This window comes from Pinus tabuliformis, chromosome 1_1, assembly GCF_031772625.1.
Source record: "Pinus tabuliformis cultivar Carrire ecotype Pingquan chromosome 1_1, CPIR1, whole genome shotgun sequence".
Lineage (NCBI taxonomy): Eukaryota > Viridiplantae > Streptophyta > Pinopsida > Pinales > Pinaceae > Pinus > Pinus tabuliformis.
Window position 1 is genome coordinate 775858409 of NC_142297.1, and position 144179 is coordinate 776002587.

The 144179-nt window shown below is 38.2% G+C and overlaps 1 protein-coding gene across 1 annotated transcript; it reads right to left on the reverse strand.

Moving 5' to 3' along the window:
* Positions 1 to 19228: 19228 nt before the first annotated feature.
* Positions 19229 to 104267, reverse strand: LOC149216302 (uncharacterized). Its single transcript, XM_089389902.1, has 5 exons — positions 103611 to 104267; positions 102384 to 103491; positions 101922 to 102260; positions 98509 to 101825; positions 19229 to 19580 (listed from the first exon to the last, which is right to left on the reverse strand). Exons 1-5 carry the CDS (start codon positions 104126 to 104128, stop codon positions 19229 to 19231), a joined length of 5634 nt encoding a protein of 1877 aa, XP_089246028.1. The 5' UTR covers positions 104129 to 104267.
* Between the last annotated feature and the right edge of the window lie 39912 nt (positions 104268 to 144179).

Consider the following 144179-nt stretch of genomic DNA (forward strand, 5'->3'; position numbering starts at 1 on the left):
TTAAAATTGGTAAGAAGCTTCGTTCCCGTTTCGTACCTTATTGGTAACTAAAAATGGGTTAAAATGGTGGTGGCAAGGATGCTCAAGTTATTGAATGAAGCTCTAGGCAATTTGATGTACCATTTTTCTACCAAACCAGTTAATGTTTGATGAAAAAGGGGAAGCCTAATCGAATCATCATTGAGAGTGTTGGACGAACACCATAGATGAAAGGTCATCACATGATTCGACGGATCTTCACCCGGATTTCCTTTGAATTTAGGAATATCTGACGGAAGTTTCGAGGAATCACCGGCCACCAAGGGGCATAAGCATTTGGATCATTTGTTAGCCATTTTAGATCTGGTAACTCTAAAGTCGCCACGAAGGGCAACTTTTGATTCAGGTTCGACGAAGAATACCCAGGATAAGATGGGATTGCCTGAGCTGTGGCTCTTTGCATACCAGCATAATGTATTTGATGCTAATAACTTTGGTAAGGCTGATGGGCATAACCATTATGATATCATTGATGTTGACCGCTTTGAATATACGACTGCCCATTACGAAGAATTGAAGCAGAGGGCCGAGCAGTTAGAGGAACAAAGGATCCCTCTGGAAAAACATGCAGAACTGCAGCAGCAGCTGAGAAACATGAATGAATCGGAGAGTCAGGATTTTGAAGGATGGCAGAAGGAACAGGAAAAGGTTGCTAAGGTAACACGTCGACTAGATGTTGTTATTAAACAATTGGACACTGTATGTTCGTTGTATGATGATGTTTTGACTTCCAGGGCCCCCGCGAAGAATTATGCTTTATTCCTCCTTGAAAGATACTTAAGATTGAAAATAAAAGCTGTCAGGGCAGGTGCCCCCATTCAGATTAACACTGTTAATGATTTTATTGATTGTTGCAAACATTATGGGGTTAAGGTCCAACGATTATTATGTGAATTTTATTTGCACAATATGGTGCTTGAGCAGGAAACTGATCTAAACCCTGGCCCCTTTGTGGGGGATATACAGCTGCAAGCCTTTGTTTCATTCGGGGTCAATCAGTTAAAATGGCTCAGGGCTTACAATGCCTTTCAGAGGCAGGAGCACAGCCTAGATCTATGGGTCAGGGCTGAGCCTCAAGATCCAGTTCGCCTATGGCAATCACATAAAAGCCTTATGAGAAACCCTGGCGTTATAAAACTACTAGGACCCATGCATGAGGAGTTGATCCGAAATAGCCTAGAATACTTCCTGGTTATTAAAGATTCCGCCTTGGAGGCTGCCAAATTCCGTTATCGGATTTCCACCCCAAGCATCCAGCTCAGGGAGCCCTTCAGATATGAGAACTTTGAGCTGGCTGCTGAACGATTGCCTTTTTATGGCCAGTGCATTCTGCAAGCTGGACCATCATGGTTAGGATATCGGTTCCGTAGCCCAATTATCTGGCACCCTGCACCGGGGTACCAGGCCTTGTATGATATGCCTGCAGATCAGTTGCATTACTTCTTTGATAATCTGGTTGCCTATCATGGTTGCAGACCCCCTCATGAAGTACCCTCTCCAGCCTATTCTCTTACTGCTCTCCATGTTAATTATAACGTTTTCATGAGGCCATGAAACAGAGTAAGTCGGGGGGTGTGTAGAGCATTGGGAAGGTATGTTTTAATAAATAATTTAGTGATGTTTTAAGCAATAGTTGTAATCTTTTCTTTATTATAAAGTAGGGAAAATGCAACGAGAACGAGTCTAAAATGATCCAATCACTAACAATTGTCTTCTCTACGCAGGGAAAGGTAAAAGCAGGAAGGCGCAATGCAAAACGAGGATTTGATGAGAAGATAACGGCTGTCCCTCCAATTCTAAATAAGGTTCAGACCAGGTCGAGTAAATCAAGGAAGATCAGTCCGGAACGAGATGAAGGACTGCCAGTTCGGAAATACAGGCCGAGTAAAGGAAAGCGTTAACAATTTAGCGGATCCCTCAGGATCTTCGATCCTGAGGGATCGCTACGATCAATCGTTTTGTCGACCGATGAACTCCGCCGTTAATTGTATAAAAGGAGGGTAGCATTGGAAACTAGGGACTTACTTTTGGTATCTTTAACTTTCTGTTCATGAATTTTATTATCAGTTGAACTCAGACTATTGAGTCTCTCTGAGACTTAGTTTTGTAATCTCATTGATGCGTTAATATAATATCTTGGTGTTAATTTCTCCGCGCGTCTGAAGTAGTTTACGGCAGTGCGCCATTGGAAGCTTTGGGCCCGGCTCCAACGGACACTGGCTGATTGTACCATTACAATTCTGCTTTGCGTGGTTTGTTTCTCTTAATCTGTTATGGTTGCATGTTGTTTCATATTTATTCATCTGTAGCTTTCCTGTTATAAATCTCTGTAACAAGTTCATATCATACTTTCAGGATTCTTCGCATACTGTTGATCTGAGTTGTTTGCATCAATTACAGAATTCATAAGTAGAATATTTCAGCTACAGGTGATTGGGGTTAATGGATTGTTGGTGACTATTGCAGATCGTGTACATATGATTGACGTTTCCTGTCTTTAATGATTTGCTGTTCCATTTGATATATATATGATTGACGTTTCCTGTCTTTAATAATTTGCTGTTCCATTTGATTAAGCTGCAAACCTGTATAAATGATTGCTTTCCTTTTTGTATGTAAGTGTGTGCCAAGGATTGGAAGTGTTGACCTTGCGAGACTTAGTTTCTTTACTTCCGTTCCATTTACTGCCGTTCCTTTTATTGTTGTTCCATTTCTGAAGTTGCTGTTTCATTCTGTTCTATTGCTGTTCCTTTCGCTTGCGTTTATTGAAGTGGCATGAGAGGAGGTTCAAGACTGTTGTGAGATACAGCAGACGCTATAATGCTCCCAGATCATGATCCATACTCCTTCATCAGTTTCTAGGGGGATAGGTTACTAATTCCATACCCTCGACCGACGAAGTTGCTGCGTGTGTGATTTCTTTATGCAAAAGTAATTTAGCATTAGCATCCGTTTACTCTTGTATTCTTTAGATCTATACTACAAAGCATTATCCTGACAAATAGCCTCAAACTAAGATGTCCTTTACAATAACAAAACACTCCCGGATTGACTTGTAATGTGAGATAACTAGAGGTGAAAAAGACCCTTGTTACAGCTCCACATTTTGGCGCCGTTGCCGGGGAAGGGGCATAGCCATTTGTTTTTTAACAGGGTAGTGTGTGAATCTGTTAGGGGAGAACTGGATTTTAAAAACGGAAGGTAAGAACCTGCGTGCGGAGCATGTAAAAGCCCTGCTCCACCTTCCGCTTTCCTAGCAGAATTGATTTAGTAATTTAATTGGAGTGCATGACTAAGCAGAAAAAGCCAGAAAAGAATCAAAAGCCTCCATCCAAAGCAGAAAAAGCCAAGGGGTCGGCGACCCTTGGACGAAAGACCTTTATAGACGAAATTTACAAGAAAGCCGGATCTCCGCCATCAGTAGGTTATAGGAAAGTAAACTCTAAACAACCTGCTAGTTCCCTTCAGGCCTCAGAATCACCATCTGAAGCCTTTGCGGAGGTGCACAGTCAGACAGAGGAGCAGGACTTTCAAGAATTTGACAATTCGACTCCTGGACCAGTGCACGAAGGAAATTTTAGCAACCTTTGCGAAGGAGAAGGAGAAACAGGGGAAATCGAGGAACCTAGATCTCCTATTGAACCAAACCAGCCTTTAAATAGTCCGGATAAAGGAAGCGCTGCAAAAATCCTTGTCGAAGGAATTCATTCACCTCAGACCGTAGGGGCCATCATTATCCCTGATAAAGGGAGTGCTGTAAAAACAGTTCCTGCTAAGATTACCCCTCCTCAACCAAGGAATACTCTCTTGGAAATTCCTGAAGATTACTGGCATATATTTGATTCCATGGCGCAGAATCAGCCAAATACCCAAACCTCTACTTTGCAATATCCCATAGTAGATTCCACTGCGAATGCACCAATGAAGGCAATTCCGCTTCAACATATTCCGACGTTTCATGGACTCACATCAGAAGACCCTGATGCGTTTCTATTCGAATTTGATGTGTTATGCAGGGGATACGATTACACCACTGATCCCCAGAAGCTAAAACTGTTTCCCTCTACTTTGAAGGGAGCAGCTCTGAGATGGTTCATGGGTTTAGGTGGTGGAGTCATAAACAATTGGGAAGAAATGAAAGCGGCCTTCTTAAAAAAATATCAGGATTATTGTAGATCAAGAGAACTAAAGGATGAAATCTTTCAAATGTCAGCCAGACCAAATGAAACTTTAGAAGAATATGTAGAACGTTTCCAATATAACTTGCAGAGATCTCCATATGCATCGTTACCTCTGCCCGATAACGTGTTGAAAACTGCATTGATTAGAGGTATGAAGGAGCAATGGATTGAAACGTTGAATATTATGGGAAAAGGAGACATTTATCAGGAAAATTTTGCTGACATCATTGATCTGTGTATCAGGAGCTCAAGAGGCAGCACAAGGATAAAACCAGCAGAATATGATCGCTTCACTAGAGACAATCGAACATCAACAGAAGGAGTATCACGAGTGGAACTTGGAAATCTGTTAGAGAATTTTAAAACTGATATCATGGGGACATTAACTACACAGCTTGATATTGTGCAGGCTAAACAGAAGCAAGCAGAGGCGGAACAGAATCTGGCAATTTTCTGCCCACGGTGCAGGAAGAAACATAGCCAGAAAGAATGCCCGCTCGATACAGTTCAAATATGTGCTATTTGTACCAAGGACCATCCGATTGAAAGCTGTCCCTCGCTCCCTGGTTTGAAGGCGGTGTACAAAGAAGCAGAAGAGGAACCAGAATCAGCATACTTTATTAACCAGCGTCGTCAATGGCAACCTAGGCAACCTGGTATGTTTCAAGATCCCTCCTCTTCTTTTCAATCTCCGCAATTTAATGCTCAGCAACAGAATATGTGGCAAAATCAGTCTCAGCACCCGTTTTCAAATTGGTCGCCTCAAATGTTTCCTACTCCGAACCCTTGGATGAACCAAGCTGGTTGGCCAAACTTTCCTTATCCTCCGCCATATTGGCCAAATAATTCATATCCTCCGCAGTGGACCCCTTCCACTTCGCAAAGTTCACCCTGGCAGAGCAACTGGCCAAGATCGACATATCAAACACCAGGATCAATTCCGCTCCCTCAACCAACTCTGCCAGCCTTGCAACAAAATCCCCAGCCCAACCTAAGACCGCAGCTCCCAGCCCAACCCAACCCGAACCCAAATAATCGACCAGTTCAATCTCTTCAAATTATAGAATCTTCCGAGATTGAATCTGCTCTGCAGGAGTGCAATGATCTTCAGTTGAGATCTGGGCGAATAATAGAAACTGAGGGACATAGAACCGCTCATATTGAAAACCAATTACCGATAGAACAGCCGTCACAACAAGAAGAAGTAAGTAAAGACCAGGTTCATCAGCAAGTAATTACATCTTCTCCACCTTTCCCAGAACGACTGGCCATTCCGAGACAAATGCAATATCCGGATTTTGATATTCTGGGAGAACTTCAAAACTTGTATATAAGAATTCCATTCCTTCAGGCTATACAGGATATCCCCATATATGCAAAAACCATAAAAGACCTGTGTAGCAGAAAAACAAAAATAAATATAACCCCTAACCCTAGAGTCCAGGTAGTCGGCACCTTATCCGACCTCTTATCAGGGAAAGAAACACCAATTAAATATGAGGATCCTGGAAACCCAATTGTCACTGTTCAAGTCCGTGGGCAGACCCTGACCAACGTTTTAGTAGATCTAGGGGCTGCAATTAACATCCTGACAACATCAACCTGCCAGAAGCTTGGAATCACATCAGTAGAGCCTACTTCCACTTTACTAGAACTAGCTGACCGATCAGTAATAAGACCAGAAGGCACCTTGTATGATGTCATGGTTTCAGTGGACTCTTGGGAATACCCGACCGATTTTCTGGTGATTAATCCAAAAACCCGACTAGATGGACATCCGCTAATTCTAGGTAGACCATGGCTCGCTACTGCTGACGCCTACATTGGATGCCGGCAGGGAAACATGACCATAACCAGAGGACCGGATATCAAAAATTGAATCTTGTACCCGCCAGCCCAGCCAAGCATCACACCTCATATATCGCTGACCAATCTGCGCCCTGCCTCATATATTACTGATAATATTAGACCACCATTAACAGTTTAGGAAGCGCTAGATTTTAAAGATCAAACAGAAGATGATGCCATCAATAAATTCATTAATCAAACAGAATCCACATCGTATACACAATGCTTTATGATAAAAGCGGCATTTGATAACGAATTAGAGGAAGATCCTCTAAAAGATGACAATGACCCAAATATACCTGTAACCTCTGTTGCTAACAGCAAAGTAATACAAATTGAACCGGGCAAAACTTTAAACATTAACGCTAATCTGACACCTGAGCAAGAGACCAAACTCACCCAGCTCCTACGAAAGTATCAGGAGGCATTTGCTTGGGACTATCCCGATATGAAGGGGATTGATCCCCAGCTATGTACACATCGTATCTATATCGAGAAAGATGCAAGACCGGTTCGCCAACCACAGAGAAGACTCAATCCCCATTTAAAAGATGTTGTAAAAGATGAGCTGCAGAAATTATTAGACGTTAATTTTATTTATCCTATTTCTGACAGCAAATGGGTCTCCCCACTTGTGGTCGTACCTAAAAAGAACGAGAAATGGAGGATCTGTGTCGATTACAGAGAATTAAACAAAGCTACACAAAAAGATCACTTCCCTCTCCCTTTCATAGACCAGGTATTGGACACCTTAGCAGGCAAGAAATTTTTTTCTTTCTTGGATGGCTTCAGCGGATATAACCAGATCCAGATTGCCCCTGAAGACCAGGACAAGACTACCTTTACTTGCCCCTGGGGAACGTTCGCCTACCGAGTCTTACCCTTTGGATTATGTAATGCTCCGGCCACATTCCAACGGGCTGTTCTTAGCATCTTCGTAGATTTAATTAATGATGGATTGGAAGTCTATATGGATGATTTTACACCATATGGAGACGACTTTGATCCAGCCCTGGACACTCTCGAAAAAGTTCTAGAGCGTTGCATCGCTACCAGGCTTTGCTTGAGTCACGAAAAATGTTACATGATGATGACAGAAGGACTCATTCTGGGACAGTACATCTCAGCAGCTGGCATTCAGGTAGACCCGGCTAAAATTCAAATACTCATGCTTATCCCAACCCCCACTAATCAAACAGAGGTACGCAGTTTTCTTGGTTTTTCTGGGTATTATAGACGATTTATACAACATTACTCACGTATTGCCGCACCTCTACATGCATTAACTGGAAATGTTGATTTTTTGTGGACAGAAAAATGTGATCAAGCCTTCACAGAATTAAAGAAGTTGCTATCTACAGCTCCAGTTCTCAGAGGACCTAATTGGAATTTACCATTCCAAATTTCAACCGACGCCTCAGACACAGCAATCGGTGCAGTGTTGGGCCAAGAAGAAGAGAAAAGACCATACGCTATCTATTACATCAGCAAAAATTTGGCTCCGGCTGAATTAAATTACACTGTCACCGAAAAATAATTTTTAGCTGTGATACATGCTATTAATAAATTTAGACACTATATTACAGGCTATCCCGTTATTTTGTACACAGACCATTCTGCTATTAGGTATTTAGCAAATAAGCCTGTTACAAATGGAAGAATAACTAGGTGGTTGATCTTGTTGCAGGAATTCGACATTACAATCAGAGACCGACCAGGCAAGGAGAACCCTGTAGCTGATTTTCTTTCACGAATACCAAAATCAGTTGAAACAACAGCAGTTGAGGACCAATTCCCAGATGAACACTTATTTGCAGTCGCTGTTCAGACTCCCTGGTACGCTGATGTGGCTAATTATCTTGCAGTAGGTAAGCTTCCAAAACATTTAACTCCCAATGAACGGAAACAGATCGTCGCGAAAAGCAATCGATTTTCGTGGGTTGGGGGCTATCTGTTTCACACAGGCGTAGATATGGAAATCAGAAGATGTATTCGAGAAGACGAAATCTTTGATATCTTGAAAGCCTGCCATGACGGGCCATGTGGAGGACATTTCGCTGAACGAAGGATAGCACACAAAGTATTACAAACGGGATATTACTGGCCTACAATCTTCAAAGATGCCAAAAAATTTGTCCAGGCCTGTGATAGTTGTCAGCGTGTAGGACGACCTGGCCCAGCAGACGAAATGCCTTTGCGGCCTCAATTGGTGATCAAACCTTTCGAACACTGGGATCTGGGCTTTGTCGGACCCATCAACCCCCCATCAAACCAAAAAACCTACATTTTGGTGGCAACTGAATATGTTACCAAATGGGTTGAGGCGGAGGCATTACCCAGAGCTACAGAGGAGTCGGTAATTCAGTTCTTGTTCCATTTGTTTGTACGTTATGGTCTTCCAAGGGAAGTGGTTACAGATGGAGGACCACAATTTGTGGGACATAAATTAGCTGCAACACTCAATAACCATCACATCCATCACAAAATTACTACCCCATACCATCCGCAGGCAAATGGGCAAGTCGAGAACAGTAATAAGATAATAGAGTCCATTTTGACAAAAACTGTTGCCTCACACCGCCACGATTGGGCCGCCCGACTACCGGAGGCACTGTGGGCTTATCGAACCACATGGAGAAGTACCACTTGCTATTCACCATATCACTTAGTGTTTGGAAAGCAACCCATTTTTCCTATAGAATTTGAGATCCAAACCCTGCGAACTGCCCAAGAAGTCGGATTAGATTTAAGTGAAGCACAAAAAAATCGATTACAGCAAATTAATGAGTTGGACGAAACAAGGCTCGCTGCATTACAGAATACAGCACTCATCCAGCAGCAGCGAGCCAAATGGCATGATGCGCTCATCAAAAACAAGATATTTCACGAAGGAGACTGGGCTCTGTTATATGATTCTAGATTTCAGGATTTCCCGGGGAAGCTTCAGACTCGATGGTTGGGACCATACGAGATTCAAAAAGTCCATGACAATGGGACCCTTACTTTGATTACAATCGATGGATCTGGATATACATTTAAGGTAAACGGCCACCGAGTTCGTCTGTATCGCAAACCGCTCACTCGGGAATCATTTTGCCAGCAGTTACGCCAAGATACTAACATCAAGATTATGGGAGAGGAAGCAAAAACTTCCTCCCCTATAGATTGGTAAGAAGTTCATTCTTTATTACCACATTTTGTATATAAAATTGTAAACTTTGTATATATGTTTCAAGTGTGTGTTTTGCTGTTCCTTTTCAAAAGGAACAGCACTTGTGTATTTTTGCTGTTCCTTTTCAAAAGGAACAGCACTTGTGTGTTTTGTTGTTCCTTTTCAAAAGGAACAGCACTTGTGTGTTTTGCTGTTCCTTTTCAAAAGGAACAGCACTTGTGTGTTTTTGCTGTTCCTTTTCAAAAGGAACAGCGCTTGTGTGTTTTGTTGTTCCTTTTCAAAAGGAACAGCACTTGTGTGTTTTGCTGTTCCTTTCCAAAAGGAACAGCACTTGTGTGTTTTGCTGTTCCTTTTCAAAAGGAACAGCACTTGTGTGTTTTGCTGTTCCTTTTCAAAAGGAACAGCACTTGTGTGTTTTGCTGTTCCTTTCCAAAAGGAACAACACTTTTGAATTTTTGCTGTTCCTTTTCAAAAGGAACGGCACCCTTGAGTTTTGCTGTTCCTTTCCAAAAGGAACAGCACTTTTTGAATTTTTGTTGTTCCTTTCCAAAAGGAACAACACTTTTTGAATTTTTGCTGTTCCTTTCCAAAAGGAACAGCACTTTTGAATTTTTGCTGTTCCTTTTTAAAAGGAACAGCACTTTTGAATTTTTTTATCCTTTTTTTAGAAGGAGCAACATTTGTGTGTTTTTTTTCAATTCTTTTTTTAGCAAGCAGCATTTGAGTGCTTTTGTTATCTTAGGACATTGCATCAAAAAGAACCCTCCCTTGTAAGAAAGAAATAGTATGCCCTCGTCCTTTCTATAAGAAGAAAACATTGTCCCGAGGCCATAAGTAGCAGCTATATATTTATGCAACAAATATAAAAGGCATGATATATCAAGATCAGCACATCATAGATCGCTATCTATAACAGCCCTAGTATTGATGCAACAAAGGAGGGAACCATACACTCATCATTCTTTCAGCCATAAGTCTCACCTCCTCTGCCCTGTTGGAAAACTTCATCATGTTACGTTCCTACAATTTTCTTTATTATTACTTGGAAATAAGAATAGAAAATTTATATTTTCCTATTGGGATAACAAGACTTCTTCCGCCATTCCCACTCTTAAGGAGGGCTGAACCACCCTTATGTGTAACTATACAAGAGCAAAAGTCCATCTCAAAAGAAAAAAGCAATAGCAGAACCAAAAGAAATTATTTGTCAAATGCAGGATAGGGGGTTTCATTAAAGAACCAGCCTACTATGATCATAAGATTGGAAGCGAAGTGGCATTCCCATCATGGCCACCACACCAGGGATATGGTCCAACAGGTTCATTATATAAACAAACCTTGGAACAGGGGGTCTCATCACGAGCCAGCCTGCCCACGTTTCGCGCCTCTCTGGTGAATGGCGTCATGGTTATCTGGTTACCAAGCCAGCATGATGGCCTGCATGTTGACAAGAATTGCTCTTCAAAACTACACAAAGGACTATGGTTCCGGGGTGAAATAAACAACTCTGCCACGGTTATAAACACCGGTCGGCAGCAGAGCTCTGTTAATGGTATCGGAGTCAAAACATATACACCAATTTGGATCTTATTAAATATTTCTTTCTATCCTCGTAATAATTATATCTTACACCTTAATGGATACGTCACATGAACATTTATCATTACCAATTATGGCAAAGGTATTGACTATGACTATCTCAGACTTTCCATGAGTGCTAGACGTCCTATCCTTATGTTCTGCATCACATTACGAAGGCTTATGTTAAACGCAATCTATCTGTCGCATCGATCTCGGTATTTCTTTGTCTAATCTGAAACATGGCAAAACTTTATAAGTTGTTCCATTATGACTCGGTGATGGGATGACCGCCTTCTTCTATTTGACGGCTAAGGCAGCCTATCATTTCGCGCGGGGGGGAGGTGACTTCATTACTCCGCCGGCCACGTGTTAACACATCATTCGGAAATGATATGATACGAAGGTACGATATGCGTTAACGGCATGACAATGCTATTTTTTTGCAAAAGTTGTTATTTATGATCAATTATTCATGCATGCTCTGTGTCTTTTCTTTTTTGCCGCAATTACGTTCTTTGCATTGCTGTTCCATCTCGACCCTGAAACATAACCATGGGGGGAAAGTCTATCAGAAGCGAGCCGAGCGAGCTAATAGTCTCCGAAGCCACTCGGAAGATCTTAGAAAAGGCAGGGTGGTTAACTTATTTTGGCCGCCTGCGCAAATCAAACGAAATAGTGGCCATGGAATTCCTGCAGAATTTGCAGGAAGAACACTCAGTGGTAGGTGGGAGGCAGATAGCAGTCACGAAGGAAATAATCGCGGAAGTAACCGGATTACCAGACTTAGGTCCAATATGGACGACAAAGAAAGAAAGACTGCAAAAGATCGTAGAACTCTTCCAAGATGAAGGGCAGGAGCTGACAGTGAAAGGAAAAGGAGTGCTGCCGGCAACACTGGGAGAACCTTGGAGCGAACTGGCAAAGGTAGTACAGAGCTACATCACCTGCGAAGGACGAAAAGATGTGGTAAGGCCGCGTCACCTTAAGCTCTTAGCTGTGTTAAAAGGAAAATGTGCTGTGAATCTCCCTGCATTGTTAAATTCATTGTTGCATGATACCTCTCGGAGCCTGAAAAAGGCACACCATGAAGACGCAGTGGTTAGCCACCACGGGCTGATCCACCTGATAGTGACATACAGTCTCGCTCGGCAGCAGACTAGCTGGCGGGAACTTGTTACAGCAATTGGAGGGGAAGTAGCATCACCATCCCCAAAGACGAAGCACCCCGCTAGCACCTCCGAAACACCTAAAAAACCCAGAGAATCGCCAAAACCTAAGCAACCCTCGGGCACAACCGAGCAAGCGAAGAAACGCATAAAGCTAGGGAAACAAAAATGCACCCCGGAAGCAACCAGACATGCAGAAAAACGTAAGGAATTGGCCGCAGAAAGACCTGCTACCTTAAAACGAAGGTATTCCTCTGGCACAGAAGAACAGGTTGAAAAACGCAGAAAGGTGGAGGTGGAGGAACAGGTGGTCAGCACACCCGAACAGCCCAGGAGGCCTAGAAAGTCAGTTCGGTTGGCAAAGATAAGAGGTAGGCTGGAAAAAATCCAGCCAAACATAGGCTAGCCGATTGAAATAATAGAGGACCCTCCAGCGCCAGAACAAATACCTGGGGAAAACCTGGAACAAACAGAGAATGAAGTAGGAGCTGAAGAAGAAGATAGGGATGACGACTCTGCGGCCGAGACCAGCTATCCAGAGGCAGCTACTGAGCAGCCAATTCGGGAGAAGGAGATGGAACAATTGGGGGGTAGCCATCCACAAAACCCTGTGGAGGAAGAAGAGTTGGCCACCATCTTGGCCAGCCTTAGAGGTTATCCTTCACCCTCCAGTCCGGCAGAGCCTCCCAAAGGACCTTTTGAGGAAGAGACACGTGACGAATTGCATGATGGGATGGCAGGGGAAGAAAATCCCCCTGTCATTGACAAAGAAAATCTGAATACCAATCAGGAACAAGCCGTTCCCAAAACACCAGAAGGAAATCCACCCGCTGATGGCGGGGGGGATGAAAATGTTTGTCGGGAACAAGACGTTCCCCAAATGATAGAAGAAACCCTCGATGAAAGAGGAGCAGAACTGAGGGCTGCCCATGTGCCCACAGCCGAGGCAAAAGAAATTAAGAAGTTGAGAAGAAAACAGCAGAAATTGCTGAATATTATAGCCCAGCTTCGGCAGAAAATTCGTAGTCTGAGAGCCAGTTTGAGAATAAAGAGGACTGTAAGAAGAAAAAGAAGGACAAATACAGCTGGGTCCTCTCAGAGAGGAAGACAGAGCACCTATAGACATCTAGTAGGTCGATACTCTGCTAGCAAACCTGCAGCTGTTCCAATTAATACTGAGGAACAAAATGCTGTTCCATCTGGAACAGAGCACCAGAATGTCGTTCCTATTGACATAGAGGAGCAGGCTGATATTCCAAACAGCCCATTAGAACCAACTGCCGTTCCAATTAAAACTGAGCCACGAGACGATATCCCAGTTGCAGAGGAACCACCGTACCCCTTTATACATGTCAAGAAGGAAGGGGAAAATAGAGCAGTTCATACTGAGACACCACCTTCAGGGAAAATTAAGCGACGAAATGTAAAGGTCCAGGCGAAACTTCCTGCCTCCAGGGAATCATGGGAAAGGGATCCAAAAACCAAGGCCTTGCGCCGCGAGATAACACAGGCCCAACAAGAGGCTGAACAGCTACGGGAACAAATGATCCCTCGAGAGAAATATGAGGAGCTGCAACAGGAGGTTGAGCAAATGATCCCTCGAGAGAAATATGAGGAGCTGCAACAGGAGGTTGAGCAAATGATCCCTCGAGAGAAATATGAGGAGCTGCAACAGGAAGTTGAGCAGAGGATTCCTCGAGAAAAATACGAAGAATTGCAGCAGAGGGCCGAGCAGTTAGAGGAACAAAGGATCCCTCTAGAAAAACATGCAGAACTGCAGCAGCAGCTGAGAAACATGAGTGAATCGGAGAGTCATGCTTTTGAAGGATGGCAGAAGGAACAGGAAAAGGTTGCTAAGGTAACACGTCGACTAGATGCTGTTATTAAACAATTGGACACTGTATGTTCGTTGTATGATGATGTTTTGACTTGCAGGGCCCCCGCGAATAATTATGCTTTATTCCTCCTTGAAAGATACTTAAGATTGAAAATAAAAGTTGTCAGGGCAGGTGCCCCCATTCAGATTAACACTGTTAATGATTTTATTGATTGTTGCAAACATTATGGGGTTAAGGTCCAACGATTATTATGTGAATTTTATTTGCACAATATGGTGCTTGAGCAGGAAACTGATCTAAACCCTGGCCCCTTTGTGGGGGATATACAGCTGCAAGCCTTTGTTTCATTCGGGGTCAATCAGTTAAAATGGCTCAGGGCTTACAATGCCTTTCAGAGGCAGGAGCACAGCCTAGATCTATGGGTCAGGGCTGAGCCTCAACATCCAGTTCGCCTATGGCAATCACATAAAAGCCTTATGAGAAACCCTGGCGTTATAAAACTACTAGGACCCATGCATGAGGAGTTGATCCGAAATAGCCTAGAATACTTCCTGGTTATTAAAGATTCCGCCTTGGAGGCTGCCAAATTCCGTTATCGGATTTCCACCCCAAGCATCCAGCTCAGGGAGCCCTTCAGATATGAGAAATTTGAGCTGGCTGCTGAACGATTGCCTTTTTATGGCCAGTGCATTCTGCAAGCTGGACCATCATGGTTAGGATATCGGTTTCGTAGCCCAATTATCTGGCACCCTGCACCGGGGTACCAGGCCTTGTATGATATGCCTGCAGATCAGTTGCATTACTTCTTTGATAATCTGGTTGCCTATCATGGTTGCAGACCCCCTCATGAAGTACCCTCTCCAGCCTATTCTCTTACTGCTCTCCATGTTAATTATAACGTTTTCATGAGGCCATGAAACAGAGTAAGTCGGGGGGTGTGTAGAGCATTAGGAAGGTATGTTTTAATAAATAATTTAGTGATGTTTTAAGCAATAGTTGTAATCTTTTCTTTATTATAAAGTAGGGAAAATGCAACGAGAACGAGTCTAAAATGATCCAATCACTAACAGTTGTCTTCTCTACGCAGGGAAAGGTAAAAGCAGGAAGGCGCAATGCAAAACGAGGATTTGATGAGAAGATAACGGCTGTCCCTCCAATTCTAAATAAGGTTCAGACCAGGTCGAGTAAATCAAGGAAGATCAGTCCGGAACGAGATGAAGGACTGCCAGTTCGGAAATACAGGCCGAGTAAAGGAAAGCGTTAACAATTTAGCGGATCCCTCAGGATCTTCGATCCTGAGGGGTCGCTACGATCAATCGTTTTGTCGACCGATGAACTCCGCCGTTAATTGTATAAAAGGAGGGTAGCATTGGAAACTAGGGACTTACTTTTGGTATCTTTAACTTTCTGTCATGAATTTTATTATCAGTTGAACTCAGACTATTGAGTCTCTCTGAGACTTAGTTTTGTAATCTCATTGATGCGTTAATATAATATCTTGGTGTTAATTTCTCCGCGCGTCTGAAGTAGTTTACGGCAGTGCGCCATTGGAAGCTTTGGGCCCGGCTCCAACGGACACTGGCTGATTGTACCATTACAATTCTGCTTTGCGTGGTTTGTTTCTCTTAATCTGTTATGGTTGCATGTTGTTTCATATTTATTCATCTGTAGCTTTCCTGTTATAAATCTCTGTAACAAGTTCATATCATACTTTCAGGATTCTTCGCATACTGTTGATCTGAGTTGTTTGCATCAATTACAGAATTCATAAGTAGAATATTTCAGCTATAGGTGATTGGGGTTAATGGATTGTTGGTGACTATTGCAGATCGTGTACATATGATTGACGTTTCCTGTCTTTAATGATTTGTTGTTCCATTTGATATATATATGATTGACGTTTCCTGTCTTTAATAATTTGCTGTTCCATTTGATTAAGCTGCAAACCTGTATAAATGATTGCTTTCCTTTTTGTATGTAAGTGTGTGCCAAGGATTGGAAGTGTTGACCTCGCGAGACTTAGTTTGTTTACTGCCGTTCCATTTACTGTCGTTCCTTTTATTGTTGTTCCATTTCTGAAGTTGCTGTTTCATTCTGTTCTATTGTTGTTCCTTTCGCTTGCGTTTATTGAAGTGGCATGAGAGGAGGTTCAAGACTGTTGTGAGATACAGCAGATGCTATAATGCTCCCAGATCATGATCCATACTCCTTCATCAGTTTCTAGGGGGATAGGTTACTAATTCCATACCCTCGACCGACGAAGTTGCTGCGTGTGTGATTTCTTTATGCAAAAGTAATTTAGCATTAGCATCCGTTTACTCTTGTATTCTTTAGATCTATACTACAAAGCATTATCCTGACAAATAGCCTCAAATTAAGATGTCCTTTACAATAACAAAACACTCCCGGATTGACTTGTAATGTGAGATAACTAGAGGTGAAAAAGACCCTTGTTACAGCTCCACATGAACAAACGGGAACAGACCATACTGTCGAAACAGTCCCTGAGTGGACTCCATCTAGCGGTTGAGAGCTAGTTGGGACAGATGGTACACTAGCGAACATTGTTGGAATAGCAACAGGAGGTTCTGATGTTTCTGTGTCAGATGACACAGTCCTGGATGTCGACGGTTGTTCAGACATATCGAGTCTATCCAAAAGATTTCCTAGCAATTCTATAGGAACTTGCGATGAAGGGAGACTAACTTCTGATGAAGAAGGATATAGGGTGATCCCAGCTCCAAAATGCAATGGAGTCCTGGATGGAAGATCCTCCACAATCTCTTCTATAGAAATTAGTCCAGGTGGAAGAGGTAGACCGTCAGGTCCGTAAAATATTTCTGGTGCCAAAGAGGGTATAGACTCTGCAGCGACAGGTACTAGAGGGACAACACCTTCCGAATCAATTCCAGATGGAGTTGGTTCAGGAATAGAAGTGTTTATCGTTACACTAGGATCAGTTCTAATGTCCTCTTGTAGCTACAGGACTTCTACTGTAGAGGCAGGGATACCAGAAATAGTTGGAGTAACTGGAGTCTCTGAGGATGTTGGAACACAAGTTTCAAACAAAGCAGGAGACTTTGACCCAGTTAAATGAGTTCGCTTGGCCCGAAAAGGTTTCCTTTTTGGTGTCAAAGACGGTTGACTCGTTAGTCTCCACGAACAATGGAGTTTTGATTGACTTTCTTCCACGATTGCAGATTACTTTATCAACTCAAAATAAAAGGGGAATATGTGATTCTGGATTAAATGAATTTTAGACGCTTTGACACAACTTGATTTTTCAATTTTTAAGAGTCGAGAAAAAGCTAAAGATGACTCTAGTCGCCTTCGATTTTTAATGAGCCTGAAGTGACAAGTGCTCAGATGGACCTTTTCTGTTAAGGAGTCTGAAAAAGAACAAAAGTGACTACTCTGGAAATCTAGACAGAGGGATTACCAAACCAATCACAAAACTGCAAAATACTTTTTACGGTACGGCAGTCGATCTTCCCGAATGCTATGTTCAGTGCATTGCAATCGATAGGGTGGCAGACACGGCTTCCTAAGGATAAAGGATATAGCCTATTGTGGTCTCCCAATATATACTCGACGGTACGTGGGAGCACAAGTCTGTACTGGCACTTGTCATCTCAAAGAGGAGGAATCACCCAACCTACGATGAAGGTGATAGTTACCAGGTTTCACGACGCCGGAATACGTCTCTAGCCTAGACTTCTAAATGTTGTGTGTTAAGTTCCAAAGCGTTTTTATGTTCATTGAATTTATTTTACAGTTGATCTTTATTAAGAAGTTTTCCTTTAAGGTTCACCGCGTGATGTAGGTATACAATTCCTAAATATGCAATTGAAGATGATAAACAGTTGTTTACTCTTCTTTTTGTAATTAAATCCTTAGCTGCTAAGGAAAGAGAAACAAAATTCTTTCAACATAGAGAAAAGAGCACACACTAGATGCACTGTCCTAAATCAAAAATCAACAAGCAGTCTAAATGCAAATGCACATGCATATATTTGTTTTCCACTTTCTTAATGTGTGAATGGCAAAAAGAATGCTAAGTACAAATCTGAACTATCTTTTCTCTCAAAGCGACAGTACTAACAATTTTCTCTTCAAAAGACGAAAGGAAGTCGAAGACGACACTTTGCGATTTCAAATTCAAAAAACGAAAGGAATACTAAGACGATACTTTGCGATTTCGAATTCAAAAAATGAAAGGATGACTACTTTGTGATTTTGAATTCAAAAAACAAAAGGAAGGCTAAGACGACACTTTGCGATTTCGAATTTAAAAAACAAAAGGAAGGTTAAGACGACACTTTCAACTTCAATTTGAAAACTACTTTTGACACTTTGAAATATTATTAATTCAGATCAAATACAAGAGTAACAGTGTAATTGACCATCACCCGGATGCAGGTGCCACGCAGGGGAAGGACGGCGCGCCACCTGGTAAGCATGGGCGGCCTCAAGCTTGAACGGGTCATTAACTGCACTCCGCCGCCCTGGATGGCAAGCGTGAGAGCAGAGGCGCGAGAGGACGGCAATTCATTGTCGGGTCTGAGCTCCATTAACTGTTTCAGAGGGGAGTTATGGCATACCAGGATCGAGGCAAACCAGAGCAGCATAAGTATGGTAAGAATTGGGAATGTTATGCATCGGATCAAGTTCAAATTGTGGAATTGGGCTTCTGGGCGTCAGGTCTCCGAGCACAGGCTCAAGAACTCACTTTGGCAATTGAAGGTGGATACAGGGCAGCAACAGTGGGTGAAGGCGGTTTCACACCCTCCTTATCCTTCTCCCCTGCTCTGTTGCGCTCACAGGACATCAAGGAAAGCATGGTGCCGCCAAGACAGAGGCTCATTAGCCGTCGAGGCACGGGAAGAGGTGGCACTTCACGCCCCCCGGTTGCCAATCCACCTTCAAATTGCTGTCGTTGTTTGTGCCACCAGGTGGCTGAAGCAAACCCCATTCAGTCGCAGCAATTCATGGACGCCAGGACTCAGGATTCGAGCGCTGCCCCGCTACCTGCGTTTAGTACAGCGGTATTCTCCTTCAGCAGCACCCAGGGCAATTCTAACATCAAAGCTCATGTCTCGGTCCTATTCTTGGAGGAACCGAAAGAGGAGGTTGGGGAGCAACCCAGCGCCCAAATTCATATTGCTGAAAGCTCCAGGGCAGCTGAGGAAAAGGCAGAGGCACAACCTGAGACAGGAGTCACTCCACCAGCGTCTCAACCAGCGCCCGCTTCAGGCAAGGCCAAGGTTGATTGGGGACCTCCCCCGGAAGGCGAGTACTGGGTTTATCCGGAAGATTCGGATGAATAGGCGCCGGCTCAACCAAGCTCCTGCCCTCAGACAATGCTCAGGTTTTTTTGTGAATTGTTACTCTTATCACAAGTGCTCAATGTATGTCATGAATGTCTCTGTTTGGCTTGATAATTACGTAGTTCTGTGCTTGACCACGCCCTCGCGAGGGATTTTGATGAAAAACTTCCTTTTCTCTCTCTTGCCCCTGCGTGGGATAGATAATTTTGCTTTTTCTGTTCTCCAAAGCTCTACAGCCCCTGCGTGGGTTACCAGTCTCAGTCATGGTGCCCTTGCATGGGTATTTGGTCTCAATGGTGTTGCCCCTGTGTGGGCGTTCAGTAACGATGAGGATGCCCCTGCGCGGGTAGTTTTTTGTGAGCATTATCAATCCAGAGTGCCATCCCTGGCCTCTGGCGACATGTACTCCTGGCTGTAACTGTTCTCTCCTGTTAATGTAAATAATAGAAATAGCATAGTTTTAACGATAAAAAAAAAAGCAGTGTAATTGACCATCAAAAGAGTAGAATTCTTTTCTTTGACTGAAAATGACACTTGCGACACTTCCAAATCAAAAGAAAACAGTTTGATTAAGCTACTTTTTTGTAAAGGAGAACTACAAATGATGAAAAATACATAAAAACATTCACAATTCTTTGCACAATGGAGGCTGAAGAATGCAAAGGAAGGGAGTTTCAATAGTGGTATACTGATCACAGACAGCAAAACTCCTGAATAAAGCTGAAGAGAGTGAAGAAAAACCAAAATCTGGAGGCAGAAATAGTCTTATCTGATCATCGCACCTGTAACACAGGGAAATAGGGATGCATCTCACCTACTGCACACGGGAGGTGCAATGCATCCAGACTGTCAAAAGGAGATAGTGCGATGGTCCAGGGACGAGACTTTAACTTGGTTTTTGGTCACAGTTTGCAGCTTAGTTCAGGGATTTAAGCTAAGCTAATGATAGTCAGTAAATACAAAGTGTAGGGGCTGATCTAATAATGTTACTTGAGCCACCACCAAGGCAATTAGGATGTTTGCAAGTCAGATATTTAATTCATAAACTAGCCTAGAGATTGACTGAAGCAATGTTTATCTACTTTGTAGTTGCATAGCAAAAGAAGCTCGAAGGCTAGCTGGCATAACTTCAGGCTCCGTCTGTAGTTTATAAAGTAAACAAACTAGAAATAAGAAAACAAGCTATTCGCTCCCCAGTGGAGTCACCATTTTGTTATCAGGAAAACTAGTGTCCATGCAGAGCTTCTAGTCCCACTAAGACGGGTAGTTATCTTAGAAAAAAACAAAATAAAGTTACTTGCATTTTCCTTTATGAGAAGTAGATGAGAGAGTAGCAGAGAGTACCAACCTCAGTCTTTCGCTTGGCTCCTTGCTTGTTTCCTCTCCCCTCTGACAGATCTTTGCCGCTCCTTCCTTGCTTGTCCTGCTTCAAAGAACACCTGTAGAGTCAAAGCAGCATAAAACCATCAAAGCATAGAGATCTACAACCATAAACAATATAGGACCAGATATATATTGACCAAAAAAATGCATATATCAACTTAGACATACAAGAATGTGGAGGAAAACTCAAATAGCTTTATTGATAGAAAGAGTAGAAGAGAGGATTACAACCCTTTGATTTGACCCAGCGTCATCCTCCCAGCATGAAAGCCCTTCTTCACCTCACGAAAGGCTTAGAACACCCAACACTATGATGTTCCACAAAGAAACCAACAACACTTCCTTACAAGATGCAAAATTCCAGCCCCTAGATCTCTAGGATGAGGGATCCATATATAGGTGTTTGCACGTGGGTGAGTCAGCTTCTGGGTTTTTGATTAGTGTCATTTCTCTGATAGTTCTCAATTCCTCTTGGAGATTTCATGATCACTTACTCATCCCTGGGCGAATTCAGAGAGGCAAGTGTCAAATGGGCAGTTTCTAGAAGATTCTCTGGGTTTCCACCTAGCCAACTGCTTCTGCCATTTGTCCGCTCTCACTCATTGCACCCCACAGAAGGGCTTTCTAGTATGCATCGCACTTTTTGCATGTGGCAGGTGAGATGCATCGCACCCTTAGCACTGAGCAGTCTGTATGGTCCAGTTTTGACCAGTTCTGAGCAGTTTTTCATGGAGAACTTCTGGGATATGATGTAATCAGCTGACCTTGCTCCTTTAAGGTATGAAACAACACTTTTAGGGACTTATAAGCCCTTGGTTTATGGACATATAAGATTGGGGTTGCAGTGCCCAAATATGTCTATAACAAACACTTTGGGCTTCATCATCTTGGGAAAGTGTAACAGAGCTCCCTTGTATCTCATTGTCCATGTTTGCATGAAGTCAACAACAGTATGCACATTTGATAAGATATGTGATCTCCTAGCACATCGTTGCCACCAACCGTTGATATGGACAACTACCTTATGCATTGTACCAAACTTGGAATACAATGCCCACATGACTATCTCAAGGGAGGATACTTCATACAATATTGCCTTTTTCAACTCTGCTCGAGCAGATGTTGTAACTAGTTCTCCTCCCTGCTTGGCCATTTGTAACTCTTTAGCCATTCGCTCATTCTTTGCTATCAAGAAGTGAACACTCGAGCTAGTGGCTTCGACATATGCTCTAGTAGCATCGGCTAATGTTGCTGGATGCTTGGGCACGTCAGACACAATCACTCGTTCCTCAAACTACATAGGAGACGTGTGATAATATGGAGTAGACACTCGGCGCGATTGCACAACTCTATGTTGTGGCTTGTCGAATGATATGCTGTGCATCTTCCCTTCTGGATTGTCTCCAAGGATCTTATTGTCTCCTTGGTCGCTCAGGACTTTCTTTGCTTCCAGATCCGGTGAAGCTGGTGGGTCGACCTCTTGGTGGTAAGGCATGAGGTCGATGTCTTGCTCTAAGTCTTTCTACTCCATATCTGTATCCATCTACTCAAGTTCTTGTTCAATCTCTTGATCAAAGTCCTTCTCCTGCAACTGCTCACCCTATCTGCTTTGTGCCAGCTGTTCAGATGATTCTATTACCCATATGGGCACAGTTTCATTTGTATATACATGTTGCACACCTTGTTGTACATGTTCTTGTTTCGCTTGCTTCTCATGTCTACACAGCTCCTGTTCCTTTCGAAGTTGCTCCTTCAACTCATGCAACTCCTTCACTGTTTCCTCCATCCTGATCTATTTTTCTCTCTGCCTTTGCGCAGTCTTCCTGTCGCGTTGTTACCTCTTCACCTCCATTTCCAAAGTTTCTTTCTCCACAAGTGGATATTCTCTGAACTTTCAGCTTTTTCTGCCTCCATGTTATCGACAATATTTCTCTTTCCTTTGTCGCGCATCGTATGATTACCTCTGTTGCTGCTAGTTCTCTCCTGGATGTTGCTTCGCTAACCATTCTACAGCGATGCCAACCAGCTCATTGGGCCTAGAAAAGATATAAAAATATCTCCATGGGTCTTCCTTTGCCCAATCACATGCCCCGTGGATCCACAAAAACTGTACTCTCATGCAGTGATCCTTCACCAAACAATGCAGGTCATACAGATTATAGCTTCGGGTGTCGAAAGGATAATTCTTGACCTCTTCTATACCGACATCAACATGCTTGAGATTTTGTATCTCGTACAACTCGATCTACAACGGAAGAGTGGGCCAAGGTGCCTCCTTCTTTCGGTGTAACCTAGTTGATAGTCTTTCTGAGATGTGGTATGACACTTCTTGAATGACAAGCTTTTCCATGGCAAACTTCAGCAAAACATGTGGAGGCTTCTCCGTGCTATACATCCGTATGAAGGTGTCAGACGGTGAGGCATACCAATCTGCTATGTGGATCAATGCCTCCATTATTGCCTTTGACATGCAAGGTGGATCCTTCTCAAATATCATCTTGTACACCAGAGTGACAAAATGATCTGACAATTGTGTGATAACTCCTCTAAAGATACATTTGGAAAACAATTTACAATAAGTATTCACAGAGGTTTCCATCGATGTCCATGCCCACATCATGCCTGGGAACTCCTGACGAGCATAGATTGCATCCAAGATGTAGAAGGACATGTATATTTCTACTTGTTGACCTTTGGGTGGCTGGCAAGCTCCTGTTACCTATTCCTTCAGCCTATGAGCCAAAATGTTGGTCCAGTTGCATGTTTTTCCTTCACTAGCCAGTTGGTCCAACACGATCACCAAACTCTACGGGAAGGTCTCTGTGCTCTCTTAGCCATACATGTGACATGGAAATATGACCAAGTATTAATACGCCTTCCGTAGTGTCTTTGTCTTGTAAACCTGGTTGGGTGTCATCCTAAATTTGGCTAGCTCCTTCACCTAATTCTTCAAGATATCTTTGGAGTTGGCATTGCTGCTGGGTATGCTGAAGGGTGTCTCCATGGTGATCATTGGCTTCAGCAAGTGATACATCTGCTGATAATCATGTGCCCTAAACATAACAATCTTTGTCCCGCTGACAATGCTCAATGGCATCATCTCGGGATCAGTGTATGAGATGATCCAATGTATCATGTCCAAACATGGGAATGTGGGATACCTACATGCAATCCGGTACAAGCCAAACTTGTGAATGTTCACATGGACTTGGTGGTATTCAAGATATTCCCCAAATGTGCCTGAGAATGCATCATTGACCTCTTACCATTTCATCTTGATATCTTTTTCTACGATCAGCTTGGTGTCTTCATAGATCAGAAAACTCATAGACACTCACTCAACTACTGCTCCAATTGCACTTCCATCGGTGTCCTTTGACCCTGCTCTCTTGGAGGTAATTGATCTTGAACTACTCATAGATGGACAAACACCTGCTATATCTAGAGGCATGGCAACACGCATGGCAAGAAATATGTCAATAAAAACCAAAGCAAACTTGGGGGATGACATGCAACATACCCGGGGACTGACTGGCAAGGATTGCACAATTTTCACTGGGAGGCTAGGATATTGACTACTAGAACTGTGCAAAAGGTAGTCCAGACTATCGAGAGGCTGGTTGACTGCTAGAATTGTGCAATGCGTAATCCAGACTGGCATGTTGGGTGCTGAGATTGTGCAATGCGCAATTTTAGCTAGCAAGTGATGCAGGCCTAGGGACTTTTTGAAGCCTCGAAATTCATTACAACAACATGGGGCATGACCACCTAGTCTGGACCTTAAAGTAGCTCCTTTTCTATTTGGAATGGTGGTTCTCACTGGTTCAACTAGGTCCAGTTACCTTCTCTCAATCTCTAATAGATTTAAAATATGACTTTCATTCATCAATGGAGAAGAGACATAGGATCAACGCTCTTGCTGATCGGGCAACAAATTGATCCTTAAGCTGATTTGGGGCTCAGCCAAGCCACTACTAAAGTTTGCCTCTTTGGGAAGAGGACTTAAAAGAATGTAGAAATTAATCTAAATACAAACTTATTCTAAGATGCAAGCAAAAGGAACTATCTTAATCCTATCTCAATTAGGCAGATATAAATCTAACCCAATTAAGAGCAAGATAATTTTAAATAATTGGGACTTAAATATGTTTGGTTTATAATGAATATCAAGCTAATGAAGTAGTTCAATTAACTAACATTATGAATACTGAAACACATCCTATTGAGACCTCTTAACTAAAATAATCAATCAACAACACTCAGGAAGAAGTTCGCAAAATGATATTGATCATTTAATCAATAACTTGAATAATTAAATAATAATATGTGGAAGAAGTTCACAACATATCACTATTCAATAAATCAATTTTATAAGACAGATTTTTGAGTAAATAGTTACTCATAAATCAGAATTTAATCCATAAGAGTAGAGATACATAATAACATAAAATTGAGACAAATTACCCATATCGACAAAAGTGCACAAACATGGAAGTAAATTGACACATTCCTGTCATCATAAAATGAAACAAGTATTTAAAATAATAGTATTCGAAATACCAATTTTATTGAATCCATTCTCTAGCTCCAGTCTCCAACAGTGTTTTACAGTGCCTGAGCTTCTGCTTTCAAAACTAGAGCTACAATATTGAAAAATATACTCATTATACATAACTCAGAATGTAAAAGAAAAATCTCAATAATCTCCAGATCTGAGATTCCTGTCCTCCCACCTACAACTCTAATCCCTATTACAGAAGTGCTTTTAGAATTGCAGAGGAGAGAAGCCCTTATTACATTTTGCAATCTACTATTTATAATATTTGTAAAGGAATTCTTAACAAGAAAGTTTGTTGAAGAAGAGATTTGCTCAATCAATTTTCATTTGCTCAAAATTCAATTCTTCAATTGTTGGAGCATTCTCATTTATTGAGATCTTGTTCTCCTCATATTTTCAACTGTTTTATTGTAAAAACAAATCAAAACAAAATTAAAATATAAAAATAAAATCAAAATGCCAAATATGGATTTAAAACAAATCTAATCAAATTCAATTAAAGAAATAATTGAAAAATAAATCCAATATTTCTATTAATTCCTGTGATAATTCAATTGGCCAAGGATATCATTGACGAATGGATTTGCATTCAAAAGAGGCCTAGACAAATGAAAATGCAAAAAATAAAACTCCGGAAAATTAGTTTTATTAAAAATTCATAGTCTAATCTTTTGCTTGATTTTAGACCCAATAAATGATCAAATATGTTAATGAAACCATATCAAAAATGTTCTCTATGATTTTATCTTTCCAATGAGCCATCCTGGTCCTCATTTGGCCAATTAACATTCAATCTATGAGCCTCCGCAATTAATGAGTCAAATGTGGCAGAATTCTGGAAATTCTATTGCCTAGGCTAAAAATCAATGCTTTTTAAGTAAATTTTAATCCTAAATTAGATTATAGTTATTTATCTAATTAATTATAATTAATTGCAATAGTGATAATCTAAATTATTTTATGAATTTAATTAAAAATAGAATTAAAATCTAATTCTAATTTAACTGTTAATTGATTGTTTTATTAATTAAATATACAATTTAATTACAATAAAAAATTAAACTAAATTAATTATTGATTCTTTACAGAAATTAATTGATATAAAAAATTAATTTAATGATTTACTAAAATAATATTACATTAATATTATAATTGTATTATATAAAAATTATAATTAATATATAAATATTATAATAATAATATTATATTATATTAAAACAAATTTTAAACTACAAGTCTTATAAGTGATGTGAGGGTGGAGTATTGTAGGAATAAAGAGTAAACCGAAAATTTTATACTATAATTTTTGTACCCATCACATTTTCGCCAATCGCAAATCCAATGATGTTTTAAATTGAGCTTAACAAAATTGCGATATGTGATATACGATATGCAATATCGCAATATCACATCGCATGAAATTTTTTTATCATTTTAAAACAAATTCCAAACAAAACAAAATAATTCGTAATTATTGCATCAGCCTATCACACTTCTGTGTTTTGAATTCTTAAGGATTTTGAAATTAATGCGAGAAGATTTTGCGAGAAGTATTTTGCGGGAATTTTATTTTTTTTTGCGAGAAATTTTTGCAATATGATTTTTTTTTGTGATCTGGGTCTCGGGGCTATTAAATTAATGAAGATGAGTGGGGCTCGCGTGAATTATTAATCCTACAAATTGAACTATAGCCATTTTGCAATTTTGAGAATCTGGTCTTGGCAATTTGTTTTAAAATAATAAATTGGAGTAAATTACCAAGATTTTGAAACATGATTTCATCTGTTGTATGATTTAGCTAGGTCATTTTGTAGGACCGTTAGTGAAAAATGAAAAATTAATAAAATTTAACTAAAATTCAATATTTACAATGAATGACTATTGAACTTAATTAGTTACAAAAATTGAAATATTTTACAACTATTTACATTTTTAGTCCACGCGAGAAAACGATCAAACTTCAAAGGAGTGTCATTTACAAACCAGTTGACCAAATGAGTCGAAACAAGTATTGATGGAAAGCTTGTGAAAATTCGGATTCAATGAAACAATCAAAACATAAATTTGACGAAGATAAAAAATAAAAAAAAATAAAATATATATATATATATATATATATATATATATATTGATAAAATTGTTAAACAATTAACTTAAATGAAAATCATAAAAGATTCTTAGCAAAAAATTTATAGAAAGGGTCCCCATTGTTTGAGTCATAAATAAAAAAGATGGGGGGGTTGTGCTTTACCACAACAAGACTGCATTGTGCAATTTTCTGGGCCAACAGTCACTGCCTCTCAGAATTTTGCAAGGCAAGACTAGAGGGCAGTCACTGGCTAGAATTGTGCATTTTCTAGGAGGAAGTCAAAGCCTTCCCTCCCAAAATTGTGCAATGTTGTCTTGGTGAGGTAGAGTCTGGGCCAAGGTTCCCCAGACCTGCTGACGGGCAACTAAAATCAAATGAAGATGTGAATGCATGGTGAAACTGAGTGTAAGCAGAGGTGAATGATCATGCATGTAAATAGTGAATGAAAGATTCAGAAAATGGAACAACATGCATGTGTGTGAAATGAGTCGCCGAATCAGCGACCATTCGTGCAAAACAGTGTCATGCATGCGACAGCAGTGAGATGCTAACGAAAAATAAAATGGTTCTTGTACATGCTAACATGCATGCAAATGACAGCAAGCGTTCACAGAAATCAAGTAGACAACACTCACACAAGCCAAAACACAAAAAGCGACAGAAATGCTGCAAAAGACAAGTTAAGCGGACTTACCCAGAAATAGTTGAGTTGGATGTGTCGAAGATTCTTGGATGTGATGTGGGATGTCAGAGCTCCAAGATCGATGGGAAGAATGAGATCTGAAGCATCGAATAAATAAGTTTGAGGCTGATGACGCACATGCCACAAATCTAGGAAAAAGCGACACTTGGAGGAAAGTTTCAAAAACAATCTTTGCATGTAACCTCCAACTGCTAAAAATAGCTCCTTAAAATCTAGGGATGATTTTTGCATGTTTCTTTTTGCTATTTCAAGAAAAAGCAAGAAATGCATGTAAGTCAAGTTTTCTCGGTCCCGAGTGGAACCGGTCAACCTGAAGGCACATGTAACAGACCGCTTTACTGAGGGAGATTTTTGCACAATTTCTAGGAGGACACTAGACTGGCTATCCAGAGGGATTGCACAATTTCTAGGAGGACACTAGACTGGCTATCCAGAGGGATTGCACAATTTCTAGGAGGAGAAGTTGACTACTACCTAATATTGTGAAATTTCTAGCTTGAGCTTCACTGTTAGGCCAGATTGCACAATTTTCCAGAGGAAGGTTGCTTGACAGGATTGCACAATTTCTGAGCCCAGCAGGCTGTCAGTTAGATTTGTTCAATTTCTAGAGGGAAGACTGGTTCCCCTCCAAAATTGTGCAATTTCCTAAGGGAGCTACTCAGCTAGCAACTGGACCAAGTTCAGCGAAGTAACCTACGAGGGGAATGAAGCAAGCTATCATGCACAGGCTGGCAAGCTGCTAGAAAACCAATGAAGCTCATGTACTTAACAGTGCAAGACATGTTGCTCAGATGGTTGGTAGGGAGGCTCCAAAATGAAGCTAAGGAAAAATTTTGGAGGGTGGTTGTAGCCGTTACAATAGTTTAGTAACTATAACTCGGTCAAGTTGTTGTAATCGAGGCAAAACTTGGTTGGGTTCCCAAGTCCCAAAAAAAGTAAGGGTAGTTGTGAGGGCATTATAGCTAAAGAGTGTTAGGGTGTGCCAAGGAATGAAAAGGCATGCTAACACATGTCAAACATTACCAATGCATGTTGAGTAATGTTAAGGAGTGTTAGGGTATCACAAGGGAGAACTAGGTCAAAATACATGGAAATGAACAAATAAGTGTGTGTGCCAAGGAGTGTTAATGAATTCCAGGTGTCTCAAGGACAAATTGTGTTAGGAGAAGGTCAGAATAGGAATTTTAGGAGGAAAGCATATGGTTATAATTATAAGGGGTTGTTCAAAGAAGTTTTAGATAAAGGGAGACTTTGGGTTTGGCACAACACTATTTTTCCAATGATTTAATTAGGTTCCCAAGTCGCAAAAATAGTAAAATTATCTATGAGGGCATGACAATTAGGGAATGCCAAGGTGTGACAAGGAATTCCAGGAAGTACTAACACGTGTTAGAAAATTCTAAGCCATGTTAGGCATGCTAAGACAAGCCAACTACTCAGGCATGCCATGTGTCAGGTGCCAAGGTTTGGGACGAATGCATGCTAGGGAGTGTTAGGGCTAAGTGCCAAGGAAACACAAGGGAACACAAGTTTCAAATGAATGGAAATGAAGTGTTATCGAGTTCAGGGTGTGCTAAGGAGGGAGTGGCAAGGTATTCTATGTTCTACCACAACATGTTAGAGTTATAGGGAAGCATAACAATATGTGACAAGTGCCAAGGTGTGCCAATGCATGTTAAGGAGTGTTAGGGAAACATAAGGGATAACTAGGTCAAAATGCATGGAAATGAATGAATAAGAGTGTGTGACAAGGAGTGTTAGTGAGTTCCAAGTGTGATATGGAGAGAGTGACATGGTATGCTAGGCTACACTAAGTCATGCTAGAATGTTAGGGTGACATGCATCCAAGATGTGACAGGTGAGAGGGTGTGTCAACATATGCTAGGAAGTGTTAGGGAGTTCCATGGAAACATAAGGGAGCACTAGGTCAAATTAATGCATGAAAATGAACAAATAAGAGTTTGTGACAGGAAGTGTCAATGAGTTACAAGTGTGCTGAGGGAGTAGCAAGGTATGGTAGGCAGTTCTAAGGCATGCTAGAGGCCAGGGAAACATGCCAAGATGTGCCAGGTGCTAGAGTGTGCCAATGCATGCCAGGGACTGTTATGGAGTGCCAAGGAAAAAAAAGGGATCACTAGTTTCAAATACATGGAAATGAATGAATAAGAGTGTGTGACAGGGAGTGTTAGTGAGTTCTAGGTGTGGTAACGAGGCAGTGACAAGATATGTTAGGTAGTTCCAAGGAATGCTAGATTTACAGGGAAACATGGCAAGATGTGTCAGGTGCCAGCGTGTGTCAATGTGTGCCAACAAATGTTAGGGAGTGCAATAGAAACACAATGGAGAACTAGTTCAAAATGCATGGAAATGAACAGATAAGAGTGTGTGATAGGGAGTGTCAATGAATTCATTTTGTTCTGAGGGAGTGACAAGGTTATATGCTAGGCAATTCCAAGGCATGCTAGAGTGCCAGGGCATGTTAGAGAGTGCTAGGGTGTGCTAGGGAGTGAAAAGCATGCCAAGAAATGCAAGGGATGCTAACACGTGCCACATAGTGATAAGGGATTGTTGGATGTGTCAGGTTTTATGGCATGTCAAGATGTAAACTGTGTTGCTTAGTTGTTTTATGGCGATGCTTGGATGTGAGCCTTGACTTGGTAGCTTGTTAAGTGGGATGAGTTGAGATTGGACATGAGTAGCATAATATGTGTTATAGGCAGTTCTTAGGTGAACAAGGCATAATCTGGTTGTTGTAACTATAACTTGGTTAACTTCTTGTATTCAAGGAAGGACTTGGTTGGGTTTCAAAGTCTAAAAAAAATAAGGGTAGTTGTGAGTGCATGATAGCTAAGGAGTGCCAGGGCATGCCAAGGAATGAAAAGGTGTGCTAACACATGGAAAACAATGTCAATGGATGCTAAGGAGTGTTAGGGAGTGTCAGGGGAACACAAGGGAGAACTAGGTCAAAATTCTTGGAAATGAACAAATAAGAGTGTGTGCTAAGGAGTGTCAGTGAATTCCAGGTGTCCCAAGGATGAATTGTTTTAGGAGAAGTTCAGAATAGGACTTGCAAGAGGAAATCTTATGGTTGTGATAAGGCATGGACAAAGAAATTTCAAAGAAATCGAGACTTTGGGTTGGGCACAATATTGTTTTTCTAATGAATTGGTTGGGTTCCCAAGTTGCAAAAAAAGTAAGGCTATCTATGAGGGCGTGACAACTAGGGAGTGCCAAGGTGTTCTACGGAATGTAAGGTTCCCAAGTCATGGAAAATTGTAATGTTAACTATGAGGGCATGACTTCCAAGGTGTGTTAGGGAATTCTAGGGCATTCTAACATGTGCCAGATAGTGCAAAGGCATGTCAAAAAAGCTAAGATTTTCCAAGTGCTAAGACATGCTAAGATGTGCAAGGGTGTGACAATGCATGCCAGGGACTGTCAAGGAAAAAAAAAAGGGAGAAACAAGTTAAAATACAAGGAAATGAACGCGTAACAGGGTTAATAAGTCATCAATTTACCTTTTCCATGAGGGGCATGCTAGGCACACCAACACTGGGTGCCAATAGGTGCCAAGTGCTAAGTGTCAGTGCATTCTAAGTGTCAAATATTCCTTCGTTGCTTATCATCTACTTTCCAATAATTGATCTCAAATAACTTTAATATTAAACCATGCCAAAGCATACCAAGTCATCTCAATGCATGCCAAACATGCTAAGACTTTCCAAGTGCCAACACGTGCCAAGTGCCAATGTGTGTCAGGGAGTGTGATGCATGCTATGAAGTGGAAAATCATGTCGAAGAGTGCTAAGGTGTGCTAGAGAGTGCCAATGCATGCTAAGGAGTGTTAGGAGTACTAGGACAACACAAGGGAGCATTAGGTCAAAATGCATGGAAGCGAATGAATATGAGGGTGTGTTAGGGAGTGTCAATGAGTGTTAGCTGGCATGCCAAGAAGGGGGTGACAAGGTATGTTAAGCACCCATAAGGCATGCCAAGGAATATCAAGGCATGTTAAGAAGTGCTAGAATGTGCTAGGTAGTTCTGGGGTGTGCTAACATGTGCCAAATAGTACCAAGACATGCTAGGATGTGCAGGGTACCAGAGTATGCCAATACGCATCAAGGAGTTTCAAGGAAACAAAAGGAATAACCAAGCTAAAATGCAAGGAAATGAACATTGTAAGATAGGGCATGCCATCATGGGATTGATTGTCCTACTCATCGTAAGATGTTCTAGGTATAAAGATGTTCCAGGTACAAAGATGTTCCAAGACATGCAAGGTGCCAAGGAATGTTAGTGTGTGCCAAAGCATATTAAGGTGTGCCATGAGTGTTGAGGAGTGCTAGGTCTCTCTCATTAATATAAATGATAGAGCTTGATTATGTAATAAATAAAGCAGTTTCTACACACACTAGTGGAACTTTATCTAAAGGGAATTTGCTAGATAATAAACCTAATAGAGATGAATCATGTGTTGACTCATAGGAAAAATATATTCTTATTACTTGAGGTAAATGATACGCACTAATTACTTCTTAACAAATTGACTTACTTTAACCACTATGGCCTTGGACATATAATGAAAAGGACTCCGCAACAATTGTCTTAAATCATTATCTTTTGACAAAAAAAATAGTAACAAGTGCATAGTGTCATCAAAAACTCATTAGAATGATCAATGATAACGAACATTTTTTAACCATCACCAAAAGTAACCAAAAATAGCATTGGTGAGGGTCAATAAAATATTGTCACTAGAAGTGTAACCAAAGAGAGAAATAGTGATGGCCTTTAACGACCCCAACCAAAAGTTTCACCAAAGAGAGAATTAGTGACAGGCCTTTAACGACCCTCACCAAAAGTGTCATTGAAAATGGATTTGGTGACAAACCTTAAAGGACCATCACTATATACACTTACAACAATGCCTTTTTAAACACTATCACCATATGTGACATTGGTGATGGACCTTAAAGGTCCATCACAGGCATGACCCTTACCAGTGACCTTTTTTCTTGTAGTGGTTAAAATAGTCACCAAGGATGTGGTATCAAAGATTTGATACGTATATACAAGGACTTGGCTTCACTAGAAGTGAAGCAGATCACTATGTGAATTTTAAATTAACTGGTGACCATGTTATTTATTTGGTCTTGTATGTGGATGATATGTTGCTGATTAGAAATAACAAAGAAATTATCCAAGATTTGAAGACCCAATTGTCCTCCAGATTCAACATGAAAGATCTTGGTGTTGCAAACTATATTTTGGGCATGGAAATTAAACAAGATCAGGTAAAGAGGAAGCTCTGGTTAAACTAGAGGAATTATGTCGAGACAATACTACAGAGGTTTAATATGAAGGAAAGGATAGTAAACCAGTGAAGGTTCCTATTCGTGTAGGTGTAAATTTATCTGTTGAATAGTGTCCCAAGACGCAAGAAGAGGAGGAGGACATGTACCATGTTCCATACGCAAGTGCAGTTGGTAGCATGATGTATGCAATGGTATGTACTAGACCAAACATTGTACATGCAGTGGGAGTATTGAGCAAATTTATGTCAAAACAAAGGAAGGAGCATTGGAAAACAATGAAGACAGTTTTTAGATATTTGCATGGCATTAGTGATTATGGTTTGTGCTACCAAGGAAGACCAAGATTGGACAAAGTTTTGGACATTCGTGGCTTTGTTGATGCAGATTAGGATGGATGTTTGGATCAGAGAAGATCTACTAGTGGGTATGTGTTTAACCTATTTGGAGGTGTAATCAGTTGGATGAGCCAAAGATAGTTTGTAGTGGAACTTTCAACTACAAAGGCTAACTACATGGCAGCCACTCATGCAAGAAAGGAAGTAGTTTGGTTCCAAAGATTGTGTTCAAGTATGGGGTTAGTACAATGAGATATAAAGGTAAAATGTCATAGATAAATTGTAATTTTCTTGGCAAAAAACAATGCTTATCATTCAAATACAAAGCACATTGATGTTTGGTATCACTTTTTGAGGGATATGGTTGAGGACAAAAAGGTGTTGTTGGTAAAGTTGGACACTTTGAAGAATGTTGCAGATGCATTGATGAAGTCTGTGAGAATTGAGAAGTTTTCTTGGTATAGAGAAACAATGGGTCTTGTAGGGTTGTACCAATGACTAAGCTCTCTTGTGACCCCTTGTGTGGAAAGAAAACAACAAGTGAGAGAATGTTGGGTGTGTGTTATACTACTTCCACGAATAGCCCCATGCACGAAGCGGGGGGTTAGAGAGGGGGTTCCAACCACCGCTGTCAGGGGGTTTGAGGGGGGATGATAGCCCCCCTCTTCAGGGTCTAGGGTAGCACTCTGGGATTTTTTTTTTATTTGGACCCTATATTAGGTGGGTGGACCTACCTATGGGTTTCATACATGGTTTTGGGCATGATGGTTTTCCTTCCATGGTATTTTGCAGATCTGGTCAAGGGAACTATAGTTATGTTATAATCCAAGGTTAATGGATTAGGGTTTATGAATTTTTCAACATGTATATATATGTGTTGTAAAATTGAAAGGAATATAATGAAAAATAAATCTGATAGTCCCAGTTTTTGGATCTAGGGGAAAATCTCTGTGTATTTGTTTTGTGTTTCTCTCCATTGTATATTTTCTATTTTTAAGAATTTGTTTGCATGTAATTTCTATACAAGGTTAAAACCTACATTGAAGTCGATGGGACAAGATCTGTTGGAAGGTGGGCCTTAAGGAATTCCACATTAGCCAACTCGACGATAAGACCAAAAGGATTTTGAGGAACCATAATAAGATATTCAAACGAACATGAACATATAGAAATTTATTGTGAATCACGCTTGCTAGGAAGCCTATTTTTGAGCATGTGTAACAACCTCGGGTTAAAATTTCATGTAATAAAAGTTAATAAAGGTAAAATAAGACCACTGGAGGGAGACACTTAGTCCAAGCTAAATATTGGGAAAAATATCCTAGTGGGCATCACTTGTTGTGTTTTATGGCTAAAGGGAAATTAACAAAGGTAATGAATAAGGCATTGGAAAGTCAAAATGGTATTTTTGGCATATTGTTTATGAAAATAATGGAAATTAGGAGAAAATCACAGTGAAAGGTCATAGGTTGCATGTGGGGAGTAAAATAATGGAAAATTGAAGAGAATAGAGGCCTCATTAATAAAAGGCTTTTGAGGATCAATTCATGGGTTTTGTCAGTTTTATCCTTTTATCAGTTTAGTCTTATAATTTGTCTCAAAGAGGAGAAAGAAAGTAAGAAAGCAAGGAAATGAAAGGAAAAGAAAAGAAGGACAAGGATAGAAAAGGAAGGCAAGGAGCAAGCAGATTTACTAGGAATACTTGCAGGTAATAGATTGCATGTGTGATTTCCTAGCTGGTTTTGACAAGCATGGTATGTGCATGTTGGTATTTTCTTCTTTTGATGCCATGGGCATGAATTTTGTCGGGTTTTGACAATGGTTTTTTGCCTAGCCTTGCCATTTCCAGATAGCCATGGTGTGATGGGATTCTTTATCGATTTGAGCCTTCTATTGTTAGATCATTTTGGAATTTGGGGTGAGGTCGTCTCAGGAAACTCCCAAAGACCTAGGAATGCCTTAACCAGTAACAACGGGATACACGGTAAAACCCGAGGGTGGATATAGGAAAATTCCTCAAGGATTGTGAATAAATTTTGAGGCATCCAAGATCGGATCATTTTGTGATCTCAATATCGATTTATTTTTTATCACGTTATGGCGAGGTTGGAGGTGGTTAAACCTCTAGGTATTCCCTTGGTTGTCTATGGATTGGTTTATCCCATGAGATCCCACATTCATGGTTGGAATGTGGCATGGGGGTAACTAGCTAAAAGAAAGATCTATTTCAGCAAACCTATGGTCGGATGGAACGTGGAAGTCCCGAACCCGGTTGGTGTTTACCTATAGTCAATAAAAGCTAAATTTCTCTTACTTTTTTGTAAGGAAATGTACTATTTATCATGTAGCTTTAATTTTTGTTCTCTTATGGTTATTTATCTGGTTATATGCTGGTTATAAGCATGGTTTTAGGAAAAATATTAGTCATGGCTTTATTCAAGTTTTTAGTTATAACTGAATAAATAATGAATGAGATACCTAATTGGTGTTAAGACAACTAATGAGAGAAGGTAGATACCCTTGTTGTTAAACCTCATATAAGTTTTCAGTCCCTTATGTTCAAGCTTGCATTCATGACCTGTAGGTTGTATATCTACCAAGTGTTTGACTGAATGTCAGCCCCGATTGGGGATGGTTAGGTCAATTCCTCGTTCCCGTTTTGGTTTACAAGCATTGTCTTCATGTCTTTTATGATTTCTAGAAGTTTCATTATTTTTTGGGTAGAGGCTAAGCCCCAACTCTGATAATAGCCTTAATTCTCGTAGTCGCTAGCACATCACTAGCAAAAAAATGCCACAGTCGCACTAATGCAGGCCTATGGGAGCAACTGGGAACCCATAGTCACATGGAGGCCTTGGAAAGGGAGAGAATGGGGCTCTAGGTCAAGGAAAACGTAAGTTGTCTAAGGGATTGGACACCTGGAGGGGTTGGGTTACTCCTGAGGGTCTTGTTGCACTTGAGGGAAGTCAGTAAGGTCTAGTTGTGTCAACTCCATTTCCTTAATTTCATATAGGAGGTTGAGTCATAGCATAGTAACCTGTCATCTCATGTTTACCCCAAGTAAGCCGGTGAAATTGGGTAGATGTGAGAAGAGGCACATTACAGGGTGGTAGCAAAGTGGGTTTTGCTCTCCTTGGGTCATATATGATACCACATGGTGGTATCAGAGTATGGTTTCACTCTCTTTGGGTAAGTCTGATGTTTTCAAGGTTATGGTAATCATGCATCGGATCACGGCATACCGTTGATATGATCATGCATGATGTTATATTATTACACAGATATGTTTATGATTATACATGTACATGCAAATGTGGACTAATTTTGTAGATGAGATAAGCCTCCCCTTAACATCACTAACGTATGGATTTAGTTTTGGTATCTATTTGGTTTATCTGACATGGTATACGTGCAGGAAGAAGATAATTCAAGATGACAAGAAAAATGGTATACTATAGTTCATGTGACTCCCCCTATAGATCAATTCGGCAACAAGGAGAAGAGTATTCTCCTGGTATAGTAGATACATTGAGGAGCTTGAGCATAGATATCAAAAGTTGCAAAGCAGACAATGAAATGTTAGTGGAGGCTCAATAAATACTTGCAATGGATCAGGAGAAGTAGGTAGAGGTTAATGCAACAATCCTTCAGAGCTTGTCAAGGTTACAGAGACAGGGACAACCAATAGTTAGTCAAGAGTATGAAGAGAAAACTAATGGAGCCTATGGTAGCATATCTCGGTCCAGATACAGGTTGGCTAGAGGGGACATAGTTAGAGGTGGCAGATCACTGGATAAAATTGACAGGAGGACTAGTATGTATGGGCATCATTATATTTCCTCATCTAGGAGACATCATTATAGTCATCACCGTCATCATCCTTATAGGAGGAGGGAGTATTTACCTAAGGAGTGTAAGAATGTGAAGCCTCCTACATTTGATGGAGAGATGAAGAAGGCAAAATATGTAGAGGCATGGTTTCTTGGAATGAAGAAATTATTCATATTTCGTAGCTACTCAGAGAACATGAAAGACAAGATAACCACCTTCGGTCATAAAGGGAAAGCAAACATTTGGTGGGAATATATGAAGAATGTAAAGTGAATTCGGGAACAAGACTTGATTTGTGATGATTTGGAGAGGATGTTCAAGAATAAGTACTTATTGGAGAGGACTACGATGATAGAGCTAAGGAGTTTTATGAGCTACATATGAGTTATATGACAGATGATGAGTACACTAGCAAATTCTTGGAGTTGCTGAGGTATGTGCCATATCTCAAGGGTGAGAAGGCTAATATTCAGAGATTCATCAGTGGATTGCCAACAGTATATAAAGACCAAATTGAGTTTCACGAGCCTAGATCATTAGAGGAATCCATCCATAAATTGATTTGTAACTATGGCTTTTGGTACTTTGGGCTCATGAAACACTAAAGTAAGTATTCCTATGTCGAAAAGTTAGCTTTGGCAGTCGTTCAAGCTGTGCAGAGATTTCGTCATTACATCCTCCTCCGTAAAACTACTATTATTTCATATTGCAACCCTATGACATACATTTTGTCACGTCAATTGTTGGGGGGGGGGGGTATTCAAAATGGATAGTTATTTTGCAGGAGTTTCATTTGGAATTCATCAAATCCAAATCAAAGAAATCTCTTGTTTTCGCCGAGTTACTTTGCAACCTTCCCTCATCCTCTAATGATTCAACATCAAAAGCATCAATCTTGGATGAGTCTATGTTTCTTATCTCGTCAAGTGATCCGTGGTATGGAGATATATTGGTCTATCTCTAGACCCAAGCTTTTTGTCCTAATACCTTTCGTGTTGAACAGCGACGTACCTGATACCAAGCCAAATATTATCTAATCATTGGTGATACGCTTTATCGTCGTGGTGTCGATACAATTTTACGTAGGTGCCTCACTCATGAGGAAACCGAGAAAGCTTTGAATGAATGTCATTCAGGTGTTTGTGGTCGACACTTATCTGGGTATGCTACTGCGCAGAGAATTCTCCATGTTGGTTAATTCTGGCCAACCATATTCAAAGATTTCATTATTGTTGTCAGAATTTGTCATGCATGCCGGATATATGACCAAAAAACTCGATTACCACCTGCACCATTGCATCCAGTCGTTGCTGTTGGCCCATTCGCCAAATGGGGCATTGACTTCATGACATGTAACCCCACCTCGCCTGGGGGGCATGGGTATATTATAGTCATCGTTGACTATTTTATCAAATGGGCCGAGGCGATGCCAACATTGAACAACAGTGGCGAAACGGCTTCTTTATTTTTCTTCAATCGTGTGGTTGCCAGGTTTGGTGTATCACAAGCCATAGTTACAAATCATGGATCACATTTTCGCAATCACATTTGGTTGAGTTGACTGCCAAGTTAGGACTGTCACATGATAGTTCTACTCCATACTACCCACAAGCTAATGGACAATTTGAAGCCATCAACAAAGTCCTTAAGTGCATGTTGCAAAGAATGATTGGAGTTCATAAAAGAAATTGGAATTTAATCCTGTACTTAGCTCTGTAGGCATATTGAACCTCGGTGAAAAATGTGACCAGATTCACACCCTTTCAGTTGGTGTATGGTTTGGAAGTAGTCTTACCAATTCAATGTGAAATCTTGCCTCTCAAACTCACGATTGCCCTGCTACCCAACACTTCTGAAGAAGAAGCACGTTTCTTGGAGTTAATCCATCTGGATGAAACCCGTCGTGATGGTGCATTGGCTAACGAAGCACATAAGAAACGTATTAAGGCGCAATATGATAAAAATGTCAAGCCTTGTGTCTTATCAGAAGGTGACCTGGTCATGCTTTACGATTAGAAGTCTGATAAACTTGGAGCGGGAAAATTTGAACCACTATGGATGGGCCCTTATATTGTTAAGCGTGTTTTGACGAAAGGTGCCTACGATTTAGTAGACTATGATGGGATTTCATTGTCGTAGCCCCAAAACGAATTGTACCTTAAACATTACTATGCTTAGTTAAGTGTAGTAAAACTCATTGTATATATGCTTTGATTGCATGTGTGTGTGTTTCTTTTAGAGTTTTTATTTTGTCGAGTAATCCACTTTGCATTTGTTGCAGATGTCGAACATTTTAGAACCATTTGTTGGTTATGCCGATGGGGCTAGTTGTAGTACGTAGAACTTATCCTCTACAGCATGGGCCATTTTCACTCCAAGCGGTGAGTTAGTGAGTTTTAGAGGGATTTGTATTGGTCGATCGACAAATAATATCGTTGAGTATAGCGCGTTGATTGAACTTCTCTCTGATGCCATTTCACTTGGCATACACTGAATCATCATTAGGCTGGACTCACAACTCGTTGTACTACAACTTATTGGTGTTTATACCATCTGAAACCCAACAATTCATCACATGTTCCTTAGAGTTTGTATTTTGGAAAGGTATTTTGAGTTCATTCAATATCAACATATTTCCAGAAATCTAAACACATTAATTGATTCTCTAGTGAATTATGTGTTAAATAGACATTTGCGACATATGTAAAGTAAATATTTTCAATTCACATCATCAGTTGAATAGGATTGCATCACATAACCATAATAAAACTCTGAAAGTAAAATAGATAGTTATTTTAAAAGTTTTTACAAACAGTTTGTGTCCAAGACAAAAATTGGTCATCTGACCCAAAAACTCAAAATGTATGCAAAAAAAATCTAAGTAGACTAGTGGTGCTCATGATAACAGGTCACAGCCTGTGCTATCATGCGTAAAAGTCTTATCCAATGACTCGGAATGGCAATAGTGTGGCACTGTAGTCGCATAGGCAACTCCTCAATCCGGACATCCGGAATGCCTAAGGTCAAACCCTCTATGTGGTCCTGTAGTTCAGTCAGTGTCTCAACTAAATATAAGTCTCAGATAACTGCTCTCCCAACAGGTCTCTGTGCTGGCCCACCTGCCACTCGTTCATGCCCCACAGGTCGAACAGGTCCAACGTCTGCATACATAAAAAATGATTTTGTTTAGTCTTGGAGATAATAAAAAAACACAAAAAATGTAGAAACTTTAAAATCAAAAGACACTTTGGTCAAACAATTTACCTATAGCACCCCATTATGCTCCAACTGGTAACATCAAGTCTAGATCTTCCATCCTTGAATATGGATACTCTGCAATGGCCATATCCTGTCGATCAATCCACTCAAAGAATGCAAGGATAAATGTAATCAATGACTGACCAGCATGCCTAGCCATAAGATCTACCCATCTCTGCATCCATGCATCCCTAGGTCTAGATACACCCAGTGAAACAAGTTATGGCTGCATAAGTGGAATTCTCTCCAAGGATAAAGAAATTAGGATCGACCCATAGCCAACGTTCTTTGTCTTTCCGTTTTCACCTTGGTCAGATGTTCTTTCAAGGATGAAAGTACTGCCTCGCACCAGTTGAACACTTTTGGCTCTAAACATTCTAATGCATTCTACATGTATGATCTGTTTGCCAAATGTAGTGTCACGCTACTAGCCAATTTGGCAATGGTAAAGAGGATCGTCCTCCATGGTAAATTGCTAACATCCCTGATGTTAATCTTTCCGTCCCTGCTACGTTGTGCACCTAGCTGACGAAACTGTCGTCTGTAATCTCTCACTGATTCGCCCCCTTTGGCAAATCCAAAAAGTGAGATGGGAGCACCCCGCCTCGACAGTCCGGTAAGAAAGTATATTTAATCGATGGTAATTGAGACCACTTTGTCTCTAATGTGAAATGCTTGATCAGTAGGATCCCATGAATGAACAAAGAACTGCAAAAGCTCAATTAGCTGCCTCATACCAGATAAACAGAAATATTTGAGTAACCCGCAATTCCTTAGGGCCTTAACTGTGCCCTGGTTATTTAGGTCCATATCATGTTCTTCGTGCTCTCATTCTCTCCATGTAATCCTCATTTTGATCCAATGAATACCTGAAAATACAACCATAAGGAAAATTAGGATCCATTTCTCGCAAAAAATAGAAGAATTTTTGGGTGAAAACAGCTGAATGAAATTGGGTTTTGCACTCAGTGCAACCCAGCCTTATGGACAGTGCGCTGCAATACAAGCAGCCTTCTAGGTAAGTATACTGCAGTGCACCTTTCAATGATGAAAGGGTGCGCTGATCCTAGGCTTGAAAATTGAAACCCCAGGGGCCCCAAAAACTCAAAAGTTTTTCCTGAAATTGAAAATGAATGATATGAAATGAAAGAAAACAGATATAGCTCCTACCTGGTCCGGACAACATGAGGAATGGTCCACTGGATCCTCTGTAACCAGCTGGTGAACTTCAAGGTAAAAGCTGCTCCAAAGCACCAAAATAAAAGGGTAAATGTGAAATGGTAAAAACGAATGGTAAAATTTTTTTTATGTTTATTTCTTGCACATTGATCGAGTAAATATTAGTTTTTATTCATTTTATCCATGAAACAAATATTTTTAATCTATTTTGATGGTGTTTTGAGTAGATTTGACAACTGACATGCAGAATTTGACGTGCTTAAATGTAAATTGAACATCTTTGACAATAAAGAAAACATTTATCTCTTTTTCGAGCTTTGTTGAAAACGAAAAAGGAACCCCATTGGAGTCCTCTTTAAGCTCTTTTCAGACTCTCTAAACATGAAAATATTATTGAGTGCTTGTCATTTCTAGCTCGTTAACGGATTGGAATTGATATCTACTCAGTATAAGTTTAACCCTCTTTTGGGCTGAGATAGCTTAACTATGAAAGAGGAATACGTTGATCGAACATGATCAATAGGTTCTCTCTCATATTGTTTTATGTTTTTTCAGACTTGAGAGACAAATCTATGAAAAATAACTTTTGGATTTTTATTTTCATCCCTTTTCAAACTCTCTGAACATGAAAAGTATCAAGTTATCTTTGTCATTAAACTTGTTAAAAACATCAAATAGCGACAAACTTGTCCATCTAGACAAGACCGAGTTTCACCTTCGCAAGACTCGTTAAAGCATCAAATAGTGATGGATTCACCCGAAGGGTGAAATTATACAACAAGCATATGTTATCCTCCTCAAGCTTGATAAAAATAAAGAGGTACTGGTCAGCAATGATTAGGGAAAATTGGAAAAAGGGGAGAACACTATATGGTAGCAAGTTTCTTTTGAACATGACACTTTCACCTCATCACCATGACTATGTGGGTTGGGTCATTCAGCTTGATGGTTATCACACCATTGGTCTATCACACCATCCATTACTTTGTTTTGGGTCAATGCTACCAATTCATTTTAGTGTCACCGACATGTTCAAGAGAAGTCATTCAATTCAAACTTCATCCTTTGCAATACCATAAACCTTCATTTTCATGACCGCCATTCCTGAACCTTCTATCACCAATTGATTTTCATCTCCAAAATCATTTACCTCGTTTCGTGTCGTTGAAGTGGGATACATCAAGGCCCTCTTGCGACAAGTCACTTCTTGTTGACATCAACACATTATCCAAGAAGTCGACTTAGAAACACCCCTTTAGTACCTTGAGGCTTTCATACATCAATGGCAGGTTTCTCGCTTCCGGCGATAGGTTAACATCATTGGCCTTTGACCGAAAGACTTTGTATGGTGTTCGACATCAAAACATTTATTCACACCATGAAAAATGTACTATAGTACCTTGAGGGTCATCATCATTATCAGTGATTCCTCTTATGTCTGTTAACGGTTTACATCATTGGCTGGTAATTAGACGATGTCTTTCCATGTTCGACTTCAGATCATCTATTCACATGGTTAGACTTGTACTTGAGCGAAAGATTGAACGAGATTGAAGACCCTAGATCTAGTTTCATCCATCTGGGCTGCGATATTTTCAGGAGTACTAAATCAAATGTACAATGGCCTTACATTCATGGTCATCCATTCATGGGTCTATATCTGTAGACGACTATATTTGTACATGTAATGAAAGTTTATAAGCTGAGCATGGGTATGCCTTCCCTCAGCGAGTTCATGAAAAAAAATCAAATTATCATGATATATGTATTGTAATTGATGCAGGTCACCTTCTACTTCAAAACCTCCTCTCCACATAGTAAAGAATTTCACTTGACACACATATTTATGACTTCATGCTTTAGGGGGCAATTGTTACAGATACATTTGGGCACATAAACCCCGACTTATAGATCAGTACTATTAGGGCCCATCAAACTCTAATTCAGTTGTTACATGCCCTAAATGAAGTCAACCATCAAGAATGCCTCCTTCCCAAGAGATCCCAAGACTAAAATCATCCAAAAACTGCCTCTAAGAAGATCAGCGCAGGCAGGCCTTTATCAGGGTGCACTGCAGTGCAACCCAATACACTGCCAGGGTGCATTGCAGCGCACTTGAGCCCTCTTTGGCCTGCGCTGGGCGAATTTGAGAAAAATCTGCATTGGGGTTTGGAATATTCTTATCCATAAGATGCCTCTAGAAGTTTCCTAAGGCTATCCACTCCTTTGGGCTCGAAATTGGATGAGGGAGGGAGTTAAGGAACATCAATCCCTTTATCCCTTCCTCCATGGAACTAAATCCTAAGTTTGGGAGGGCATTCATTATCACCATTTATGGCATAACTTCCTTCATTCACCTATAAAAATACCACTCATCTAAGTGATCAGGGGCTGGAAATCATTGAATTATAGGGAGATGATGTTAGTATGAGACTTGAGTTGGTTTCAAGTATTGTAATGATGTCAAAATGTCTTGCTTTTTATGAGGAGAGGATGGGATTGAATTGGAGGAGTGACACTGAATCAAGCAAATTGGGTTGTAACTCTTTCTTTTATTAATAAAGTGTTCAATTCTTTTTCCATATGTTTGTATTGTTCATTGATGCTTTCATATGTGTATTATGTCCCTGATTCCATTTTATGTTTAATCAATAGATCATTATCATATGCTTTGATCAGTTTTGGTCTTCTGTCTGTGTGCAGGTACTTTTCAAGTGGATTAAGTATGGAAAGGAGTGACAGAATTGGTCAAGGGAGATAAGGAGTAAGAAAAAGCTTCAGGTAGGCTTATTTACTGTCTTATTTAATCTATTGGTTATAGAAAAAGTAGAGGATGCTTTGCACTATTGTTCTAGACTTAGCTACTAGTCTAGGGGTTTAAGCGTTTATCTTTAGACACTAAAACTTCCCAAAACAAATTAGTGACTCCGCTGGGGATTGATTATCTATCTTAGTAGCTTATCAGCCTCTTAAGACATTTCCACTTCCATGATCTGTAACTATGGCTTGTGGTACACCAAACTTGGCAACCACATGGTTGAAGAAAAATAAAGCAGTCGTTTCGCCACTGTTATTGAATGTTGGCATCGCCTCGACCCATTTTGTAAAATAGTCAACAATGACTATAATATACCCATGCCCCCCAGCCGAGGTGGGGTTACATGTCATAAGTCAATGCCCCATTTGGCGAATGGGCCAACAAAAACGACTGGATGCAATGGTGTAGGTGGTAATCGAGTTTTTCGGTCATATATCTAACATGCATGACAGCTTCTGACAGCAATAATGAATCTTTGAATATGGTTGGCCAAAAGTAACCAGCATGGAGAATTCTCTGCATGGTAGCATACCCAGATAAGTTTCCACCACAAGCACCTGAATGACATTCATTCAAAGCTTTCTCGACTTCCTCATGAGTGAGGCACCTACGTAAAATTGTATCAACACCATGACGATAAAGCATATCACCAATGATCAGATAATCTTTGGCTTGGTATCGGGTATGTCATTGTTCAGAGCGAGAGGTTTTAGGTCGAAAAGCTTGGGTCTGGGGATAGACCAGTATATCACCATACCACAGATCACTTGATGAGATAAGAAACAGAGACTCATCCAAGATTGATACTTCTGATATTGAATCATTCGAAGATGAGGGAAGGTCGCAAAGTAACTCGGCGAAAACAAGAGATTTCTTTGATTTAGATTTGATGAATTCCAAATCAAACTCCTGCAAAATAACTATCCATTTTGAATATTTCCCCCCCAGCAATTGACGTGACAAAATGTATGTCATAGGGTTGCAATCTGAAACAATAGTAGTTTTACGGAGGAGGATGTAATGACGAAATCTCTGCACAACTTGAACAGCTGCCAAAGCTAACTTTTCAACATAGGAATACTTACTTTCTATATCGTTGAGATTACGACTCAAATAATAAATAGGATGTTCAATTTCATTTTATTCTTGGACTAAAACCATGCCAATGGTTGTATCTGCAGTGGCGAGATACAAGTAATAGTCTTTTTGATAGTTTGGGGCATACATTAATGATGCTCTAATCAGGGAATCTTTAAGAGCATCAAAGGAAGCTTGTGCAACCTGATCCCAATGGAAGGGTACCCCTTTATTCAATAGACGAGTAAAACCTTTAGCCAATTCAGCATAGTTTGGAATGAACCTCCTCAAAAAATTTGTCTTCCCTTGAAGTCTATATTACTGTAATAAGTTTAAAGGTGGAGGCAAGTCAAGGAATGCCTAAATGTTAATTGGATCGAGTCGAATCCCATCTTTTGAGACCATGAATCCAAGCAATCGACCAGAGCCAACACAAAACACACACTTGTGTGGATTGAGTCATATCTTTTGGTGTTGACACTGTAAAAATATTGCTCTCAAATGTTGCGGGTAATCAGTCCGCTTTCGTGAATGAGTAGGCAAATCATCAAGATAAGGTTGAAGAATGTGCTTGATGTCATGGAAGGCATAATTCATTTCCCTCTAAAATGTAGCCTCTGCATTCTTCAAACCAAAAGGTTAGGTGAATGTGCCGCACAGACAAATAAAATATGTTTTAGATTGGTCCTATGGGCAGATATTGATTTGATTGTAGCCAGAAAATCCATCCATGAATGAGAAGATTTCACATCCGGCACATTCGTCAATAATCTGGTCAATAAAGGGTGTAGGATAATTTTCTTTGGACATGCTTGATTTACATCCCTATAATTGATGCACACTCAAATTGTCCCTTGTTTTTTCATAACTGGAACAATGTTAGATACCCAATCAGTAAGAGGTACAGGGAAAATGAAGCCAGCATGCAAAAGTTTTTCAACCTATGCTTTAATGGCAACAGATTTCTTTGGATGAACAGGTCGAAGTCGCTGTCATACTGGCTTGACATCAGGGTACATTTTAATTTCATGTTCAACAATGCTTGAGTCAATTCCTAGCATCTCCTCGTAAGACCATGCAAAAATATCTCTAAATTCAAGAAAGAGAGCACAGTAATTATCAAGTTCCAATGGAAAACAAGATTTGCCGACATGAATGTTTTCTACAATGTTAGGCTTGGTTGAAATGTTTATAGAAATAGTTTCTTCTATGTTTCACAAATTACGCACAGAATCTATAGTATCTGCTCTAACAAAATTCGACAGGAAATCAACGATTGATGGGTGGTTTAACTCATTTGATTCTTTGAATAATCTTCAATGTCATCCTAAATATGGGAACGATGATGATAATCTTCTCACGGTTCCTCTCCCATCATCATTGATTGGATGATTCCTTCATCCGTAGAATGTATATGTGAAAAAGGATCCGAAGAGGTACCATATTCTAACGATCTATCTACCCATACAAATGTTGAGTGCGAATTTGGGTTTGCCGCACAAGCCCGAAAAATTGATTGCTATGATGATTCAATGGGGCTTAACGACATTACCTCAATATTAATATCAACTTCAACTTGGTTGGTAATCCTTCTTAAATCAGATGAGGTGGAGGAAATCATGTTGCAAGTCTCTACTCTTGCCACTTCCACCAAATCAGATGGTGATGGGAGGGTAAAAATACCCATTAGGGAAGGATCTTTAAAGAGACCTACTCCAATACTTTGAAGTGACAATGGGGGTCCGTGTACCAACGGAATGCTTCCTGTAGCCTGTGAACTATTGGAAAAGAAGGCTAGCTGATCAATGACTATGATTCCACCCTTAAAAGGAAATGCAATAGTACGAAAGTACGTGGAAACCACAGCAGCCATAGCATATACCCAAGGCTTTCCCAGTAAAATGTTGTAATCGAGGGGTCCATCAACTACCTCAACTTCAACAGTAATCGTTTTCCCTCCAAGTTCGATTTGCAGGTTACTCAAAATCCCACATGGAGTATATGTTCTTCCATCAAAAGCTTTCAACGTAGTTGGTGATCGTGACAACGATGGTGAACCAAGTGTTTTCCAGCAGCTCATGGACATAATGCAAGTAGATGCCCCCTTGTCAATAATAGTTCGGTGAACATTTTTATTGAGAGATTTTACTTGGATTAGGAAATCTAATTGTGTCGGTAACTGTGGTGAATATTCCGCATGGTTAAAAACCATAGGATTTGAATCCATAGGATCTATTCCGCCTATTGCTGAGAGTAAAGCCTGCTTTTAGGAGGGACATTTTTGCAACACCTCAAGTGTCGACATAGCATAAGGCGATTGAGCAAGATCTTCCACTATGTTATAATTTTGAGCTACTCGAGCCCGAGGGTTGAATGTTGATTTGTGCACAACTCCCTTTGGTGGTTTTATTGTCAATTCAGGTACAATGGGTGGAACAACTTCAGATGAAGCCAAAGTCAAAGGATTGGGTTGATTAGTGGCCTGATTATTTGACGATGACGGATTTCCGTAATATTTGTTTCTTGTTGACACCAAAACTTCGTTTTGTGGCTTTGTGATGGATAACATGAGTATTTGGGATATGGAAGCATGGTCTATTGCAACCGAATGTGTCTCCGGGGTTGGAAACAGATCTATCAACACTACCAATGTGTTTGAAGTTTTTAAAAGTTTAGAGACCTTAGAGCGATGTGGACAAGATCTTGTAAAATGATCGTCATTACATATCAGACATGGATAATGGGGTTTCCTTGCAGAAGTAGAGGAATCAAATGATTCATCTGGAGGGGAATTTTCTTGTTTCTTTTTGTTTTTCCCCTTTTTCTTTCTCCCTGGTTGCTTTGGATTTTTTCCTTTGTCAGATGACACAGCATTAAACTCAGAGGCAAGAGTATTTTTTGATGCATTGGTAGTTTGATTGGAAACATCAAGAGTTTGACCAAATGATCTTCATGCTATTTGTGTGCTTGAAGAACCGATCACACTGTCACCGACATGAGAGTCCTTACTCGATTGTAGAGGAGGAGGAATAGTGAAAGCTGGTCGAGGTGCATTAAGAATATCATCATAAAGTGTGCTGGATTGTGTGTAAATCAAATACAAATATTGGGCACAAGCAATAACTTTCTCGTTTGTGACAACTCCACCTTTTGCCACATCCTCAGTGATTAATGGCAACAAGGATTTTATGAACCACTCAGTTAAAAGCTGATCGGGAACATATGTCTTACGATGACGCCACCACTCATGAATATGATCTGATATATGGGTAGCAGTATTCTGTTTAAAGTTGATTAGGAGTTCCGTTCCAATCTCATATCTGATAGGTAACTGGAAGCGGGTCAAAAATGTAGTGGCTAAAGTGGTGAAATTATCCAAAGAAGCTCTATCTAATTCAATGTATCATTTAGCAGTTGGACCAATAAGTGTTCTTTGGAAAAGACGAAGTCTGATCGAATCACCATTTAAAGAGTTTGATGAACACCACAAATGAAAGGTCATAACATGATTTCATGGGTCTTCTCCAGGATTTTCGTTAAATTTCAGAATGTCAGATGGTAACTTATGCAGAATTACCGGCCACCAAGGTGCATAAAAGATTGGATCATTAGTGAGTCGATTTAAGTATGGTAATTCTAAAGTTGCTAAAAATGGCAACTTTCTGTTCAAGTCAGGTTGAGCATACCCGGGATATGATAGAATTTCCTGAGCAATAGGTCTTTGCATACCGACATAGGGCATCTGCATTTGGTAACCTTGGTATGTTTGTTGAACAAAACCAGTATAAGGTGGTTGTTGATAACCAGGTTGAATGTGTGGTTGTCCATAACCTGAAAAGCCTTGTTGACCAGGACCTTGGTAAGCTTGAGATTGACCAAAACCAAGTTGAGCCTGTGGAACAAGTCCAAACTCGGGTTGGAATTGCTGGAATTAGAGTTGTTGAAATTGAGGCTACCACAGTTGTTGAATCAATTATTACTTTTGTTGGTACAACTATTGTTGATTTAATGGTTGTTGTTGTCCAGCAATGAAAGGTTGGCCAAGTTGTGAATAAACTATACCAGTGTAAACCTGGGTCAGTCCAGATAAAGGTATACTAACCTGAGGTTGTTGCTGAACTCCATAAACAAGTGGTTGTTGTACAACAACTTGAGGAACTTGAACTTCTTGACTTGAAACTTGTGTTTGCAAGGTAGAAGGATTAGTTTGTACTAGTTGAGATACAAAAGTTTGAACTTGTGATTGTGGTACAGTAGCAACAACAGGTGTAGTGGGAATAGCTGACACAGTTTTCATTGGTTGTGTTGGATACACAAGCCTTGGTTGAACTAGCATTGTTGGTTGCCATTGACAAACTCTAATTCCAGATTGACTTGAATACTGTGGGATATTACCATATGGTAGTCCCCAAGAATAAGGAGGATATGGTGAATAAACATATTGCTCTTCATATGGTGGCAATCCAGTATTTAATGGATACATAGGTCTTTGTTGACCAGATTACCCAGCTTGATACTAATATGCAGGATCAAACTATTGAGTTCACATTAGAGAAGAAACAGGGAAAATTTTGGTTGAGGACATGAGTGATGACCATGGTGTAGAAGCAACCCCTGAGTGGGTTCCAGACAATGATTGGTAACCAACCGAGACGGATGATTCACCATACAGGTGTGACTCAAGTGTGGTAGAAAACATCGAAGAGGTTACAACATAAGATTCTGCTACAGCTGCATCAGATGATACAGTCTGAGATGTTGATGGTTGTTTAGCCATAGTTAACTATCCCAAAAGTTATCCTAAAGAATAGACGGGTACTTGAAAAGAAGCAGGATCAAATGAAGGGAAAAAATCAGGAGTATTAAGGTAAATATAAAGCCCAGTTCCAAAGTATAACGGGGTTCCAGGTATGGAATAGTCTTCCAATTCCTCCTCTATAGCATTTAAACCTCGTGGAAGAACTTCACCGTCAGGTCCGTAAAAGATTTTTGGTGTTGATGAAGTTGAAGTTTCAATAGTTACTGATGTCTGAGGGGTAACTGGTTGATCATCTTCTGGTAAAGTAACAACTTCTTAATGTTCAAATTCGAATTCCAGATGTTCGAGTAAATGAACAACAGTTTCAAAAACAGGTTCCTGAACAACTTTAGGTTCAGATGTAACTTCTGTTTGAACTGGGATAGATTCTGGATTAACTTCTGGTTGAACTTATTCAAGTTCATAAGCACTTTCTTGTTGAGAAATTTCAAGTTGAGGATCAACTTGTTGTTGAACAACTTCGGTTACTGTTTCACTAGGATCAGTGCTAATGTCCTGTTGAGGGCCCTAAAATCGGGTCAACAACAAGGGGGATACCCACCCGGTCCGGAACCTGGTTGGCGGCTCCTTGCCCGTTTGGTGTAGCGGGTCCGACTGGGGATAATGGGACCAGCTTCCCAATCTAAAGGATGTGTGTGTGTGTGTAGATTTTGATGATGCTAATCTAGAGGCAATTTTAAGCTAATTTAATTCTAAAATCTAAACTGACTCTATGCTACTGTAATCTAACAAAAACAGCACATCTAATCTATACTAACCCGGGGTAGAATTCTTTCATTATGCGATATAAAAATATTTCATACAATAACTGGTAATAAAGATCATTCAGCTATCATAAGAATATAAATCAATTAAGATAAACCATTCTGCATAAGAAGTTAGGCAAAACAGTTGTGAACAGCATATCGCATAATAAGTTATTCATATGTCAAGCAAAAATAAATGACTCCACCGTACAAAAGTGCCAAATGGTAACCCACACATTCATACATTAACATATAAACAACTCAGTTGTATATCACTCTAAGAATATGAGCAGAAATTAATCAAGAGATAAAAGTACCATTTATGACTGATTTCACTCACAAACTTCAAGCAATAACGATTTATCTCTACTTACTTCTAACATCTACTAAGAGAACAGAAGTACAACATCAGTAGCAGACATTAGAATGCAAAGATAAATAAATCTCGATCCATCCATTCATCAAAAACCCCCTCCGAGGGTGCAAAAGTGCATGTTCTAAGGACAAGTTTTTTGACAAATTTTCGGACCCTTCTCCAAATGCCATGAGAAGGGTTAAATACTACTAACTAACTAATCTTAATTACAAAAATTTAGGAAACGGCTTCAAATGACCACCCTTTTACTAAAACAAATTTATTTCTAAAAATTGAATCTAATTTCTAACCGTTTCTGTATCTGCTCCTTAGTGTTGTAAGCAATGCAAGGTTCGCCTGGAAAGAGTCGGCTAGTTGTCTTTTTCTTTTGCTCGAGCGATAAAAGTAGAAATAACAAAAGCTGGCACCTCTTTCTGACAAACTAGAAGATATTTTTGAAAATCTTCCTCTGGCTGGGTGTATTTGCTGTGTGTATACTTAGTATAACCCAGATTTCTTTCAAACTGATTGTGTTGTTGCTATTTCGGTTTCCGGCTGTGCAAATGACTCAATGAGTTAGGGATTTCGTTGCCTGAACAATCTTCTGTATTGAAAATTGCTTCCGTTTTTTGTTCCAGGCTTTTCTGGAGCGTCCTCCCTCTTTAGCGTCTTTCTTTTTGCTTTACCCAATCTGAGCTTCAGGATCTTTTGCAAACATGTTGCTTTTGCGCGCCTTTGACTCTGAGTCTTGGATAGTCTATTTTCATCAGTGTCTGTTGAGTGATACTCTGGAATCCGTGGCCCTGCTGCATGCGGCATCCATTTGCGAAGGCATCTCTTCTCTGTTCTTCTAGTATTGGCGCTTTCCCCTTTTCCTTAGATGTTTCCTACATATAGATTTATATTAGTTGCTGCCTTACAGTTTACGCAAAGGAAAAGAGAATTGAAGAAAAGATTGACATGAAAGCTTTAAGTTCTAATGAATGCATAATCATGACACTCATAATGACTTGACTCTTCGAAAAACGCAACACGATCATCTTTGGATACTCAGGTGTGCAATCATTAATTTCCCTTAAGGTGCGCGCTCAATTTTGGGTTTACAGATCATGCCGAAGAAACTTTGCGATGAGTGGTTTCTGTGATTCGCATCGCAGCAATTAATAGTCTCAGTCATCGCAGATCGCAGATCGCAAGATCGCAGTTTGTAAGATCGCAAATCGCAAGATCGCATTTTTCATTTGATCACTGTGCGTTGTTTATGCGACGTTGCGATGTGCGACGTCGCGTATCGGCTGTCGGCGATTCCTTAGGTTCTCTTTTAAGGGCGCTTTCAAAATATGCGATACGATGAATTTCGCATCGCTTCTTTGCAGCTTATTTATGCGCGTAGGAAAACGCTTCACTCTCTCTTTGCGATGCGATATAGCTTTTAGGGAGTTAAATACAAAAATTTTGATAAAAAATGTTTTTGGGATTTTTGTTAAGGGTCCCCCTTTGCTTGATGTTATTGCTACTACCAAACAAAGAGGGGTGTTGTTGGTGACCACAACAATGGCGATTCACTGTGAAGAACCAATTATCTCTGCTTTTCTATTGACATTTCCACTTCCGAAACAGAAAAATTTTCATATGTCTAAATTTTGTTATGGACAGATAGAGTAGATTACCCCTTATCCTGTCAATGATACTTTGTCTCAACCTTTCTTTTATTCCAATTGTCTGCTTCCTTAGGCTTATTTCTTGTATTCACACCAGACATTACTCGGTCCTTTTTAAAGATAAAATAAGGTCTTCTCTGCGTACTGGCTTTAAAATATGCTCATTTGTCGTAGGTAGAGCCTCTGCTGCCCGCAAGCGTCCATAGCCTCGACAGGGTTACCATGTTATCCAGCAATGATCCTTTTTCCTGCTTGAGGTTATTTACAACATTTCAGAGAAAAATCCTTTTCGACACTTTTTCCTTTTTTATTATCTAAAGAACAATGTCTTGGTTTGGTGGCCAAATTATGACACAGTGATTCACTTGATTTACACTTTTGCTGAACAAGCTGGCTCGTGATGAGACCCCTTTGTCTTTTGATTGCAACAATCTTGAGTCGTTGCCCTGTTTTGATAGACAGTATTGGCAAAGTCAGCAAGTTATAATATCTATGATCATGATAAGCTGGCTCGTGATGAGACCTCTTATTCTTTGAGATATAGTGTTTTCTCGGATTGTTTCTCTGAATGCTACGGTTTCCTTTAGTAAGGAGTAAGTCATTGTTTTTTCCTTAAGAAAGCTCTGGACGACAATAATAGAGTTTGAAAACAACAGCTTTACAGAGAATATTTATTTTATTATTGATGATACCTTTCATTGTGCTGACATAAAACAATTTTTTACCAAAGGTTGCTTTCATCAAAGTTTTTTGAGAGGTTGAAACTAATATCAAATTCAGGTTAAAGTTAACTCTATTTGTCAATAATAAAAATCAGATTTTTCGAAAAGTTTTGCTATTTGTACAAGTGAAATCAAAATCTGATAGAGAGTTGGTGTGCTCTTTCATGAATCCTTTTCAATGATCATTTAAAATCGGTTTTATTTATAAGAAAGAGAAAAACAAAATAATAAAAAAAAACTAAAACTATCCTACAAAAATAGAAGAATGATCTTCTATGGAAAATACATTTTAAGAATCTGTCCACTCACAGGCAAAGAATCTCTTCTACCTGCCAAATCCTGCAACACAAACGTCGATGGGCCTATGACTTCTACAATCTGAAAAGGACCAAGCCATAGCTTCTGAAATTTCGTATGTTTGCCCTTTTCTTCATGAGCCTTATCCCATTTCAAAACTAAATCTCCCATCTGAAAGTTCTTTCTGGTTATGATGCTTGAGTCAAAAGAGGATTTTATTAGTGCTTGGTGGTGAGCATGGGTTTTCTTAGCTTGTTCTCGTCGTTCTTCTAGTTTGATTATCTCCATTTGTCTCAATTGCAAAGAGGAAGTAGATACTTCATCGATGTGTTGTGCTAAAGACAAAGAGGGAATGACTAAGTGAGTTGGAAGAACCACTTCTTTCCCATAAACTAAATTAAAGGGAGAAGTGCCGATTGAAGCTTTCTTTGTAATTATATCTGCCCATAAAGCATTTACCAGCGCTTTGTGCCAATTCTTTTGGTTTTGGTCAACTGTTCTTTTAATAATCCTGATTAGGTTTTTGTTTGTTGATTCAGCCAACCCATTACCTTGCGGATAGTAGTTGGCAAAATACTTCAGTTTGAACCCTCTTTTAAGTGCAAACTCAGTCATTGTATTTCCAGAAAAGTACGATGCATTATCAAACATTAAGGTCGTTGGCAATCCAAACCTAGTGATGATAAATTGATCTATGAATTCAATAATGTTTTCAGAATTAACTGTCTTGAGAGGAACTGCTTCTACCCATTTAGTAAAATAATCTGTTGCCGTGAGGATATACCTATGCTGCTTAGAAGAATGAGGAATGATCTCACCTATTATGTCCAAGCCCCATTGGCTGAATGGTTGCTCGATGTTAACCGGCTGTAGTGGTATGGACGATTTCTTTTGTTTCCCTGCAGCAGTCTGGCAGATTTGGCATTTCCTTACGTAATTGTATGAGTCTTTGAACAGCGTGGGCCAATAATATCCTGCACGTAAGATCTTATGCGCTTCTCCAGCATAGTGTCCACCTACTGGTCCATCGTGGGGTTCCTGCAAAACCTTTTCGGCTTCAGTTTTCTCAAGACACCTAAGAAGTACAGAATCGTAATTCCTTTTAAACAGAACATCAGTTATGAGCTGGTATTATTTAGCTTTCAATCTCAGAGCTCTTTTCTTGGTGTGATCCAGGTGTGATGGAGCATACCCGTTCTTAAGATAATAAATGGTGTCCACATATAATGATTTTGCGTCGTTTAGGCTTACCTCATATGTATGTACCTCTTCAGATGAGTTCTCAGGAATTTGCGATGCTCCAGCTAACATCTTGCAGAAGCCTTGACCTCTTACGATGTTTGCTGGCTTGATCTCAAGATTGTATTCTTGTAAAGCGGTAATCCAATTTGCTCTCTTTTCACCCACATCCTTCTGTACCAACAGGTTTCTTACCGCCGGAAACGGTACTACGACTTTGGTATGGGCTTTAAGTAAGAAAGGTCTAAAATATTTGATCGCTTTCAAAACAGCATATGCCTGTTTCTCCACGTCTGAATAATTGAGCTCAGCACCTTGTAAGTTCGAGCTAAAGAACGCGATTGGAGCTTCCGCCTTCTCTTGATTTGTTTGAGTTAAAATCGCGGCATAAGATTTCTCTAAGGCAAAAGTGTATAAGATAAAAGATTCTGAAAAATTTGGGGTAGCTAAAGATGGAGCATTGATGATAGCTTGTTTGATCAAGTTGAATGCTTCGTGCTCATCTTGACCCCATTTAAAATTTGAATTCTTTTTTATCATATTTTGTAAAGGAGAAATAATACGTGAAAAATCCGGGACAAAACTTTTCACAAAATTGATTTGTCCAAGGAAAGATTGCATGGCCTTTTTGTTATGGGGCATGGATATTTCGGAAATTTCTTTGATTCTTTCAGGTTCAATGTGAATACCAGATTTCGACACTATGAATCCTAGCAATTTCCCTTCACTTAATGTGAAAAAAGATTTCTTTGGGTTAAGTAAAATCCCATACCTTAAACATCTTTGAAAGATTTGTTTCAAGTCTTTGAGATGGTCGCTTTGCTTCTTGGAGTACACTGTTATATCATCCAGGTAAATCACTACCGATTTATTGACTATACCTTTAAACGCGATGTCCATGGCTCTCTGAAAGGTAGCGCCGGCATTGATCAGACCAAATGGCATCTTCCGATATGCGTATGTGCCCCATTTGGTTCGGAATGTGGTTTTCAACTAATCATCGGGATGTACCAGCACTTGATTGTATCCTGAAAATCCATCCAGGAAAGACATTAATTATGAGCCGCTACTGCCTATAGTATTTGCTCCATAGGTGGGAGGGGAAAATTGTCTTTCTGACAGGCTTTGTTGAGGTTCTGAAAATCAATACAGATCCTGATATCTCCGTTTTTCTTTCTAACGGGCACCATATTGGATACCCATTTGGAATGTCTGACGGGGAAAATTATTCTGGCTCTCAACAACTTATTTAGCTCAGTCTTTATCTGATTTTCTAAGTTGGGGTGGATTTTTCTGAGCTTCTGCTGGACAGGTTTTTCATTGTCAATCATAGGGATAGTGTGTTGAATGATAGAAGTGTTGTATGTCTTCATCTCATCGTAATTCCATGCAAAAACGTTTTTGTATTGTCTCAGAAAACGGATATATGCTGATTTTTCTTCAGGGGCTAGGTCGTGGCCCAGATTAACATTTTGCGGCTTCTGATCGGTTCCTAGGTTCACTAATTCATAATTCAGAGTTGAACTGTAGAGTTTAGAATTGGCAGACCTTTTAAACTGACTTTTCAAATCATATAAATCTTCTAACTTAACCACCGATTTAGGTATAACATTATCAGTGCTATTTTGCTGTATTTGGTGATCATGATGGTCTTCGTCAATTATTTGATTTGAGTAGGATCCTTCAGAAGTGAGGAAATTTACAATGTTAGGATCATCGTTGAATACTCTCCAGTTGGTGATGTTGTCAGGGATGGATGGTCTAAAGATTAATTCTATTGAGAACCTATCGGGACTAAAATCTTCGGTGGGAATAAGTCTAGAGGCTACGTTAGCTAATAGGTCTGCGCTTGCATTTTGGAGTCTTGGGATTGATGAAATATTGAATGCTATGAAATGTGAAGTCAGATCTTGTACTAAAGATTGATAGTGCTTTAAATGACTTGACAGGAAATGTATGGTGTTACGTACCTGCTTGACGACAATTTCAGAATCTCCAAAGACTTGAAGATACTTAACATTCAACCCGATTGCTTTGTATAGGCCTTGCACCAAGGCTTCGTACTCCGTTGTATTGTTTGTGCAATCGAACTCAAGTCTGCATGTAAGCATGATCTTATTTCCGTCTGGGCTAATCAGAACGCATCCTGCTCCTGCTCCCTCGTTAGATTTAGAGCCATCAAAATATAATTTCCAAAATAAAGATGTATTTACAGAGTTATCTAAAAAATTAAAACACTTTGAATCATCAGTTTGGGAAAAAATTTCAACTTGGGACAAAACTGAATTTTCTAAGTAAGGTGAGGTGTGAGCATTGAAATTGCCAAGGAAAGAATCTACCGAGTAATTGCCTATGATACTGCTGTTGTATGCTATTGCTTCATTCTCTCCTTCCAATTCAGTCACTATGTACTTTTGGTGCAACTCTCGTTCAACCTTTATTTGATTGGGTTTACCGTTGTAGGGTAACCACATGTGCGACCAGTCGATTGAGAAATACCCGTGGAGTTTTTCGGACCATTCCCTGCTAAGAATTAAACCATAGAATTCGGGGATATCAGCTACTAGAATGTCGATAACCTGACATACTTTCGGGTTAGACGACAATCTTATGGTCACCTGGTTAAGTTCACCAATCACTTCGACTTGAGATCGATCAAGTTGAACTATGCGCACTGCGGATTTTTGTGGTTGAACATTCAATTTGGCACATATTGATCTGGGTAAAATATTCATTGAAGCACCAGAATCAACCAAGCAATTGTGTACGTTTTTATTGAAAATTTCATAAGTGAGAAGAAAAGGAGGAGTATGGGATCTTGATCTTCCTCCAATCAAGGCAATGTCATTCGGATCAATCTTATTGATCATGTTGGTTGGAGGTCTTCCCATGTTGTGGGAAGCTACAGCTGTAGGTAAAGATGTAGTAGGCACGGCATGTAATTCTTTCATCATTATTTTCTGTTGATGTTTCAATTTGCTCAATTCGTAAAGAGTGGTATTAGCCCTAGTCTTTTTCATGTCGTCGATAATGTTATACTCCATTTCATCCGACACTATCAGTGTTATTGATGGAGGTGTTTGATCTGATTGGACTGGGCTAAATTGGGTCGCTCTAGCAGTTGTTTTCTTTGTTGTGACCTTATATTTTGTTGCAGGGCTTGCGCCCTTCTGTTTAGGGGTAGTTTGGGGAGGATCAAGTTGATTTTTGCTTCGTGTGCTAACCGGAAATGCTTCTTGATATTCTTCTTGTGGGAGGATGAAATCCCACATTCCTTGTAGTTCCACAACTTCTTCATCATCGGTCTGCCCTTCAGTGGTATTCTCTTCTTCTTCTTCTTCTTCTTCAGATTCGACGTTTGAGACAGCATTGGGTGGTTTCACCTCCATGGGAGGATTTCTTTTAAAAGATCTGTAGGGCTTTTTTGAAGAATTTTCTGCTACTTGTTTACTTATGTCAATCATCTCATTGGACATGGCCTTTAACACTTTTTGTAATCCTTCCATATCGAAAGGATCATTCGTTTGCTTCTTCTTAGTGTCTTCTTTGAAAGAGATTTTCTTAGATTTGCGTTCTTCTATTGCAGATCTCTTTTCTAGGGCAACTACGTGCTTTTCTACTGCTAACGCCTCAGTCAAGTTTTCAACTAAGGTCGTCTTGTTTGCCCTATCTATGAAGATAGCCAAGTTTGATGGTAAGGCCGTGATGTACCATTCACATCTTACTTCCTCGCTGGGTTGAGAAGCAGCGGGAATTTTGTTGAGGATCTTATTGAACATTGAATTGAAATCTTTAATGGGTTCTCTAGCCTCAGCTTTAAGATTAGATAGGTCATTGATCAATGTCGTTGTTGATCTGTCATCGCCAAACTTGGTGAGGAATTGACTTTGAAAAATGTTCCAACTTGTGATGGACCCGGAAGGTAACGAAAAGTACCATGACCCGGCTGTTCCTTGCATTGTATAAGGAAAAAGCCGGACGACAGCATCCTCGTTGGTAACTCCGTTGAGATTAACAGAAAGCATGAAATTATTGATATGCTCTTCAGCTAGAATGCCTGTTTCTGGATTGAATTTAGGTAGCCATTTCTCAGGATGGGCCAGTATTGGGCTCAAGGGTGGAGGCATTAAAACCGCCCCAGGATTGTTCCATGGAGACGGGGCCATCGTTGAGCCGCTAGTTAATGAATATGCAGAAGATGGTCCCTGATGCTAAGAATATGAAGATATTATGATCTTTGATGATTGAAGAGGAAGGGTTGTGGAAGATGGATGAGTGATTTGGGATGAGGATGTGGGTGGTTGACTTCGCGGTGAGGGGGTTGAAATGGACGAAGTAGATGAAAGAGTCTCACAGTCAGACTCTGGTGGTGTTTTCCTTGCTCTTTTCCTAGTAGGGAGAGGGAGTTCACTTGGTTGAATACCAAATTTTTCACTCTTCAATCTGGTCAGGGGATGAGCAGGATTGTACTACGAAGTCACGCTGCTGTGATATGTATCAGACCTCTGAGAAAAAATAGAGAATCCCTGGAGTTTACGAATCAAAGTTTGAATTTCAGGGGGTTCAATGATGAGTTGGTCTGATATATTAGGGTAGGTAGCAGCGGTGGATACTCAAGCGACTTCTAACTCTGGGTTTAACCGTACTGGAGAAGTCGAGGGAGTTGATGAGGGTGATTTACTCTCAGAATGGTATTTAGATTTTGATTTAGTTGCCATTCATAGTTCGTGCCCTCCTTCTAGCGCCAAATATGTTGAGGGCCCTAAAATCGGGTCAACAACAAGGGGGATACCCACCCGGTCCGGAACCTGGTTGGCGGCTCCTTGCCCGTTTGGTGTAGCGGGTCCGACTGGGGATAATGGGACCAGCGTCCCAATCTAAAGGATGTGTGTGTGTGTGTGTAGATTTTGATGATGCTAATCTAGAGGTAATTTTAAGCTAATTTAATTCTAAACTCTAAACTGACTCTATGCTACTGTAATCTAACAAAAACAGCACATCTAATCTATACTAACCCGGGGTAGAATTCTTTCACTATGCGATCTAAAAAGATTTCATACAATAACTGGTAATAAAGATCATTCAGCTATCATAAGAATATAAATCAATTAAGATAAACCATTCTGCATAAGAAGTTAGGCAAAACAGTTGTGAACAGCATATCGCATAATAAGTTATTCATATGTCAAGCACAAATAAATGACTCCACCGTACAAAAGTGCCAAATGGTAACCCACACATTCATACATTAACATATAAACAACTCAGCTATATATCACTCTAAGAATATGAGCAGAAATTAATCAAGAGATAAAAGTGCCATTTATGACTGATTTCACTCACAAACTTCAAGCAATAACGATTTATCTCTACTTACTTCTAACATCTACTAAGAGTACAGAAGTGCAACATCAGTAGCAGACATTAAAATGCAAACATAAATAAATCTCGATCCATCCATTCATCAAAAACCCCCTCCGAGGGTGCAAAAGTGCATGTTATGAGGACAAGTTTTTTGACAAATTTCCGGACCCTTCTCCAAATGCCATGAGAAGGGTTAAATACTACTAACTAACTAATCTTAATTACAAAAATTTAGGAAACGGCTTCAAATGACCGCCCTTTTACTAAAACAAATTTATTTCTAAAAATTGAATCTAATTTCTAACCGTTTCTGTATCTGCTCCTTAGTGTTGTAAGCAATGCAAGGTTCGCCTGGAAAGAGTCGGCTGGTTGTATTTTTCTTTTGCTCGAGCGATAAAAGTAGAAATAACAAAAGCTGGCACCTCTTTCCGACAAACTAGAAGATATTTTTGAAAATCTTCCTCTGGCTGGGTGTATTTGCTGTGTGTATACTTAGTATAACCCAGATTTCTTTCAAACTGATTGTGTTGTTGCTATTTCGGTTTCCGGCCGTGCGAATGACTCAATGAGTTAGGGATTTCGTTGCCTGAACAATCTTCCGTATTGAAAATTGCTTCCGTTCTTTGTTCCAGGCTTTTCTGGAGCGTCCTCCCTCTTTAGCGTCTTTCTTTTTGCTTTACCCAGTCTGAGCTTCAGGATCTTTTGCAAACATGCTGATTTTGCGCGCCTTTGACTCTGAGTCTTGGATAGTCTATTTTCATCAGTGTCTGTTGATTGATACTCTGGAATCCACGGCCCTGCTGCATGCGGCATCCATTTGCGAAGGCATCTCTTCTCTGTTCTTCTAGTATTGGCGCTTTCCCCTTTTCCTTAGATGTTTCCTGCATATAGATTTATATTAGTTGCTGCCTTACAGTTTACGCAAAGGAAAAGAGAATTGATGAAAAGATTGACATGAAAGCTTTAAGTTCTAATGAATGCATAATCATGACACTCATAATGACTTGACTCTTCGAAAAACGCAACACGATCATCTTTGGATACTCAGGCGTGCAATCATTAATTTCCCTTAAGGTGCGCGCTCAATTTTTGGTTTACAGATCATGCCGAAGAAACTTTGCGATGAGTGGTTTCTGCGATTCGCATCGCAGAAATTAATAGTCTCATTCATCGCAGATCGCAGATCGCAAGATCGCAATTTGTAAGATCGCAAATCGCAAGATCGCATTTTTCATTTGATCACTGTGCGCTATTTATGCGACGTTGCGATGTGCGACGTCGCGTATCGGCCGTCGGCGATTCCTTAGGTTCTCTTTTAAGGGCGCTTTCAAAATATGCGATATGATGAATTTCGCATCGCTTCTTTGCAGCTTATTTATGCGCGTAGGAAAACGCTTCACTCTCTCTTTGCGATGCGATATAGCTTTTAGGGAGTTAAATACAAAAATTTTGATAAAAAATGTTTTTGGGATTTTTGTTAAGGGTCCCCCTTTGCTTGATGTTATTGCTAATACCAAACAAAGAGGGGGGTTGTTGGTGACCACAACATGTCCTCAGGTAATTGTGAAACTTCTTCTTCAGGAACAGATGTACCAAAAATAGTTGGAGTAACTGGAGTCTCTGTACTTACCAAAATAGATGATTCAGGTAACTCAGATGAAGAACTAGGAGTTCTTGATGTACTAGACTCAGTTAAGCGAGACCACTTTGCCCAAATTGGTGTCGCTTCGGGAGGCAAAGGTGGTTTGCTCACTATTCTCCGCGAACGACGGGGTATGGGTTGATGTTCCTCCACGATTGCTGATTAATTTTATTATCAAAAAAGAAATAAACAAAAAGGGGTATACTAGGCAAAAGGTTTACCAAGCAACTGTGAACTGCAGAATACCTCCTGGTGAACCAAGAAGTACGGGAAGGAAATCTCCCCGAATGCTGTGTTTGGTGTATCATAGTTTAGAAGGCGGCCAAATCAATTACTTAAGGATGGATGGCAACCTAGAGTTGTCCTCCCATATGTACTTGAAGGTACGTGGAGGCCCAGTCCATATAAGCGATGTCTAATGCAAAACCGCACAGTGAGAGCATTCCCATATACTTTACATACTGTAACATCGCCCTATATACCCGAAGGTACATGGATGAGCTACGATATACTCATGTACGTGGAATGAGGTATCACACTCGAGATGTATTGCAGACAAGTTAGCGACAACTGCTTTGTTTTACAACATCGGAACACATCTCTAGCCTAGAACCACTAAATGTTCTCGTTAATGACAATGCTCCATTAGGTAAATTGATGTTTATTTTAAGTTGATCTTGCTTAGGAATTTTCCTTTCAAGTTCACCACGTGATGTATTATGAAATTCCTAGGAATGCAACTATCATGATAAGCATTTTTTCCATTCAATTTAACGATGAAAATCCTAGCTACTTAGGGATAGAGCAATCATATTTCTTTTGATCAAAGAGCAAAGAGCACAATCTAAATGCAAATTCCCTACACTATTCCTATCAGCACACACAAACTTTTTCAATGCAACATGCATGTATTTCTTTTCAATTTCCCTTAATGTGAATGAACAAAAAGGAAAACTAATGCACAATCGATCAATAAACTCTTTTCATAAAAATGACAATTTTGCGACAATTTCTTTTCAAGGAAAGGAAGACTTTACGAAACTTTCGTTTTCAAAGAAATGAGGAATTATGACACTTTCAACGAAAATACTAATCATATGCACACATCAATCAATCGATCTTTCATGAATGAAGACTTTACGACAATTCAACTTTCAAAGGAAAAGACGATTTTACGACACTTTCTTTCGATAAAGATCAATCAACCAAAAACTAACTTTCGACTATAGATTGAAAATGACAAAGTAAATACATAAGAAAAATTTATCAATCCTAGTCTAAGTAGGGCCAGCTAAGGAGATGAAAAACTATTTTCAGAGACAAGACATCATTGACATTCAGCAAATCATTCAAACAAGAGAAAATTGGCAAAAACTTCAGCTCCTAGATGGGAAACTAACCCTCAAGGGATCAGTGCAGGCTGCAGTGAGAGACAGTGCGCTTCAGTGCACTGGCTCTATGCGGGAAGTGCATTGCAGTGCACTGTGTCCTTCATTGGGCTGCGCTGGTGACAGTAAGCCATTTTTGAAGGCAATTTGACACAGTTTTGACTCAATTTTCAATGAAATAAGACTGAAATTCAATCAACGACCACAAGTACAGTATGTAGAAATGTCTTAAGAGGCTGATAAGCTACTAAGATGGATAATCGATCCCCAGTATGGTCGCCAATTTGTTTTGGGAAGTTTTAGTGTCTACGGATAAACGCTTAAACCCCTAGACTAGTAGCTAAGTCTAGAACAACAGTGCAAAGCATTCTCTACTTTTTCTATAACCAATAGATTAAATAAGACAGTAAAGAATCCTACCTGAAGCTTTCGTGTATTCCTTATCTCCCTTGACCAATTTTGTCGCTCATTTTTGTACTTAATCCGCTTGAAAAGTACCTACACACAGACAGAAGACAAAAACTGATCAAAGCATACGATAATGATCTATTAATTAAACATAGAATGGAATCAAGTACATAATACACATATGAAAGCATAAATGAACAGTACAAACATATGGAAAAAGCTTTGAACACTTTATTAATAAAAGGAAGAGTTACAACCCAATTTGCTTAATTCAGTGTCACTCCTCCAGTTCAATCCCATCCTCTCCTCATAAAAAGCAAGACATTTTGACATCATTACAACACTTGAAACCAACTCAAGTCTCATACTAACAGCATCTCCCTATAATTCAATCATTTCCGACCCCTAATCACTTATATGAGTGGTATTTTTATAGGTGAATAAAGGAATTTATGCCATAAATGGTTATAATGAATGCCCTCCCAAACTTAGGATTTAGTTCCATGGAGGAAGGGATAAATGGATTGATGTTCCTTAACTCCCTCCCTCATCCAATTTCGAGCCCAAAGGAGTGAATAGCCTTAGGAAAATTCTAGAGGCATCCTATGGATAAGAATATTCCAAACCCCAATGCAGATTTCGCTCAAATTCGCCCAGCGTAGGCCAAAGAGGGCTCAAGTGCACTGCAATGCACCTTGGCAGTGTACTGGGCTACACTGCAGTGCACCCTGATAGAGGCCTGCCTACGCTGAAATTCTTAGAGGAAGTTTTTGGATGATTTCAGTCATGGAATCTCTTGGGAAGGAGGCATTCTTGATGGTTGACTTCATTTAGGGCATGTAACAACTGAATTAGGGTTTGATGGGCCCTAATAGTATTGATTTGTAAGTAAAGGTTGATGTGCCCAAATGGATCTATAGCATTGAGGTATGTGCCATATCTCAAGGATGAGAAGGTTAAAATTCATAGATTCATCAATGGATTGCCAACAGTATATAAATACCAAATTGAGTTTCATGAGTCTAGATCGTTAGAGGAATCCCTTCGTAAATTGAAGCATTGTTATGAGAAGTCAAAGCGAAAAGTTGAGCCTAAATGCGACTTGAAGGGAACTGAGAAAGTAAAAGGAAAATCACCACTGAAGCAGGGAAGACATCAAGATGCAAGTGAGAAAGAAAATGTTTCTTCTTACAAGAAGTTCAATGTAGTTGAGAAGGGAAATGTGTTGCATCCTGGAGAGAAGTAGACTAGAGGTGATTTTAAAGCACCATTGTAGTGTTGGATATGTGGCAAAGATCATCGTAAGAAGGATTTTCCATTGTACCAAGGAGGTAGGACTCAGATCTATAGTGCTTAGGAGGCACATACAGTTGGGGATGTTGTTCATAGTATTCCTCGGATTTATGAAACTGTGAAAAATAGGCAGGCGGATCACCAAGCATTTATCATTGATATGTACAGTAAGCTTTGTGATCAAGATATTTCTATTTTTATTTATCCTGGGTCTAATTATAGTTATGTTAAACCTGCCCTAGTGGATAAGTGTGGCTTGATAAAATAAGTGCATCCAGAGTCCTGGTTGGTGCAGTTGGCTACAGGTACAAAGAAGAGAGTTCATCACTGGATAAGAGCTTATTCATTTTAGTTGAATGGTATGCCTACCACAACACATTTGGATGTACTACCATTGGGATCATATAGTATGATTTTGGGTATGGATTGGTTGTATATTCATAGGACCAAATTAGATTTATATGACAAGGCTATTGAGTGCCTAGATGATAATGGAGAGAAGAGAATATTGTAGGGGAATAAAAAGCCTACATCAGCGAGGATGGTCACAACTATGCAAGTTAAGCGTAGTTGCAAAAAATGGTGTGTGATGAGGTACCCTGTAATACAACCATTTCAAGATGTGTTTCTAGCAGATATGCCAGATTTGCTTCCACATGTTATCACTTAGAACTAAAAAAAAAAAAAAAAATTATGCATATAGTTGTTTGTCCTAGTCCAATTACAAAGGTCTGTGTCAAGTTGATTTCGTTTTATATGTCTTACTTAGGATTTGGAGTTTTAAAGTTTTTGATTTAAACTATACTCGAATCCTATTGGTTCTCCTCCAACATCATTGTTCCATAGTCATGTCTTGTCTCATCCGAGTCACCGAGTCTTTTAGGGATTTCGCAGCGTAATCCTATTGGCCAGTTTCGCAGCGCAATCATGGTTTAGCAATTTCGCAGCGCGTTATGATTAGGCCGTTTCGCAGCGCATCATTAGAATTTAAAACTAACAGCGCTGCGAAATCATGGATTCGTGCATTTCGCAGCGAACCCTTCCCGAAATGTCAAGTCCGTAGGTGAGTCATCAATTGTGTCCACTCATGTCAGTTTATGTACCTCTCGTATCATGTTTGAGCGCTCATTTGCCACTACCCCACCAATAGATCCGTTGATATGCATAGAAATATCATTCCCAATAGATTCTACCGTGCATAGACCTTTATGATAGTCGTAAGTGCTGCATGAGTGACCTGTCTGTTTGATTATGTATGGAAGTGTTTCAATGAAAAATTTGAATTTCAAGCGAGGCTGATTTCAAGCGAGCCTGATTACAAGCGAGGCTAAATTAAAAAGAACTGAACCACCATTGCAACTGAAGCTGTTAGACTCTGTGTGTGTGAATATTTTGAAAGGAAAATGGAGAGAAAAGAGCACAGATCCGGTAAATGCCAGAGGACTGAACCTGAGGGCCTGGATATAGCGTTGAGGGATGAAGGCGTGAAGAAAGCATTCAAAGATGCCGGGTGCTGGAACTTTTGCAAAAAGCTTCAAGGAGGACATGCGCGGGTAACCAAAGAATTTCCGCTAAACTTCACTGGTTTAAATTCAAAGATAGCTATGCTAGAAGTCCAAGTTTCTCCAGAAGCCATAGCTGCTGTGACAGAGATCCCAAGAGGACGGGAAGAATGGTTTAAAAATTTTAAGTTTGATATGAACCCTTGTAAAGAGTTTTTAAAGGAGGCATATGTAAACAAAGACTTAACAAAAGCAGTGCCCAGAAATTATGTCAAGGAACATTATGCTCTTCTTCTCACCTGCATTCAGAAATAATTGACATGTGAAGGACGGTACAATAAGGTCTATTCTTACCATTTCAAACTGCTTTTACATTTCACTGGGAAAGTTTCCATAGACATTCCTTTTTACCTATTTCGCAGTTTGAGTAAGATGTGTGATAAGGTGCAGCTAAGGAAAGAGGACTGTGAAACCTCTTTATTTCATCATGGTTTGATTAAGTTGCTAGTTTTAGATGGCCTCCAAAAGATAGGCAGAGACTGGAATTCGTTTATTTTCATGGCTGGATTCCAAAGCAAGACTGGCCTTACTCCACAACCAGTCAGAGAACTCACAATAGCTGAACTTCAAAAGGAAGCAAGAGCTAAAAAGCAAAACAAGTCACAGCCAAGAAAACCAGTGAAGCCACTAATCATTCAAGAACAACCTCAGCAATCAACAAAGGAAAAATCTTAGGATAAGAAGACTGTACCTGAAACAAACAGATCTGAAGCAGTCTCAAGGGTAAGGACAAGAAGCCAAATAAATAAGGAAAAAGGTAAAGCCATAGTTGTTGAAGAGAGCCCAGTGTCTAAGGCAAGCTTGAAAGATCTATTACAGGCCATTGAATTCGAGCAATCTGAACCAGTCCATATTGATTTAACACAGTCATCACCAGAAGGTGCCAAGAAGTCTAAAGCCTCAAAAAGGCTTAAATTCGATGAGCCAGGTGAAGAATTTATTTTTAAACCCAGAAGACCTATTACAAGGAGGCAAGTAAAGGAAGCGCTGCCCAGAACAGAGGAGACCGAGAAGGTTAGGCAAAAGGGTACAAGCAGAACAGTCATCACATCTCAAGGAGATAATATAGCAGTCATAAAGAGCCAATTAGAAGAAGCTAAATATGAGATTGCCAAATTGAAGCAAGCAGTTAGAAAACATGCAGATGTGTATACAAATTATCGTAAAGCTCTGTGGAAAGGGACTGAAACCTTTCAAAATCAGTTGAATTCAGTAGTTGATGGCCATGCACAATTTCACACATGGACAATACCAGCCATCAAAGAGGCCCAGTTCATTAGAAAAATAAATATGCAATTAAGAGCTGAGAATAAAGCTCTGAAGAAGAAGATTGAAGACCTGAAGGTACAGCTGGACCAGTTATCTACTAAATGAATTTTCTCTTCAAGAGAGGTTTTGTTCCAAATTTTTGTCAAATCTGCTTAGTCTTATTGTTTTTGAAGACATGTAAATCCCTGCTATATATATGAAAAGTCGAAGGAAGTTTTTGGCAATCAAATGTTTCGGTGATAAAGGTCTCGGGTCAAAGGCAAGCTGTTTCAAATAATACAGCAGTTTCGTAGCGCGCTACGAAACTGCTGTAGGTGATGATTTTAACGCAGACAGGCAGTTTGGTATTATGAGCGGGAATTTTGAAAGGGAGACACCTAAAGGATATGCAAGATATCAGATGGAGCTACAATAGCCGTTCAGATCAAGACAGGTGTACCTTAAAAAGGGTGGAATATTTTAACCCAAGTTAAATTTCTGTTATAAAGCCACTTTATCACCGTTCAAAGAGTATTAAATGAGTTTTGCTATCCACTTTCCCCTTTTTCCTTCTGGATCAGCTTGTGTAAGAATGTCTTTTATAACAGCATTTGGCACGTATGCAACAATGTGAGAGTGCAAAACATAAATCCTGAAATCCTTAATTGCTTTCACCAATGCATAGGCTTGTTTCTCTAAGATATTATATTTCAATTCAGCATTAGCCAATGTCTTGCTAAAGAAAGAAATGGGCTGTTCAGTACCTTGACTTCCTTTTTGCAATAAAACTCCAGCAATTGTGTCTTCAGAAGCAAATGTGAAGATCAGAAACTCCTTGGTAAAATCCGGGCTTATGAGGACTGGTGCTTGAGTAAGTGCTTTCTTGATCTCTTCAAATGATTTCTTTGCTTCAGCTGTCCATTTAAAATCTGCTCCTTTCTTTAACATCTTTGTTATGTTCTTAACCACTTCAGCAAAGTTAGGAATGAATCTTCTAACAAAGTTAACTTTTCCAAGAAAGGATTGAATCTCCTTCTTACTTCTTGGTAAATCTAACTTTTGAATTGCACTAACTCTATTAGGATCAATCCTAATTCCCTCTTTAGAAATAATATGTCCAAGCAGTTTGCCAGAAGTTAAAGAAAAAATACTTTTGGTTGGGTTTAGAGAAATACCAAACCTCCTACATTTCAGTAGGACCCTTTCAAGGTGCTTTAAGTGGTCTTCTTCCTTTTTTGAAAAAACTGTGATATCATCAAGATAAACCACCACTGATTTGTCCTTCTCTTCAGCAAAAGCAATATCCATTGCTCTCTGGAAAGTTGCTCCTGCATTCATGAGGCCAAAGGGCATTTTTGCATACATGAATGTTCCCCATGGTGTAGTGAAAGCTGTCTTCTCCTAATCATCTGGGTGAACAAGAATCTGATTGTACCCTGAGAATCCATCAAGCATAGACATCCTTTGTGAACCAACAATGTTTTGCAGAATGAAATCCATTTTGGGGAGAGGGTAATTATCTTTCAATGAAGCTTTGTTTAAGTTCGTGGAGTCTATACAAATTCTGATCTCCCCATTCCTTTTCCTGACTGGTACCAAGTTAGCAAGCCAATTTGAGAATCTGATTGGAACAATAATTTTAGCATCGAAAAGCTTTTTCACTTCTTTTTCAATCAGTGGCATTAGAAGAGGATTAATCCTCCTTAGCTTCTGCTTAAAAGGCTTCTCATTTTGCTTAATAGGGATGGTATGTTGTATGATTGAAGAATCATACTGTTTCAAATCAGCATAGCTCCATGCAAAAACATCAATGAATCTTTTCATCATTTCAACATATTTGGTCTTCATATCAGCTGAAAGGAACTTTGAAATCTTGACTATTTTAGGCACAACTGAGTCACCTAAATTACAGTTTTCCACTTCCTCCTCATTAGCTTGCAATCTTGGTGCTTTGAACACATCATTTTGATCAAATAATTTTTCCAAAGGAATGAGGCCTTTAGGGATTAAATTATTTTGTAGCTGTAAGACTTCAGAACTTTCTTTTGACTCTATTAACATGTTCTGCTGATCTATCTGATTGTGCTCAAACTCTTCTTTTAATTCAATGAAATTTCTTACATGCTGATCATCCTCAAAAACTTGCCAATTTATGATATTATCTGGTATGACTGGTCTATGGCGAACCTCCACTTCATAACCATCAGAAGAGTGCTTAGGAATGATAAATAGGCTGGCTGAAACAGCAAGAGAGTCTGCAATAGAGTTTTGGTCTCTAGTTTTGAGGCTAAAAGAGTAGGTTTGAAATTTTTCTAACATCTCCAACACTAAATTTCTGTATGCTCTCATTCTTGCATCCTTGGTTTGATATGTACCTTCTATTTGTTTAATTACCAATTCAGAATCTCCACAAACAGCAATATTTTTGGCTTTCAACTTTATCAAGGCTTCCAAACCTAAAACTAAAGACTCGTACTCAGCCATATTGTTGGTACAATCAAAGTTTAATTTGTATGAAAGAAACTTACTTTCTTCAGTTGGACTAGTGATCCAAATGCCAGCTCCTGCCCCTTCTTTTCCTGTTGATCCATCAAAGTACAATGACCAACAGCCCATGATGTCCTTTTCATCTCCTTGCTGTCCTTCTTGACTCTGATTTTCTGCAGGTTTATCTTCTAATTCTCTCCCAACTGATTCATTGAAAAGGATAGCTGAACCAAGGCCAGTATCACATGAGTAAATAGGAAAATTCTGAGGCTTTTCTTTGCTGCTCACCATGTAGGCCATCCTTGTTTCGCGGTACAACCTCCTTTGTTCACCAAACACTGGAATGGTAGCATATGTAAGATCCATCTGCATTGTGCCCTTCATTTTTGCTGCCCATGACCTTGAAAGAAGCATTCCAAACTTCGGTGGAATGTCTGCAACAACAATGTCCATAACAGTTGTTTTTGCTGGAATTTGTGTAAGCCCCACAACAACATCTTTTATCAAACCAATACAATGGACTCTCTTCGAATCAAAGGAAAATAAATCCTTATATGGCCTAGTAACCTCTAACCCCAGTCTTTCCATGATTACTTTAGGCATGAGATTATGTGATGCCCCTGAATCTAACATAGCATTATGTAGAGTCATGTCATGAATGGTAATGCTTATGTAGAAAGGAGGAAATTCTTCATTTTGTTCATCCTCAAGTCTTGGACCCAAACATATAATAGGATTATCTTCTTGTACATTTAGGATATCAGCCACTCCTGGTTGTGAATTAAGCATTTCAACAATTTTACTTCTGTATTTGTCTACCTTGAGAATTTCATTAAAAGGGACTGATATTTTAATTTTTGCAATCTCATTCTCAATATTAAAAACATAAGTAGTCTTGTCAATTTCCTTGGGAGGAGAAGGAATTTGAATGTCCCTTTTGTCAAAAGGAGGATCATCTTTACTTTCAACTACCTTTGCTTTTTCCTTTTTATCATCAGCTGTCCTTGAGGTATTCTTCTTGAGCTGTGCTTTGTTTGCTGTAATAGGAACATCTCTATTCCTAAGATTATACTGCTTTTGCATCTCAAAAATAGCATGCTGATAGCCCTTTAAAAAATCTGAAGGTTCTTCTTCTGATTTTATCATGCTGGACTCATCATGTTCCTCCTTGGTCAAGAAAATTCCTGACCCTTCCTCATCAAAACAATGAATTGATTCCTCAGGGACTTCAGGTTCATCCTCTTCATCTACCAAATTTTGCTGGAAAGGAGGTCTCACTGGAGGATCAGCCTGCTGATTTCGGTTGTCTCTTGGCCTTTGCTGATTCTGAGGTCTTCTGAACTGAGGGTTCCTAAATTGAGGTTCTTGTTGTGCTGGAGGAGCAGAAGCATTCCCAAGAGCTAATCTGTCCATCAATTTCTCCATGGTTTTCATCATTGTTTCAAACTTATCTTCTTGAGCAGATGTGGAAGGCTTCTCTTCCTCCTTTAACTTAGACTTTTCCATCTTTGATTTCTTAGCAGCAAGCATATTCACCTCTACCTTAATTGCATCATTTTGCATGTCAGCAAGAGAGGCAGACTCCCTTTCTCTGAGTAAAAGAGAAAAATCTAAATCAAATGATTCAGCATATCTCAACTGTGCCAAAGCTCCAGGAGGTTTCAAATGAGCTGGAATAGAATTATATACTTTGTTAAACCTCTTAGAGAAATTTTGAACAGTTTCCTCTGGAGCTCTCCTAGGATTGTTATATTCAGTAAGGGCTTGGACAGGGTTGGTTCTGTTTCCCCATTTCCTTAGAAAGCTGTCTTCAAACTCTACCCAACTATGAATGCTTCCAGCTCTAAGGGCTTTAAACCATTTTCTGACTTCCCCAATAAAAGTTTGAGCAAACAATCTTAGTTTTACATCTTCATCATCTACTTCTTCCCTGTCAACAAAATCATTAAACCTATCCACATGTTCCTCTGCTGTAATATCTTCATCACCTCCCCATGTTGGAATTCTAGCAGCATATTTGCTAGGAAGATCATGTAAAACAGCAGGGAGAGCCAGGGGAGCATACCTAGCAGGTATAGCCATAATGAAAGGAGGAGCAGTGACAACAGGTATTGTATGACCAGTGAAAGCAGAACTGGTGTGAGATAGTGTCTGAGGACTATTTGGACTAGCAGAGGTAGAAGATAAAGTGTTAGTACGAAAAGGGTTGTTTGGAATTTGCAAACCACTGACAAAAGAACTCCAATTTGGGAGAGGTAAACCAGTTTTAGATTTGAGCAAAACTTCAAAAGGATCAAGTTCTTTGAGCTGATTTAAGTCCTCTTCCTCTAATAGCAATTCTGAAGTAACAACCTCCCAAAACTCTTCCTTATCTTTTTGTGACACTAAAGATGAAGTATCAATGCCTCTTTTTGTAAATCTAAAATAATTCCAATAAGCTCTTCCTCATTCTCAGACCTCAGCAATACCTCATGAATTTTATCATCAACAATTTTATCTTCAGGACTTCTAGAAAATTCAGGGAACAAAGATTTTGATATGGATGAGGTACCTGTTATATCAGAAAATCTTTGCCTGCTCCTTGAGATAATGTTGGGATTATCCACATGACTAGGTGGATTTGGGTCAAGATTACTCCTTGTATATCTTCCTCTCGAAGCCACCTTTTTAACTTTAATATTGAATGGAGTCACCAAGGTAGAATGCAGCCTCGAAAACCTTCTGAGCTCTTGCTACCTTCAGAAGTTCAGCTTCATAATTTCGGGAATGAGTAATCTTCAGACTCCCGGCAGACGCACCAAAATGTAATCTCAAAATCAAGCCCTGGAAGGCTGCAAACCAGGAAGACTTCAAGTAACTGTTTCAAACCAATCTTTTGACTAAGGCTTAGCCTCCTTAGCCTGAGAGGGCTCTCTCAAAAGGGTTATTGATTTTGACTATTAATAAGATGGCTAACTCTTGTGGAATAACATTGACAAATATGAAGGCTGGACAAACATTACATAAGTTTCCATTGGGCCTATGGAGTCAATCATACTTCAGTAAACAATGATACTGCCTTTACATAGAAGTCAGGGCATTTAGCATTTAGATGCTTAGAACACAACTCATATAAAACCAAAGTTTACAAATGCATACAGGAAATCAGAGCACAATCAGTGAATTCTGAGTGATTATGCATTTATACAACTGTAAAAGACATGAAGGAAAGAATAAAATCACCATTCTGAACATGGAAATCCTTTATGAATCCTGAGAAGAAAAGCAGCCAACTTATATTACTGAACTCCGTTTTTTATATAAGCCAAAACAGTACTCTGTTTTATAAAATATCCAACCCTCATTACATCGCTGTCTCAGCTATATATAGAATCCTTATTCTAACTAATTCGAACTTCCTCCTCCAGCATGAGGGGAATTCGATAACTGCCTTTAATGACACCTATCAGCTATCTAACTAACTATTAAATACAATAAAGTGCTGACTGGAGTTTTTAAAAAGTTCTAAATTAACTATGACTCTAACTCTATCTTCCATGCATAATGACTTCTCCTTGTTCTTTGACACCTGGTCCCCTTTTTGATGTGGCTGAGCTGGATGTTTAATACTCCATATCGACCTTGAACGCTAAATCCTTTAACTGCTCAGTAGTGTTGGGAGATGTCCCTTGCTTCTCGGTTCCAGTTTTCCTCAAATTTCTCAAATGTACAGCAGCATGTCTTCTAGCTTTTAATAACCCAAAATATGGAACACTGCCACGTTCCTGATGTGTTGGAGGCTGCATCGATGGATATGTGTGCAGGCAAAAGTTCTTTGTATGCAACTCATTTAATACTCTTTGAACGGTGATAAAGTGGCTTTATAACAGAAATTTAACTTGGGTTAAAATATTCCACCCTTTTTAAGGTACACCTGTCTTGATCTGAACGGCTATTGTAGCTCCATCTGATATCTTGCATATCCTTTAGGTGTCTCCCTTTCAAAATTTAGATTTACCAAGAAGTAAGAAGGAGATTCAATCCTTTCTTGGAAAAGTTAACTTTGTTAGAAGATTCATTCCTAACTTTGCTGAAGTGGTTAAGAACATAACAAAGATGTTAAAGAAAGGAGCAGATTTTAAATGGACAGCTGAAGCAAAGAAATCATTTGAAGAGATCAAGAAAGCACTTACTCAAGCACTAGTCCTCATAAGCCCAGATTTTACCAAGGAGTTTCTGATCTTCACATTTGCTTCTGAAGACACAATTGCTGGAGTTTTATTGCAAAAAGGAAGTCAAGGTACTGAACAACCCATTTCTTTCTTTAGCAAGACATTGGCTAATGCTGAATTGAAATATAATATCTTAGAGAAACAAGCCTATGCATTGGTGAAAGCAATTAAGGATTTCAGGATTTATGTTTTGCACTCTCACATTGTTGCATACGTGCCAAATGCTGTTATAAAAGACATTCTTACACAAGCTGATCCAGATGGAAAAAGGGGAAAGTGGATAGCAAAACTGTTGGAGTATGACATTGAGATCAAACCCACCAAGTTGGTAAAGGGTCAAGGCCTAGCCAAATTGTTGACTCAGTCAAATCTGGACTGTATTGATATTAATTTAAGCACAGAAATTTCTGAAATTTCTGAAAATGAAGAAGAGTTGGTCCAAATAAATGAGAAGTTCTTGATCTCAGAATGGTATAAGGATATAGCGTTTGTTTTGCAGCATAATAGAGCTCCTGATAACCTTTCAAAATCCAAAGCTCGGTTTACTAAGTTGAAATCTCTCAGATATTTTGTGTATGACCAAAATCTGTTTTGGAAAGATGCAGGAGGAATATTATTAAACTGTCTCATTGAAGAAGAAGCTGATAAAGTAATTGATGAGTTTCATAAAGGGGATTGTGGAGGTCATCACTATTGGAAAGCCACTGCAAACAAGGTTTTGAGAGCTGGCTATTTTTGGCCAACTATGTTTAGAGATATTTATAAAAAGATAGCGACATGCCATGAATGTCAGCTGTTTGAGGGAAAGAGAAAGCTCATGCCAATGCCCTTGGTTCCCATTTATGTTGAAGCACCTTTCCAGCAGTGGGGATTAGATTTTATAGGGGAAATCCATCCTCCCTCATCAGGATAGCATCGCTGGATTCTCACAGCCACCGATTACTTTACAAAATGGATAGAGGCAATACCCACAAGGCAAGCAAATGATTCTGTTATTATTTCTTTCTTAGAAAATAACATATTATCAAGGTTTGGTTGCCCAACCAAGATCATTACAGATAATGCTCAGGCTTTCAAATCCAAAAGAATGATTAATTTTTGTCATCAGTATCATATTTCTCTTGGACATTCCACTGCTTATTATCCACAGGGAAATGGTTTAGCTGAGTCATCAAACAAGAGTCTTATGAGAATCATTAAGAAGCTGCTGCAAGAGAATAAAAAGGCTTGGCATTTGAAACTGAAATATGCCTTGTGGGCTGATCGGATTTGCACAAAAAGGTCCGTTGGAACATCACCATATGAGCTTGTGTATGGAGCAGAGGCTATATTCCCAACATCTCTCGGGGTACTAGTAATGAAGCTGATTCAAGGATTAGAAGAGGAACCAAATGATGTACAACGCAGGATTAATCAGTTGATAGCTTTGCAGGAGAAAAGAAATGAGGTGTTTGATAGTCATCAACAAAGCCAGAACAGGATCAAGAGAGCATTTGACAAAAAGATCAAAGAGGTTACATTCCAGATTCATGATAAAGTCCTGAAATGGGAAGCTAGAATTGAGGAGAAAGGTAAACATGGTAAATTCAAAAATTTGTGGAAAGGGCCATATCAAATTTCTGCTTTCCATGGGAATAACACCTACATTCTGCAAGAGATTGATGGAACACCATATGCTGGAGGACCTGTTAATGGCAGGTTCCTAAAGCATTACAATTGATTGAATCTCGGCCAAGTGTCTCACAAACATTGTATATAACCGTTTTATTAGTCTTTCTTGTTAAAAATAAATGACAAGCTGAACAGGAAGCTTAAGCCCGAGGTGAAGGCCCACAAAGCTAGAAAGGAATGCTTGTCAACTCCGTTTATGTTTTCAGAAATTGAACAAAGCACTGGACCTACGAGTTCTTAGTGTACTACAGGAGCACACTATCCCAAGTGGAGCCACTGTTATCACTTAGAACTAAAAAAAAAAAAAAAAAATTATGCATATAGTTGTTTGTCCTAGTCCAATTACAAAGGTCTGTGTCAAGTTGATTTCGTTTTATATGTCTTACTTAGGATTTGGAGTTTTAAAGTTTTTGATTTAAACTATACTCGAATCCTATTGGTTCTCCTCCACCATCATTGTTCCATAGTCATGTCTTGTCTCATCCGAGTCACCGAGTCTTTTAGGGATTTCGCAGCGTAATCCTATTGGCCAGTTTCGCAGCGCAATCATGGTTTAGCAATTTTGTAGCGCGTTATGATTAGGCCGTTTCGCAGAGCATCATTAGAATTTAAAACTAACAGCGCTGCGAAATCGTGGATTCGTGCATTTCGCAGCAAACCCTTCCCGAAATGTCAAGTCCGTAGGTGAGTCATCAGTTGTGTCCACTCATGTCAGTTTATGTACCTCTCGTATCACGTTTGAGCGCTCATTTGCCACTACCCCACCAATAGATCTGTTGATATGCACAGAAATATCATTCCCAATAGATTCTACCGTGCATAGACCTTTATGATAGTCGTAAGTGCTGCATGAGTGACCTGTCTGTTTGATTATGTATGGAAGTGTTTCAATGAAAAATTTGAATTTCAAGCGAGGCTGATTTCAAGCGAGCCTGATTACAAGCGAGGCTGAATTAAAAAGAACTGAACCACCATTGCAACTGAAGCTGTTAGACTCTGTGTGTGTGAAGATTTTGAAAGGAAAATGGAGAGAAAAGAGCACAGATCCGGTAAATGCCAGAGGACTGAACCTGAGGGCCTGGATATAACGTTGAGGGATGAAGACGTGAAGAAAGCGTTCAAAGATGCCGGGTGCTGGAACTTTTGCAAAAAGCTTCAAGGAGGACATGCGCAGGTAACCAAAGAATTTCCGCTAAACTTCACTGGTTTAAATTCAAAGATAGCTATGCTAGAAGTCCAAGTTTCTCCAGAAGCCATAGCTGCTGTGACAGAGATCCCAAGAGGACGGGAAGAATGGTTTAAAAATTTTAAGTTTGATATGAACCCTTGTAAAGAGTTTTTAAAGGAGGCATATGTAAACGAAGACTTAACAAAAGCAGTGCCCAGAAATTATGTCAAGGAACATTATGCTCTTCTTCTCACCTGCATTCAGAAATACTTGACCTGTGAAGGAAGGTACAATAAGGTCTATTCTTACCATTTCAAACTGCTTTTACATTTCACTGGGAAAGTTTCCATAGACATTCCTTTTTACCTATTTCGCAGTTTGAGTAAGATGTGTGATAAGGTGCAGCTAAGGAAAGAGGACTGTGAAACCTCTTTATTTCATCATGGTTTGATTAAGTTGCTAGTTTTAGATGGCCTCCAAAAGATAGGCAGAGACTGGAATTCATTTATTTTCATGGCTGGATTCCAAAGCAAGACTGGCCTTACTCCACAACCAGTCAGAGAACTCACAATAGCTGAACTTCAAAAAGAAGCAAGAGCTAAAAAGCAAAGCAAGTCACAGCCAAGAAAACCAGTGAAGCCACTAATCATTCAAGAACAACCTCAGCAATCAACAAAGGAAAAATCTCAGGATAAGAAGACTGTACCTGAAACAAGCAGATCTAAAGCAGTCTCAAGGGTAAAGACAAGAAGCCAAATAAATAAGGAAAAAGGTAAAGCCATAGCTGTTGAAGAGAGCCCAGTGTCTAAGGCAAGCTTGAAAGATCTATTACAGGCCATTGAATTCGAGCAATCTGAACCAGTCCATATTGATTTAACACAGTCATCACCAGAAGGTGCCAAGAAGTCTAAAGCCTCAAAAAGGCTTAAATTCGATGAGCCAGGTGAAGAATTTAATTTTAAACCCAGAAGACCTATTACAAGGAGGCAAGTAAAGGAAGCGCTGCCCAGAACAGAGGAGACCGAGAAGGTTAGGCAAAAGGGTACAAGCAGAACAGTCATCACATCTCAAGGAGATAATATAGCAGTCATAAAGAGCCAATTAGAAGCAGCTAAATATGAGATTGCCAAATTGAAGCAAGCAGTTAGAAAACATGCAGATGTGTATACAAATTATCGTAAAGCTCTATGGAAAGGGACTGAAACCTTTCAAAATCAGTTGAATTCAGTAGTTGATGGCCATGCACAATTTCACACATGGACAGTACCAGCCATCAAAGAGGCCCAGTTCATTAGAAAAATAAATATGCAATTAAGAGCTGAGAATAAAGCTCTGAAGAAGAAGATTGAAGACCTGAAGGTACAGCTGGACCAGTTATCTACTAAATGAATTTTCTCTTCAAGAGAGGTTTTGTTCCAAATTTTTGTCAAATCTGCTTAGTCTTATTGTTTTTGAAGACATGTAAATCCCTGCTATATATATGAAAAGTCGAAGGAAGTTTTTGGCAATCAAATGTTTCGGTGATAAAGGTCTCGGTCAAAGGCAAGCTGTTTCAAATAATACAGCAGTTTCGTAGCGCGCTACGAAACTGCTGTAGGTGATGATTTTAACGTAGACAGGCAGTTTGGTATTATGAGCGGGAATTTTGAAAGGGAGACACATAAAGGATATGCAAGATATCAGATGGAGCTACAATAGCCGTTCAGATCAAGACAGGTTTACCTTAAAAAGGGTGGAATATTTTAACCCAAGTTAAATTTCTGTTATAAAGCCACTTTATCACCGTTCAAAGAGTATTAAATGAGTTGCATACAAAGAACTTTTGCCTGCACACATATCCATCGATGCAGCCTCCAACACATCAGGAACGTGGCAGTGTTCCATATTTTGGGTTATTAAAAGCTAGAAGACATGCTGCTGTACATTTGAGAAATTTGAGGAAAACTGGAACCGAGAAGCAAGGGACATCTCCCAACACTACTGAGCAGTTAAAGGATTTAGCGTTCAAGGTCGATATGGAGTATTAAACATCCAGCTCAGCCACATCAAAAAGGGGACCAGGTGTCAAAGAACAAGGAGAAGTCATTATGCATGGAAGATAGAGTTAGAGTCATAGTTAATTTAGAACTTTTTAAAAACTCCAGTCAGCACTTTATTGTATTTAATAGTTAGTTAGATAGATGATAGGTGTCATTAAAGGCAGTTATCGAATTCCCCTCATGCTGGAGGAGGAAGTTCGAATTAGTTAGAATAAGGATTCTATATATAGCTGAGACAGCGATGTAATGAGGGTTGGATATTTTATAAAACAGAGTACTGTTTTGGCTTATATAAAAAACGGAGTTCAGTAATATAAGTTGGCTGCTTTTCTTCTCAGGATTCATAAAGGATTTCCATGTTCAGAATGGTGATTTTATTCTTTCCTTCATGTCTTTTACAGTTGTATAAATGCATAATCACTCAGAATTCACTGATTGTGCTCTGATTTCCTGTATGCATTTGTAAACTTTGGTTTTATATGAGTTGTGTTCTAAGCATCTAAATGCTAAATGCTCTGACTTCTATGTAAAGGCAGTATCATTGTTTACTGAAGTATGATTGACTCCATAGGCCCAATGGAAACTTATGTAATGTTTGTCCAGCCTTCATATTTGTCAATGTTATTCCACAAGAGTTAGCCATCTTATTAATAGTCAAAATCAATAACCCTTTTGAGAGAGCCCTCTCAGGCTAAGGAGGCTAAGCCTTAGTCAAAAGATTGGTTTGAAACAGTTACTTGAAGTCTTCCTGGTTTGCAGCCTTCCAGGGCTTGATTTTGAGATAACACCACACATGGAAGTAGACTTTTCTGTTGAGTTGGTACCAGGGGCAACACCAGCATCAAAGGCACCTTATAGGATGAGCATTCCAGAGTTAGTAGAGTTGAATTTCTAGTTGAAGGAAATGCCTGATAAGGGATAAATTAGACAAAGTTTACTGCCTTGGGGTGCACCAATATTGTTTGTGAAGAAGAAGGATGGTACTCTTAGATTGTACATTGATTACAGGCAATTGAATAAGGTGACGATCAAGAACAGGTACCCATTTTATGAGGATTGGCGACTTATTTGATCAGTTGAAGGGAGCATCAGGGAACGCATCAAAGAAGAGGACATCTACAAGACTGCCTTCAAGACCCGGTATGGGCATTATGAGTTTGTTGTAGTTCCATTCGGTTTGACTAATGCTCCATCTATTTTTATGTGTTTGATGAATAGTGTGTTGTGTCCTTATCTGGACAAGTTTGTTATTGTATTCATTTATGACATCTTGATATATTCTAAGAATGAGGAAGAGGATGTCGAGCATTTAACAGAAGTGTTGAGATTTCTAAGAGAGTATCAATTGTATGGTAAGCTTAGCAAGTTTAGTTTATTTCATACACAAGTATACTACTTGGGACATGTTGTTTCCAAGAATTTCATAACAGTAGATCCGAACAAGATAAATGCTATCATGGAGTGGGCAACTCCTAGAGATGTGGAGAAAGTCAGATCATTCATGGGCTTAGCAGGACACTACAGGAGGTTCATCAAGAACTTCTCATGCATTGCATATCCCATTACATCATTGCAGAGGAAATGTAATAATTTTGAATGGGAAAAGGAGTGTGCAGCCAATTTTGAGGAGTTGAAAAAATTGTTGACAAATGATCTTGTGTTAAATATTGTAGATCCATATAAAGAGTTCGTAGTATGTACAAATGATTGCAAGAGAGGGATTGGTGGAGTCCTTATACAGGAGGGATAAGTGATATCCCGAGTCCAGGAAACTGAATGAGCATGAGCATAACTATGTGACTCATGATCTTGAGTTGGAAGCTATTATTCATGCCTTGAGTATGTGGAGACATTATCTTCTTGGCATGAGGTTTTTGTTGATGAGTGATTACAGTGGATTAAGATATATGTTTGACTAGCTGAATTTGAACGCCATGCAAGGTAGATGGTTGGCTACCCTTAGTGAGTTTGAATTTGAGATCAGTTTCATTAAGGGAAAGGAGATCAAGGTTGCATATGCTCTTAGCATGAAGGTGAAGTTGAACCATGTTGCAACAGTGAGCTCATATGGGAGACATTTACATGATCAGATCTTAGAGGCAGGACAATAGGATGATAGGTATAGGGAGCTTATGCTCAGGTTATAGCAGGGTACATGTGATCAGGATATGGATTATCATCTTAAAGAAGATGGCTTGGTGATATTTAAGGACAAGATCTATGTGATAGATGACAGTGAAATCAAGAAGATTTCCTTGAGGGAGTTTCATGTAAAACCATATTCAGGTCACCTAGGATATCAGAAGATGTTGACAACATTAAATAATTTCTACCACTAGCAGAATCTAAAGAAGGAAGTGCTAGAGTTTGTGGCGAGACGTTTGGACTATCAGCAGGTCAAAGCGGGGTGTAAGAATCTAGGTGGTTTGCTTCAACCTATTACGATTCCAGAGTGGAAATGGGAGGTCGTTTCCATGGATTTAATTATAGGTCTTCCAATGACATCAAGGCATCATGATTCTATCATGGTTGTGGTCGACAGGTTGAGAAAGGTAGCTCACTTCATTCTAGTGAAGACTACTTATTCATCTAGTGAGGTAGCATAGGTCTTCATCAGGGAGATCATGAGATTGCATTGTGTTCCAAAGACGATTATGTCGGACAGGGATGCCAACTTCACTTCCAAGTTTTGGAAGGAGTTGTTTGCATCATTAGGGACAGAGTTGGATTTCATCACATCTTATCATCCACAGACAGATGGATAGATAGAGAAGGTCAAAAGGATCCTCGAGGATATGTTGAGGATGTATGCGATACACCAACAAAGGAGATGGGAGGAGTACCTTCCATTGGTTGAGTTTGCATACAACAATGATTATTAGGAGTCACTGAGGATGATTCTATTTGAGGCATTGTATGGGTGGAGTTGTAACACACCTATCAGCTGGAGTGATCCAATGAACAAGGTACTTATTGGACTGGACATGTTGGAAGACATGGCACAAAAAGTGTAGGTTATAAAGAAGAATTTAAAGGCAACACAACATAGGTAGAAAAGTTATGCGGACCAACACAGGGAATTTATGGATTTTCAGGTTGGGGAGCATGTGTATTTTCAATTCAAGTTCAAAAATTGTTCCTTGAAGATCAGATCATGTGCCAATTTGGCACCAAGGTATTGCAGGCCTTCTGAGATCCTTGAGAGGATTAGACCAATGGCCTACAAACTTGCAATACCTCCGACAGTGAAAGTCCATGATGTTTTTCATGTTTCATTGCTTGAACAATATGTAAAAGATGTTGATCATATTATTGATTGGTTTGTATTGTAGGTGGAGCATGAAGGAGAATTCTAGTTGGAACCCTTATGCATATTGTAGCGAAAACATCGTGTGCTCCATAACAAAGCACTCAAGCAAGTTAAAGTGTGGTGGAAGTACTTTGGGTCCGATGAAGCTACATGGGAGATGGCAGATCATATGCGGGTTATGTATCCTTCATTGTTCTTCGGTGAAAGCAAATGAGTCTTGGAATTTGTACATATTTATGTATGGTTTCTATTGTAAATATCGCAATGAGCTACGTTATAAAGCTCCAATAAGCGGTACGGTTGTCATGTTGTCATGTTTTACACGATGGTTTTGCTTTTGAGCGGGGTGTTATTATAAGTACTGCAACGAGCTGGGTTATAAAGCTACATAGGTAGTATTTTTTTCTCTTCAGTGGTTTTTTGGGTGTAGGTATGGTTTAACACCGAGGATGGTTTTCCCCTAAGGGGGAGGGGTCTGTAACAACCCCAGGTTAAAAGTTCATGTAATAAAAGTTAATAGAGGTAAAATAAGATCACTGACAACAAACACTTATTCCAAGCTAAATGTTGGGAAAAATATCCTAGTGGGCATCACTTGTTGTGTTTTATGACTAAAGGGAAATTAGCAAAGACAATGGCTAAGCTTTTGGAAATTAAAAGAAAAGAAGGTATTTTTGGCATATTATTTATGAAAATAATGGAAACTATGAGAAAAGGAAGGTGAAAGGTGAAAGGTTGCATGTGAGGAGGAAAATTAAAGAAAATAATGGAAAATTGAAGATTATAGAGGCCCCATTAATAAAAGGCTTCTGAGGATCAGTTAATGCCTTTTATTAGTTCAGTGTTAGTTTTGTCTCAAAGAGGAGAAAGAAAGTAAGCAAGCAAGGAAAGGAAAGGAAATGAAAAGCAAAGAAGGACAAGGAAAGGAAAGGAAGGAAAGGATTAAGCAACTTTAATGAGAATACTTGTAGGTAATAGATTGCATGTGTGATTTCATAGCTGGTTTTGACATGCATGGTATGTGGATGTTGGTATTTGGTTCTTTTGTTGTCATTGGCATGGATTTTGTCAGGTTTTGACAGTGGATTGTAGCCTAGTGTTTCCATTTTCGGGTAGCCATGGTGTGATGGGATTCTTTATCGGTTTGAGCTTTGGATTCTCAGATTGTTTCAGAATCTGGTGTGAGGTGGTCTCAGGAAAATTCCCAAAGGCCTAGGAATCCCTTGACTGCTAATGGCATATCCCGCATTCATGCTTGGAATATGGCACGGGGGTGATTGGTTGAAAGAAAGATCTGGTTTAGTCAATCTATGGTTGGGTGGAACGTGGAAGTCTCGAACCCAGTTGGTGTTTGCTTATGGTTAATAAAAGCTAAGTTTCTCTTACTTTTGGTAACAAAATGTACTGGTTATTATGTGGCTTTAATGGTTTTTCTCTTATGGTTATTTATCTGGTTATATGTTGGTTATAAGCATGGTTTTATGACAAATATCATTAGTGGCTCTATTTATGTTTTTACTTATAGCTGAATAAATAATGAATGCAAGACCTAATTGGTGTTAAGACAACTAATGAGAGAAGGTAGAGACCCTTCTTGTTAAATCTCAGATAAGTTTTCAGTCCCTTATGTTTAGACTTGCATTCATGACTTGTAGGTTGCATATCTACCAAGTGTTTGATAGAATGTCAGTCCCAGTTGGGGATGGTCAATTCAAGTCCTGGTTCCAATTTTGGTTTACAAGCATTGTCTTCATGTCTTTTATGAGTTCTGGAAGTTGCACAGATTTCTAGGTGGAGGCTAAGCACTAGCCCTGGAAAATAACCTTAATTCTCGTAGTCGCTAGCACAACACTAGTAGAAAAAGGCCACAGTCACACTGATGCAGGCCTATGGGAGAGATTGGGAACCCATAGTTGCATGGAGGCCTTGGCAAGGGAGTGACTAGGAACCCATAGTCGCATGGAGGTCGTGGCAAGGGAGCGACTAGGGCTAAGTCAGGGAAAAGGTGAGTTGTCCCAGGGATTGGACACCTGAAGGGGTTGGGTTACTCCTAGGGGTCCTGTGGCTCCCGAGGGAAGTCAAAAAGGTCTAGTTGTGTTGACTAAATTTTTTTGACGTCATCTAGGAGGTTGAGTCATATCATATTAACCCCTCATATCATGTTAAGCTGGTGAAAGTGGGTAGATGTGAGAGGAGGCGTGTTACAGCATGATTCATGTCTAGTTGCACCACTTACTAGGTTTTCACAACTAGACTTATTTTTATCTTTACTATTTTATTTATTTCTTTACAATATCCTACCCTACTTAAAGAAGGAAATTATTTTGTTAAGTGTATGAATATTTGCAATGAAGCCATATCCATAATAAGATAATATATATGTTTGTATTCAAGTTTGAAAAATGTGAGTTTATATATACCAGTACATGAGATACTAACTACTTTGACTGAGCTTATGTCAAGAAATGTTGAAGAAGAGAGTGATGCTTCGACCTGAGATTTATCTGAACCAAATTTCAATGTAGTCATGATTCCATTTATTTTCTTTTTCGTTGGCATCACTTTGTATGTCTTCCTTTGTCATGCCATGTAGATCCTCTAATATTTTCTGATTATTTTCTTGAATGCATAAAGGATCTAATGATAGGAATAGTATAAATTCATTGATTTTGGGTTCTAATGTTTGACCTCCATCAAATGTGGTCCATGGTCCTCTCGTCTACTCTGGATCTTCTTATAGATGTTGTTCATGAACCTTTTTTTCCATTCTATTACTTCTTGGAGTGCAAGTATGCTCCTGATGGTGGTTAAGATTTGTTCCTCTCAATATGTAGAGATGTTTCGAGTTGTTGCTAGGATTTGAGATATTACTTTGAGTAACAATATTATTTACTCAATGGATTCTTGAACATGCCCGCATTTCTAGTTTATAATCCCTATTTAACACACGGACTAGTACATGGGGGATATTACAACACCCAAAATTTATTGATATTCATGCATCCTATTTATCATGATTTACTTATACAGCTTAATTGTATTCCTAAATGAGAAACCAAATCCTATGTGCACTTCCTCGACAATGGCACCAAAAATGTCGGTCAATTTAATTGTACTAGAATTTCGTTACAATTAAATCATCAGTACGAGTTGGTAAACTTGTGAAGTGTAATGCACTATATATGCTAGGTCTAGTTTCTAACTTAATCTATCGAAATTTGACATGAAAGCAGAGTTCTAATATAAAATAATCACAATTTAAAGAATTTAACATAGTCATGGTTCTAATTGTTTTCAAATCCTATTATTATGTAAATAATTTCCATGTTACAATCACAGAATCCATTAATCATATAATTTATAGTTTAATTATTCATTTTTGTAATTAAAGATGAACAAAAATTTATTCTATTAGAAGTTTTGTATTAGTAGCCTCCATTGGGTTGACACACCACACCAAACTGCAAGCAAATGAAATTGAAAACACACATTAAAATAAGCTACATTTAAAAATAAGTAGACACATTAACTAAGCATAAAATCAAACTAACTATAATTAAAAAAAATAAGAGAAGAAGAGTAATGCATCCCTTACATGGGGGGCCTCCTCACTTGATGAAGCATTGCTAAAGAGTATACATTGTTGGCATTATGACACAGGTTTGGCACTATGGCACAGGTGTTGTCCTTGATGGCAACTCACTCTAGTGACAGATCTTAGTTCAGGCTCTCAGAATGAAGGAAAAATATATATACGCAGGTTCATCGTGACCAAGCCGCATATACACGCGGGTTAGACGTTCCAAAGACGCGTATGCGTATACATGCACTTTCACGCAAGGAAAAGCGCGTACATGTGGGAGAACTTATGTTTGGTCCGTGGTATTTAGTCCTTGGTATTTGAACCTATGGTTTTGGACCATGGTATCTCGTCCGAAGTGTTGATCCCAAGTATTGGGTCCATGGTATTGATTTGTTATGGTTTTGGACCATGGTATTGTGAAAGGCCTAAGACTATAAAAGAGGAAGGAGATCATTAGGCAAGGTCATGATCTGAATTATTGAATATCTGATAAAGTGCTAGATCTGGAATACTGGTGATTGGGGTTATGGTGGACAGTTGGATCTGAACGAAAGAGGAACCTAAGTGCAAAGAAAAGGATAAGTTCTATTGATGGGTCGAAATCTTAAGGCTTGAGTAATAGTATCGTTGTATGATTTTGATCTGTTATATGTGGCGCATGCTTGATCTATAAATCTGATAATCTGGGTTAACTAATGTCTGAACATTTGAAGGAGTGAATTATCTTTATAGATCTGTACGCGGGTTCAGTGAAGCGAAGGCGCGTATACACACTGTTTCTGTAAGTCAAAAGTGCGTATACACAGGTTGGTCTTAACACAAAAGCGTATTCACGTAGGTTTCTAAATATTGAAGTAGCGTACATCTCTTAAATTATGTTCTAGCTGCTTCTGTTGATTACTGCAGTGATCTGGGTTCAGAATTGGTGTATGGTTACTGTTACTGTGTTCTGGGTACAGCTATCAGAGAAGTGTCTATTTGATTCAGTTTTAATTGGTGAAAAGGAGATTGCAGAAATTCTTGATGTTTGATTGATGTTCATGGATCTAGTCTGAAAATTTATGAAACGTGGTCCCTGGAAGAAAAGAGAAGGTTGTAGCCTTCTGTAGGTCAGCACCTACGTACTAGTATCTCAGCTAGTACAAGAGCTAAGGGGGTTGTAGCTCCCTTCCAGGAGAAGCTGGAGAATGAGAGAGGGTTGTAGCTCTCTGCAGGTTGCAGCCTGCATACTGGTAAAGGACTGCACCAGTACAGAATCATTGTAAAAATAAGTTTCTAATTGAAAAGATAGAGACATATTGCAGCAGGTTTATCTAACTAAAGTAGCGTATACAAATCTGTGAAAGAATTGAAAAGAATTGTCTTGATAATATTGATTCATCCCCCCTCTCAGTATTATTTCCAACAATCGGTATCAGAGCCGGTCCTTCAGAAGAAGCTTGATCGCTTGAAGGAAGATCTATCATCATGAGAAATTACAAAAAAGAAGCATCTATCAAGCCACCGATTTTTGAGGGGAGCAACTTTGTCTATTGGAAGGTAAGAATCACTGCCTATCTTCAATCTCTTGGTACAGAAGTTTGGGATATTGTGGAAACAGGATACACATTTCCATCAGCAACTCCTACAGATGCAGCTGGTAAAAAGCAGTATGAAACAAATGCAAAAGCTGTCAATACTCTATTAGGAAGTCTATCTCAATCAGAATTCGTCAAGGTTATGCAGCTCAAAAGCGCAAAAGAAATATGGGACAAGATCGTTCTGAGCTATGAAGGAGATGAACAAGTAAAACAAGCAAAATTACAAACTCTTAGAATTCAATATGAAAGTCTCAGAATGCATAATGATGAAAGTGTGGCTAGCTATTTCCTATGTATAGATGAGATCGTAAATTGTATGAAGAACTTGGGTGAAGAAATAAAAGAAGTTGTTTTGGTTGAAAAGGTTCTAAGATCTTTGTCTCCTAAGTTTGATTCAAAAGTTTCTACCATAGAAGAAAAGCAGAATCTACAGAGCCTTACCATGTCACAGCTGCACGGAATTCTAACTGCTTATGAAATGAGGAAAGGAGGACCATCAGACAGGAGAGAAGCTGCATTCAAGGCTTCAGGCAAAGGAGATTACTATGAGTCAGGACATATGTCAGAAGAAGAGGAAGAATCAAATTTTGTCAAGAACCTTCAATGAGGAACTGGAAGATTCAGAGGTAAGTTGCCTTTCAAATGCTTTGCTTGTGGAAGAGTCGACCATTATGCTGCAAAATGTCCACATAAAGATAAAATAGACAAAGGTAAGGAACCTGTTAGATGGAACAGAAAACAGAATGTAAATAAGAAGAGCTATTACACGCATGAAGATAGTGATGGATTGTCAAATAGTGATGAAGGTGAACAAGGTAATGATGATAGACTTTTGATGGCTTTTGAAGATGATGATTTCTTGGATGCTATAAATGAAGAAGGTCTTTATGAAGAAATTTCTAAACTTAAAGTTTGTTTGGAGGAAAAGAATATGATTATAGATACTCTAACATTCCAACTTGCTGAAAAGGATAAACACAATGAAGAGTTAGAATGTGAAATTGTGGGACTTAGAAAAGAAATTGAGAAAACAAAAGCCCTTAATCTCAGATTTGCTAAAGGATCTGAAACTCTAGATGAGATTATCAAAGTACAGCGTTCTCCTCTAATCAAGACAGGTCTCGGATATTCCGAAGAAGCATCTCAAGCTTAGAAGCAAGCACAGAAGCCATCCACCTCCAAAAGTTATCTTGATGCAGCAAGGAGAGGTGAACAAGGTGACAATCAACAGAAAAAGCATAATGCAGATCACCAGGTAAATCAGGGACAATTTGCTTCAAGAATGATCAAAGATTATCAAGTAAATCGGGGGAAATCTACTTCAAGGATGAACAGAAGTTTCAACAGACCACAGGTAAATCATTCTCAATTTGGCTCAAGAATGGATGGAAACTACAATCATATGGTTGGTAGATTTGATAATCACAGGAATTTCTTCAATGGCCAATGTTTCACTTGTCATAACTTTGGTCATAAAGCTGCTCAATGTGTTGCCTACAAGACCATCATGACTAGGGAAGCTCAAAAACAAAGGAGTATGACAGGAATCATGAAAAGAACCTACAATAACTTCTCTGCTCTTGAAAATGAAATAGAATGTTCTATTTGCAACAACTTCGGTCATGTAGAGTCTGAATGCAGGAGTAGGTTCTGGCAAACAACTCAGAACAAGCAAGCTTCATTGAACACCAAAACATGGAGAAAGAAAGAACCACAACCAGAAAGTTGTGGGATAGCCTTATATGCAAAAGGACAGGAAAATCAATGGTACATCGATAGTGGATGTTCGAAACATATGACAGGTGATAAAGAAAAACTTCAATCATATAGTGCCTTAGAAAAGGAAAAGAAGGTCTCATTTGGAAATGACACCCTTGCGTTCATAAAAGGTAAAGGTTCTGTTCAGTTGAAAGAAAAGGTCAAAGCTGGAAATGTTATGTATGTTGATGGCTTAAAGCATAATCTATTGAGTGTCAGTCAGATGTGTGATCAAGGAACTAAGGTAATATTTCGATCAATTGGATGTAGTGTTCGTGATCTTGATACAGGAAAAACAGTGATCAAAGGCATAAGAACTCCAAATAATTTATACATATTCAAAGAAGGACAACATCAATGCTATCTAAGCAATAATGATGAACACTGGCTATGGCACAAAAGATCGGGGCATCTTAGCTTCTCTCAGATAAGGAAAGCATGCAAATATCAGGCAGTTTGTGATCTTCCTGACATCAGAATTCCAAACAATACAATATGCAAATCATGTCAGTTTGGTAAGCAAACCAGAACTAATTTCCCTGAGAAGGAAGGATTGGCTAGCAGGCCACTTGAACTTGTCCATACTGATATATGTGGTCCAACTAGGAAAAGGTCACCTCGAGGTGAAGAGTACTTCATATTGTTCATTGACGACTTTTCAAGGATGTGTTGGATAGGACTCATGAAGTATAAAGATGAAGCTTTCGAAAAGTTCAAATCATTCAAAGCCTTGGTTGAAAACGAATCAGATCGCAGAATCAAATGCCTCAGATCTGATCGAGGAGGAGAATTTACCTCAGATGAATTTTTCGATTTTTGTGAAGAACATGGCATAAGAAGGGAATTTTCTGCTGCAAGGACACCTCAACAAAATGGAGTAGTGGAAAGGATGAACAGAACGGTTCAACAAATGGCTCGTGCTATGCTCGATGAATCTGGAACTCCCGCAACCTTCTAGGGTGAAGCCGCATTTGCTGCAGTAACTATTCTTAACAAGACAAATGTTCGGGTAAACGGCACTCAGACTCCTCATGAACTTTGGTATGGTAAGACTCCCACGGTAAAATACTTCAAAATTTTTGGAAGCAAATGCTACATTAAAAGGACTGATGAAAATCTTGGCAAGTTTGAACCTAGAGCAGATGAAGGCATTCTCCTTGGTTACTCTCCCCATAGCAAAGCATATAAGTGTTACAATAAAAGAATTGGAAAAATTATTGAAAGTATTGATGTAGTGATTGATGAAGAAGGAAATACCTCTAGGTAGGAAAGATCTGAAGTTTTTGAAGATGATGAGGAGTATCCCTCAACATCAAATCAGATTCATGATGAAGAAGAAACTCATGAGGCACCAGAAGAACAAATAAGAATAGAAGAAAAGACTCCATCCAGATACGTTCAGAAGAATCATCCAGAATCTCAAATTTTGGGGCAGAAAGAGGCAGGTGTACAAACAAGAAGAACAATTGCAGAAGCATCAAGCTATTTGGCATTGCTCTCCTCCACTACCACAAAATGTAAGAGAGGCATGTAAAGATGAATGCTGGGTCAAGGCAATGGATGAAGAACTTGAGCAGATTGAAAAGAATAATACTTCGGAGTTGGTTCCTAGACCTAAAGATAAGAATGTCATAGGGACAAAATGGATATTCAAAAACAAGTTGAATGAAAATGGGGAAGTTATTAGAAACAAAGCCAGACTTGTTTGTAAAGGGTATGCTCAACAAGAAGGAATCGACTTTGAAGAAACTTTTGCTCCGGTTGCTAGACTTGAGGCCATCAGAATGTTCCTTGCTCTCTCTAGTTTTCGGTAGTTCAAAGTATTTCAAATGGACGTGAAATCTGCCTTTCTAAATGTAGACTTGGATGAAGAAGTGTATATTGAGCAACCAGATGGTTTTATCCTTGGAAATGATCCAAAGCTTGTATGCAGACTCAAAAAGGCTCTCTATGGCCTTAAATAGGCTCCAAGGGCTTGGTATTATCGCTTGGATAAATACCTCCGTCAACAAGGTTTTATAAAAGGATCAAGTGATAACAATCTCTATATAAAAATTGACAATGATAAGTTGCTAATACTTGTTGTGTATGTTGATGATATCATCTTTGGTAGCAATGAAGAAGACATGAGTCAAAATTTTGCCTTAGTAATGCAGAAAGAGTTTGAAATGTCTATGCTTGGTGAGCTCACATATTTTCTTGGTTTACAAGTCCAACAAAACAAAGATGGCATCTTTCTATCACAAACCAAGTATCTCAAGCAGATCTTGAAGAAATATGGGATGGAGGATTCAAAACCAGTATGTACCCCTATGGTGACAGGATGCAGCCTCAGCGCAAATGATGAATCGGCAGCATTACATCAACCAACCTATAGATCCATGATTGGTAGTCTACTCTATCTAACAGGTACTCGACCAGACATTATGCATGCAGTGGGAATAGTTGGAAGGTTTCAGGCAAATCCAAAGGAAACTCATCTTCAGGCAATTAAGAGAATTTTCAAGTATCTTCAAGGAACTCAAAACTATGGCTTATGGTATCCTAGAGATACAGATCTCACACTTCATGCATATACAGATGCGGATTGGGCAGGAAGTGTGGATGACAGAAAAAGCACTAGTGGTGGTGCATTCTTCATGGGTCCTAGATTAGTATCTTGGTTCAGCAAGAAACAAAGTTATATTGCTTTATCTACAGCTGAAGCAGAATATGTAGCTGTTGCATCTTGCTGCACACAGCTCCTTTGGATGATGCAAACATTGCAAGATCTTCAAATCACTTGTACTCCACCTATCTCCATTTTTTGTGATAATACAAGTGCTATCAGTATCTCAAAGAATCCTGTCATGCATTCAAAGACTAAGCACATACTGATCAAGTATCATTTTCTCTAGGAACAAGTACTGGAACAAAAGGTAAAATTAGAGTATGTTCCCTCTAAGGAACAAGTTGTTGATATTCTCACCAAACCACTACCCAGGGAAACTTTTGAATACCTCAGATAGAAGCTGGGAGTAGTTGATGCATCATCTTGCTGTTGAAACCTGTCCGTTTCAGAGAAATATGGTTGTACGCAAGTTGCATGAGGAGGATCCGCGTACATACGCCAATTTATGTAGATACAGTCGCGTATATGGTGGTTTGAAGGAAATCAGTGGGGACAGACTCTGGTTGAAGAGATTCTGATATGGGTCTGACAGAGACCATCTGGCACAGGTTCAGGGGGAGCAGATAAACTTCTAATAATGCATTATTGACATTACATTAGAAGCTCTTGGTTCGAGTATACAAGTTGTTTTGGGTTCAGGTGGATCAGTTGCAGAAGGAGAACATGGTTGTTGATTTGAATAGTGATGCTGATATTAGTTATTGGTGACTTTCATAGTCTTGCTCTAGATATTTCGTCTCTATGTCATTTATATCGTTTATTATTATCAAGGTCATGTAACGACCTATTTTGGTTTCCCCACTATGCCTGGGATGAATGATGTAATGTACTTTGGTTATCATATGTAAATTTCTGATGTATCCCCTCTTGGTTGGGTGATAGATGTATGTATATAGTCTTGGATGTTAGGAAGGTCTTTTATAAGTCATGGTTCTTCTTGAAGAACATCTTTTTGCAGATCTTACCTACAGTCAGGGGGAGCATGGTCAGCACAGCAGAGCAGAGATTTCAGCATGTACTCAGGGGGAGCATAACCCTTTGCCCTTGATGACAAAGGGGGAGAATGACTTTGAGGATCTTAGGGTTGCCATCAAGTCCAAAGGGGGAGATTGTTGGCATTATGACACAGGTTTGGCACTATGGCACAGGTGTTGTCCTTGATGGCAACTCACTCTGGTGATAGATCTTAGTTCAGGCTCTCAGAATGAAGGAAAAATATATATACGTAGGTTCATCATGACCAAGTCGCGTATACACGCGGGTTAGACGTTCCAAAGACGCGTATGCGTATACACACACTTGCATGCAAGGAAAAGTGCGTACATGTGGGAGAACTTATCTTTGGTCCGTGTTATTTAGTCCTTGGTATTTGAACCTATGGTTTTGGACCATGGTATCTCGTCCGAAGTGTTGATCCCAAGTATTGGGTCCACGGTATTGATTTGTTATGGTTTTGGACCATGGTATTGTGAAAGGCCTAAGACTATAAAAGAGGAAGGAGATCATTAGGCAAGGTCATGATCTGAATTATTGAATATCTGATAAAGTGCTAGATCTGGAATACTGGTGATTGGGGTTATGGTGGAGAGCTGGATCTGAATGAAAGAGGAACCTAAGTGCAAAGAAAAGGATAAGTTCTATTGATGGGTAAAAATCTTAAGGCTTGAGTAATAGTGTCGTTGTATGATTTTGATCTGTTATATGTGGCGCACGCTTGATCTATAAATCTGATAATATAGGTTAACTAATGTCTGAACATTTGAAGGAGTGAATTATCTTTATAGACCTATACGCAGGTTCAGTGAAGTGAAGGCGCGTATACATGTTGTTTCTATAAGTCAAAAGTGCGTATACGCAGGTTGGTCTTAACACAAAAGCGTATGCACGCAGGTTTCTGAATATTGAAGTAGCGTACGCTCTTAAATTATGTTCTAGCTGCTTCTATTGATTACTGCAGTGATCTGGGTTCAGAATTGGTGTATGGTTACTGTTAATGTGTTCTGGGTACATCTATCAGAGAAGTGTTTATTTGATTCAGTTTTTAATTGGTGAAAAGGAGATTGCAGAAATTCTTGATGTTTGATTGATGTTCATGGATATAGTCTGAAAATTTATGAAACGTGGTCCCTGGAAGAAAAGAGAAGGTTGTAGCCTTCTGTAGGTCAGCACCTATGTACTAGTATCTCAACTAGTACAAGAGCTAAGGGGGTTGTAGCTCCCTTCCAGGAGAAGTTGGAGAATGAGAGAGGGTTGTAGCTCTCTGCAGGTTGCAGCCTGCGTACTGGTAAAGGACTGCACCAGTACAGAATCATTGTAAAAAGAAGTTTCTAATTGAAAAGATAAAGACATATTGCAGTAGGTTTATCTAACTAAAGTAGCGTATACAAATCTGTGAAAGAATTGAAAAGAATTGTCTTGATAATACTGATTCACCCCACCTCTCAGTATTATTTCCAACATACATAACTGAAGTTAATCCAATACACATGCATTTGAAAAGAGAAAATTATTGTTTGATATTAATCAAAGGAGTAAATAGAAATATTCTACATTTAATTCATAATCATATGCTTAACGCTTAATCTATCCTCTTCCTTCTTCTAGTTCCAACCTCCTCCAAATGACTGATATCCTCTCATATTTATACATATAACTCATCCTTCATAAAAGGAAATAGATTACAACAATATAGAACCAGTGACTAAATAAGTGGATCTAAAACCAACTTAACTTAGATGTAGGATAATGGATATAATGTGAATATCTTATGAATATTATGTGGAGATCATATGTAGATCATGTGGAGATCATAAGAAGGTCAAATGACATCAAACCTCTTAAATTCCATGTTCCCAAAGTCGTACACAAGGCTTTTTGGTTAAACAACGAAGTGCATATTTCAGTAAACAAATTTAATAAATCCTCGTGGAAACCTTATCCAAACATCCCATATGTTGCACTTTTTGAGGATTCTACTTGAAATTCACCTAAATAACCATATTCTGCACAAAAGCCATTTGTACTTTTTCTAGATTGATATTCATCAAATTTTAAATGATGTTTCAAAATTGACTCTCCAAATGTCTGTTACAAGAACTTTCTATAGGCACACCAAGAATTTTAGAAGTTAGGAAAAGACAAAAAACATTATGAGTAACCATCAAATGATGAAAATTAGCCATATTAATGTTCATATGTCTTATGAAGTTTGCATGGGATGTGAATGGACAAATATATGGTAATGAAGGTAATGATGAATGAGGAATAAAGGGAAATTTATAAAATATTATAGGTAAAATGACCTTTGAAATCATGTAAGAACAAGGGGAGGTAGTTAATAACCACAAAATTAAAGTAATTGATCCATGTATCCTCATTTATTTGGATTTAGTTATTTTGATCAATGTCTTATTATATAAATCTAATAAGTTAGCTTTCTTATGCCATTTCTTCGAAAACCTAAATGACTTATGAGATGACATTTTTTTATTGTCTTTGTATAGCTAAAAAGCGTTGTGGTACTATTTATGAGCCCAAAATGCAAAGAAGTTTGCATAGTATGGGAAACACGCAATAGAGGAAGTGTTCTTGTAAGTTTTAAACATTTACAGTAAGCAATGCATACACATATTCTTTATGAATAAAAAAGTAAAACTAACAATTACACATAATAGTCAGAGATTTACTCTAGAAACCCATAACTAGGAAAACCAACAAAATGTTTAGGGTATCACTTTTATGTTTCTTCATCATTTACAATACAGTATATATGATTTTATAACATCCAAAATCTTTAACTCAGTGCCCCGTATTAGATTAAACCTTAATTCCTTAATGAAAATTAGAAAACCATGGGATAAAAAAACACCAAAAAATAGGGCTTAAACATACCAATAAATTTTTCTTGGGTCCTATGCCATAGAACCCCCAAACAAAGAGGTCCAAGTTTTCCTTCCTATCTCCCATATCAACGTACATCACATGGTGTTAGTCGCTCAAATAATATAACACATACCCAATAGTTCTAAGTAAATATGCAATTCCTACCATTACCAAATAAAGGGGTTGAGGCCAAGTGATTCAACAAGTAACTTGGAAGTTTCCCAAGATAGGAACTCAAATAAGGCCAAACCTATGACCAAGGATCATGATAAAGGGTACAAAGGCAAAAGGGACCTTGTAAAAAAGTATTAGACATCGAGTGGTTAAACCTTGGTCATGCTCCTAAGGTAAAAAGTATGACTCAAAATGAAAAAATACTAAGACAAATGATTTGTCAAAAGGAAGAGTGAAAGGAAGGAGTATATTGTCATCCATAAGAAGGTCATATATGGTCAATGTATTATAAATACTCCCTACACCCACATATAAAAGTGTGTAGGCATAAAGAGTGTAAAGTGAAAAAATCATAGAGTACACAATACTTAATAGTGTCATCTTAGGAACAATGTAAGTAATAACTCCCTATCCATGTTTAAGTTCACCACCTGTATATTCAATTAAATGAAGTAATATAAAGCCAAACCATTAAGTATACAACTCATTGTTGTCATGACCACACATCCAATGAATAATCTTAGCGCATGATGAGAAGTATTATGAAAATATTGTCCAATGTCCTTTTGTAAGGTGTCTAATTCCTTCTCTAATTCACAATTTTGAATGTGAAAAGAAAAATAGGCATAAAGTTGCATTAACAAAAGGTATACTTTTTATTAAAAAGTGATGGATGTCTTTATCTAAATAATCATGTATTTCTTTCTTCATTAATGGAAGAAGAATATTAAAAATGATAAATAATAGTTTCATAGAGTTCATTACCACAATGTCTCTAATTAAAATAAATGCTAATCTCATCTTACTTTAATAGTATATTTAATTAATAAAAAATGTTATATTTTTAAAAAATATAATAACTAGAACTTTTCATTTTATTCATTAGAATATTCTAAATATCTGATTTTCAAATCACTTATTTTTCATATAAAATTTTGAAATCTTTTTCAAATAATTTAATTCTCATATCACTCTTTTTTTTATAATATCCCACTTAATTTTTATTAATATTCAAAAAATAAAATTTACCACTAATATGCAATGTCAGTGGCCCCAAAACCATGAATACAAGCTAATAATAACGAGCCGACTAAATTGACCACTAAAAAAACATACATACTACCGAACTAGAGAACAAACATAAAATAGAAAAAGTCCGAAAACATAATAGCCCAACACAATTATACATGTCACTTATATTGTAAAATACACCTTTAAAAGCTATAAACTTGAAAATCCAACAATATTATTCATAATTTTATATTTTCATAGTGCGGTTGGGAGAATTTTATATTTTCATAGTGCAGTGGAAACAATCCTATCGCGTCTCATTTAAAGGAGATCACGTTTAATTTGTGAGCTTCGAATATACCGTCTTTATCGTCAATATTTTAATTAGAAGACCACCGCTGTCTGTCAGTATTTCAATGTAATTGCTTCTCATTTATTTATTTTTATTTAAATTTCATAAATATAACACAACTAAGATACCTTTCATATTTACACTCCACCGCAAACAACTAAAGCCTTACAACTCAGAGTCAGAGTCTAGTGCCAGCTGGTATAGTGCCAGCTGCTTCACGTGGTCAAGTCTCCGGCCAAAACGACCCTGCAGGACACCCTCCTGTAAAGCTGCCATCTCCATCTCCTTCTCCTTCTTCTCCTCCTCCACCTCCTCTTTGGGGCTGTAAGTGTCAGTTGGGATGAATAAACTTGTGGTATTCCCGAAATGTGGCACCTCCCCCATTTCTATATTACAACACCCTCGCAGGTCTACTACCCGAGGTTCTGCCAACCCACTAAGCCCTTCTACTTTTCCCAACACACCGCAACCCCTCAAACTCAGATACTTTACTGTTGCTGGCAATGAACCGACCTTCACCAAATCATTACAACACTTGATGCTTAGGGCTCTAAGGTTGATACACACACCTTCAGGAAAAGATACCTCTCTTACTTCTGTGCAGTACAACTCTATCTCACTCAGCCGAATCAGGCCCTTCTCCGATGCTATTCGCTTTCTCTTTTTCCTTGGAGCAGACTCCTCCTTAAATGGCAGTTCCCGCAGCGGACAATCAAGTACTCTTAAAGTACGAAGATTGTTCATCTCCATGAGATCTGGTAACTCTTGTATTCCACATTTTGATACCTCCAACTCAGTCAACTGAGTCAACAGTGCAAATGAATCGGGCAGGCGTTTCAATTCGTGGCATCCATGGAGCAGCAGTACCTCCAAACTCGATAGGCAACCGAACGAAGGTGGCAGCTCTTTCAACGAAGGACTTCCCAAGTACAGATATTTCAATTTGCTTAGGCATGCAGTCTGCGCATTAATGGTCAACTCTTTTAAGTTTGTACCCACCAGATTCAACAATTTCAAGGACTTCTGTTGTCCTACTTGGGCGGGCAATTCTGCAATTTGGAGACATCCTGATAAGTCTAAGAATTCAAGTGTGGTGATGTTACCAAGTGTTGTGGGCAAACACGTGCTACAATGACTCAAATCCAGGACTTTCAGTTGCAATAGATTCCCCCACGCATTCGGAAGCTTCTTCAAACTTTTGCATCCAGACAGATCAATGCCTCGGAGATTTGTTAACTCCCCCAACGATTTCGGAATCTTCTTCAATCTTTTGCAGCCGGTGAGTTCAATGCATAAAAGATTTGTCATACACCCAAAAGATTCTGGAAGTACCTCCAAACCTTCGCAGTTTCTGAAGGCGATTCTCTGGAGATTTGTTAAATCCCCCAAGGAATTAGGAAGCCGCTTCAATCTGCCGCAGCTTGACAGGCTGATTTCTTGGAGATTTGTTAAACTCCCCAAGGATCTTGGAAGACGCTTCAATCTGTCGGAGCCGGACAGCTTGAGGTGTTGAAGACTCCTTAAACCTGTGAAGGAATCTGGAAGCTTCTTCAATCTTTTGCAGCCAGTGAGTTCAATGCGTAAAAGATTTGTCAAACACCCAAAAGATTCTGGAAGTACCTCCAAACCTTCGCAGTTGCTGAAGGCGATTCTCTGGAGATTTGTTAAATCCCCCAAGGAATTAGGAAGCCGCTTCAATCTGCCGCAGCTTGACAGGCTGATTTCTTGGAGATTTGTTAAATCGCCCATGGAATTTGGAAGACGCTTCAAACTGTCCGAGCCAGACAGGTTGAGCTTTTGAAGATTGGTTAAACCTGTGAAGGACTCTGGAAGCTTCGTCAATCTTTTGCAGCCAGTGAGGTCAATGCGTAAAAGATTTGTCAAACACCCAAAAGATTCCGGAAGTACCTCCAAACCTTCGCAGTACTCGAGGGTGATTTCTTGGAGATTTCTTAAATCTCCCAAGGAATTTGGAAGCCGCTTCAATCTGCCGCAGCCTGACAGCCTGATTTGTTGGAGATTTGTTAAACTCCCCAAGGATCTTGGAAGACGCTTCAATCTGCCGCACCTTGACAGCCTGATTTCTTGGAGATTTGTTAAGTCGCCCATGGAATTTGGAAGACGCTTCAAACTGTCCAAGCCAGACAGGTTGAGCTTTTGAAGATTTGTTAAACCTGTGAAGGACTCTGGAAGCTTCTTCAATCTTTTGCAGCTAATGAGTTCAATGCGTAAAAGATTTGTCAAACACCCAAAAGATTCTGGAAGTAACTCCAAACCTTCGCAGTTGCTGAAGGCGATTCTCTGGAGATTTGTTAAATCCCCCATGGAATTAGGAAGCCGCTTCAATCTGCCGCAGCTTGACAGGCTGATTTCTTGGAGATTTGTTAAATCGCCCATGGAATTTGGAAGACGCTTCAAACTGTCCGAGCCAGACAGGTTGAGCTTTTGAAGATTTGTTAAACCTGTGAAGGACTCTGGAAGCTTCGTCAATCTTTTGCAGCCAGTGAGGTCAATGCGTAAAAGATTTGTCAAACACCCAAAAGATTCTGGAAGTACCTCCAGACCTTTGCAGTTGCTGAAGGCGATTCTCTGGAGATTTGTTAAATCCCCCAAGGAATTAGGAAGCCGCTTCAATCTGCCGCAGCTTGATAGGCTGATTTCTTGGAGATTTGTTAAATCGCCCATGGAATTTGGAAGACGCTTCAAACTGTCCGAGCCAGACAGGTTGAGCTTTTGAAGATTTGTTAAACCTGTGAAGGACTCTGGAAGCTTCGTCAATCTTTTGCAGCCAGTGAGGCCAATGCGTAAAAGATTTGTCAAACACCCAAAAGATTCTGGAAGTACCTCCAAACCTTCGCAGTCGTTGAGGGTGATTCTTTGGAGATTTGTTAAATCCGCCAAGGAGTTTGGAAGCCGCTTCAATCTCTTGCAGCCCAACAGATAGAAATCTTGGAGATTTGCCAGATTCGCAAACGATTTTGGAAGAAGCTCCAAACTCCCGCACCGGTCGAGGGATATTCGTTGGAGATTTGTTAGATCTCCCAAGGATTTTGGAAGCCGCTTCAAACTGTTGCAGTCAGACAGCTCGATGACTTGGAGATTTGTTAGATCTCCCAAGGATTTTGGAAGCCGCTTCAAACTGTTGCAGTCAGACAGCTGGAGGACTCGGAGATTTGTTAAATCTGTGAAGGAATCTGGAAGCTTCTCGATCCTTTGGCAGCCAGAGAGAACAATGCTTTGGAGATTTGTTAAATTTCCAAATTCCTTCGGAAGAATCTTGAAGCGCCCATGAAGCTCTAGATATTTCAAGGAGCGGAGATGAAAGAATTCTTCTGCTAACGTTAATAGATCTGCCGGCCCTGGACGACCTAAATAATTATTCTTCTTGAGGACAATCTTTTCGAGGTGTGTCAGCTTCCCTATTGACTTTGGAAACTCTAGAAGTGGAGCATCATGAACATGCAACTCCCGCAACTGTAGAGGTGCCTGCAATGTTGGACGTTTTAATCATAACATGAGAAAACAGAAGATACACAATTACTCTCATCTACTATTGCTGTATGTTCATCTACATTTACTCACCTGAGAATCACGACGCCATAATTTTTTCAGTTTCGTCCCCCTCACTTCTAAAACTTTTAACTGGTCCATTGGAATCCAGGTAGGCAGCGAAGAGCAGGGACAGTTATTCCAGCGGAGCCATACGAGATTTGGTGACCGCACCCTTCTTATTATGCCTTCCACAAATTCCCCTTCACTTTCAAGAAGTTGCAATGTTCTCATTTTGATCGCCGGCTCACTTGAAATTTTGTTCAATGGAATTTCTGAGTTTGTGAGTAATAATGCCTCCTCTTTTGTTATTGTTTGAGGGTAGGCTCTCCACTGGGTAGGCATCCTAATTCCACGTACATCTGGTATTACCTGTTCGTTCGTTAAAAGACAGTATTACGACATAGAACCTGGCATATTATTTATTTATTTGCATAAAAAGAACTTGAAAATTGCAGACATGGGTATGAATTCTTAGATGATTAAATCACTTACAGATGATAATGACTGCTCCTCGAACAGCTCATGGACGTCCTCAACCGAACGCCAAAGACGACGGGGCATTGATACTTCCTCAGCAATATTTCTTCCCATATCGCGCACGTGATCATGCATTCTCATCTTCTTCATCTTCTCACCGTAGTCCTCATCTACAACCTCTACAAGACATCTGTCTTCTAGAGTTTGAAGCCCTGTGAATCCTCCCCAGATTCTTACCCACTTATCCCTGTCTTCTCCTATAGCAAAACAAGCAATATCTAAAAATATTTGCTGTTCCTCTTGATTTAATGAATTATAACTAATTTTAAGGCTTGCCAAGATCTTATCAGGCAATCTATGAAGTTCCTTCAATTTTTCTTCCCAATAATGCTGGTCTTGGCCACATAAAAGAGCACCAAAAACTTTCAGCGATAAAGGCAAACCGTTGCAGCTTTTTACAAACCCAACAACAAGGTTTTCAAACCCTGGTAGTGGATGTGGCCGAAAGAAAGCATGCGAACAGAAAAGCTCTTGAGAATGTGATTCATTGAGGCCCTTTAGGTGATAGATTGATGACTTTCCTATCCCTGCACTTCGAAGGACATGCTTGTCACGGGAAGTGACCAAAATCAAGCTCTTGGGATGAAGGACGCCCTTAATTGGCAAAAATGCATCCAATTGATCGGCATCATCTACATCGTCTATTACTATGAGAGCCTGACAAGATGAGAGACATGTTTGAAGTATTCCTATACCTTCTTCCCAATTATCAATTTCCCTACTTATACCTTTCAAGTCTTTAATGAGCTGAGACTGCAGGGAAGGTAGCGACGCCCTAGACGCTTTTTCTCTCACATCAGCGAGAAAGGAGGAGCAGCCATAACCTGATCTCTTAGAGTTGAAGAATTCCTTGGCTAGTGTCGTTTTGCCTACTCCACCCACACCTGCAACCGCCACTACCTTACACTCCATCGGCTGCTGCTCCAGCTGCAATGATACTGTCTTCTCAAAATCTTGAATTTTTCCCCGCAAACCAGTTGCATATTTGGCCACGTGAAACGCTGGTTTTGGAACCTTTGTCAATACCCTTTTCACGACCTTACCCAAGAGATCAGCCACGTTCCTGAACATGTATGTTCAGAGCCTAATTTGTCATGTGGCTGTCAATCCATAAAAGAAAAACGAAAAGAGATTTATAAAATAAACGCTGACAGGAATTGTAACAGTGTCGAAGATACTCACCCATTACACGCCTCCAATTCAAAGCCGCTTATATCTGCAACATGAGAAAGAGCCTCTCTCCAGCCTTGAATTCTTAGGGAGTCGTATCGACCCTTTTCTTCATGTTTGAGCAGGGCTCGAGCGTACGGTCCATCTTGAGCTGCGTCCGCCCACCGGAGATCGGAAGGTTTAATATTGTAAAATACAGGTAGAATGGTAGCCCCGGAGTCTACCATGAGCCGGAGCTCATCGAGACACCATTTTGAATTGGCATAGTTTTCAGAGAAGATGGCTATGTGGACAGACGCTACTTGGATAGCGGTTTCGATTTGTGAAAGAATTGTTTTTCCGGCCTCTAATTTTGGCCGGTCAAGAAACACTTGCAGTCCATGGGAAGTAAGGCTCTCGTAGAGAAGTGCGGCGAAGGTTTTCTTGACATCGCAGCCGCGGTGATTTATAAATATATGGAAGTAGTTGGGCGCAGAATAGGGCGCGGATGAATTAGATGTAGAAATGGAGGCGGTTGTGTTGTGTGCCATTGGAAGAAGGAGATGATGCGCAGGCAGGCAGATCGATAGGAAGTTTGAAGCAGGAGGAAAAGTAACAATGAAGCAGATGATGCGCAGGCAGAGCGATTGGAAGTTTGAAGCACCAAAGTCTTTGAGATGGTAGAAAACAAAAGCCAGGGGTAGGTGTGGTTTTGGATCTTCTCGGACACACCGTGACCTGGAAACTACAAGTCCGTAATTTGCGCGTTGAACAGTGTTATGATGTGTCGGGCCGTGTTGTTTAGGCGCCCCCCAGTTTTGTGATGCCGCGTTGTTTAGGGGCCCGCCCGTTTTTGTGATGTGACGTTGCACAATATCTGATTCACTTGCCAAATACCACGCCTGTGATCGAATACGAAGATCGTCTCAATTTTCCTTGGTTTTCTATACCCTCCAATACCGTGTGATGTAGTGTCGTATCATACTTTCCGCGTGAGTACGGTGCGATCGCCACGTGTCCCGTAGAGGACGACGGAAGATGATGCGGAGGGGCATTCAAAAGAAAAGTGAAAAAAATTATCACCAGTTTAGAATTTTTAAAAACATTTAAGCTAATTGATTTAATAAAATATGATAATTAATAATATTTTTTGTATTTTATTTTTAATATAAAATTAAATCATAATTTTAGATAATTTTAAATTAATTGAAATAAATAAAAAACAATCAATATTACATAGTGACTTCCTGTACATCTCTGAATCCAAAAATATATAGAGGTCGTTATATCTTTGCCCATGATTAATGCGCATTATTTAGGTTAGTCTTATAAATTTAAGTATTTAAAATAAAACAATTATAAAAATAGATTTATAAAACAATAATAATAAAAAATAAAAAATGTATACCAAAATAATTTTGGGAAAAAAATTTATATAAAATGTTTAAAATCGATATTTATTATAAGTTTAATTAATATTATGGTATAAAAAAAAAATGAGATTGGAAAGTTTGTATGAGTTTTTGATTAATTATAAATCAATAATTTTTTATTTGGAAGAAGGAAAAAAATTATTTTTTGATATTTTCATTATTTTTATTATTTTATATCAATGTAAAATTTGAGACTGTATTATTTGTAAAATGTCATGAAGAAAGATAAAACAAATCTAAAATAAAATTATAACTTATACTCCTAAAATTAAAAAGAATATATTTCATTTTGGTAATATCTCAAAAACCAAACTAAATATAACATGAAGGAAATATTAATGATTAATATAACGACATGTTCTAAAATGGTTGATGCCCAAGAATTAGTTGTAGGTTTTGGAACATTTTTGCACTAAGTTCTAGGACTGCAAATACCTTCAAAGCCCATTCTCGAGAATACAGTGTTGATCTCTTTCATCCAAATTTCTTTGCAACCCCATTTCATACCCTATTGGATTTAGGGTCGAATTTGTCCTTAAGTGGAGGAGTTGATCATGTTGGATTCATGAAAGAATCCCCTATCCAATGTCATATGAATTTGACACTTTGGAATTCATATGATATTTTACATCTAATTTCTTTTAAACATAACACTTGAATTTGTTTTTGGACAATTTAGGGCTGAATAAAAAAATCAATAACATAAAATATACAAAACAAAAAAAAATAAAAAATACCACTATCTTCATTTACAAGTCCTCTTCAAAAATGTACTCTTGGTTTTTCAATTTATTTAAAGAGTTGAAAAAAATCTTATGTGAACACATGTGTCTCCAAAATGCAATTGAGATATTACTTCACCAACTTCAAAAAATAGTTAAAAATATAATTTTGCATAAAAAAGAAATTAATACGAAAAACTTAGTTGTCTCTGTGTACATCATGCTCATATATATATATATATATATATTACACATTTTAGACTAAGTTATGCTACATGAATACACGCATACCTCTTAAGTTTTCCTAAAATTTGCAAGGGCATATATTGCATTTAATGGAAAATTGAGAGGTTATACGACACTAAATTTTTTTGCAAAAAATATCATTAGGACAACAATATAATTCTCCACATATTGTATTTTTATTTTGAATCAAAATTCACAATGCTTATATGAATTTTCACGGGAGAAATTCGATAAAAGAGGAAAAACTTGAAATTTCATCTCCACATTTGGCCCAAAAGTGTAACCCATCTTCATGCTTTCACCCGTAGATAAGAAGACAAGTATGAGTGATTTCAAGATGGTCCAAGATGTCATTGATGCAGTTCCAACAAATAACAAGAATTGTGTCACCATTAACATGAAAGCAGACGCCTATAAGCCCGAGCAAAGATTATGTTCCATTACCAACTCACTCTATCATGGATTTTATGTTGGCATATTCATCATGAGATTGATGTTTTTGGTTCCAAATCTACCATTATTAGGTGCAAATCCCCTCTGAATCAACCTTGTTCATTTTTGCAAACTGTATTTCGTTATATGTTATTCTATATTGCCAATTTATTCTAGGTGATCTATATGCAAAATGCATGGAAGTAAAGTAAATTGATTAATTTTGTTTGTTTTCAATGAATAAGGAACTATGTAAATTGGGTGGTGGCTTATATGAAATTGAAGTTAATTAAAATAAAACAAATAGGAGAAAACAACAATTACTTGATTCCTATTATTAAATTATACATGCAATTAGAGCAACTAAGAGTAATATAGAAGTCCTTACACAATTCAACACAAGAAATGGTCACCAAAAGAGTACTTTATAAATCTATATATATGAAAGTGTGGTTTCACAATGGTAAATACATTTCCAATAAGTTAATGCAACAATAATTTGAATAATCATTAACCTCTAGCAATGGTCAATGCATTTGTGATATTAAAATAGTCATGACTTGCAATGGTTAATGCATCTAATTTTGTATTCGTAAAAATAATATAAATATGGTTTTATTAATGCATGGGACTTTGCATTTTCAACCATAAATAACCAGGCTTTTATAATTGTATGTATGCATGTGAACTATGAATGAAAAGACATGCTTTTATAATTTTTAAGGATTTATTTAATGCATGTGAAATAGAGGATGAATAAGCATGTTTTTATAATTTATACACATGTGAAATATGGGAAAAATAGACACACACTTATAAATGTGTACACTTGAAATATGGGAAAAAAAGACACACACTTATAAATGTGTGCACTTGTATTATATTTTGGGAATAAATATAAAAGTATTACTTGTATTTTATTGCAATGGTAATAATAAGATTGGTTTTGTAGTAGAAGAAATAAGTAGAATATTACACATGGTTTTGCAACAAGAAGAATGACGAAAACAATACCATGGTTTTGCAAATATATTTCCATATCTTTTCATTTGGATTAAATGCATTAAAAATATAGTTTTGCATATAATATTTAAGGTATTGTATGTATTAAATAGTTATAGTTATGCATGTAAAAGTAAGAGATTAGTTATAGATGACTTTTACTTTTTATGTGCAAGAAAGTGTTTTCTTGAAAAGAGGTATAATGCATAGAAGATTATTAATGATTCTGACATAGAAATGTGAACGAGTAAAGATTGAATATGCAATAAAAAAGGTCATAATTTTTTGGGTTTTGATATTCATGATGTTAGGGTTTATTCATGATAGTGTTGTAGAAAAGAATCATGACCTTCACAAAAAAATGTAGCATTTCTAAACTAAACTCTTTTCCAACAATCGAAAGATAGATTTTAACTAATGCTATGGAAAATAATGAGACCATTATACATAACTAATGCTACATGTAGAGTGAAAGATTATCAATGTAGTTTATAAGAGGTAACTTACCGCATGAAACAACCATGCCATAAAGAAATTGTACACGAAGAACTGTTAGGTAATGTGGTTGAGAAACATGACATTTTGTTTAATGTAATTGCTTCTAGTTAATAATGCTTGAATTAAATATTATGCTTCTTTTATAAAAATTCAACAATAGACAAGGGATAGATCCCTTGTTGAAGCCCTAAGAGATAGCTCAATTGGTCGAGTTCACGTTGCTAAGTACCATGCCAATTGAGAGCTCACAGGGTCAAATCTCCTTGCTCCCCTTACCGTTAGGCCCAACTAGATAAGCCGGTGGGTATATCCCTTCGAGTGGATGTAGCGGCCACTCAGTGACGTGAAAAATAGTTGAAAAAAGAATCCATTGTTGCCATCGAGTGAGGGGTGAACTCCCTCATGAAATTTTTAATAAAATAAATGTTTGTTGGTTTTTTTCTTTAGGGTTTCGAGGGTATATCAGTGTCCATTTATGTGTTTGTTTAACTTGATGATATTGCCACCTTGCATGATGTTGAAACTTATATCATTCAATGTGTTATTAACAAGCCTAATTAAATGAACAATGTCGATGATGCAAAGTTGCAGCAGAAAGCATTATGTTAACAAGTTGTATTAATGGTTATTAATTTATGTGATTTACTATTCCTTTTCTAAGGTTAATTTCCTTAAGGATCATGACTATATCATTTGATTATTAGTTAAGTATTATGGGATAAGTCATTGGGAAAATTACATGCTAGTAAAACTAGTAAAATTTTCTAACTCTATGTATTTTGTATGAAGTATATTGAGGGATGTTACAATCCTATCCTCCACATATAAGAAATCATTTCCCAAATTAAGAGCACAACTATGACAAGTACACAATGTAAAAGAACAAGTTAAATAACATGGAAGACAAGAGACTTCTTAAACATGCTTTAAAGTCTGGCTAACACCATCCTTCGAATCAAGAGGGGGTGGTGTGACGATTTGAGTCTTGGCTCAACCCTTAGATAATAAAGGAAGGGATCATTTTGCAAAGTAAGGATAGAATTAAAAATAGTATCACATCAAATTTTAAGTAGAAAATGGTGCAATAAAAAATTGGAGGGAGAAAGAAAATTATGATATTATAAGGAGGTTATTAGCCTGACTTTGGAGAATCAAAAGTATATCTTTGTTCTAAAGAGTGTAAAAAATAAAATTAATCTTGTTAAAATAAGAACTTATTCTAATGAACTCCATAATAAAAATAGGCATTGGTCAATTCTTGGAAATCATTGGGATGAAAGGGTTTGTTACCTTTATGACATTGGCAGGGTAGAAGATAAAAAACACTTTCTCCTAGAATGTCTTTCATATATTAAGATTAGATTCCAATTTCAAAATATGTGTCACATGGTCTGTCTGGGGTAGCTCAAGTGGTAGTGGTTGTGGAAATGAAGTCTCACTGAAGCAGAAGTCTTGGGTTCAAATATTGTGCTACCCCCCACTATAGAGAGGTGAATAATGTACATGTAAACATGAAAATCGGAGAGTCCTACCAAGCTTACCAAAAAAAAATATTTGTCACGTGACCAACCTTCCTAACCTTTTAACTCAATGAAACTATGGTGATATTGAAACACTTCTCTTAATTTTTTTCAAGAAGATAAATAAAATTCTAAAAAGTTTCAAGTAATCCCTTACTTTCTTAAGGTCTAATAGACCAATTTGGTCTCAGTGGACAATAATCATCATCGTCGTCATAATTATTAATTTTAAGTTAAATTTTATTAATAAAAAAATATTTTACAAAAGATAATTTTAATCATGATGATTTATGTCTATTCAAATCATAATTGATTTATCATACCTTAAAAAAACTAAATATTACTTACTCCTTTAGAGTATTTATTTCCATGCTCAAAAAGTAGTAAGACAAGTGTTCTAAGATTATCATAGTTTTGATGAATTAGGAGGCTAAGATGGTCAGTATTGTAACAAATATTTCAAAATTGAGTTCTAGTGTGGCTGTATGTAGGGCACTATAGTAGAATGTGGCTTTCCTATTCAACCCTCTTAGTGTCACAAAGATTATAAATTATTGCATTCCACAATGTTTTGGTAATGTCTAATGCCTAGTTTCACTATGTAGCTCATGGGAGTTGGTTTGTATTTTAATAATGTTGATTTTCTCCATTATGCTAGTTAGAACTCAAAGATACTTTTGATCTTCTACATTAGGGTTGATGCCTTCTTGTAATATTTTCACTTCCTTTTATTTTCTAAATCTTTATTGCACTACAAATTGTCTTTATCTTTAAATGTAATAATATTTTTTAGATGGTTAGTATCTATTGGGATGATGCATTTCTATATTCCCCAATGATTTAACCAAGAATTGGTGTCTTGATGCCATCCTCACTTAAGATCTTAGTGGTTATGGTTGGAGATGGACACAATTTTTGGGAGCCTCTTGTCATCCATGTTGTTTATCTTGTTCTTATAGATTAAATACCTAACCATGACAATGCACTCAATGGGGGAGGGTCTCACTTTTATGAGGAGCATAGGATAGGGTTTATTGCTTTTAATATTAAGATTATAAGCTATAAAATTCTTTGGATTTTCTCTTTCCTTCTCCAAGATTCACTATAAATACCACATCCCTAGAATTCACATCTGTATAAGATAATAGGAGTGACAAAAGTATCAAATAGGAGTTTTTCTTAGCACACAACATAAAGGTCTGCTAAATTACACTTGTTTTCATGCCCATAATGAGCTTTCCACCCTCTATTATCCCTTTTTCCACATTATATTCTAATTGAACTTATAATGAGTATCAAATCCAAGATATGTGTATGAAGGAAATTTTGTTGGCATTGTATTGTCGGCATTGATGTCAATAGGTTGGAGATAATACTGGTCATATACATGTGTGATGTGTGATAAGTGCTTGGTGATGGATGTTTGGCTTGATGGTCTTGTTAGTTTGCATTGATGTCAACATACCTATGACTAGACTTAGTGGAGTTGATTTGGAGATGGATTCCACATGTGATGTTGGTTTGAGGATGATCTGTTGTGTTGGTTGGAGATGTTGCTGCTGCAAGAGGTTGGAGTGCTACTATAGATGTTTCATATGTTTATACATGCCTTGGAGACTTTAGATTGCTGCTACATCTGATAAGATGAGGTTGTTTGTATTGGAGGTGCCTCTATCAGTGTTGGAGGCAATTGTATGACATGATGTTGCTACTACATGAGTTGGATATGCCGCTATAGGAGTCAGAGATGTTGATACAGGTCCTGGAGGTGTTGATACAGTGACTTGGTGGATTCAGTAGAGGGAAGAGGTGTATCCATCCAACATGATTTGGATAGTCCAATGGAAGTTGGGCAAGTATCATTGGTTGGGGTGGCCTTCAGCGGATGGTAGTCCATAGATCCGAGAGAGAAACAAGTTCATGTTTGAAAGGACCAACATATTGTGAAATAAGTCAAGTCTTCCAAACAACATACTGTGAAATAAGTCAAGTATTCCATCTATGGGTGTGGCTAATCCATGTAAAACTTGTTTAGCTATTTTAATAAAAAAATTGAGCAGTGTAGTAGCAAGAGACTGATTTTCTTTTTCCTAGTGAAGGGTTTTCGCCAAAAGCACTTATGTCCTTGTGTCCTTGTGTGGTTTATTTTTATGGTTTCATGTTTATTTTTGTTGCTCTGATCTATGTTTATGTGTTTAAGTTCATTCCTGGTTATAATATTAATATATTGGAGAAAAATTTTATGTGTTCTCTCGCCACTAATTCACACACCCCCCCCCCCCCCCCCCACCCCCAGTAGGGATCTAGTTTCCAATAATTGGTATCAAAGCAGGGCTCTCAGGTGCAGCTTGATCACTGATGAGTGGATCTTGGAGATTTTGATAGAAATTTGCATATTTTTTTCAAAGTCATTTCTCCAAAGAATTTGGTTCTTATTGCTGCAAATTTCAAAGTATGGAAAGAAAATGTGAAAAATAAATTATTGATTTGTGGCTATAAAATTTGGAGATTGGTTTGTGAAGGAAATGATGAAGATTTTCTTGCATCTAAATTATGGAAGCAAAATGCTCAAGCAAGGCGAATTATTTTTGAAATATCCATAATGAAGATTTAGAAAAAATTGGAGTTTTAAAATATGTAAAGGAAATTTGGGATAGATTGCATATCTTATATGGATCTGGTAGCAACAACAATGATGGAGAGATTGAAAAAAGAAGCAAAAAGAAGAAAGAAGATCCTCTTGAACCAGTTTTGAAAAAAGGCAACAAATCTGAAGGTATAAGCCATAATGATATACTTTTGAGTTATATTTCAGATAGCGGTAATGACAATGATTCAGATTTGTTTAGTGATAGAGATTATGATCACAATTGTATTCTTCTTAACACTCAATATGAATCTTCCATGGTTGTTATTGAAGAATTTTCTAGTGAAATTGGTAGGATAACAAATGTATGCAAGGATCATAAGAAGAAATTGCAGGATTGTGATCAAAAGGAGGAAAATCTCAAGGAAGAAATTACAAGCTTAAGAGAATAGTTGGAAGAATAAAATACATTAGAAGAAGTCAATTACAGTAAGAAAAAAGATAGAAAGGATTATGTTGAAGCGCTTGAAGGTGTGATTGAAAAATTGTGAAAGGAGCTTGAAGAAAATAACCAAGAATTGGAGAAAGGGAAGAGAATTATACCAATGGGAAAAATAGGCAACAACTTTCACAAGGGTGAGACAAGTTTGCATGCAGGAAATAATGTCAAAGTCGAATTAGAGAAGCCTACAAAAAATCATGAGATCCATGAGTCATGCAAGAAACAACAATATAGAAAACCAAAAGGATCTTTAGCATATATAAGACCATTTTCTCCTAAGGTTGGAGGTAGCAGTTTTCAAAGGAGAAGTCAAAACTCATTTTCCCCCTTGATGTACGAGATTGAGTGCTTCAACTATCACAATTTTTGTCATGTGGCAGTTGATTGTAGGAGAAGAATGCACTCATCCATGCAGTAGTATAATCATCCAAAAGGAGGACCTACATTCAGGTATAAAAATTATTTCAATGGTCATTTTTTTGCTTGTAACATGTTTGGGCATAAAGCCATTGATTGCAGATCTAACGTAAAAAGATGAAGGTCTAGTATGAGCAACAAAAGACTAGATCCTTTGGCTACATATATTGGTCACATAGAGTGTTATGTGTGCCATAATTTTGGGCACATGGCCAAGGATTGTAAGATGTCTAGATCTTTGAGGCCATTTGTTCAAAAGTTATAGTTAAGGGAAAATGTGCAACCAAGGAACACATGGAGGAATGAGAAGCAAGTAGGAAGATGTGGAATTATTGCACTTTTTTTTCATGATGTTGATGAAATGTGGTATATAGATAGCATATGCTCACACCATATGTCAAGAGATAGGATAAAACTTTGTTTTCTCAATAAAACCAATGATTATTGTGTGGTTTTTGAAGATAGTGAAACCACTAGAGTGTTGGGAAGTTGTAAATCCAATCTTGGTGAGAAGAGGACAAATGTAGAAGATGTTTGGCTCATTGAAGGTCTAAATCATAATATCTTGAGTGTGATCCAAATGGTTGATGGAGGAAAAGAAATGATCTTCAATTACAAAGGTTGCATCATCTGCAAGGAAGGATCAAAGAGAGTGATTGCTAGAGGATTCAAGACACTAGATAATGTATATGTGTTGAAGGGAAGAGTGAAAAGTAAGAAGAGACCAAGAGAGTACTCTTCCTCATCAAATTCATAATATATGAGATCATTCATTACTACAATCCACTCTTGCATGTTAGATTTACTTGACTGCAGTACTATGCCTGAGACTTGCATGGTCTCAGGGGGAGTGTTGGCAGCATGATTCAGTTCCTTCATGCACTTTCAACTCAGGCAGATACTTCATATGAGGTACATCATGTTCAGGGGGAGCTAGTTTCTCAGGGCTTCATTCCTTATGCTTATTTATTTTTCACCCGTTATTTTCATAGCTAATGTATTTATTCTATATGAGTGGAAAATATATGTATCTTAGCCTTGTTGCAACATTCATTGATTATTTTTTCAGTTATATTGTTATTGATGGTTTTTGGAGAAGTTTCATGATGATTATTGGAGATTTGATAGCCACATGGTTATATTATGCATATGGTCAAGTTATGATGGAGGATCACACATTCAGGGGGAGCATATGTGCTTCCTAGTGGATTTGCAAAATGTTGACATTGTTTTATGCAAGATGATTTTTATTACTGTCGTCACATTTTTCTAGTTGGATCATCTAGAGTTTACGTACTTTGTTGCTTTTGTTTTCACTTCTAGATGAATCATGCATGCTATTGATATATTTTAGATGGTTGAATATGATATTGATTATCATGTTTTGGACATTAATTTGGTTGAGTGATGTTGATTCATATGGTTTTTTATGTATGAAGAGATTATTGTTGCTCATGATGAGGATATGTACTTGTTGTTGCTACTATTGTTATATTGATGCTATCTGTTGATATTGTTTGTTGATGCACATTTGGACCATGGTGATTGCTATTGGTTATCATGATTATGCTGCAGGATATTCATTGATGGGATGATGATGTCCAAGGTGTTGAGTGGTCATGTACTAGCATATGATGTTGTTAGTACTTCTTATTTTTGCTGCTACATTTGGAGAGCTCATGTCATAGCTCGTGGATGCCATGTATTGTAGTTCATTTTTGCTTCCATATGGAGCATATGTTGATGATCATTGATGCCATGTGCTCATGTTATTTTATGTTTTGGGCATGTATTAATGAGAGCACCATTGTGTGCAGATGTAAAAGCCATGTACTATCATTGTGTCATATTTCAGGTGTGTTTCTCATGGAGAGATCCATGGTGTTTAGCATGTTTTTTCATTAGCCATGTATGGGCCAATGGGAGTACAATTCATGTATTAATTTGCATATCTTTGATGTAGCCTCAATACATTGAGAGCATGATGTAAACTTGGGTCCATAAAAGTCTTGATTGATGATAAAAGAGTTTATAGAGGACTCATATGTCAGTCATATGTACTTTTCACAACTATGTATTTTATCCATGAAACATTGTATGTATTGTACTTCATTGTATATCATTGCTTCAAGTTAGTTGGAGTCATGGACATGAGGAGTAGTATCTTGCACTTGGAAAGGAAATGTATTGTAGCAGTCAGAGTGTATGATTGTAGCTACATTACATGCTTAGGGGGAGCATGTTTAGTTTTAGAGATGGCATGGCATTGGCAGAGACATGATTGCCAGCTGAGCTTCTTGGTCTACATCAGCCTTGCATCAACATGATATTTTGTTTGACAATGGGAGTCCTTCTCTCATATGGCACATTATTGACATTATCTTCAGTGTTTGTATAACCCTTTTCCATTGATGTCAAAGTGGGAGAGATTTTGGATTGTAGACATCAGCCTTACTTAGTGGATGGAGGTTGACATCAATGTCAAAGGGGGAGTTTGTAGGCATTGTGGCATTGGCATTGATGTCAACAAGTTGGAGATGTCGTTGATCATATGCATGTGTGATGTGTGATGAGTGCTTGGTGATGGATGTTGGCTTGATTGTCTTGTTATTTGGAATTGATATCAACATACCTATGAATCGACCTAGTAGAGGTGATTTCGATATGGATTCCACATGTGATGTTGGTTTGAGGATGATATGTTTTTTTGGTTGGAGATGCTACTGCTGCAGGAGGTTGGAGTGTTGCTCTAGATTCTGCATATGTCTCTACATGTCTTAGAGACAAAAGGGGACTCCAACTCCCGCTTACACTCTTAATAAGAGTGTTGGAGTAGGGCTCCCAATCTCCTCCTAAGATTCAGAAAGTGTGGTTCTAGGGTGTGCACCAACCTTCCTCTGAGATACCCCATAAAATCAAACCCAAAATTTGCATTTGAAATCCATGCACTGTTTCCCAACTATTTGATACTTTCCCTACCTTTGATATTCTTGGATGCTTATTTTCCACCAAAACAAGTGTTTTTTTGCACCGGACCTCCCAATCTCCATATTAAATTCTTTTGACTTTAAAATTTTCTCGCTAACAAAGGTTTAATAGGTCCAATTTTAGAGAGCTATAGTTTGATGCTTTGAAATGAAGACCAAAAAACACAGAAAATAATATGAAAATGAGGGAAATGTGGGTTTGACCTATTCCTTCAATTGGAAACAAAACTTCTAACAGCTTTGTGACTAAACTTGGTTGGGCCCCAGGAACGCTGCTTTGGATGGGCTTAGGAACACTGTCCCTGTAACACCCGCACCTTTGAAAAGCCCTAAAATATCCATGCATGTATACAAAGCCAAAGACTGGGAAGGGAAAAAATATATCCTTTTAAATCCGTACCATGCCAAGTATATGAGGAACTTTATCCACTATGGTTGTGTGGTTTCGAAATCCATACGAGAAACAAGAGGTAAGCGACATATGGTCTCGAGCCCACAACCGACAATAATAACCATGTTTTCTTAAAGGTGTCATGTGGTTTCTTTTGATGATTCCCTCTCAATTAGTCGATCGAATAATGTAGTTTATTTTCGATTGAAATGTCAAACAAAACAAAGAAGAAAATTTGACTTTTGGTGTACTAGCTAAATACTTGGCTTTGGTGTGTTGGCCAAAAAGACATTTGCACTTTTATTGCACTCACTAAATACTTGTGTTTAGTGTGTTAGTTAACCTTTTATTATTCTTATGCATAAAGGTTTAGTGCCCGGTTTACTATTGATGGTCTTATTATTCCTACTTGTAGGCAAATATTATGCATTAGGTATTTGTTGAATATTTATTAATTCAACCAATGGAAATATTTTTCCATTTAACAAAGTATAACTTTAGAAAAAAAACATATTTTGTAATATATTTTATTGACATTTAAAATTTATTCTATTGCCATTTAAAATGTATTCTATTGACATTTAAAATTTATTCTATAACAATAAAATATATACACCTTTATCATTTTTATTAGTCAAATTCTGAATTGGTATGGAAACATATATTTACTGTACGAAATGAATGATTCTCACAATTTTTATAATTTGTTTTCAATAATATTTAAAATTAATTAAATTATAATAAACTTATCAAAATTAGTTTTACACTGCAATGAATTTATTACAAATTTTTAATTGTGTTTTACTTCCAGCTTTTTTATACCAACTAGCAAAGGCAAGATATGTTGCATTGAGTTTTGAATTGACCACGTATTTACATTGCATGAACCAATAACTTATTATCATGTAACTTGAACAATTATGAATATTATTCACGATTACAATTGAACATAAAAAGTGTACTATTACATATATTTCATTTACATGTATTATAATTAATATGAAAAATGTCTAATAATTCCGTAAGATAATTTTGCATTCTCTGTAATAGATGAAAATTTTAAAATTAACTTCTTTATCTTTTCAAATTTACATGTTTATCATCACTAAATATGTTTATCATTTTATATTTACTTAATATAGTTATAACATTTAATATTTCAAATATCATTTAATATTTTTTCCACATCCAAAACAAACTATATACTACAAGTAATTATTTATAAATAATAAATTGCATCATTTCTTAATTTTTTAAGTTAAGATATATATTAAATGATATTTTCAAGATTTTGAACTAGATTGAAACCAATTCTGTCCTAAAGATACATTTTATAACTACATTTACAAATCATAGTTGTTAATTCTTTTAATATATGGCAATAATGATTAGATAGTTTCACTATTTTGTTACAAAAGGAAAGGGACGAGATACTATGTAGCACTTGTTTTTTTTAATTGCTTTTTATTTAAAATTGATAAATATAACACCACTAAGATTGACACCCTCACGATGTATTCATATTTACCCTCCATGACAAACCAAAGACTTACGAAGGGTTTAGTGTCGACCACTTCATCGCGCTAGCAAAGTGATCAAAACACTTTGGTATAACACCCTCTTGGAAAGCTACCATCTCTTTCTCTACCTCCTCTTTGTCCTAACAGTTGTAAGTGTCACCTGGAGAGAATAAACACATGGAATTTTCGAAATGTGGGAGCTCCGCCATTTGTGTATTATAATACCCTCACATGTCTACCTCCAAAGTTTTTGTTAACTCAAAAATCCCTTCTATTTTCCTCAATGCCCCACAACCCCTCGAAATAAAATACCTCAGATTTGCTCGCAATGAACCAACCTTCACCAAAATATTACAACACATGATACGGAGGCTGTGAATTTTTATGCACACACCTTTAGGAAAGGATACCTCTGATACTTCTGTATAGTACAACTCTAACTGCATGAGCCAAATCAGACCTTTATCATTTTATCTTCGCTTTCTATTTCTCCTTGGGGAAGACAACTCCTTAAATGGAATTTCCTATAATGGACAACCACATACTCTTAAAGTTTCCAAATTGTTCATCTCCATGAGACCTGGTATGTCCTATATTCCACATTTTTATATCTCCAAGTCAATCAAATGAGTTAGCATTCCAACTGAATGGGGTAGGCATTTCAATTCCTGGCATCCATGGAGCAACAATATCTTCAAACTCGGTAGGAAACCAAGAGAAGGTGACAACTCTTTCAACATAAGACTTCCTAAGAAAAGATATTTCAAATTGCTTAGGCATATTGTTTTCTCATTGGTCAACTCTTTTAAGTTTGTACCCAAAAGATTTAACGTCTGCAAGGACTTTTGATGTCCCACTTAGGTGGCCAATAGTTCCATTTGGACACATCCTGATAAGTCTAAGTATTCAAGTGTGGTGATGCTTCCAAGTGTTGTGGGAAAACATGTGCTACAATAATCAAGTACAAACATCTCAACTATGATAGATTCCCTAATGAATTTGGAATCTTCTTTAAGTTTTTGCATCCAAACAGATCAAGGCTTCAGAGGTTCATTAACTTTATAAACGATTTTAGAAGCTTCTTCAAAGTTTTGCAGTTATCCAAATCAATGGATAAGAGTTTTGTCAAATTTCCCAAGGAATGTGGAATCTTTTCCAACATTTCACAACTGGATAGGCTTACTCTTTGGAGATTTCTTAAATTCTGAAACAAAATATGGGAAGCATCTTCAAACTTCTACAAGCTTGCATAGAAATAGACTGAAGATTTCATAAATTTTGAAAGGATTTTGGAAGTGTGTTTAAGTTGGAATCTCCCAGGTAGACACTTTGAAGATTCTCTAAATTCTCAAAGGAATCTAGAAGTACCGCTAAAATTTCGTAGTAGGAAAGGGTGATTTCTTGGAGATTTGTTAAATCCCCAAAGAATTCGAAAGTTTTTTCAAACTCTTCCACCCAGCTAGAGCAATATGTCAGAGATTTGTTAAATTCCCCAAGTATTTTGGAAGCCACTTCAATATGTGGGAGCTGAACATCGTGAGGTGTTGGAGATTTGTTAAATCTGTGAAGGAATTTGGAAGCTTGTTTAATATTTTCAAGGCAAAGAGTTCAATGAGTAGGATATTTGTCAAACTCCCAATGAAATCTGGAAGAACCTCCAAAATTTCGCAGTTGTTGAGTGTGATTGTTTGGAGATTTGTTAATTCCTCTAAGTAATTTGGAAGCCTCTTCAATCTGTTGCAGCGCGACCGACTGATTTGTTGGAGATTTAACAGACTCCCAAAGGAATATATAAATGCCTCCAAACTTTCACAATTGTTGAGTGTGATTCATTGGAGATTTATTAAATGACCCAAGGAATTTGGAAGTTTTTTCAAACTCTTAAACCCAGATAAATAAACATATTAGAGATTCTCTAAACTCCCGCGAATTTTTGGTAGCTACTTCCATCTCTCGAGGCCAAACAGCTCAAGGTATTGGAGATTTGTTAAATCTGTGAAAGAATCTAGAAGCTTCTTCAATCTTCTGCATCCATTGAATCCAATACGTCGAAGATTTTTCAGATTCCGATAGGAATTTGGAAGTACCTCAAAACTTTCACAAGAGTTGAGATTGATTTCTTGGATATTTTTTAAAAACCCCAATGAATTTGTAAGCCACTTCAATATGTCGCAAATCCAGAGGCTGATTCATTGGATATTTTTCAGATTCCCAAAGGAATCTAGAAGTCCCTCCAAAATTAGACACTTAGTGAGGGTGATTTGTTGGAGATTTGTTAAATCATCGAAGGATATTGGATTTCGCTTCAAACTATCGAAGAAAGATAGCCGACATGCTTGTAGATTTGTTAAATCTGTGAAGGAATCCAGAATCTTATCCAATCTTTCACAACTAGAGAGATCAATTTGTTGGAGATTTGTTAAATTTCCAAATTCCTTTAGAAGAATCCCGAAGCACCCTCCTAGTTATATATATTTCAAATAGCATACATGAAAAAATTCGTCAGGTAATGTTGATAGATCTACAGGCTCTGGAGGAAGATTTAAATAATGTTTCTTGAGGACAATATTTTCCAGGTGCTTCAACTTTTGTATTGACCTTGGAAACTCTAAAATTAGAGTATCAAAATAGAACTCCCGCAAATAAAAATATGCCTGCAATGTTCAACCTTTGAATCATAAACATAAATAAAAGATACATAATTATTATCATCTGCTAGTATTGTATGTTCATTTACATTTACTTACCTGAGAATCTTGATGCCATAAAACTTTTAGGTCATGCCCATTCATTTCTAAATATTTTAAATGGTCCATGAGCATCCAAGAAGGACTCGAAGAGAAGGGACATTCATACCAACAGAGCCATACTGTATTTGGTGACCACACCCTCGTGTTTTCATGAAAACAAAACACCCCCACTTTATTTTATCATAATAGGCATGGGGGACCTTTTTGCATTTCATGTAGGCTTTGAGTGTGATCACTTTATTTCTAGTATAATATTCTTTTTATTTACATATTTTGCCTAAGTTTGATTAAGTTTGATTATAAACTTTGTAATAAGTTTTTCTAAACATCTTATATTAATGAATAAAACATAGCCCCTAAGACCAAGATCTTCATTATTATTTATTAGTGGCTATATTTTTCAAAAAACTGGCTTTTAGCTTATAAAGAAGATGTGTCTTTTGATAAAGTGGTTCTAGTTTATTTGAGACTCACTTATCACATAACCCTTCTCCACTCACTTTTATTGGAAAAAACACATATCAAAATCTTATATCAGAGCTTAAGTCCATCATGCATATTCGCAAACAAGTGGTTATTATATCAGAGATATTGGAGCCTTGACATCAGAGGAACTCTTTTAGAATTATCCCATAACAAAACTCGGATACATATGACATTGGCCCTTTATAATGATAAACATACATAAACTCTGAAATACATAAGTGATAGCCCTTTTAAAATATTTCGACATATTATAATAAGCATTATAGGAGGACCCCACATGCCACATCATACTCCACTCTAGCATATTAGAGTATATATAAAAATAGATTAACTCTTATTTTAGATTAGATTAATATTAGATTATTTTTAAGTTAATATTAGATAATAGAGTAGTTGGACTCATTACGAGTCAGAACTACCATTTCAACGGAAAAGGAGCTGCTCTAAATTCCCGAACAAGTGGTCTCGCGTAATGTTGACTGTGGACATTTTTGTTGATCAACATTTTGGCACTAGAAGGAGGGCCAACATCTGCTTGGTTTCTTTAGAGATCTTATTTTTAAATTTTTATTTGATTTCAATGGCTCCTCTTAAGAGATCACTTTGGAGTTGATTTACTGGACTTCCACCTGATTTGATTCCAACTCGGGTAATGAAACTCTTGTCAAAGGAGAAGTTTAATGGTGAAAATAATACCTCTGCTTATGAACATGTTTATCAATTTATTTTAAATTCTAATCATTATGATCTTGATGAAGGTTTCATGTATAGATTGTTTACCCTTACTTTGGAAGGAATAACGAAACACTGGTGCAAAGCCCTACCAGTTTATTTTGTACGCACTTTGGATGCTTTTGTAATTCTTTTATTACACACTTTTCAGGATTACGACTTTGAAATGGTATGTGATCAATTGGAGAATATTCGTCATTTTGAAAGTGAATCATTAGATAACTTTCGTATTAGATTCAAATTAACTTGTTCTCAATTTCAACTTGATGATTTACCTCCATAATTTCAATTAATAGGATGGTTTGATAAACTAACTTCTTTCCCTTGCATTCCTAACCCATACGAAACAATTTCAAGCTTTAGTGAATCGTCTTCAACTTCCATTAACATGACTGAAAAATGTGATATGGAGGAACTTGCTAATCATGATGAAGTTGTTGCAACCATATATGATAGATTTCTCCATTTAATTCATACTTCTTATAGTGTTAATGATAATTCAGATTCATTTTCACATGTTAATATAAGACAATCACCTAACTTGGAAAAATTTGACAACCAATTGCAAGAGGAATTTGTTGTCTTGAAATCAGAAAGTCAACAAACAGATCAACAAATGCAAGTACCAATTGAAGAATTAGACAAAGCGCGCCTTGCTACAGAAATTTATGATTTCTGTCATGATGATCAACTTCAAAATTCAAGGCAACCCAACGATAATCTTCAAGTAAGCATGATCAGACAAACAAATAATAAATCTAAAATCTGTAATAGAGAGAACTTAAAGGATTCTACAAATAAAGAAATATTCAGGTTTATTATTTCTAATTCTCATTTCTATCTTTATCCTGATATTTTTGTTGATAGAAATTGATGTCCTAGTTATTATATTTCAGAAATAAAATAAGTTGATACAAATGAATTGCCTTTAAATTTTCAACAGGATAAAGAAATACTTAATGATCATTCTTTCAATCTTAGGAAAAATGTGCCTAGTTCTTCTTCTTATTTTGATGTGTCTCATGGGAATGCTATAAATTTTAAGGAAAGTTGTGCAGTCATTTATGATAAATATGCTGATAATGAGGATATTGATTCTTCTTATTCTTCATTAAATCATCATAATCAAAGTAAAAAATATCATTTGAAAATGAAGAAAAATCTAGTTTTAAAATTGTCCCAATAATTTCTCATTTTCAATCTTCTAATCATTGTAATGATTTCATTGCTCAAGATTCCATTCTGACTTATGATTCTTATGATGATTGGATTGTATTTTCTATTCCCGAACCATTATCTCATGCACAAGATGATGTTGATAACCATTCCAATTGCATTATTTTGGCTAAGTCTTGTAAAAAAAAAAAAAACAAACTTGTCCCAATTGTGGTATAACAATAATTGTAATTATAGTATAAGTAGTAATTGGTTAGAATTTTCTTCTTCTTTTATTTTTCAACACTTTGATATTCTCTGCGGGTATGTTAAATTGTTTAGCATTGCAGACATACATGGTACATTAACAAAAAGGGATAAAATTGAATTTCAGAGCTTTATTTATGAACATCAAGAGCCATTACTCTTCCCATTTTGTTTGATTTTCAGCTCATGTCAATTTTATTTTTCTTCTCAAAGGCATCACCAACAAAAAATTGTACTTTAATGTGTACCTTTACAATATGACCAATGATCTAACACAATTGCCGACCTTTCATCATATGTACATAAAACTAATAATTTGATGTAAGACATTTCCTTTAAAGGAATATTTTCTTTCTTTTTTTGCTAATGCAAGAGTCAGACCTTCTAATTCATTAATCAACAAATAGAGTACATAATTTACAACCAATCTCGAAGGGTCATGGGCCAAGGAGAGAACCCAGCAAAACCCCGTAACCAGGCCCAAGGCCAAAGCTTCGCCCCCTACAACTAAACCTTACAACTCTCTAAAGAAAAATACAAGAATATGGATTCGGACCCAAAGAGGAACAAAAGTGCCACACTATAAAGTTCTCATATCCGCACAACTCCCTAACTCGCGAATCAGGGAAATGAGTGTTAAGCCACCTCCCGCCAAGAACAAATTGCTTCCTGCCATATTCCTAACTTGCTTCTTTAATCTCAACCGTCGAATCTCCCCGCTCGATCCAACGGTCATGGCTAAAATCGCTATGCTTACCCAGAGGACCCACCAACATGCACGAACAGTCTCATCCATAGATCTGCCTAGCCGGATTTGACGGTTAGGGATACTATCGTGTCTGCCTAGATTCACGAACAATAGCGTGTGATGAGGGTGGTATTCCTCCCGACCCCACCACCACGTGGAGCATGCTGAATGGAAGTGCTCTCAAAAAGAAAATACCGCTTCCCGCTTGCTAGGGCTGCGATCACTGGAAAACCGCTTAGGCTGCAGAAAAGCTAACAAAGAGGAAAAACCCCTAGTTTTGCGGCCTCCGAGAGATCCTGGCTTCCGACCTCTTGCTGCATTTTCCCTACCAGAACCGATATGACCTGAATCAACCACCATCCTGTCTGTTCTCCAAAAAACCCAGTCGCCCGCACTATTGCAACTAGAAACTGCAGTGAACAAATTAACCCAGGATGCGAGGGTTGACCCCTGCAAGCAACCCGCATTAAACCCGACTATGAGTAAACTCCTAAACCAAAAACTGCTAGTCATCTGTACCCCTCCTCCATGGCGCTATTCAGAAACATTGTCTTATCTTCATCTGCTTGGTCTTGGCACTTCGCTCTTAATCTATTCTGAGGTAGCTCTTGCCAGTACTTCGCCACCCTATTATCTGTGCAAATCACTCCTTGATTGGCCAAAAAATCTACCAGTTTATTGGCCATTCTTTGCACATGAATAAACCTGACTGTTCTCAGACTCTGGAGGTGACTATGTATCTGTTGAAAGACCTGGATCAGCCTCCAGTTGCTCGAGGCTTTTTCCGGCTTCGTACCCCAGCTGATTTTCTTGACCGAGTTAATAATTAACTCTGAATCAGCTTCAATGATCACATTTTGGCGGTTATCTTGGACCAGGAACTCTAGACATTGCTCCATTTCCATTAATTCTGCCATGTTGTTGGTGGCTCTTCCTAAATGGCAATAGAAGATGAACAAAATATTTTCGTTTTCATCCCTTAACACCCCTCCATGGCCGGCCGTGCCTGGATTACCTTTTGAAGCACCATCAATGTTGAATTTTAGAAAACCCTTAGGGGGAGGATGCCAGAAATCTAGCCCAGGATCCAAAATTGAAACTTTCCTATCCAAGCCCTGAGGAATAAGTCCCTGCAACTCTAGCTGACAGAGAATCCTCATATCTGTTGCCGAAGGTGGATTCATAGGGAGATTGCGAACTCTAGTGCTAACCATCTCCTTAAGCTGTTTTAGGATCAGATCATGAAGGTAATGGAAAGGTTTCTTAACATTCTTGAAGATTCTATTGTTCCTTTCTTTCCATACATTCCAAATAATGAAGCTTGGTGTAAGGGCCCAAGCTAAACCAAGAACTTCATTATCCGAAAAGTTTCTTCTCCAGTTGATAAGGGTATGGATAATGCTCCCATAGTCCCTATCAGACTGTTGGAAGATGGAGGCAAAAGAATCCCAAAGCCTGGAAGTGAAAATGCAGTTGTTGAGGAGGTGCTCCATTGTTTCCTCTTGAGCTTCACAGAGCTAGCATCTGGAAGGTCCCAGGACACCCCTCTTCTGAATGTTATCCCAGGTCAGAATCTTCCTATGCAGAACCAACCACATGAAAATTTTAATTTTCATCCAGCCTTGATGCCTCCATAGGTTTTGCCAAATCCTATCCGGAGCATGGGAATCTAGTCCAAGGAGTATGAGTTTTGCTTCCTTGAGCTTAAAGGTACCCTCATTGTTGTTGCCCCATCTCAACTGGTCATGCCCCCCTGATACTAGAATTTTCCTTTGTTCTAACACTTTCATTAGTATCTCAGCCTTAGCTTTCAGGGGGTTGTCATCATTGAAATCAAATCTCCTCCAATTTCTCCATTTCCCTATACTGTTGTTTTGATCCCAAAAATCTTTAACCTTGGAAAGCCCCTTAGTATCTGCCTCTGCTTTGAGGTCCTCCAGATCCTCTTTTAACAGAATAGGTTCTTGTTGCCATCTGTCCTCCCAGAATAAAGCTAAGTCTCCCTCTCTAATTTCCCAGAAGTTGTTATCTTGAACTAAGCCCCTGTTTTCCCAGGCTTTATTCCAGATGTGTGATCCCTTTATATTACCATCCATCCTTATGTGGTCAATATCTTGCCATGAGCTGGCATATTTTTCTTTCCAAATGATTGCCCATTGAGCCTCTGGTTCTTTTATCCAGCGCCACCATAATTTTTCCCCTAAGACCTTGCTTAGAATCTCAGGATCATCCAATCCAAGACCCCCATGGTTTTTGGGTTTGCACATTTTTTCCTAGGCTACTAAGGCCCATTTCTTCCTTTCTTCCTATGTTTCTGAATTGATGCAGGACTCCTTTAGGAGCTGGGAGAGCTGAGAGCATAAAGACTGGGATTGATTGAAGAACAACTTTTGTGAGCACCAACCTACCAGCCAAGTTTAAGGATCTCATAGTCCATTTCCTGATTTTATCCTGCAATTTATTAATCACCGGCTCCCAGATGCTCTTGTGTAATGGTTTATCAGTTAGAGGAACTCCCAGATATTTTGAGGGGAGAGAATCTCTTTGAAAGCCCAGAATTCTAGATATGTTCCTCTGAATAGCAATATTAGTATTGAAGAAAAAAATCTTAGATTTGGATAGATTAACTTCCATACCTGAAGCCATGGCAAAGTCACTGAGGATTTGTTTGTACACAAGAGCTTCTTTGACTGTGGGGATTCCTTGCAGCATGGTATCATCAACAAATTGTTGATGAGTCAAGGCCTATCCATTGTCAGAGATTTGGAGACCTTTGATTTTACCAACTTCTTTAGCATGCTTGATAGACCTACCCAGTCCTTCCATCATGAGGATGAAGAGAAAGGGAGAGAGTGGGTCACCCTGCCTAAGGCCTCTAGAAGGAATGAAAGTCTCCGAGGGAGAACCATTGACCAGAATAGAGAAGCTGGAAGAAGTAATCAGAGCCAGGATCCACCTCACCCAATTGTGATCAAACCTAAAAGCTATAAGAACCTTCCTGATGTAGGTCCAATTCAGCTTATCATAAGCTTTGGCTATGTCCAATTGCATGATCATTCTAGCCTTTTTCTTGCTATTTAGAGAGTGCACAACTTCATGTGCTTGAATGATGTTATTAAGAATTTGCCTTCCTTCCACATATCCCGATTGTTCCATAGAAACTAGGGTGGGAAGGAGGGGTTTGAGTCTATTGGCTACCACTTTTGATATTATCTTGTAAACCACATTGCACAAAGCTATTGACCTGAACCTATCAAGGGTTTGGGCCAACAATCTAACATGTTATACTTTTCTTCAGATCACTTCCAATCTCTAACAAATATTCATCCATATTCTTATGATCCCATCGAGATTTGGTTGGAAGAAAATCTACAAGAAAGGGTTATTGTAAATAAGTTACTTCTTGTACACACATTAACAACAGTTGTACTTAATGTTTTTAGTTTTATTTCTTTTGATTTAATTAGATTTATACTTTTGCTACTAATGTTTGATGTACGCACTCATGCAGAAAATGAAATGATTGAATAGCTACATTGGAGGGATGATTTCACTTACTCTTAGTTTTCTTTTTAAATTAGGATTAGGTGTAGGTTAGTAGAAGCTTAAATTGAATAAGAAGATGGTTTTGAACTTTGATTAATACATGGGAGAAAATCAAGATTCATTAGGTAAAATTATCATTGAATTCTTCCAGATACACATTTATATGTTCATCCTCATCTGGTTTGAGTTTTATTTTCAGTATTTCTTTTCTCTTTTAATTATTATTTGTTTCTTATATATTTTTTTCTTCTTGCGGGTTCCCATGGATTTGATTTGTAAATTCAGCTTTGTTGGAAACAAACATTTTGGAAGAACGATCATCATATGATATTAGGGAGTTTTATCTTTTCTAATTTTGCATACATTTTAAATCAATTGTCAGTCTTATTCTTAAAATTGAATCTTTAAAGACTCACAAACTATCTTTAAACAACATTTTCAAAAGTTAAAAACCCATGTCAAAGCATTCAACAATAACTTTAAATCAATAACTATGCTTAGGAATAAAAAGTTTTATTAACAAATCATCCTACAAGATAAAATTAACATAATCTCATTTTTATCTTAATCCTCTATATTATCTTGTAAGATGTATCTCAAGGTTCATTCTCTTGATTGTTTTTTATTTTCTTATTTGATAAGCATTTTAGGCTTGGCTGGATTGTCTTTTCATTTTCTTTCACAATAAAATGGAGTAATGTTTTCTCTTTCAGCTTGGCATAATCATCAGGCGAGTAATTTTTATGCTCTATTTTTGAACAAAACCTAATCTCTAAGGATCACTTCAATGAATTTGATTTCGTTTATGTTCATTTTTAGCTTTCTTAACCAAGTAGTGTCCTTGGTTTGTGTTCTTTGAGTTTAAATCTTTCCGTTATTTGTTAATGAACTATCTTTACCCCTATTTTTAAAGAAAGTAAAACATATTTAACAACATTTTCTTAAGGTCATGAGTTATTTTGGTGAACAATTTTAGTCAAGTAAATAGTAGTTCCCTTAAAGCTTTTTACTCCATCCCTAAGGAGAAGTATGCCACCCCATCTATTAAGTAATCTCTATGCGATTAATAGTAACCATAGTTCATAAAAAACAAAAATGGTCAATTGAAGGATAAGAGGTCTCATCACGAGCCCACCTACCATGATCATAAGTTCTATCATTGTGACATTACCATTAATGGTCACTAAGCCAAGGTAATGGCTTTCAACCGCAAGGTTGAAAGACAAGAGGTCTCATCACGAATCAGCTTGTTCACCATGTTAGATCTCGTGAATGGCATCATTGTTAGCTGGTTACCAATCCAAGAAAGTGATCTACAATTGGCATTCAAATAAGTTTAAGATGATCTTTTGCAACTATGCATTTATTCCTAAAAGATGGGACACTGGAACTTAAAAGGGTTAAAAGACATCCTTGTCGAGGCTATAAATGTCTACTGGCAACACTAGCCTTGCCTATGGTATGGAAGTTAAATTAATACTATGTTTTCTTGATTATCTTGTTTACTCGAAAATTGATGTCCAACTAAGATGATTGTTGTAAATATAAATTTACTAAAACATTGAATTCATCGGGTAATTTTTTTATAAGTTCATGAACGATAATGGTATATTTATTTATTTGACAACATATAATAGGGACAAAATGGCTAGGATATCTAAATTTGATCATTTAAAATCATCTAATTATAACTCCATTTTTAAAATAAGTTATGTATCTTTAATACATAGATAACTGCTTCTCCCCAGTGTTTCACCATTGTTGTTGTGAAAACACAACGCCCCCATTTTATTTTATTATAATATGCATGGGGGCCCTTTTTGCAATTCATGTAGGCTTTGAGTGTGATCACTTTATTTCTAGTCTAATTTTCTTTGTATTTACATATTTTTCCTAATTTTGATTATAAACTTTGTAAAAAGTTTTTCTAAACATATTAGATTAATGAATAAAACATAGCCCCCGAGACCAAGATCTTCATTATTATTTATTAGTGGCTATATTTTTCAAAAAACTGGCTTTTAGATTATAAAGCAGATTTGTCTTTTGATAAAGTGGTTGTAGTTTATTTGAGACTCACTTATCACATGACCCTTCTCCACTCACTTTTATCAGAGAAAACACATATCCGAACCTTATATCGGAGCTTAAGTCCATCGTGCATATTCACAAACAAGTGGCTATTATATCAGAGATATTGGAGCCTTGACATCAAAGAAACTCTTTTAGAATTATCCAATAACAAAACTCTAATACATATGACATTGGCCCTTTATAATAATAAACATACATAACTCTAAAATACATAAGTGATAGCCCTTTCAAAACATTTCGGCGTATTATAATAATCATTATAGGAGGACCCCACATCCACATCATACTCCACTCTAGCATCTGGGAGATATCATATCGATTTTTGTGTTATGTGTTACCACTTAAAATCCTCGATCTCTGAACTTCAATATCCTATAATCTACAAACTTCAATATCCTATCATATATGAACTCTGATATATCCATTCCCGTGATATAACTTCTTTCTCCTCCTTTGATCTCTGATATCATATAATCTCTGACTTCCGACTTGCGATATGTTAATCCCACTCCAACCTCTGATTCCCTTCAATCATTGATACCATGATATGATAGCTCGCTGATATTGTGATATGTCATTCTGTCAATTTAATCCCATCTCCAATATCCAGACTCGATAGGCATATTAGCATTGTTCTAATCGGAATGTCGCATCTATTCCTGTATCACAACTTTTAAAATGGCACCTCCGATAAGACTGAACCTTTGATTGTAGATTTGGTTACGAATCTTAAATGGATTTAAAAAACAGTTGAATATGATTTCGCATCCACTCCATATCGAAACTTCCCATATCGAAAATATTTTATGTTGTCTCATTTTGAATGTTGCTATGAGAAAATCTCCAATGCCACTCTACGTTTCCACTTATCACTTTCATATGGGGTCGTTGTTATAATAATTGAAAAGTCTATTTTCATTGGTTTTGAGGGAAGCTTGTGTGTTTAGTTTTCTATTAATTTAATATTAGAACTAATAAGCTCTGTTTAACTGAAACAAGGATGAAGCTAGGGTCAATAAGGAGGAAGTAATAGTTCAATTTGAGGTTTCCAATCACTCTTTTCCATGTGATATGACGTAGTTTTAAAATGGAAAATTGTTGTAACAGAGAGTAAAAACGCCAACAACATAAGCAGAAAATCAACCATTCAGCTAAAGAACAACACTTGTTGCAATGATTTCCCAAATTGGGCATGTTTTCAACGAAATACAAAACCTCTAGATTCGGTTGTTGAAATAATTGGGGAAGATTGTTAACTCTTTAAATCTGTATAAATACCCTTGTATTCAATCTTGTGAGGGGAGATCATGATCACACACAAGGGCTTTGTAATAACGCGATTTGTACTTATGCACTATTGTAGAGTACAAAGAGTTTTATTATAGAGAATGTAGAGAAGTTATGGCTCTTTTATAAAGGGACTTTGCACTATTGTAAGAAATTTCATTAAGGGTCAGAGCTACTCTAGGAACTGCAGTAATAAAACTTTGGCATGGTTTTAATTGATTCTTGTTCTTGTATACTTTTATCAGAATGAAGGATTATGGTGTCATTGTTAGAGATTCATTATTGATTCTGATATTTATTCTAAACAGTATTACGTTTCTTTGATATTATGCACTACTATTGTGGCATTGACATTCTATTGTTGAAAATTTATTAAATTTATCTTTACAAGGTAGAATGAGATCAAAATCAATCTTAATTCATTGAAGTATTCCGATGGTGACTGATAACTATTTTCATTCATTTGCAGGCTTGTTTTGATTTCACTTGTATTAGCTAATGTGAAATACTTCCTTTAATTGATACAAAATCATATGATGAATTATATCAATTCCTTCCTCCCATTTCCTTCCTCCTTTTTTAGTTAACTTTCTCTCAAATTAGAAGAGGGCTATCCCATCCTATTTTGATATAGGATTTCATAATTTAGAATAATTTTTCATTTACATCTTAATTTGCATCAAGTCCTCTATTAGAGAGGAAAACAAATCATTTAATTGTGGTTTGGTCAACCTTCAAATTGATCAAACCTTCGCGTTGATCTATTCTTTTAATTCACATCTTTAAAGATCAATATAAAGGAAATGTATCCTAATGTATTATAGATATAAATAGATTAACTCTTAGTTTAGATTAGATTAGTTTTAAGTTAGCATTAGATAATAGGGTAACTAGACCCATAACTAGTCAGAACCGCCACTTCAACAGAAAAGGAGTTTCTCTAAGTTCCCGACCGGGTGGTCTCCCCTAATGTTGACGACAACATTTTTTCCGATCAACACCTCCTTATTATTCCTTCCAAAAATTCGCCTTTACTTTCAAGAAGTTGCAATTTTCTCAGTTTGAGTGCCAACTGGCTTGAATTTTTGTTCAATGGTATTTATGATTTTATGCGTAATAATGCCTCTTCTTTTGTTATTCCAAAGGTCCAATGTGTAGTAATCCTAATTCTACATACATTTTTTATTACATATTCATTCTTTAAAGTCAGTATTAAGACATATGACCTAGCATATTTATTTATTTGAAGAAAACTAACTTGAGAGTTGTGGACATGGATATCAAATCTTAGATGATTAAATCACTTACAGAGGATAATGACTTCTCCTCAAACAAATCATCATTGTCCTTAACCGAACACTAAAGACGATGGGGCATTAATACTTCCTCAACAATTTTCCTTCCCATGTCGCATAGGTGATCATGCATTCTCATCCTCTTCACATTGTCCATCTCTACCTCTTCAATACATCCTAGCAATTATGTCCTCTTCATAGTGTCCACCTGTAGCTCTATAAGACATCTATCTTCTATAGTTTGAAGCCCTACCAATCCCCCCTTCTTACGCACTTATTCATGTCTTCTCCTAGGGAAAAATAAGAAATATCTAAAAATATTTGCTTTTCCTCTTGATTCAATTAATTATAACTAATTTTAAGGCTTGCCAATATATTATCAGGAAATATACAAAGTTATTAAATTTTTTCTTCCCAATAAGGCTGGTCTTTTCCACATAAAATGGCCCCAAATACTTTCGGTGATAAAGGAAATTCGTCGCATCTAGTTACAAACCTATCGACAAGGTTTTCTAACCCTGGTCATGGATGTGGCTGAAAGAACACAAACGAGAAAAAAAATCTTGGGAATGTGGTTTATTAAGGCCCCTTAGGTGATAAATTGGTGGCTTTGCTATTCCTACACTTCTAAGGACATTCTTGCCACGAGACGTAACCAAAATAAAGCTCTTCAGATCAAGAGAATCCTTATTTGGAAAGAACACATCCAATTGATCGACATCATCTACATTAAACAAAGTCTTTCGGTAGAAATCACATGAGAGAATGATAAGGTTTGAGATACTCTTTAAGTAGTCCTATACCTTCTTCACACATATTAATTTCATTTTCTATGCCTTTCATGAGCTCACTATGCAAATAAGGTAAACACGACCTAGATGCTTTTTCTTTAACATTAGCTAGAAAGGAGGGAAAACAAAATGTGGAGTTACAGTAAATGTGGAGTTATCGATTCATTAATGAGCGGGAAAATATGCTACCCATTTGATAATGTACTTGGTTAAATTGGATGGGTGGAATATACTACCCTGCCAATTAATGAACTGATAGCTCCACATATATTTTTCACCAAAAAGGAGTAGCTTGTTGAGAAATGGCAACAAGAAATTCCAGTTTAAATTTATCCTTGAATTTAAACTGTGAATTAAAATCGAATTCTATTCTCATAGCAACTTTTAAATAGTTAATTAAGTTTAATTGACTTAATTAGCTTACGAAATTCGAGTTTGAAGTCTTTTTTAAGTCATTTATATGTTCTCCCTAAGTTTTATGGGTCCAGGATGAGTTTATTTGAGTTGTAATTAGATAACTCAATTTACTGAGTTATAGGCAGTTAAACTAGTTCTAACCATTTGTTGAACTAGTAGAGGATTAGCAGTTAGTTGGTGCACTGGTGCATCCATAGGTGCTACTCCAGCTAACTGAAGATTCACTCATCGAAAACTCATGCATGTCAGTTCTGAGAAAGACCTAGTTGAGACTAGAGTGCAGGGACAGTGTACTATCAAATCTATGATTTACGAGCTAGCTTCTGAGCAGAGATTTGAGCATACTTGTACATATTGTTCTAGTAAGAACAAGGTTTGTATTTTCAATCATATTTTTTATTAATACAATACAGATAGGCGAGGTTTTGAGTAGTTTCTTTCCCCATAAAAACTTATTGTGTTATGTGCCATTGATTGTCTTCCTCTTTCTATTATTGTTTTATACAGGAAAATATACATGGTATCAGAGATGAAGACAATATACTAGAGGAGATTTTGAAGTTTCTAAGTTTAGGGTTACAGGTGAAATTCAAATTTCCAATACATACTTCAAGATTAGCAGATGGATTTTTATGGTTTGAGGCTCGACTATGCCTTGGAAGGAAGCTAGAATTATATAGCCTAGAAGGACAAGAAGGAGGCATTGTTGGAGGATAATAGAATCAAGGAATTCATTGATCAAGACATTCCTAAGCCAGGGACATCTGATGCACAAAACCTAGCCGAATGGAAGAAGTGTGTGGTGAAGGTGAGGCAGATAATCCTTGAGGGAGTTCGAGACCATATTGTCTTGAGTCTCCATGGGAAGGAAACTCCATATGCTATGTGGAAAGCATTGACGGACTTGTTCAAGAAGAAAAGAGACCATAAGAAGTTGGCACTAAAAGACAAACTTCAAAAAATTAGGATGGAGAAAGACGAGACAATTCCAAGATACTTGACCAAGTTTACGACCTGACATGATGAGCTTGGAAGTGTTGGAATAACCGTTGTTGAGTATGATATGGCAAGCTTAGCTCTCCTAGGCTTTCCCAAGAGTTGGAATAGCTATCAGGAGTCTGTGAATGGGAGGGAGAAGCTGCTAGATTGGGAATGACTGTCGTCATATTTGATGTAGGAGGATATTAGAAGGAACACTAGAGATGGTTCCTCATCAAAGATTGATGATGAGGAAAATTGTGCCTTAGAAGGTAAGGAAAATAAAGGGAAAGGGAAGTCATCCCATTACAAATTGGATTCCTTCCATGAAGATAAGAAGAAAGACATGTCGAAAGTTAAATGCTTTCATTATCATGAGCTAGGACATTTTGTTACAAATTGTCCACTCAAGAAGAAGTCTTCAGGAATAGCGACAAGTGAGGCTTTGGCCTCTCAATTAGAATTGGAATTTTCCCTCATTACATACATGGTGTCACCAATGATGGGAAGTGTATGATACTTAGACAGTGTACCTTCATTCCACATGACTGTTGATAAGGAGTTATATATTCAGTGACCTAGAGGAGAAGGATCTCCATATGCATATCAAGATGGGTGATGACAGGAGGTATAGTGATACTCGATTGGGCACAGTTACTTTTCAGAGGGAGCATGGGGATCCTCTCACCTTGAAGGATGTTATGTATGTGCCCATGTTGAAGAAGAAATTGGTATCCGTTACCATGCTTAAGGATAGAGGCTATGATGTGATTTTCTCGAAAGGAAAGGCGTTCCTTTGACACATAGCCATAGGTCAAGTAAAGAAGATAGGGATTTTAGTGAAGAATATCTATAAGCTGGAGGTAGAGGATTGTGTTTCTTTGAGCATGAAAGCAGAGATGGTATAGATATGAGACGTTGGTGATTTGTGGCATAAGCAATTGGGTCACTTGCATCATGGGAATTTGAAAATCTTGTGGCCGATTTCTATCGGTTTTCCCAAAGGTACACTAGAGCATGTTGATACATGCAAGGGGTGTACTTTGGGTAAATACACCAAGGCTTCCTTTCATGATAGATACAGTCGAGAAAAGTTGATTCTAGAATGATTCTACTCAAATGTGTGGACCATTCTCGACAACACCCATGTCCAATCACATGTATTATGCTATATTTGTTGATGACTTTTCTTGTAAATGCTGGATATTTTTCATGCAGAAGAAGGATCAAACTTTCATAAAGTTTTGTGAATTTAAAGCATTGGTAAAGAAAGAGTCTGGAAATAAGGTTAAAGCTCTACAAAGTGGTAATGGTGGTGAGTATGTCTCAAATGAGTTTAAGAACTTCTGTGCAGAAGAAGGGATTAAACGAGAGTTGACGACACCCCATAACCCTGAACAAAATGGGGTGACCGAGAGGAAGAACAGAAGTCTTGTAGAGGAAGCAAGGGCAATGTTTCATAAATGGAGCCACCCACTGCACTTATGGGTTGAGGCATGCAACACAACGATTTATGTTCAAAACCATAGCCTGCATCGGATACTTGGGTTGAAGACACTAGAGGAGGCTCTCCGGTAAGAGACCAAATTTTGGTCACTTAAGGATTTTTGGGTCATCATTATATTTCCATGTGACCAAAGATGTATGGAAGAAGCTTGAGCTGACAATAGAGTTGGGGATATTTGTGGGGTGCACGGATACACCTCAAAACTATCAGGTGTAGTTTCCAACCAGCAGGATGACAGTGGTTCACAAGGATATTAGAATCGATGAGCAGAAGGCCATGAATGTTTCCCTCAAGAGGGAGCTTTAGCTACATGGAGTTGAGAAACTTTTGGTTCCTAAGGTTGAGGATCCTTAGATTGATGTGGAGAATCCACATGCAAAGGATCCGAGAGTGCAGACATCCGCTCAAGTAGAGTCTTCCAGATATGGGAGCAAGCGCACCAGAGAGGTTGACATATTATTGTCATATGCACAAGAGAATGTGGGAGCACCCACATCTCAACGCAAACAGAGGAGGTCACCTAAGAGGTACAATGGATGCATGGCTCTTATGAGTGGATGTATTGTGACAAAGCCATCTTCCTTTGACGAGGAAGTGCAGCAACTGATTTCAGTTGATGCCATGGTTGAGGAGTATGACTCCATAGTTCATAACAATGTTTGGGATGTGTTCTTGAGACCGAAGGATAAGTCAGTGGTGAGCTCTCGATGGATTTACAAGGTAAAGGAAGCTGCACATGGTGGTGTGGAGAAGCATAAGGCCATATTTGTGGCCCATGGATTTTCACAGGAAGAGGGGATTGATTATGATGAGACCTTTTCTCTTGTTGCAAGGTACTCATTAATCATATCTATATTGGCACTAACAACGCAGATGGGTTGGAAGATACATCAGATGGTTATAAAGAAAACCTTCCTTAATGGCATGATAGAGGAAGAGGTGTACATAGAGCAACTTGAAGGTTTGAGACCTTCGACCATGAGTCGCATGTGTGTTGACTGAAGAGAGTGTTGTATGGGCTGAAGCAAGCACCTCATGCTTGGTACACTAGGATAGATAGCTACTTCACTGGGTTGGGCTTCACGAAGAGTGAAGCGGTTGCGAACTTGTACCACATAAATTTTTTATCATTGTAATTTATGTTGATGATATAATACTGACAGGTGATGATTAGTTGATTAATTCTTGCAAGGAGGACCTTGCAAGAGAGTTTGAGATGAAGGACTTGGGGTTCATACATTACTTTTTGGGCATGGAAGTATGGTAGGGTGATGGGGAGTTGTTTATGTCTCAAGGCAAGTATGCCAACAAGATACTCAAGAGGTTCTGCATGGAGAGAAGCAAGCCTATGGAGACTCCTCTAGAAGGTAACTAGAAGAGGGAGGATACTACTTCAGAGGAAGTAGTGTAAGCTACTATTTACAAGAAGCTTGTGGGCTCACTCATATACTTGGTGAACAGACGACCATATATGCGCTATGCAGTTAACCAACTTAGCCAAGAGATGGTTAGGCCTACCAAGTTGTATTGGAAGGCGACAAATCATGTGTTGAGATACCTTAGGGGCACTACCCAGTACACATTGTGGTACAAAAAGACAAAGGTAGTGAAGCTTCAAGGTTGCACCAATGCAGATTGGGCAGGCGGTCCATACTACAGGAAGAGCACATCAGGAGGGATCTTCAGTATTGGGTCAGTGGTAGTTTCTTGGCATAACAAGAAACAGAGATCGGTTGCACTCAATTCGACAGAGGAAGAGTACATGGCTGCAAGTCAGGAAACAAGTGAAGCCATCTAGATGAGGAAGATCATGGTTAGTTAGTTTGTTTAGTCAACAGATGGATCCAACCTTGATTTACTGCGATAATCAGAGTTGTATCAAAATATATAGAAATTTAGTTTTTCCTTATCAGTCCAAGGATATTGATATCCGATATCATCATCTTCGAGATTGTGTATTGAGGTGGATTATGTTGTTAGAGTACACTCCCACAGAGGAGAAAGATGTTGACATTTTGACAAAGGAATTGTCAAGATGTAAATTCGAGTTTCACAGAGATAGGATCAGGGTAGCTGATAATCCCTTTCTTGTTGAGAGGGAGTGTTGAAAAATGGAAATAAGAAATTCGAGTTTAAATTTGTCCTTGAATTTAAACTATGAATTAAAATCGAATTATATTCTCATAGCAAGTTGTAAATAGTTAATTAAGTTTAATTGACTTAATTATCTTAGGAAATTCGAGTTGGATGTCTTTCTAAAGTCATGTATATGTTCTCCCTAAGATTTAGGGGCCCATGATGAGTTTAGTTGAGTTGTAATTAGATAACTCAATTTACTGAGCTATAGGCAGTTAAACTAGTTCTAACTATTTGTTGAACTAGTAGAGGATTGGGAGTTAGTTGGTGCACTGGTGCATCCACAGGCTCTACTCCAACTAACTAAAGATTCACTCATCGAAAACTCATGCATGTCAGTTATGAGAAAGACCTAGTTGAGTTTAGAGCGCAGGGACAATATATTATTAGTTGTATGATTTACCGAGTTATACATATCGTGCATGAAATTGAAACAAGACCTGGATTTGGATTGCGCAGTTATGGAAGCATGAATTACCAATTAAATATGGGTTATTCAACCTGGAGTTTCGTAAGGAAATAGGGGCTTGGAGAGCAGCAAAAATTGGCTAAGTATGGCCTAAGCTAGCTTGTGAGCAAAGAGTTGAGCATACTTGTGCGAAATTGTTCTAGTGAGAACAAGATTTGTATTTTCAATCATATTTATGATTAAATAAATAAAGATAGGCAGGATTTTGAGAAATGGCTTTCCCAAGAAAAACTTATTCTGCTATGTGCCATTGATTATCTTCCTCTTGCTATTACTGTTTTCATCGATATATTGGCTTCCGCTAGTTGAAAGTAGAATTAGATTCTTGTCTTTTGTCTTAGTACATTACATGAGCTATGAATCTACAGGAAAATTTACATAACCATTGTAATGTGGTCTCTTATAGTTGAAAAAATCGTTGGCAAGCTTCATTTTTCCAATTCCACCTACATCTGCAATCCCCACAAGTGGGGTCTCTACCAACTACTGCTCTTTTTGTGATAAGATGGTATTTTCAAAATCTTCAATTTATTCTCCCAAACCAATTGCATATTTGGCCACGTGCAACTTTGGTTGTGGAACCTCTTTCAACACCACATGCATGATCCTCTCAAAGAGTTCCACCTCGTCCTTGAATATTCATATATTCGAATTTAGTGAAGTGACAAGAGAACAACAACATACTACCTTAGATGTCATATGGATATCAATTCATAAAAGTGAAGCTAATATAGATTTACAAATTAAGAACTAACACGGATTGGAACAATCGGAGATGTTCATGCATTACATGCCTCCAACTCAAAGTAGCTTATATCTGCAACATGAGAAATGGCATCTCTCCAACCTTGAATTCTTTGGGGGAAGTATCACGCCTTTTCTTCATGTTTGTGCAGGGATTTAACTAATAGTCCATTTTGAGCTTCATCCACCCCTAAGAGATAAAAAGGCTTAACATTGTAAAATACAGTCACAATGGTAGCCCATGCTTCTTGTAATCCACCATGAGACGGAGCTCATCAAGACACCATTTCGAATTGGCATAGTTTTCAAAGAAAATTTCTATGTGGACAGAGTCGACTTAGAAAAGAAACTTCGATTTGAGAAAGAATTCTTTTTCCAACCTATAATTTTGGTCGATCAAGAAACACTCACAATCCATGAGAAGTAAGGCGTTGATAGAGATGTATGGTGATATTTTTTTAAAATCGAAGCTATGGTGATTAGAGAGGATCTCGTCAGATTAGTTGCACAGGTTCATCGTCAGTATTCAGTCTCATCAGTTTCAACAGTGTTGTTAAGGTTCAGGTTGTTCAAGTGATGTTAATGGTTTTCATGGTGATGGTTTTGTACATGGCTGTTGACATGTGATTGTCGTCAGTTTCGCCAGGATTTGGTCGTCGACATGTGTTTGTCATTCGCCTCACAGGATTTGGGTTTTGTTTTCCACTCGCAGGTTGATCATCAACATGGGTGAGTCGTCTGTTGCAGGGGTTCGATATGGTTTGTCGTCATGTGATGACGTCACAAAAGTGGCTTTATGACAAAGATGTGTGTTGGGTGAATTTCACTTTATGAAAAATGATTGTAATTAGGTTTTTTATTTACACTATGTATTAAACCCTAAAACTACATCTAAACCATAACCCTAATCCTATGCATCAAAATACATCTAAACCTAATCCTAAGTCTAAACCATTACCTAAGTTCTAAACCTATAAAAACATTACAATACCAATCTATGTGTTAAAACCTAACACATATAACATATCTCTAAACCCTTTCGGCCTATGTCAAAACACATAAAAAACTATAAAAATGCATTAACATAGTCATAAGCCACAACCTTGACCATGCGGGAGAAGACCGCAGCTGTAGTGGTCATGTGAAGAAAGTGTAAAGCTATCGGGGTAGCCATAACTCAGTCCCTAACCACTGTCGGAAACCTTATCGGGATAGTTGGCATGTGAGCAGGAAGTGCAAAGCCGCTAGGGTTAGCATAAACCGTAGTCATAACCGTAGAGTCTAACCGCATCGGAGACCACAGGCATAAACTATCACATGTGAACAGAAGGGTTAGCGCTGAGAGTTAACCATTCAATTACAATTGACCGTAGCATAAAACCGCAGCAACAGTTGTCACATGCAAGTCGGAACCGTCGGAGCATCGTCAGCCGAGACTGCCTGGGCCAAGCACAGAGGTGGCAGCATGTGGCTAGTCACATGTAACCATCAGCCTCCTTCAGCCGGTCAACAAAGCCGCCAACAATTAGATATTTAATAGAATGTTATTTTTGGGTTTTTGAAATTAAGTTTTGGTTATTTAATTCAAGGACCTTGTAACAAATGCCTAAGGTGGAAAACTTTGATAAGACCGAAACCAACAAACCCCATATTACAGCCTTTTCTTTCCTAAACTCAGCCTAAGGAGTTCAAATGCACCTGGTAGATGTTAAAAAGGCAATTTTGGTTCATATGGTGATTTATAAATACATGAAAGTAAGAGATCACGAAGAAGGAAGATGTTAAAGTAGTGGCGATTGTGTTGTGTGCCATTGGATTAATAATAATAAATTGACAGATAAATAAAAATATTAACCTGCCAGACGATGTGCAGGCAACATATCGATAGGAAGTTTGAAGCACAAGTAATAGTAAAAATGAAGTAGATGATGTGTAGGAAGGCATACTAATGGGAAGTTTGAAGCACCAAACCCTTAGATGGCAAAAATAAAAAGAAACTGTGGTTTTCCAGGTAAAGATTCAGTGGTTTTGATCATTACAAAGACACGGTTACCTAGAAACCACAACTCTGTAATTATGCATTGGGCATTGTTATGTTGTGTAAGGCCTCTTTACCACTCCATCTTTACCACGTCGTGTTGTGTAGGCATGAATAGTGTAAACATGCGACTTTTTCATTGCCTCGATATGGGGACTTGTTGAGCCTCTAGCAGCCCATAAGTCTCTCGCACCATCCGACTCCCACTTTTCATCGGCCTCTATTTGGTGTCTATTTTTCATTAGGGTATGTGATGGTACATCATGCATGATGATATATGTATGCCCCATGGGGATAATTTCCTATCATTTCACATTTTCAAATTAAACATGCAGAAACAAAATTTTGAAATTCTGGAAAATAAGCTAAGAAAAACAGTCACATCCAAATGGTAGAACATGCTTTTGGTGGATAGCTTGTCATAGACTCTCTACAATTTCTAAGGGTGTGATCTCAAATTTGAATAAAAAAGCCCAAAAAGGGTTAGTTCCTTTAGCGGGTCATTTGCAAATTTAAAGGGATTTTATTGATATGTTTTTATGGAGACCACGACAAGAAAGTTTCCTTTGGAACAATATTCATCATCATGTGAAGTGATTTCTAAGAAACAATGCATTGTCACCAATAGTTACAATGAAGTGGCCTTGAAAATAGCTCAAAAATCAAATTCCTCAGTTGAAAGTTAAACTAGGACCAAATCATAGTGCTCGTTGCCTTCATTCCAACAGTGTGAATGACACTCAAATTTGTGTCTAAATGCTTAAGTTATAGCTCATCAAAATTCTAGTCAAACTTGGCCAAGTGGCAATCACTAACAAGGCAACAAATTTTTAGAGTCTCGAGGCACGAAAAATGACGGTTGGAGAGGGTGAATTTATTGCCTCCTTAATTTTCCTAATAACCCTTAAATTCTTACTGAAAATTTATATACAGTGGCCTCTATATATAAAAATCAAAACTTTTTGGGTTGGTGGGCCACCAATCCCACCACACGGGACAATGGTTATGTTAAATATATTACAAAACAGGTGGACAATGATGTAACTTAAATAAAGTGTGGAGTCGGCGGGGTTTGAACCCGCCTGGGCCGGTGGGCTAGCCCGCCACTCGCATAGCTTTAAGTGGCATCCTCCCATGCGAATTTTGCCCAAAAACTATATTTCACCAACCTTCAAACAAAACTACCCAACAATAATATGTTATATTGGGAGTGATGGGGGTTTGAACCATTTCTACCCCCGGCTTAAACGACTCTGACACCAACAAGCCACATCTCGTTCCTTGGTGGCTCTGCCCATCACTTCTATTTAAACCTTCATTTTCCCATTCGAATGAGATCGGTGGAGGGAGGATTGCTATTTTTTGGTAGCATAAGAAGTTCTCTAGCCATGAAAATTGGTGAGGAGGCTAAGGCATGTGATCTCTAAAGAACCCATAAACTGTTTGGTGAAATTCCACCCGGATTGTATTGTATTAAAATAAGTAATATTTTTAATAGGTTCCTAAGTCTAAACTTAGGGAAATTAAAATATTAATGGGTATTAATCAAAATATAGGTGAGAATGATCTAGAAGGTAAATCAAGTCATGTTTTAATCTTAATCATTGATTAGAGACTTAATATCAGTCGTTGAAGACTCAATAGGCAAAGTAGAAAATGGAGGCTTGGGGTTCATTTGGAGATACACAGAGAGAGAGAGAGAGAGAGAGAGAGAGAGAGTTGATTTGGAGTTCAATTTCTGGGGCTAGGAAGCTGAGAAATTTGAACTAAGTGATCATTCAGCAGTAGAGGGGCAATGAGAATCCAGAAGAAGGACTTTCCAGAGAATACTGACAGAGAGACGAAGAGAGCTTGTAGAGAGGTAGCGCAGTAACCAGAAAAGGTTGACGTTGGGCCAGTCCGGGCCCACGTAGTCCCTACACAAAGCCAGAAGGGTCAGCGCAGAGCAGAAAATATGCTTGTCACGCAGAATCCAGAACTATCGGAAGAGGTTGAACTATCAGGGACTACCGGAATAGTTGGGAGAGTTGACGCAAAGGGCAGAGACGCTAATGCAGAGCCTACATAGGACTAGTGTAAAAATAGTAGGGGTTAGCCAATCTTGTGCTGGATCAGCCGAAATTCTGTCCGGTGAAGTGAGGTAAAACTCACTCAGATTTTCCTCAAGTATTTTCTTTGTAAAGGATTTTTGGTTGAGCATCCTATATTTGTATTCAAATATTTCTCATGCATAATAAAAAACCCTCAAAGTTGTTGCACCCGTTTTCCCACATTGGTTTTTCCAGGGACTATTGTGTCAAAAAATAAGTGTGTCCTATGTATCTTGTTCTTTTCTCTATTTTTTGTTTCATGAGATCAAATATTTAATTAGTGTAGGCTGCAAAAGTAGTTTACTTTAGTATTGTGATGAATAACTTGATGAGTGTAATTTAAAAATCAAGTAGGTGAAGTAGATTCATATTTGCTGCTGTAGGGGTTTCTTCAGTAGTTTGAATTTTCACATGGTAGCAGAGCATTGATTTTGAAGTAGGGAAGATCAGATTCAATGATGAGCAATGAGACCAAAAGCGGCACTTGGCAGCAATTTGAATCCCCTTGAAGGGATTGTGTGATCCTTGTCGAAAAGTATATCCGAGGAAATCTCTCTCTGAGTGAGATGACGAAGAGGTATGATTTCCAGTTCATGAGTTTGCAGAGGTAGAGGGAGTGATGCAGAGCCTCGATGTAGTGCTTGAGGGCGCATTTTCTGTTGGGGCAAAAATCCTCTAGAAAAGAATGAATACATGTAGAAGGGAAATTTTCTCCTCATAGAAATTTCCACCAGAAAGTTTGAATTTCTCACTTGTTAAGCAACTAAGCAGTGCTAAGTAGTGACTAGAGGAGTCAGTTAAATAGTTTGGTAAGA

What these genes read in the sequence shown, in the direction of transcription:
- LOC149216302 (XM_089389902.1), bottom strand. Translation starts at nt 104,128, where the DNA reads ATGGCACACAACACAACCGCCTCCATTTCTACATCTAATTCATCCGCG. An exon ending in GAATTGGAGGCGTGTAATGG is followed by an intron (nt 103,492 to 103,610) that starts GTGAGTATCTTC and finishes ATACATGTTCAG; the next exon opens with GAACGTGGCTGATCTCTTGG. An exon ending in TATGGCGTCGTGATTCTCAG is followed by an intron (nt 101,826 to 101,921) that starts GTGAGTAAATGT and finishes CCAACATTGCAG; the next exon opens with GCACCTCTACAGTTGCGGGA.